The sequence below is a fragment of the Panthera uncia genome, chromosome C2 (genome assembly GCF_023721935.1).
Source record: "Panthera uncia isolate 11264 chromosome C2, Puncia_PCG_1.0, whole genome shotgun sequence".
Classification (NCBI taxonomy): domain Eukaryota; kingdom Metazoa; phylum Chordata; class Mammalia; order Carnivora; family Felidae; genus Panthera; species Panthera uncia.
In genome coordinates this window covers 65823423-65967601 of record NC_064810.1, presented here as the reverse complement: position 1 = coordinate 65967601, position 144179 = coordinate 65823423, and the positions used below count along the sequence as shown (strand labels likewise).

At 35.8% G+C, this 144179-nt stretch overlaps 1 protein-coding gene and 1 pseudogene across 1 annotated transcript; both read left to right on the top strand.

Annotated features, from left to right (window-relative positions):
- Window positions 1-23761: 23761 nt before the first annotated feature.
- Window positions 23762-139787, top strand: POLQ (DNA polymerase theta). The gene is made up of 30 exons (XM_049628253.1): window positions 23762-24066; window positions 24537-24716; window positions 26694-26824; window positions 28474-28630; window positions 30272-30380; window positions 34135-34354; window positions 35404-35551; window positions 38760-38906; window positions 46457-46669; window positions 50281-50423; window positions 51848-52052; window positions 52377-52519; window positions 69563-69756; window positions 70670-70794; window positions 72321-72564; window positions 85778-88887; window positions 91607-91750; window positions 92822-93018; window positions 100330-100570; window positions 101774-101967; window positions 105030-105167; window positions 106607-106781; window positions 109206-109332; window positions 110239-110360; window positions 115960-116144; window positions 119441-119552; window positions 125770-125894; window positions 135022-135175; window positions 137929-138044; window positions 138781-139787. Exons 1-30 carry the CDS (start codon window positions 23886-23888, stop codon window positions 138892-138894), a joined length of 7794 nt encoding a protein of 2597 aa, XP_049484210.1. The 5' UTR covers window positions 23762-23885; the 3' UTR covers window positions 138895-139787.
- LOC125920622 (ATP synthase F(0) complex subunit C1, mitochondrial-like) lies at window positions 89104-89601 on the top strand (annotated as a pseudogene).
- Window positions 139788-144179: the final 4392 nt, after the last annotated feature.

Sequence of the window (144179 nt, the reverse complement as noted above, 5' to 3'; positions counted from 1 at the left end):
TCTAAAAATATTGGCGAACAGAAAGTTTTCCAAATGTGATTATTCTGATTCAGAGTTAAAAAAAAAAGTATTTACAAAAAGAGTATAAAAGTTTTCCTGAATTTATTGTAAGTAAGCTTCTAGTCTTCACTTCCCAAATACTTGATTTATAATTTTGGCTCCTGCACATATTTTGTCTTTTTAATTTCAAGATTTGTTAATTTTACCTTCACAACAGATTTTTTTTAATTGCAAAAAGTATTCAACATAAGCAGAAATAAAAGCATTTTGAAATTAGTTGAGGTCAATGTACTCCTACTTTTTGGAATCAGTTTAGATAAATGAATCTAGCACTCTTGTTGAATAGGAATGGGTGATATGTATATAAGCAAAATTTGCTCATTATGCTTCAATCTGGGGTAGATTCCAATCCATCATTGCCTTGGCACATGTCAACTACTATACAAAAAATCAAATGCAATGTCAAATCCAAAGCCTCAGGGGAAAGAGTTCAGTTCCCAAAAAACAGTGATAGCTCAACAATGTAAAACTTTATCTAGACTACACTGGCATTAAATCAGTACTGCTGAGACAATACATTGAGGATTTACGGCAACACCTGGAAGATTCTTCCATGTACATATAAATAGAATTATCGAAGCTTTTTGTATTAACTGTTTTATGGCCTTAAAGATTTAAAGAACCAAATGAAAACTGATTCTGTTGACATCCCGTCCTTTATATCTAGGTAAGATAAAATCTATTCTCATTTTCAAGGTAGAATTTACCTGTCCATACTTCTTAAGCCACCTTTAAAGAAATCATACCTTAACTAATCTTGGATGTTGTCTCTTCATCTTGTACATGCAACTCCAGTAGATTTAATAGACATTCATCATCCAGACAATAGACTCTTCATATGTTCTTCAAACCAGTAAAACTTGGGATCCTCAACATTTTCTGTGTCAATAAAATAAAGTGTGGAATTAGCAGATTCAACAAGGACCTATTTTTTCTTTGTCACACTGGCTGTCTAGACACCATTTGGATTGGGTTTAGAAGATGGGGAAGTATAGATGTTTCTTGGCCTAAGTCTCTTATCTTAACCGTAGAGATGTAGAAGGGAACGAGACGATGAAGAGACTGGCTGTTGACTGCAGAGCACTGCTAGTCGTCAGGGTGATGGCATTAGCTGGATTTGGGGCAGTGGAGGTATTCTGGGAGGAGTTACTTGAAAGTATTACAGTAGGTTTTTGATTTGAATAAATCTGTGTGGGTAGAAGCAGCTACAGAAGAAGAAGCCCCAGTGAGAGCCTGGCCATCATCGCCCTACCCAGGTCCACTCTGCCAGTATCAGTGCTCTCACTTGATGCCACATGAGTGGAGACCCGCTGGCTCAAGGTGGGGGCAGGCAAGGTGTCTAATCAATTTATTAATAGATTTTTTTTTATGGAGTTTGACAAGATGGTTCCAAAATTCGGAAAAGAAAGTATCTAAAAGTATGTAATTTTTTATTTTTAAAAGAAAGAGAATGGGCTAGACTGCCATCTAACATACTTTAAATAGGTAACATGGAATGCGGCAGTTTTGGTGCCAAAAAGGTTAAATTAGAGCTACAACAGAATATAGAAAAAACAAACAAACACTACTATAGATGGAAAACTGGCATTTCCAAGCAGTAGGAATAGAACAAGTTGCCATTAGTGTGTAAGAAATTACACTCTAACTCACAAAATTCAATAGCAATTACAAATAGATTCAAGTTTATTTTTTAACGTTTACATTGAAATAATAAAAGAACAAAAACCTTAAATGGTTAAAATAAATTGCATCAGACTAGAGAGACTTGAAATATGTATTAAAGGATTCATATCCCTATTTTATAAAAAAAATTGTTCAAAAATAATGAGAAAAAACAAATTCCATCATAAAATTGGGTCAAAGGCATGAAAAAATAATGTCTAGAAAGGAAGGTAAAAATGTTTAAAATGGTGAAAAATGCTCAACTTCACTAGGGATTCATAATGTGTAAATTAACACAATGAGTTAATTTTTCTCCCACAAGACTGGCAATAAGTTTACCTATAAATCAAACTTTATTGATAATGTGGCGGAATGCATACCATTATTTATTATTAGTGGAGGTGTGAAGTGGCACAAAATTTGAAAAGAAAGTTAGTAATAGCTTTCATTTTAATATACTTCATACCATTGAACCCAGAATATTTATCACTGGGAATTAAAATGTTAATTCATCAATAGAAAGCTGGTGAAATAATCTTTTGTATATCCATAGCTTAGAATAGTACCTAATCATGTATATTTTTTAAATTGTGGTGAAATATACATAATTTAAAATTTACTATTGACATCATTGTTTAGTGTATAGTTTGGTAGCATTAAGTACGTTCACACTGTGGTGAAACCAATCTCCAGACTGTTTTCATCTTACAAAACTGAAACTCTGTACCCATTAAATAACAACTCCCACTCCTCCCTCCCCCAGCGCTTGACAACCACCATTTTCTGTTGTTTGTATGAATCTACTACTCTAGATACCTCATGTAAGTAGAATCATATAGTGTTTGTATTTTTGTGACTTGCTTATTTCATGTAGTATAATGTCCTCACGTTTCATCCATGTTATAGCATGTATCAGAATCTCCTTCCTTTTCAAGGCTAAATAATATTCCATTGTATGTATATACCACATATGGGGTTTTTTTTGTTTATCCATGTATCTGCTGTTGGACACTTGGGTTGTTTTTACCTTTTGGCTATTGTTAATAATGCTATTATGAAAACGTGTATACAAATATCTCCTTTTACCCTGCTTCCAGTTCTTTTGTGTGAAATTTCTGGATCATATGATAATTCTATTTTTAATTTTTGAGATATCACCATACTGCTTTCTATAGTGGGTGCACCATTCTACATTCCCACCAACAGGGCACAAAGATTCCAATTTCTCCACATTTTTGTCAGCACTTGTTATTTTCTGTTTGTTTTTTGATAGTTGCCATCATGATGGGTGTGAGGGGAATATCTTGCGGTTTTGAATTGCTTTTGCCTAATGATTAACTATTTTGAGAATATTTTCATATGCTTGTTGGTCATTAGTATATCTTCTTGGAGAAATGACCTATTTATTATTTTATAGGAGTTCTTTATCTATTATGGATGTTAACCCCTTATCAGATATATGATTTGCAAATATTTTCTCCATTCCATAGGTTGCCATTCTACTGTTGATTCTGTCCTTTGGTGCACAGAAGTTTTTCACTTTTATGTTATCTAATCTATGTATTTATACTTTTGTTGCCTCTGTTTGTGGTATAATCTCTAAGAAGTCATCACAGATCCAATGTTGTGAAGCTTTTCCCCTATGTTTTCTTATAGTTTTGCCTCTCACGTTTAGATCTTTGATCCATTTTGAGTTAATTTTTCTATAGAGTAAGGTAAGGGTCCATATTCATCCTTTTGCATGTGGATATCCAGTTTTCCCAACATCATTTATTGAAGATATTCTGCTTTCCCCAGTCAATGGTCTTGGCATCCTTGTCAAAAATCAGCTGACCATATACATGTGAGACTGTATTTCTGGGCTTTCTCTTCTTTTCTATTGGTGCATGTATGTCTTTATGCCAGTACTGTTGTGATCACTGTAGTTTGTTTAGAAATCAGGAGTATGAGTCTTGGGTCTCCAACTTTGTTCTTTCTCAAGATTTTTTTAGCTATTTGGGGTCCCTTGAGATTCCATGTGAATTTTAGGATGGATTTTTGTATTTTTGCAAACCATACCATTGGGATTTTGATAGATATTGCATTAAGTTCATACATTGCTTTAGGTAGTATTGATATCTTAACAATATGAAGCCTTCCAATCCATTCTCACAGGATTTATTTCCATGTATTTATCTACTCTTTAATTACTTTCAGCAACATTTTGTAGTTTTTAGTTTACTTAGTTTTTAGTTTGGTTTGCTTCCTTGGTTTATTCCTTAGTACTTTATTCTTTTTGATGCTATTGTAAGTGGAATTGTTTTATTAATTTCCTTTTCATATTGTTCATTGTATATAGAAACTTAAATGATTTTTGTACAGTCATATAGTTTTTAAAAGGTAGATATTATGAACATAGAAAAATCTCTAGGATACATTGTTGAATAAAAACAAGTACATATTTCAGAATTCAGTAAGATACAACTTATGAAAAGAAATATCTGTATACATTTATATACTACCACTCTATAAATGAGGTTTTTTCACATTTTCCCACAATGGTGGATGACAATATTCCTGTGTGATATTATGATTTATAATAAACATATATTTCAGTCTTTGTCCATGGTTCCTGGCTCACAGCTCCCAAAAGCTTCAAATTTCCTAATTGATAACAGCAATGGGGGCATCTTTTGTTATAGTATTTGGTCTCTTGTCCTCAGTTCTTTAAAGTTCTTCAGTCTTAAAGGTTAAATGGGTGTCTTGATATTTATAAATGCTCCTTTCAACCACAGCTGAGTTTACACTAATAAGGTGACTTTTGGAAATCCCCTAGAGATGGAGGCAGGGGGCTATTTGCAAGGGAACAAATCCTGATTAGAGGATTGGAAGTTGCTAGCCCTACCACTGATTTGTGGGGATGGGAGAGGACTTGGAGGTTGAATAAATCACCAATGACAATTATTTAATTAATCATGGCTATGTAATGAAGCCTCCATAAAAACCCAAAGGGGATTGTTTGGACAGCTTCCAGGTTGGTGAACCAGATGCAATGACATGCTGCTCGGCCAGGGCCAAACAAATTCCAAGCAGATAGAAGTTCCTTTGTTTTGGACCTTGCCCTATATATCTTGTCATCTGGCTGTTAATTTGTATCCTTTACTATCCTTTGTAATAAACTGGCAATAATCTAGCGAGCAAACTGGTTTCCTGAGTTCTGTGAGCTCAGGAATTAATTAATTGAACCCAAGAAGGGGGTCATGGGAACCTCTGACATAGAGGCAGTTGGTCAGAAGCAGAAGTGACAACCTAGATTTTGGGTTGGCATTTGAAGTGGGGGCAGTCTTGTGAGACTGAGCCCTTAATTTGTGGAATCTGAATGAGGCTATCTCTAAGTAGATAATATCAGAATTGAGATGAATTTAGGACACCCAGCTGGTTGACATGGTTTTTCCCACCCATAAGAATTGGTGTCAGAATCATACCTTGCCTTTGGAAAGGAGTTTTCAGTCACTTTTTACTTCAGTCTTTCCCTCTCAGAAAAAAAAAACATTCTCTCTTGCTCTGTAGCTTGTGTTTTCAGCTTATCTATCTTAATGTAGTCAAGCATGGGTGAAAGGCACTTGACTGTGATTATGAAATTTATAACTTCCCCTTTTATAATGGGGACATTTTTTTGAATAGGTTTTTGAAAAGAAGGTATAACAATGAATAACTGTTTTAAAACAAATGTAAAATACAGTTACAGGGCCCCCTGTGAAGAGGGTAACAGTGGAGGAGGGAGGGTGAAGGAGAGTTGTAGTCACTGGGACCCTCTAGATCTGATGGTGTCAAGTTCATGCTGGAATCATCCATATTGATAAGAGGGTATGACTGGGAATTCTCTGGGGCCATTCTGTTTATCAGGGGTGCTGACATCTGGGAAGGAAAACCTATATGAGAAAGGGGATACTGATGCATTCATTCATTCCCTGGGAAACAATGTTTTCAAGGTGCCTCGGCTTGCTGTAACAATCTCGGACAAATGAAGTTAATTCCAGGAAACTCTACATCAGCTGGAAAGTGATTCACATGTATACCATAGAAAAATACTCCAGATGTATTAGTCCAAAATGAAACTTTGGTAATATTAAGAGAATTGAGCTGATATCTTTGTGATTCAGAGTAGGGGGACTTTAAAAAATGAGGTTGTTGAAATACAGTCTTTACATGAAAAGATGGATACACTAGACAATTAGATGAGATCAAATGCCCATGGATTTCTCATCAAGAACCAAGGAAGACTGACAGTGGAATAAAATCTTTAAAGTGCTAAAATACCTGTCAACTTAGAATTCTATATCTATATCCAAAGAAAGCATCCTTCAAGAATAAAGGTAAAATACAGACGTTCTCAGATCAAGGGAAACTATGAGACTCTATGGCCAGTAGTCCTGTTCTATAGAAATGTTAAAGGAAGTTCCTCAGACTGAAGAGAAATTGTACTAAGGGAAAATTGGAACTTCAGGAATGAAGGGAAGAGCCACAGAATTGGAAAATATCTGGTTAAATATAATAGACTAATTTTCTCTTCTTCAGTTATTTGGATTCTATACAAATACTGAAAGCAAAAAATTATCACATTTTCTAGTGCTGTATTTTTTTTTACTTTTACTTTTGAAATAATTACATGTGCACAGAAGTTGCCAAAAAAAAAAAAAAAAAAAAAGGACAAGGAGGTTCTGTGTACCCTTCATCCAGCCTCTCCCAATGGTGACATCTTGCATAACTGTAGTATATTATCAATACCAGGAAAATGACATTGGTACAGTCCACAAAGCTTACTCAGATTTCACCAACAGCATTACACAATTTAGACTGCATGGTGGACGGTCTAAGATGCTTCTACCCAACCTTCCCTTCTCCTTCACTAGAAGTCAGATTTGTGTTATGATCTGACAGCCCTTCTGGCCTTCCCCATTTTCTGGCACAGGCATTTCCCCTAATAAAATTCTTGGAGATTTAGTCCTACCTGACATGCGTTTCTTAGACAACACAGACTGCACCAAAATTCACCCTATTTTTTATGTTACCAGTTAATCCATCCTGGAAAATGGGATTCAGCCTGAGCTAGAAGCATTTGGGATTCATTTGACTATTGTAACTGTTCCTCCTTCAAGGAGTTCTGTGGGCCTCTAAGAGATGGGGGTCAGACTGAAAGGAAGGCTCACTGTGATCAACTTTGTCTTGCTGTATCACATCAATGCTGTAATCACTCATGTAGATAAAAAGGGTGGGTCTGGGAAGTTCCAGGGGCTCCTCTGTTCATCCAGGCACCAGAGGGCTGCATTGGTAAGTCTGTGGAATAGAGTAGAGTGGGGAATGAAGAGTGATGATCTCATTCATTTCTTGGAATGCGATGTATTGAAGACAACAGGTCCTTCACATAGTACCTCTGAATTTGAGAGTGACTTCACCTTCCTAAGCCTGTTCCCCAGTTGAAAAATAATTATAATCTCCATCTCACATGGCTGTAGTGATGATTCACTAAAATCCTATCTGTAAACCACAAAGCTTGTTGCAATGTAATGCTCAAGGAATGGGAACTGCTGTTATTTAGAAAAGTAATTCAGACCATGTAACTGTACTGCTTAGAGCTCTTCCATGACTCCCTAGTGCAGGTGGGACAAATCCCACATCCTCAGTGACCTTGGCCTAGGAAGACTTACAGGAACAGGCAGTACTTCTTATAAACCTGGAAAAATAGCCCTTGTCTTGGGGCGCCTGGGTGGCTCAGTCGGTTGAGCATGCGACTTCAGCTCAGGTCATGATTTCACACTCCGTGAGTTCGAGCCCTGCATTGGGCTCTGTGCTGACAGCTCAGAGCCTGGAGCTCTCTTCAGATTCTGTGTCTCTCTGTCCCTCCCCTGCTCATGCTCTGTCTCCCTCTGTCTCAAAAATAAATAAAAACATTAAAAAAAAATAGCCCTTGTCTTGAGTCCTTTCATTGAGTTCTACACCTCTCAGACTTTAATAGGTATACAAATCAGCCAGGGATATTGTTGAGATACAGATTCTGATTCGATAGATCTGGGGCTTAAGATTCTGCATCTCTAATAAGTTACCAGATGATGCTGATATTACGGGTCTGCAAATAAGACTTAGCAAGGTTCTAAAAGGGCCTCTCTTTTGTTCTTTAGTATGTGCTTCCCCACTGGGCATAGAGTCTACAATTTAAAACTGTCATGACCATCTAGAATATGTGCCCACTTCTACATCATACTCCGTGTACCAGGGACCACACACTTCTCTACCCATTGCCTGGAACCTGCACAGCCCCTTCCCTGATTCATCCTCCTCAGGGAAAAACATGCTGTCAATGTCCACCCCTCCCTGGCCCAAGAGGTGACTATAGGTCAAAGGGGTGTCAACAGAGCCTGGACCTAGGCATGCAGGCAGGGATGAGAATGAGGGTGGAGTGGTTGGGGCTAGCTCTCCCTACATTGCCATGTTCTTTGGAACTTCAGAGAACCCAAGAATTCAAAATCTGAATCTCAGCGTCTAGGAAGATATATATCTGTCAAAGTGGGCAAGTAGAACATATTTTACTTAACAGTTTGATAGCTTGATTTACAGTTTCTAAATACTTAGATATATGGTATGTGTGCCTCCATTTGTACTCTTGTCTTAGGCTTGAAAATGGCACCTACTGAGCTCTCCCCTCTTTTTAGCTCTGTGTTATGGCCACTGTGGATTTCCTTCAATTGTTTGAGTAAGTCATGAGTTGCCTGTTTCCTGGTGTTTGCATATGCTCATCTCCACTTTCATCTCCTACTTAACACTACTCATTACCTACCGCCTATCTTTTCTCAGTTTAAACAACATGAACATGTAGAAGCTGACTTCTCTTCCCAAACAACTTCACAGTGTTCTCTTAACTCTTTCTTGGCACTATGTACTTTTCCTTCCAAAAGCAATTTCAATTTTAGTTGCTCATTTATTTTTCTGCTTCTACTTTATTGTCCCTTTATTGCACCTTTGGAAACAGTTGGCTATGAGGAGGTGATATGTATGTGGGAAGAGAATATAGATTAATTTTGCTTTTGCTTGGAAAAGGTGTGCAAAAGAGGAAAGGAGGGAAGGAGGGAGAGATGGAGTAAGAGAGAGAGGCCATTACTATGAAAGGTTGGATAATCTGGGGCAGCAGTTCTCAAAGTGTGCTCCAAAAGCTCTTGGGAGTCCTTGAGATCTTTTCAGGGGGTTCCTGAGGTCAAATTATATAATAATATATTCATGATAATATTGAGATGTTTACCTTTTTTTTTAACGTTTAATTATTTTTGAGACAGAGAGAGACAGAGCATGAACGGGCGAGGGGCAGAGAGAGAGGGAGACACAGAATCAGAAACAGGCTCCAGGCTCTGAGCCATCAGCCCAGAGCCTGACGCGGGGCTCGAACTCACGGACCACGAGATCATGACCTGAGCTGAGGTCGGACGCTTAACCAACTGAGCCACCCAGGTGCCCCGAGATGTTTACTTTTTAACTGTCATTTTATCATGAACGTATAGTGGAATACATTTAGGAGAACTTCATAACTCCAACTGATTGTTCATAAACCAGTATTTTACAAATATCCAGTGTGTGCTGTTACAAGCCCATGTGTAGGTAAAAGATCCACTCAAAGGGTGATGCAGACCAGTGGATTTTAATGTGATAGATTATGCAAAGCTCATTGCTATGATTTCAAGTATCACGTAACAACCACTTTTTAAAAAGTTACTACTTATTGATATTGCTTTGTAGCTTCAAAGAATATCCACAATTATGACAAAGACTATTAGAATACTTCTTTCTTTTCTAACGCTATAACCACATAAAGCCAGATTTCAACATAATGTGCATAAGGCTAGTTTCAACAAAAACAATATATCATAAAAAGTAAATGCAAAAGCAGAAGAGAATTGGTGGTTGTCAGAGGGGAAGTGGGTGGGGGTGGGCAAAATAGGTGAAGGGGATTAAGAAGTATAAACTTGCGGTTATAAAATAAATAAGTCATGGAGATTAAAAGTACAGCATGGGGAATATAGTCAATAATATTGTATTAACGCTGTATGATGACTAAATTTACTGTGGTGAGCATTGAGTAATGTATAGACTTGTGGAATTGCTGTGTTGTACACCTGAAACTAATATAACACTGCATGTCAACTATATTTCAAAAAAGAAAACAATGCAGAAGAGACTTCTATCTTCTATTAAGCCAGACAAAGTTTCTATTATGTAAAACGATGACATTCTTTTCACCTTTTGTGTGTGTGGAAAATATGGTTAACATGTAATGCATTTATCATTTTGTTCTGAAACGAATAAATGTTTTTTAATTTATCAATTTTAATTTCTAATGTGGCAAATGTCTGAGGATATAACCCACAGAAAGAAAAAAAGCTCTTTGGAGTTCTCAATCAGTAATTTTTAAGAATGTAAAAAGATTGAGACCAAAGCATTTGAAAAGCAATAATAGAGGATGGGCCAGGAACTGGCATTTAATTGAAGGAAAATTAAACCTAGGTAAGCATCTGTTCTTCAATATAATCCTCAGAGTAAATGAAGTAGTACAATTATGCAGTAACATACAATAAGAACATTAGAATATTATTCAATATAATAATAGTCATAATAATAACATTTGAAGATGTTTTCTATGTATCAAACATTTAAGTGCTTCATATGCATGATTCACTGAATTCTAAACAAATACATGGGGGATAAAGTACAATTGTTAACATCCTCTTTTAGATGAAGAGAAGCAGGGTCTTCAAGTTTTGGCAGCTAGCGTAGCATAACTGGGAATGAATCAGGTCTTACTGACTCCTGTATGCACCATCTAAACACCTGCCCACTCTCCCTGGAAGGGCATTGAGTCTTCAGCTTAACTAGCATGTGAAACAAGGAAGTGTATATTTCAACCTGACTCAGGTGTTTTCCTAGGTCAGGGCTATGGGGAGCACAAACAAGAATTGCCAGCAGGGCACTGCATATACTCAGCAAATATTTATTGACTGCCTCCCACAAGTGGTTGCTTACTTAGGTGTGGTGATTCTGCAGTTAACAAAACACAGGCCAGCATAGATTGGGAAAGGATGGGAGCCCTGCAAAAGCAGACACCATCTGTAACAGGAATCTTACATTCACTTTCGTAAGACAATCTGACCTTCTGATCTGCCTTCTGTCCTCAACTTTAGTCTTCTATTATCTCCTTCCAATGGGAATGGAGCTGAGTGATTTGCATCTTTCAATCTTTCTCTTTCAATCTTTGAATCTTTCTGGACCACTTAAACCTCACATTCTGGGCCCCTATCCTTCTTCACTTCCCTCCCCTGCTTACCCTCATGAATCCCTTTGGAGAGCCCATTTTCAAGCCTGCTTTATCCTCTCTCTGGAAATCAAGTGTTTTTTGTTTTTTGTTTTGTTTTGTTTTGTTTTGTTTTGTTTTAGTGTGTCCTCATGGTGAAACACCAGGTATTTAAATGTAATTTTTGATACACCCAGACCCTTGCACCCAGATATACACCTGATGTCCAACCTTTCGTTCATTCAATCATTTATTCGTTCAGTAATAGTATGCTTAGACACTAATATAACTGTTGCTGGAAATAGTCATTATTCTTTTTATACTCAAACTCTACTTTTGACCTACGCTTTAAGCCATCTCCTGTGTCCTTTTTAAAAATTTTATTTTATTTATTATTATTATTATTTTAAAGTATAATTTATTGTCAAGTTGTCTAACATACAGTGTATACAGTGTGTTCTTGGTTTTGGGGGTAGATTCCCATGATTCATCACTTACATACAACACCCAGTGCTCATCCCAAGTGCCCTCCTCAATGCCCATCGCCCATTTTCTCCTCTCCCCCCCATCAACCCTCAGTTTGTTCTCTGTATTTAAGAGTCTCTTATGGTTTGCATCCCTCCCCCCTCTGTTTGTAACTATTTTTCCCCCTTCCTTTCCCCCATGGTCTTCTGTTAAGTTTCTCAAATTCCACATGAGTGAAAACATGATATCTCTCTCTGACTGACTTATTTCACTTAGCATAATACCCTCCAGTTACATCCACGTTGCTGCAAATGGCAGTGTTTCATTCTTTCTCACTGCCAAGTAGTATTCCATTTTATATATAAACCACATCTTCTTTATCCATTCATCAGCTGATGGACATTTAGGCTCTTTCCATAATTTGGCTATTGTTGGAAGCGCTGATATAAACATTGGGGTGCATGTGCCCCTATGAATCAGCACTCCTGTATCCTTTGGATAAATTCCTAGTAGTGCTATTGCTGGGTCATAGGGTCCTGGGTCCTTTTGATACCACCATCTCTTTACTTTTATACTTGCCTTGTTTATAGCTCTGTCTCTTTAAGCCAGCAATCTGATCTGAGAATTTTAATGTGGATTAAATCCATTTACGTTTGATAGGATCATGATTAGAAATATATTTGGACTGATGTCTACTTCCTTATATTTTTTGTGTTTTTGTGTTTTTTTTCATTTTTCCTGCTTTCTGTTGAAATGTTTGCACTTTATTCCCTCTCCGCCTTTTCACAGTTGTATGCAATTATATGCAAGGTTTAAACTTACCATTAATTTTTTCATATAAATACTTGATTTAAAAAATTCAAAATTAATCAGTTTCTCTATACTTGTCCCAAACAATATAATGCTCTTTGGATTTTTAACAGTGAATCCTGCACCTTCAGGTTCTCATGTTATTTTTGTCTACCATTTTAGATCAAACTTGCTTTTATGCCCCTAAAAGTAGCCATTATTATTTTTGTCATAAATATTTATTTAGATTAAACCATGCTTATCATGTTCTTTGGTCACTCACCATTGCTTCTCTCTCAGCCTCCTTTTTTCTCTTGGACACAGGTTTATTCTTTCTAAAGTAGAATCATTAGTAATTCTTTTTGTGATGGTCTATTAATTGTAAACATTTCAAACGTGCTTTGCCTGAAAATATTGTCAATCCTGCATAATAGGTTAGGTGAATATAAAACTCATTTATCTGAGAAGTCTGCTGATAGTTGAACTTTTATTCCTTTGTAGGTGATCTTTCTCTACTCTCTTGTTGCTTTAAAAAGATGTGTCCTTTGTTCATAGTCTATGTGTTTACCTCTAAGTGTCTAGGTAAGATTTATTCTTATTTATATTGTCTATGTTTTGCTATATGTTTTCAACCTAAGCACATTGAATTTCTTCAATTATGGACATTTCTGAGCCATTATCTCTTTGCATATTGTCATTCTTCCATTATCTCTATTATCTTCTTTTGGAATTTTCATTAGATTTATATTAGGCCTCATTCTGTTCTTCATATTTTTCAACTGCTGTTATTTCCTTAACTTTCTGAACTGCAGCTTGTTTAGCCATAAGGATAAAAGTCTGATATATGTATTTTATTACTCTGGCTGCTGCTATTTGTTGACCCTTAATTTGTATTTTCCGTGGTGCTTTACCCACCCACCCTGGCCACCATCTTCCTTAAATAGACTGAAGTCTTATACATCCATTTGTTCTCTTATTCACTCATGCATCACTTATCTCCCACCCTGTTTATTTATTTTACTGAGTTCTAATTGACCTATAACATTATATTAGTTTCAGGTATATAAAAGAATGATTCAATATTGTATATATTGCACAATAAGTCTAGTTAATATCTGTCACAATAAATAGTTACAATTTTTTCTTGAGCTAAGAACTTTTATGATTTATTGTCTTAGCAACATTTAAATACATAATGTAGTGTTATTGACCCTGGCCCTTCCCACCCCTCCTGTCAGCTAGCCCAGAATGCATAGGTCTTAAACTAAGCCATAGATTTAGAAACAAAAGATCAGATTCACACTCTGTATTCTACCAAATAAAGAAGATGGAAGCTTACCACATGACAAAAGAGATATACCCTAAGTAAAGCACAAAAACAAAACAATGGACAATAGGAAGGAAAAAACTTAGGCATTAAAGAATCAACTCAGGAAATGGGACGATAATTGACAGGTGTTCCAAAAAGAGCACAGTTGAGAGAAATCTCACAATTTATCCCAATACCACTCTCAAGTTTTCTCTTGTTCTCTCTTGTTATATCTCACTTTCTTTTAAAATGTCTCTCAGTTATCCATGTCTACTAATTTGTTATTTCTGTCATTCTCTTGCCATTCTTATCATTCTTGTCATTCCTCTTCTTTCTTCTTCCTCTTTCTGAATTTCTTTCAAAAACGCAATTTCTTTCTCTTATACTTTTACTTTCCCAATTTTTCTCTTTCTCAAATTCTCACTAATTCTCACATTTTGACAATATCCTAGTTTCTGAACTCTCTATTTCTCAACATTTTTCTCAAAATGAACTCAATTTCTGTTCATCTCCAACAGTCTTTCTTAATCTATCTTTTTCATCTTTCTTACTAATTCTGCTATCCAGTTTCTTTCCTCTGTTATACTCATGCTCTCTTTAACTTTCTTGGTATTTCTATATTTCTTTTAGTACTTTTTCTTAATGTCTCAATATTCTTGATCCCTCAGTCTTTCTCAGGAACTTTTTTTTCAAAATATTTTCCTCAAACTCTTATTTACTCTCTTTTTTCCTTTTTCACAAAAGACAGAAAAAGTTTCAAACTCATGAAGATTCTGTAATGTGAACAGAAGGCAGACCGGCTAAGGCCCTGGGTCCCCCAAAATTCACTATTGTGAGTTTCCTGTTTTATGTTGTTCTGCCTTACATATACCAAAGGGACACTGGAAAAGTCAGCAAACCCAAAATTCAATGGGCACAGACAAAAAAAATGCCCCCCAAAATCTGCTCTTCTGTTGAAGGACCAGGAAAAGGGGCAGCCAAGCAAGGCAGACTTTTAGACAATATGCGCTGTACAGAGAAACTCCAGTCCCACATTTACCCTGGCCAGCAAAGGCTGAGTGAATAGCCTAGACGTCCACCTTTGCCACACTGTAAAAATGTATTCACTGTCCAGGTTCTTTTCACCTGGGAGGTCTCATAGAAGGCTGAGTTGGGAGCCAGGATTTCCATCTCTGTAGGGTGGTAATGAGCACCTCTCGTCTCATACAGTGTCAGTTGAGACCAAGTGGGGAGCCTGGAGTTCCAACCCTATCTACTGTTAATGCAGTGTTCCTCCTTCTCTTTGCTGGGGTGGCAATAGATCAGGCTTAGTAGAGAGTGAAGACTTTCATGACTTCTCAGCAGTAGCAATCCCTCTTCTAACCCCACTCAAAAGGTGTCCCCCAGTGGAGGCCACATGGGGAACAGTAATGAGGTGTCCCTCCCCTTCTTATCCAGGGTAGAATTAACAGAAGCCTACCGGGGAGCCTAATCTTCCACTTCCACTTTGCTGTAATGAGTCCCTTTCCTCCCTTCTCCATGCCCCTTTTCCCAGTGTCAAGGGAGGCTGAGTGGAAAACTTGGACTTCCATCCCCACCTGATAGTACTAAGGTGGTATCCCCTTCACCCACCAGATTGGTGTCAGAGGAAGCATGCTAAAACACATGATTTAAATAAGATCCTAAGTCTTATAACACAATGCACAAAATGTCCAAGTTTCAAGTGAAAATCATGTCTTACCAAGAACCATGGAGAGCTCATACTAAGTGAGACAATCAACAAATGCTAACACTGAGATGACATGGTGTCCAATTATCTGACAAGAATTTTAAAGCAACCATCAGAAAAATTCTTCAACAAGTAATTACAAATACTCTTGAGACAAATGAAAACATATATAAAATTTCAGGAAAGAAATAAGAAGACTAAAAAATAGAAATAAAGATATAAAAAAGAACAAAACGAAAAAATTAGAACCAAAATATATAACCAAAAAGGGGAAAAAACCCCTCAATGGATAGGCTCAATAGCAAAATGGAAAGGACAGAGGCAAGACTCAGTAAATTTGAACAATAAAAGCTATGCAATCTCAACAACAGAGAGAAAATAGCCTGGAAAAAATGAACAGAACCTTAGGGACTTGTGGGACAAAAAGAGATCTAATATTTGTGTCATCAGAGTCCCAGAGGTAGAAGATTGCAGAGGGCTGAAACATATTTAAATAATAATAATAATAATAATAATGACTAAAAATTTCTAGCATTTGTCAAAAACCATAAGCCTGCAGGTTGAAAAATCTGACCAAAACTTAAATGGATTAAATCCAAAGCAATTTGTGCAAAGACATATTATAGTCTTCTGAAAACCAAAGACAGATTTGGTCTTGAAAGCAGTCAGAGAGAAATGACACATTACTGATGGGAAAAACAATTCAAATGACAGTGTATTTCTCATCAGCATCCATGAAGTGTGGAAGGAAATAACAAAATATTTTTCAAGTGCTAGAAGAATGGTTAAGCCACAATTCTATATCCAATGAAAATATATTTAAGGAATGAAGGGGGAATTAAAGACATTCACACATGAGGTAAATCTAAGAGCATGTGTCACCAGCAGGTCTACCCTCAAAAGAATGGCTAAAGAAAGCTCTGTAAACAAAAAGGAAATGAAAAAAAGAAGGACTCTGGGAACATTTAGAAGAAAGAAAGAACACAGAAATAAAAATATGGGTAAACACAATACATTTCCCTTATCTTCTTGAGTTTGTTTGATGGTTGAAGCAAAAATTGTAATAGTCTTCAGTATAGTTCTCAATGAATATGGAGAAAATAATTAATACAATTATATTATAAATGGGGAAGGGTAAAGGGACATAAAGGGGTTAAAGCTTCTACAATTCACTCAAAATATCAATACCAGTTGACTTTGATAAGATATGTCTATATTACATAATAATATATTAAGAAATTATATAATGTATATAATTAATAATTATACATATAATTTATATGTAATATACAAATATACAATATTACAATGCAATATGATAAAGTAACTTCAAGTGTAATTATACAAGTATAATAAAATAAAATAAAAGGATGAAAAAGATAAGATGCGAACATTAATCAAAAGAAAGCTGGAGCGCCTATCTTAATATTAGACAAAGTACAGAGCAAAACAAATTACCAAGGACAGAGAAGTACATTACATAATGATATGGTCAGTCTACTAAGAAGAACGAACCATCCTAAATGTGTATGCACCAAACAACAAATATGTGAAACAAAAACTGATAGAACTGAAAGGAAAAATAGACAAAACCACATTTATAGTTGGAGACTTAAATGTCTCTCCCTCAATAATTAATAGAACTAGATGAGATGAATAGCTCCCTCAAAAAATTGCAGTGAAGATTTAGGGAAGGAATGCCTGAAGCCTTCAGTAGTCACCAGCAGGGTACATAGAGTCAATCGTAATAGACATAATCTGTGACTCTATGGAGATTATATCTAGTGGGGAAGACAATTAATTATACAGTTATTTTGGAGTAATAAGAAAATTCAGGTCCTATTGGAGTCAGAAAAGGCTTCTTTTTGAGGAAGAATCATTAAGCCAACCTCTGAAGAGTAACTAGAAACTCTCTGAGTGAAGAAATGGATAAAAGTGCTTTAGGGAAAGGGAATAGCATTCAGCTATCCAAGGTTGAGAAAACTTGCTCATCAAAAATAATAGTGAATCTGAATATTACAACTTGTCTTTGTTTCAAAAGGCGAGCCTTCTCATTGATTCTAGGATTTTCTATGTTAAATATACCTCAGAGGAAGATTAATAATATCTATCAATTACTGGATGCTAATTACATGCCAAGTGTGATGCTAAGCACTTTATATGTAATATAATTCTTACCACAAGCTGTGATATAGGCATTTTTATCAGTTCAATTTTAAAAAAGGAAAACGGGTTAAAAAAAGTTAATTTTACCTAAGGTAAAAATGCTAGAAAATGGTGGCTCTGGGGTTCAAACCTAAGTCTGCCATCTACAGTGCCTCTAGTTTGGTGAACTGGAGTTCAGGGAAGCTTACCTGCCTGGCCTGCTGTGTTGGGCTGAGCCATATACTTTTCATATGTTGACTAAGGGACATTTTACCTTCTGTTATGGACTGAATGTATCCCCTCCAAACTCATTTGTTGAAATCCTAGCCTTCACGAGGGTGGAGCCCTCATGAATGGAATTAATACCCAAATAAAAAGGGCACCAGAGAGATCTCTCTCTTTCTTTCTGCTATTTGAGGATACAACAAGCAGCATTCTGCAACCCAGAAGAGGGCTCTCACCAGAACCCAAACATGCTGGCACCCTGATCTTGAACTTCCGGTATCCAGAACTGTGAGAAAAATTTATGTTATCCCTGTGTTTTGTTATAGCAGCCTGAACTGGCTAAAACACCTACACCTCAATGATATGTCACTTGCCTTAGAGAATGGTCCAATCCAGGTCATATGCTCCAGAGATTTTCCAGTATGTTCTGAGTCTGGCAGATAATGAGATACTCATGACACCATTGAACCAAAATAAACAGTCTTACTTTACCCTTGCAGGTGAGGTGATATAGGAGAGGAATGTCTGTGTCCTTGTCCTTTAGAGTTACCATTGACGTAACCCAGGATGTGCACACCATCAAAATGGGCGGTGAAGATGTGATCTTTGTAAGTTGGTCCCACTTTAGAGAAGAAAGATGGAATCTTGAAATATATTTATTTACCAATTCATGCTCAAAAGATTGTCTAATCTATATAAAAATTACACTTGAGGACAACTGTGAATCGCTTTAAGGGCCATTTTATTAACATGAGAATTATAGGTAACTGTAAGGTCCCCTTTATCATAAAGGAAGTCTTTCCATGGAGGATTCCGAGTTTATTAAAGATAAATTTTTTCCTTGCATTATGCATAAGGGTATACTATCTTCATAGTGATCAAATGTAAACAGGAAGAGAAGGGTAGAAAGGCAAATAAAGTGAAAATGAGGAGAGATAATTAGGGAAAGAGGCAATGGGGAAATGCAAAAAGAAGACAGGAACACAAATTCAACCCAAATAGGCCTGCATCCTCTACCCTACACCAAAGCAGCTGGCTATAAGCAAGTCTCCACTCATTCTTCCTGTTTGTTGCTGTTGATTTGGGGGAAGATTTCATCTAAATAAGAAAAAGGGTGGGGTTGAGAGTATAAAAGAAAAAAATAAAGTCACATCTAGAGAAATCCTCGGAATCAAAAAGCTGATTTTTAAGAAGAATGCCGGTGCAATTTTGATTGGGATTGCATTGAATATGTAGATTGCTTTGGGTAGTATTGATGTTTTAACAATATTTATTCTTCCAATCCATGAGCATGGAATGTTTTTCCATTTCTTTGTGTCTTCTTCAATTTCCTTCATAAGTTTTCTATAGTTTTCAGCATACAGATTTTTTATATCTTTGGTTAGGTTTATTCCTGGGTATTTTATGTTTGTTGGTGGAATTGTAAATGGGGTCAATTTCTTGATTTCTCTTTCTGTAGCTTCATTATTGGTGTATAAAATACAACCAATATTTGTACATTGATTTGTACCCTGTGAATTTCCTGAATTCATGTATCAGTTCTAGCAGCCTTTTGGTGGAGTCTTTCTTTTGGGTTTTCCAAATAAATCCAGTGAAGAAATGGGCAAAAGACACAAATAGACACTTTTCCAAAGAAGACATCTAGATGGCCAACAGACACATGAAAAGATGCTCAATGTCATTCATCATCAGGGAAATCCAAATCAAAACCACACTGAGATATCATCTCATACTAGCCAGAGTGACTAAAATTAACAACTCAGGAAATGACAGATGTTGGAGAGGATGTGGAGAAAGGGAACCCTCTTGCACTGTTGGTGGGAATGCAAACTGGTACAGCCACTCTGGAAAACAGTGTGGAGTTTCCTTAAAAAATTAAAACTAGAACTACCCTATGACCCAGCAATATCACTACTAGGAATTTATCCAAAGAATGCAGGAGTGCTGATTCATAGGGGCACATGTACCCCAATGTTTATAGCAGCACTTCCAACAATAGCCAAATTATGGAAAGAGCCTAAATGTCCATTGGCTGTGGTTTATATATACAATGGAGTACTACTTGGCAATGAGAAAGAATGAAACCCTGCCATTTGCAGCAACATGGATGTAATTGGAGGGTATTATGCTAAGTGAAATAAGTCAGTCAGAGAAAGACAGATATGTTTTCACTCATATTTGGATCTTGAGAAACTTAACAGAAGGGAAGGGGAAAAATAGTTACAAACAGAGGGAGGGAGGCAAACCATAAGAGACTCTTAAATACAGAGAACAAACTGAGGGTTGATGTGGGTGGGGGAGAAGGGAAAATGGGTGATGGGCATTGAGGAGGGCACTTGTTGGGATGAGCACTGGGTGTTGTATGTAAGCAATGAACCATGGGAATCTACCCCCAACACCAAGAGCACACTTTACACACTGTATGTTAGCCAATTTAACAATAAGTTATATTAAAAAATAAAAAATAAATTAAAAGTTTGCAGGCAAAAAAAAAAAAAAGGCTGATTTTAAAACTGTACACTCAGAGACTCAAGTGGTAGCCCTGGGGTGTTAGCTTAGGTATGATCTGATTCCCCCCACCCCAACCAAACCAATCAGGAGCTTGATCCACCAGGGTTCCTTTTGGTAACTTTTCCCCGGCAGAGTACTCACCCCTTTCCCCATCTAATCAAAGGCTATTTCTACTCCAAAAATCACATCCTTAGGATTCCTAGTTTTACTCCTTATCCCTCTTGCTTATAGTGTCTGCTTGGTATTTACTACATAAGCAATCGATAGTATTGCCATGTGAGAAGTGGGAGAACAGCCTACATGTAAATTTGGAAGTTATAGGTTCGTGTTCTTGCGTATTTCTGTAATTCAATTTCTTTCAGGCATTCACAGTTTCATTTTACTATCTTTAAGTTGGCTTTCTGATGTTTTAACCTAGACCTTTGAAGTTATTTCAATTTTGCTTCCAACCCCATCCATAAGCGAGCTATTTCTACTAGTTCTTTGGACACTGTGGAGAAATAGGTCTTTTTCAGAGTTTCTTGTTCAGCTAAGCCTCTTATTAAACCTTCACAGAAGCTACCTGAATTCAAGTCTGCAGCACCCCTTGGATTATACCAGGGGTTCTCAATTCCAGCAACATTTTAAGAACACCTGGGGAGCTTTTAAGGTTCTATCCCAGACCAATTACATCAGAGTCTTTAGGCATAGGATAATAGTTCTAAAGCTCCCCAGGGGATACTAATGTGCAGCCACTGCCCTTGTCCAGTTGAGAACCACTGCACTTCAAATAGAAAATCCTCTTAATTAGCATCTCCTTTAGTCTGAGCACATTAGCTCCAATTAGCACCACTTGCATCCCATTTCTGATCTTGGATATTTTCTGGTTCCTCCTTTTTTTGCAAATCACTTCCATCCACATGAGAAGCACAGAATTTATTCAGTTTGGGTAGATGACTTTGTTTTAATTAACTCACAAATGTAGTTTGCATAAATTTTACTTTTCTATATAACCTCTGCAATTTCAATGGAAAAATCACTTTATTATTTGTACAGGCTAAAATAATCAGATGACATATTTGAATGTATATCAATTGTCATTTGAGTTTCCTTTGCTTTTGTTTTCAGAAATATTAGGCTGAACAAGAAACCACTTCTAGTGTAGCACACTTCTTAAAATTCTGGATGTTATATAAGAAATATATTTAATAAAATTCCTGAGTAAAATTGTAAAAATCAGAGAATTCCTTGTAGGACATAAATGTCAATCAAATACTCAAACATTCTAAATGAGCAAATGAAACTCTAGAACCAAAGTTTTCCATAGTGGTGTCTGCTGATCCATGGTGATCTAGAGTGTGGATTTTAATGGATTATGTATTCTGGGATAGGAGTCTGGGGCTCCTAACAGGTGAGAGATAAGATCTAAGAAAATAAAGTCAAAACCCAACAAGAAGCACCCTTAGTAAGTAAAGGAGAGAAATGTCTGATCTGCAGATTGATATGGTGAGGATGGAAGTCTGTCCAAATCTGGCTCTGAGTGTCTAACATCATTCTCCTACTTCCATATATTAAAAAAAAAAAAAAAAATCAACCCAGAGATTAAGTTTAAAGTGGTCCAGAATTGGATGTCTCCCAGAAACTGCCAGAAATATGTGCAGATGTTTTTTTTTTTTTTTCTGGGAGATTTTATTTATTTTTTATTTGTTGTAAATAAAATCTATACCACACGGGGGGCTTGAATTTATGACTCTGAGATCAAGAGTCCCATGTTCTACTGACTGAGACACCCAGGCATTCCCTGTGGAAGATTTTAATTCAGACCTGGAAAAATTACCACAAATAAAAATCCTAAGGAACACAAGCTCAGATGCAATTAAAAGACAGATGGGAAATACTTCTGGTGTATTAACATTATTACAATACCTGTTAGCACAAAATTTTTTTTTTAATATTTAAAAAAATAGTTTTGAGAAGTAGCTTTCTTTTTTAAGATTTTTTTTAAAAATTAGAAACAGTTGTTGAATGTTTGAAAATTTGAAAATATTCTCTAAGCTTTTTACTGGGATGACATGAACTATTTCTTGCATTTCCTTCCTAATTATTTTCCTCATTTGATCATAGTTCATATAATAAAAATAATGTGAGATTTGTGAGAATTTTTTTTTTTTGTTTATTACCTTCCTTAAAATGCTGGGTTTATATTGGGAGAAATATTAGAACGTTTATTATGTGGGAGGCACTGTTCTAAGCACTTTACCCATATTGACTTATTTAATGTTCATAAAAACCAGTTTACTATTATTATCACTGTCATATACATGAAATAATGGATGCACAAAGAGGTTAAGCAAGTTGCCCCAAATCAGTTACAAAGTCTTCATACTTAGACTGATTGGCTCCAGAATCGCACTCTTGACCTCTATGCTATAGGACATTTCATAAAGTTCTTCCATGACTACAATGTAAATTAGGATTCTTTCTACTTCTTTGATAACACTGCTCATTTCTGCCTGAACATTAGTACAACTTAAAATTATTAATTTGTTTAATGTCTGTCTCTTTCTCTAGGCTCTTTCTCTTTGAGAGCAGGAACCATTTCCTGCCTTTTCCCTGCCACATACACAGAAGGTACTCAATAAATGGTTGAGAGAATGAATTCAGGGAACTTGCATAAAAGAGAACGAGGAAAAATGTTTCCTTCGTGGAGTAATGTCTCCATCTTGTGGAACTTTAGAATATTGTCATTAAAAAACATTTTTTAATAAGGTAGGTTTTCATAGAATTCTAAAGTGCCTATTTTCCAGGCGTCTAACCAATCTTTTCTACTGGACCAGCCCTTTTGAGATCGTTAGTGCTATAGAATAGCGCAGCCTCTTACGGACAGGCCTTTCTCCTACTAGATTTGCTTGGTGAAACTAATTATGCAACTAGGTAATTAGCCACAGTTTACGTCCAGAATGCGTTTGCTTCTACCTTGCCAAAAGGTAGAGCACAGGTCCATCAACAAGCTCTTGGCTTAGAATGATCACCCAGGCACATTCAGAGCCCATTCTTTGCAGCGTTAATACAGACTTCGAAGGGGTCTATCTGCCAGCAGTCCCCGACTCGCCGTCACGTATTCGTCAGAGTGTGATGGCCACAGCAGGAACTGCAGAAATAGCCTCTGCCACACCATCATACACTACGAGAGCGGCTGATTATGCTCCACTAGAAATCCGAGGTTTCACTTGTATAATATTTTGCACACATAATCTGCTATAATTTTTTAATACAACACTTTAAGAAGAGTTATTTCCCTGATCTACCTATAAAGGGCAACTCACTTTTTGAAGTTAGTAAATCTTGCTATTCAAATCAGAAATGGACCCAAAAACGTGCTTAGGCTAACCCGATTATAAGTGCAGGTTATATATACCGAGTCTCCCCCCTCCCCGCCCCCCAACCAGGCCCAGTTTAGTTTCTCTGACCCTAACCCACAAAGAAGGTTAGAGACTGGAGGTCTAGGACACCACTGAGAGACGCTCCTTCCCCACGATTCTATGGTTTTTCAGGATACTCTCACCACTGAGAACTCTATGGTTCCGGCGCGGGTTGGGAGGTCTGTTTGAAAACCGTGGCGGGAAGATGGTGACTACACCTGTCATCAGGCCCTGTTTCTACCGTGTGGGAAGACGCTGGGACTGTGGCTTTCCCTGAATGGCCAAGAAGAGTTCGCGATGAATCTTCCGCGCTGGAGTGGGAAACGGCGACGTTCAGCATCAGGCTCGGACTCCTTCTCGGGAAGCTGCTGTGACAGTAATGACAGCTCCCTGCTCCCCTCAGGGCCGGTGCTGAGTCCTCCCCCAGGCCTGGGGCGCTGCTTGAAGGACCTCGGTCGCCCGCCAGCAGCAGCTGCAGGTACTCTCGGGCCCTCTGGGGGCGGCGGGTGAGGTGGGCAGCTCTGCCCAGCCACGTGTCAGAAGGTGTACGTAATTACAGCACAGAGCTTGCTTGTTTGCACAGCCTGCTAGGCTTCTACTCCCTTTCTCAGTTTGTGACTCCTGACTGGTGTGGAAGGTCACTTTCTGTTAGGACATGGACGTGCATATTGGGCAACAGCCTCGTGATAATATTCAAGTGGTTTGTGGATCATTCGACCTTTACAGAAACAACTTCCTAGTGGCCAGTCTAATCATCTGTGGGAGGCTCAACGACTAATAGTGCCCAGGACTCCTTACAGATCCTTATATGGGAAAATGCTTTATGTCAGGATATGCTCTATATAGCCTCACTCCAACACACAGGGATTCCAAAACACGGTGGAGGACTACTGAAGTCATATATTAGAATTAGATTCAACTCTTAATTACTTTTTTCTTTCCTGAAAGGGGAATGCAAGCAGACAGTTTCTGACGATCAAATGGACAAGTTGCTGTTGGCAAACTGGGGACTTCCTGCAGCGGTTCTGGAGAAATATCACAGTTTTGGTGTAAAAAAGATGTTTGAGTGGCAGGCAGAGTGCCTTTTGCTTGGACAAGTCCTGGAAGGAAAGAATTTAGTCTATTCAGGTATTAAAATTTGTGCAAATTAATTTCTTTATTACTTTAAAGACATGAATGTAAAGGATACTCTATTGAGGTGGTTATGAAGTAGTTAAAAGGTAGTAGTTATGAGGTAGTTTTAAAAAGTGAATGAGACAGTGATTTATAACTAGAGAAAGTCTTAAGTCTTAAAATATGAAAAGTGGAGTCTCATATACATACTTAAATTATGCAAATTCCATTATATTGGTGGTTGGTAGAGAGCAAAACAGACAATTAAAATTTTTTTTTACATTGCTTTTGGAGAGACAGAGAGAGACAAAGCACAAGTGGGGGAGGGGCTTGAGAGAGAATGAGACACAGAATCCGAAGCAGGCTCCAGGCTCTGAACTGTCAGCACAGAGCCTGATGTGGGGCTGAACTCAGAAACTGCAAGATCATGACCTGAGCCATAGTCGGACGCTCAACAGATTGAGCCACGCAGGTGCCCCCAAAAGCAGACAATTTGAGGAGAGCTGTTCTGCTTGCCATTCCTCTCAACAAACATGTCCCAGGATGAGTGTGCAAGGGAAATGTAAATCTGTTCTCCCTGCCCCCCCGCCCCCAGCCCCTGCCCCTGCCCCGTTGATCTCAGTTGCCTTACGGTGTATGAACATTATACATTATTTATTTATAAATTGACTCGCTTTACAGGGTTGCATACACAAAACTGGGTGTAATTTGATTTATAGAAGATATATATAGGCTTTCAAGAGCAACTCTGGCATTCATACTACTTAATTTTTTTACTGTGCTGACTTTAGAACTTACTTGGTAAGATGCACTTTCTTTGTATCAGTTTTCTCTGAAGTTGAGTGATCCAGGTCTTTCCTTATGGCTGCAGCAAATACAGAGTTATCATTAGAAATAAGTTCAGAGTGTGGAATCAGATTGGTTGGGTTTGAAAACTAACACTTGCCGCCTGTGGCAATTAATAGAGAGCATATTAATAGAAAGCATGAGAGAATGCTTAGAAGAGTTCTTGGCATGTAGAAGGTACACAATAAATGCTAACTGGTGACAGTGGTAGAATGGCCTGACCATTTCCACTGCTTAAACCAAAACTTGAGTGTCATTCATATCTCTGGTCACCAACTTATATCAATTAATTACCAAGTCCAGTGTGTATTATCCCAAATAGCTTGATTCTGACTACTCTCTGTTTTTAGGTACATAACCTAGCTTATTATCCTCTCTCTTGTAGATTATGCTATCATCTTCTAGATTATGGAGTAGCCTTATAACTAGTTTATCTTTTCTCTCTGGTTTTGTTCTGCCTCTGCACCCAAAGTGGTCTTTATAAAGTACATGATCTTGCCACTCCTTTTTATGAAACTCATCATTCTGTGTTGCTTTCAGGATAAATTCTAAAGTCCTTATGTGGTGGGATTATAAAATTCTTTTTCATGTGGCACATTCATTTATCTTCTCTTACTCCTACTGATTTTATTTCAGGCTTACTAAATTACTGTCATCTGAATTCACCAGGTTTTCCTCCAGGCCTTTGCACATGCTGTTTCTTTTGCTTGACATTCCTTTCCTCTTCCATTGTCTTCTCATAACTTCTATTTCCTTTCCATAAACTTTGTTACAGCTCTTCTCTCTCAGCTTCTATCATAGTTCCTATCACAATATATTAAAGTTGTTTATCTCCTTCCTCAAAGCAGGGCTTTTAACCATTCAGTACTTAAAGGATCTTTAGATACAAACTAGGGACTCAATATTCATCATTTATTGTTCCAAAAAGGATTTGTTTAATAATTCTCTTCTGTGTGAGGCTATCTAGAACCCTGGTTTGAAGTCAGTGGGGTTTAAGCATGTAAAGTTTTCAAATGCTAGTAGGGGCCTTAATGATAGGTTAGTCTTAGGCCCTGTAGTTACTGGATGTGGTTTAAAACATTTATTTGTGCAGTATGTCAAATATTACTTCTCTTTATGATAACCTTATGGAATAATATGTTTTAGCTCCGACAAGTGCTGGAAAGACTCTTGTTGCTGAACTACTTATGTTGAAGAGGGTTTTGGAAATGCGGAAGAAAGCTTTGTTTATTTTGCCCTTTGTCTCTGTGGCTAAAGAGAAGAAATACTATCTCCAGGTAATGTTCTTGTACTAAGAACATTATTGTGATAAGACCTGTTATTGGGGCTGTGTTAATAATAAGTTTCTTTTATTGCATCCCAGTGTTGCTTTGAAAGTTGACCATTTATGAAGAGAAACTTTTTTTTTTATTAAAAAATTTTTTTTAACATTTACTTATTATTGAGAGACAGAGAGACACTGAGTATGAGCAGGGAAGGGGCAGAGAGACGGGGAGACACAGAATGCGAAGCAGGCTTCAGGCTCTGAGCTATCAGCACAGAGCCCGATGCGGGGCTTGAATTCACAAACTGCGAGATTATGACCTGAGCTGAAGTCAGACGCTCAACCGACTGAGCCACCCAGGCGCCCCAAAGAGAAACTTTAAAAATATTGCATAAAAGAGAAAGGGTCATCAAATCAAAAGAATGATTGGAAATTGTGTTAAAATTTATAAACTTTCCCTTAGGAAGTAAACATAATACTCATGCTGATTGAGTCATAAATTAAAAATCAGCATTTTAGCTGAATAGTAGGATTAGAGAGAAACGTGGAAAGGAAAGGGTATTTACAGAAACATATCCTATCCTGAGAGCCGTTCAGGAATATTTAAGGGAAGAAGAACAAAATCCATTGGTGCTTAGGTAGAATCATATACCACTTCAAGCCTGTGGTCTGTTCTATTCTGCAAAAGTGAGTAATGTTTTTTATTTGTATGATACTCACTGGTTTTTAAGCCATTTTTACAAATACAGTGTTTCATTAAGTAGAATAAAGTTACTATTGTGATTTCTGCAGTGAAAAAATGCCGTGTTGGAATGGCAAGACTATTGTACTGGTGGTCCAGAAAATCTGGATTCTAGTCCCAGTTTTGCCATTAACTATGTTTTCAGACCAGGCACATAATCTCCTGGGCATCAGTATTTTCATTCTTAAAATGAGGATGTTAACCCTCAAACTATGGGTTAACTCAATAAACACTCAGAAACATGTTATTGAATGAACAGCTCTCAAGTTCAATGGTTCTATAAATCTTTTTAACAGTTATTTCAGAGGCCAAATAGCCAACAAAGCTGGTCCCACATCCTCTCAACTTAGACCAAAGTAACAAAATGATGAAAGGATCCTTTTTATTAAGAAGGTATGTTAGTTACAATTTAAACTAAAAGAAAATTAACATCAAAGTCCCACTGCATTTGACTTTTGAAAACTTCCATTGTATAAAAAATTAGTGGTATAGTAAGAATATTTTTTTCATGAAGTATAAATTTGTTTCTTAAAGTGTTACATTAGTGTTTAAAAAAAGACCTAGTATCTTGCATGTTTTTAGAATAAAAATTTAGTGCTTAAGGTAGTTTTTTTCCCCCAATTTTAATTTCTATAAATAGCTCTAGGAAATGCTGCTTTAATACTATCATTAAAATGGCATACTTAATTTTATTTGGCTTTGTCTTAACAGAAAATCTCTGTTCTGAGTTTTGTCAGTTCTAAACTTCATATTTTTAGTATATGATTCTAAAAAGAACCAGTGTATCCTGGCTAGGAACAACCAACAGTAATCTAATAAATATCTTTTGATACTTATGTCTGTGTCGTGGAATAGAACCAATCTACAATTCATGAATTTCAAATATTTTTACCTGTATTGTTCCTTTTTACTCAATTCAGAGTCTGTTTCAGGAAGTAGGAATAAATGTGGACGGTTATATGGGCAGCGCCTCCCCCACAAGGCATTTCTCTTCCTTGGATATTGCTGTCTGCACCATTGAGAGAGCCAATGGTCTAATCAATCGCCTTATAGAGGAAAATAAGATGGACCTATTAGGTAAGAAAAGTAGGAAATAAGCAAATACTTTCTGTTGCTATTTTTTGTTGGAATGGAGTGGAGCTTTTGTGATTTCTACGTGTCCCATGTTTTTTCTTACTGTCTGTCATCTATTTCTGAAGTTGAGAATTGGCATCTGTAATGTTAGGAACTCTGTTTAAAAAAAAAAAATTGTGTCCTGCTGCTGTTAATTGACTATTTCCTTGTATATACTTTACAAAACATAGAGGATATCCTTGAGCCCTCAAGTCATTTCTCATTATTTCTCTTCTGTCTAAACTTTACCAAGAATAGAAGGAAGCATGCTGGGGCTGGTTCTGTCATATCCACAGTTACTGTGTATGTATATTCATTATCATGTTCTAATGCTAAGATATCTAGATTTGGCTTCTTCTCAGAGGCTACCATTTAGCAGGGAAATTGTAGGGAGCTATAGAAGCTGATACTGTATTTGAACTTAGGACTCTAGGAAGATTTTCTACCTTAATACTTTTTTTTTCTTTAATAACCTCTTAGGAAAGTCTATGTAGAGATAGCAACAGGAAGAGAATGGTTGTAGCAGCAACAGAAGCAGCAGGAATATCAGTTAGCCATTCATTGAGATCCTGGTGAACTTAAATGGTAAAGTAGGAGTAGGTTAGGAGTGAGGAGTGAAATCAAAGATTAATAAGACATGGCTCTGCTCTATAAAGCTTAGAGAAATCACATTCACCAATTTGTATCAGAATTGTCTTATTACTTGTGATCCAATTGGATTATAAATACGTTGAGGATTGCAATAGAATCTTATTTAAGTCTTATATCTAATATATTGAGCACAGTGCCTGGCACACTAGGGAGAATAAATATTTTTTGAATGAGTGAGTGAATAAATGTTGAAATAACTTATCATGCCATATGATTTTGAGATAGCTTACCAATGAGGAAAAGGAACATCATGCCATTAGGAAATAGACCTGAAAGATCTTGATTTTGGTGGGCAAGATTTGTAGGGAGGATACCACCGCCTGTGAAAACCATGACATGATGACCTTTAAAGGAGGTGTTGGTTGATACTAAATTTTCAATTATTCTTGAGCACTATTCCAAGTGCACAGACTGGTTTAATTCACTAAGTAGTGGAGAAGGGAATTACGGTCATATTTATGTTTTGTAGTAGGGTGATTCACTAGCCTATCACTTCCAACAAAAACATCTCTTAAAATCACTTCTTTCTTCTTGATCTGATCTTGTTTTTCTAGGCAACTTCCTAACATCAGTATGGTTGCCCTGGCTGTTTTCCCCCATAGAAAAGTCAATACACTGAATAACTGTCATAAATGTATTTGATGTCTCATTGTACATACATTTCTACAAGGTTGCCAATAAAGAAGTGTCTGAGTAATAAGAGGCAGTTTTCTCTGAGTTAGCCCTGATTTAGCTAATCATTGATTTTTAGATCCAGAATACTTATAGTAGGACCACTTATGATGCCTGAAATGTCTTGAAAAAGGATCATCTACTATGTGAAATCTAATTTTTGTGTTAGGGTTAGAAATTTGTATCACCTGCAATATATTATAGTAATGACAGCTACTTACTGTATAAGATATTGGGTCTTTTAAAATTTTTCTTGAAATTGTGAAATTTTGTAAAATCTAGGAATGGTGGTTGTGGATGAATTGCATATGCTGGGAGACTCTCACCGAGGGTATCTGCTGGAACTTTTGCTGACTAAGATTTGCTATATTACTCATAAGTCAGCATCTTGGTAAGTACCTGAAATAACTGAGTTCCTGAGATTCTAGCAATGTTGAGAAAGAAATGTTGAGAAAATGTCTGCAAAATAGGTATGAATTAAATAAATTAAAGAAGTAGAATAGTGCCTATTTAGAACAAACTCATGTATAGCAGTTAGTTTTTATTCCAAAAGAAGTACATAAGACTGAGAGTGATTTTATTTTGTAAACATTTAAAAATTTCTGACTACTCACCATTTTTATGATAAAATTTTAAAAATCCAGTTTTTCTATTTGTCAGTTATACATTCATTGTATTTAAGTAGTCAAAGCTAATTTTGAAAAATAGCATTTCTTCATCCTCCACTTACCAGAGGTAACTACTTTCAACTCTCATAGCTTTGAAAACAATTATTTATAGTGTTATCTCTAAATGTAACCACTTGAGTTTTTAGTTTTACAGTTTATATTGATTACTTACTGTGGAAGATGAAGATCTAGCTCTTTTTTTCTCATTTCAGTATGTATGTATGTATTTATTTTTTACTTTTCTTTAAATCCAAGCTAGTTAACATATAGTATAAGAATGGTTTCAGAAATAGAATTTAGTGATTCATCACTTATATATAGCCCCCAGTGCTCATTCCAACAAGTGCCCTCCTTAATGCCCGTTACCCATTTAGCCCGTCTCCCGACCTACCTCCCCTCCAGCAACCTTCAGTTTGTTTTCTGTATTTAAGAGTCTCTTATGGTTTGCCTCCCTATTTTTATCTTATTTTTCCTTCCTTCCCCTATGTTCATCTGTTTTGTTTCTTAAATCCTACATATGAGTGAAATCATATGATAGTTTTTTTTCTGCCTGATTTATTTCATTTAGCATACTGTTGTTGTAAATGGCAAGATTTCATTCTTTTTGATCACCAAGTAATATTCCATTGTATATATATATAACACATCTTTTTTATTCATTTGTCGGTCGATGGACATTTGGGCTCTTTCCATAATTTGGCTATTGTTGATAGTGCTGTTATAAACATTGGGGTACATGTGCCCCTTCAAATCCTAGCTCTTTTTTATATTCTTTACTTACCCAACCGAGTCTCCCATCACCTCCCCTCCACCCCACAGTCTCTGTCTTCTCATCACCTTCCCATTCTCCAAATACTGTTATGTCATAATTTTGCTCAGATCAATATTTAGTGTTATGCTGTTAGGACTATACATGCCATTGCCAATACAAGCCATGTAGTATATATTGTGACTACTTTTACTTTCTAAATAATGTTTTATTTTCTCTGAAATTAATAAATGTTTTTTTTGTTTATTTGTTTGATGGCCTGTGTTTTGTTGTTGTTGTTTTTCTTTTATTTTGTATTTATTATGTGAGTGTGTGAACTGGAGAGAAGAGGAGAGGGAGGGAGAGAGGGAATCTTAAGCAGACTCCATGCTCAGCATGGAATCTGATGCAGGACTCCATCCCACAGTCCTGGGATTATGACCTGAACTGAAATCAAGAGTGGGACGCTCAACCGACTGAGCCACCCGGGCACCCTAATGGTTTGTTTTTCTATGTCCTTATCACTGATTGACCTCCAGCCTCTTTCCCACTTATGTAAATTTTCATCCAATATGTTTTAACACATTTGCTATTATACCAAATTCATCTTCTTGAAGTTTCTCCAAAAGCCTTCTGAACTGTTCCAATCTGGATAGGTGGGTAAACTACATATGTATGTGCTGCACAGCACTTATTTTAGGATCTTTCTTTATCATTATCATTCATTCCTATTACTTTTTGCTTGAATCAGAGCACCCCTTTTTTGGATAATTTATGTTTTCCTCATTTTGGTGAGGACATCTTTCAGGAAAATCCACTTTATTTTAGTGTACAGGCTATTACGCATGTGATTTTTTTTGAAAATTTTCATGTCTGAAATGTTTTATAGCTATCTCATAGATTGTCCAGGTATAAAAGTCAAGATTTCCTTTAGAGTTTTTAAGACATTACTTCATTAAAAACTTACTTACTACTTAAGTTACTTACTTAAGTTACTTACTACTTACTACTTACTTACTACTTATTACTTAAAAACTTTAGAGTTTTTAAGACATTACTTCATTTTCTTGTTAGTGTTGAGAAATCCCATGCCATGCTTATCCTTTGTCCTTTGTATAAAATGTTTTAATTCTCTCTGGGAGTTTTTAGGGCTCCTTTTATTTCTCAGTGTTGTGAAATTTCATGCTGATGTGTCTTGGTGTTCCATTTTTGTTCATTGTACTCAGTACTCAATAGATTCTTTCAATCTGGGAGCTCTTATGTTTCAGTCTAGGGAGATTTTAACACCTTTTGCAGTATATGAGAAAACATGGAGATAATCATCTATGTCCTAAAGCAGTAGGGATATAGAAGATGTGACTAATACAATTACCAAATTTGACCTAATGGATGTATGTAGAAGAATTACCAAATAAAAGCAGAATGTTCCTTTCAATGAACATAGTAAATTTGTACTAATGCTGAACCATAAAGCAATATATTTTAAAGGGTTTAAGTCACTTAAAATGTATTCTCTGACAAATGGGATTCAACTAGAAATAAATATAGGAGAGGCATGACTAGAAAATTCACACTGGAAATTGGGAAAAACATTTTGACCCATTTTTGGGTCAAAAAAGTAATCACAGTAGAAACTGGAAGATAGTTTGAAGGCATATCTCCTAACAAAACTTTTGAAATGTAGCTAAAGTTTAAAGGGAACTTGATAGTATAAAGTGCATATATTATTAAAGAAGAGAGACTGAAAAATTAATGCATTATTCATCTCAAGAACTTAGAAAAAGAATAGTAAAATAATGCCACAGAAAGTAGAAGGAAATAAATAAAGACAAGAGCAAAACTTATTGAAAGAGGAAAGTTATTATCTAGAACATTCACACACTTCTATGATCAAGAAGAAAAAACCCAATACGTCAATGGGCAAGCACCTTCAACAGGCATTTATAAGATGGTATCCAAATGGTCCATAAACATGAAATGGTCTTAATACCATTACTAATCAAGGAAATGTAAACTACTTCCTCAAGGGGATATTACCACACACTTTCCAAAATGGCTAACATTAAAAAGATTGGCATTTGCACCAACGTGGATGGAACTGGAGGGTATTATGCTAAGTGAAATAAGTCAGTTAGAGAAAGATATCATATGGTTTCACTCATATGTGGAATTTGAGAAACACAACAGATGAATATAGGGGAAGGGAAGGAAAAATAAGTTACAAACAGGGAGGAAAACCATAAGAGACTCTTAAATACAGAGAACAAACTAAGGGTTGATGGGATGGGGGTTTGGAGGTTGGAGAATATGGGTGATGGGCATTAAGGGGGGTACATGTTGGGATGAGCACTGGGTGTTATATGTAAGTGATGAATCATGGAATCCACTCCTGAAGCCAAGACTACACTCTATGTTAGCTAACTTGACAATAAATTAAAAAAGAAAAAAAAGATTGGCATCTTTTTTTTTTTTTTTAACTAAGTGGTGACAAGATGTGGAACAATAAAACACACATGGATTATGGAGATACTTTGGTACCGTCTCTGGAAACCAGTTTGACATTAATAAAATTGAAGATAAGTTATAACCCAGTAATTTTATTTCTAGGTGTGTACCTTAAAAATGACTTGGTGTATGTCCTGAAGGACATGAACAAAAATATTGTTAGCAACACTATTTGTAATTAATACTATGTGTCTTTTAACATCATTTTCGTTTATTTTTTACAGCCAGACAGATTTAGCCAGTCCTCTGTCTAATGCCGTGCAGATTGTTGGCATGAGTGCTACTCTTCCTAATTTGGAGCTTGTGGCTTCCTGGTTAAATGCTGAACTCTACCACACCAACTTTCGTCCTGTACCACTGTTGGAGTCAGTAAAAATTGGAAATTCTATATATGATTCTTCAATGAAACTTGTGAGGGAATTTCAGCCCCGTCTACAAGTAAAGGTAAGTCAGTATTCTTCAATAAGTATTCCCAGTGTTTGACTGCATTTTCTAGCAAGTTGTTAACAATTTTTGAGTTATATAAGTTAGTGGTTGCAAAGTAGTTGAATATGCTTTACATCACCATCAGAAGGATTATTAATATTTTTTTTTATTTAAAAAAATTTTTTTTATTTATTTTTGAGAGAGAGAGACAGAGTGTGATCGGGGAGGGGCAGAGAGAGAGGGAGACACAGAATCCAAAGCAGGCTCCAAACTTGGAATGCTTCCTTGTTTCATTTCGAATGAAGGCCAGCCTCTTTTTGGTAGCCTATAATGCCCTATGTGATCTGTCCCCAGCCCCTTAGTGCTCTGAGCTCACCTACTACATTCCTTCTCACTCCCACCACAGCCACATTGCTGTTCTATGATATACCAAGAATCTTCTACCTCAGGTTCTCTCTGTCTGGAATGCTTTCCCCCCACTCATCAGCATGGTTTACTCTTTCACCTTTGGACCTTTACTCAAATGTCACTTTCTGAGACCTTCCCTGGCTAACTCATCTAAATTATAATGTCCTCCCTTTCCTGGTCCCTATTTTCCATTTTATTTTTAGCACTCTTCAAAATTCTGTGCGTTTTACTTAGCTTGTTTTTGTTATTATCAATCCCTTCTTACTGGAGTAGTAAAATTCTGAGGGCAGAGCTTTTTTTCTGCTTTGTTCTTTATCTCCAGTACCTAGAACAGTATCTGGTATGTAGTAAATGTTTGTTCATCAAGTGAATGAATGAATGAATTAATCCAGTTAAACACACTGACCTTCCAGTTTTGAGAACTCACTGGGCTACTAGACATTTACATATACTTTGTTCTACCTGAAATTACCTTGCATCATAAGGAAGCTTATTTCTTTTTTTTCTCTTGCTTTTTCTTTGTTACTGACTTTGTAACGGGTTTTTATTATACCTTTCAGTAGAAAAAAACCTTCCCCAATAAGCAAAATGAGTGACTTGAAACTGATGTGAAATGTTTTGAAAGACCACTAAAATGACTATTTCTCTTTCTTTTTTAGGGAGATGAGGACCATGTTGTTAGTTTATGTTATGAGACCATTTGTGATAACCATTCAGTATTACTTTTCTGTCCATCAAAGAAATGGTGTGAGAAGTTGGCAGATATCATTGCCCGTGAGTTTTATAACCTACACCATCAAGCTGAGGGTAAGTTACTGATGGAAATGAAAGCCTCTATTTTCAGTATATTTGCTTAAAAGTAATGTTAATGATTATATAAATAAAGTATAGTTCTCTTTGATCATTGCCTCCACCTGCCCACTGGACACTCCTTTACAAAACTATGCTCCTCTCCTTATCCTCATTATAGACAATGTATACATACACTCAGGCTAACCTTCAGATTTTTGTAATACTGGATTTATACAGGTGCATACTACTAAACATACAAGATTCTTCATCTGGGGTCCATGGGCTTTGAGAGATATCTTTGAAGCTCCTAAATTATATATAAAATTTCATATGCACATTTTTCTGGAGAAATCAGACATCTCTCTCTTTATATTTCCAAACTCTAAGAAAGAATCACACACATATACATATGTATGTATATAAACACATATGTATTTTAAAAGCAGCTTTAATTAAGGTTTAATTTATACACAATACAAGGTACCCATTTGAATTACATAATTTAATGAATTTTAACAATTGTATACATTTGTTTAATCCCTACTCTAATGAACATATAGAACATTTTATCATCCTAAAATGTAATCTTTGCTCTTTAGCTATCAATCTCCTCTCTATTGTTAGCCCCAGGCAACCTCTGATCTGCTTTCTGTTTCTCTAGATTAGTTGTGACTTTTCTAAGAATTTCATATAAATGAAATTATATAGTGTGTTTTATGTTTGGCTTCTTTCAGCATGGTATTTTTAAGATTCATCCAGGTTGTTAAATCTATCAAACTGATTCTTTTTTATTGCTGAGTAATAATTTAGTGTATAGCTATGACTATTAGTATATATTTTACTGATTCTAGGATGAGCACTGTTCCCTCACCACTTTTGCTAACCTGTGGTCCCTTGGGGTCCAAGATAGGTGTAGAGAAGACAGAGACCAGCCAGTTCTGGTCACAGAATATTAGGATATTTTATGAATTCATTATGCTACTGCAGTCATGAGGATAGGTGATAGATACCTCAAGCTTAGATCTAACAAGTAAACTTTGCTTGAAGTTTATTTTGGGAAGACTCCAGCCCAACATTATAATACTGCTTTTATTTCCCTCCTGATTGATGTTTCCTATACTATGCCATTTATATTCTTTATGTTGTACCATAATAACTTAAATTCCTTTGATAGCCAGAAATATTATTATTACCTTCTTTGCTTGAGATTCTGTCATTTTGATTTATCACAAGGGTTCCCAAATCCTGGTGCTTAAATTGGAGCCTGGGCTATGATGAACTTTTCACTAGAAAAGTAAAGACAAGGCAGCACATTTTTTGTAAAGCTGAAGTTTAAATTCTGAAATTATCCCTACTAATTTCTTTTATGTTAAAATGACTTTTCTTCGGAAATAAAGGTATCAATCAATGGTAGTTTAAAAAAAATGTTTAATTGTACTTAGCATAATAAAACATTGACAAGCCTCTCTGAGTCTTTAAAATTTTTTTTAATTAAAAAAAATGTTTTTTTAAAATGTTTATTTATTTTTGAGAGAGACAGAAACAGAATGTGAGTGGGTTAGGGGCAGAGAGAGAGGGAGGACACAGAATCCAAAGCAGGTTCCAGGCTCTGAGCTGTCAGCACAGAGCCCAACGTGGGGCTCAAACTCACAAACTGTGAGATCATGACAGGAGCCAAAGTCGGACGCTCCACCGACTGAGCCACCCAGTGCCCCCCAATTTTTTTTTAATGTTTATTTATTTTTGAGAGAGAGAGTGATACAGAGTGTGAGTGGGGGAGGGCCAGAGAAAGGGAGACACAGAATCCAAAGCAGGCTCCACGCTCTGAGCTGTCAGCACGGAGCCCAATGTGGGGCTCGAACTCACGGACCACAAGATCATGTCCTGAGCTGAAGTTGGATGCCCAGCCAACTGAGCCACCTAGGCGCCCCTCTGAGTCTTTAAAATTTTAAGAAAAGTTTACCTAAAATATTTTTTTAATTAGGAAATAGAAGCTATATTAAAAATATATCTTATGAGAAATTTGCTAGTTCAGAAATCCAAAAGTTTGGGAGATTCTTTAAAGAAAACATAGTTCCTACACCTAAAAAAGTTGAGGTCTTGCTTACTAAGGGAGCAGGTTACACAGAGAGACAAAAACAGAAGGTAATATGTGATTAATTACCACATTAGTGGCAAATAGGCTAGAAAAATTGTCACACAGAAATAGGTTCCTAGGTGGTTCTGACACTGCTGGTTGATGGGACACACTTTGAGCAAGGATTTTTTTTTTTTTTTTTGCACACATTTTAATCATTTTTATTGAGCATTGGCACTTCCATTTTTCTGAACCTTTAGGGGGACATTGTATATTTGCTTTTTATTCATCCTTCCTTTCAGTCTTTTTATTCAAACAAGACATTTAGTCTGATATCAAGTGATGCTGGTTTCAAAGGCTTAGCGCCTTCTCACAAAGAAAATGACATTTCTGAGTATTCTCTACCATATACAAACACTTACAGTTATTTAAAACTAGATTTTATATACCTATACCTATGCCAAATGGTCTGCTGAATTTTCTGTTTTGCCATTTAATATATCTGACTTTTGCATGGAGGCAATTATGCACAAGGTGATCCACATCCTTGCAAAAACTGGTATATAAAATGATTTTCAGAGAATTTAAAGGCTGTCGTTACTAGAATTATAAGTGGAGAATCTACAATTATTATTGGTCAGTATTAAGTCTATTGGCGTTCTGTTAAGTTTGTTTTCTCTCTCTCCCATCATTTCCTCTATGACCATTTCCTATTTGGAATGCCATTTCTTGGGCTCCTACTTGAGACTCAAGGACGCCTATTGTGTGAGAGTATACTGATGAGCAAGGATTTTGATTTTTAGGCTCTGAGTGGTAGTATCTGTAATCCTCTCCTTCCTTAGCTGGGTCCTTTGTCCCCTCTTGTGGGCTTGGCCTCACTCTACTACAGTGCTTTCTAAACTTTGGTGCACATTAGAATCATCTAGGAGATTTAAAAATTCCTTATGTCCAGGTTGCATCCTATTACATCACAATGGCCAAGAGTGAGAGCCAGCCATCAGTATTTTTAAAAGATGTTCAGCTAATTATTATATATGGTAATTTTAGAACCATTGCCCTGATATTTAGCTCTGTCCTGACTTAGGCAGATAGCACTTAAGGAGGTCTATCCAGAGGTGAACAGTGTTGATAATTTTTCTGTGACAGGATTGGTAAGATCATCTGAACTTCTACCAGTGGTACTGGAACAAAAGAGTCTCCTAGAAGTGATGGATCAGTTAAAACGTTCACCTTCAGGATTGGACTCTGTATTGCAAAAAACTATACCATGGGGAGTAGCATTTCATCATGCAGGTATCCATATTTGTAATCTGTTATTAAGAAGCCCCCTCCAAATATCCTCATAATTCCTTCACATTTATATTTGTGTGCATTTGATTTCTTGTCAGTCTAATACTCTTAGATTTCATTTTAAGAAATTGTGTGATCAAGATTAAACAAGAATAAAACACGTTTAGTTTACTTATCTGTATAGTATATAAAACTACATAAAGGCTTTTTTGTTCCCTTGGAGAAGTGAATTCTATAATTGTTACCTTTCTACATTTTGTTTCCTTAAAATTTAGGTTAGACAGGTATTTGCTACCCTAATTTTATGCTACTCTGAGTGTTTCCTTTTATCTTAAGGGGTATTGAAATATACTTACAAATATATCAAAATCAAATTAATTTTAGAAATTGTCATATTGTATTTTGAGAGCACTAGAAGTGTTTAAAAATAAAACAGGTCAAAATTGCAAGGATTATACAGTCACTGAACTAAATAACTTCTTTCAGAGGGTGGTTTGTCCATGATTATATGTACTAAGAATATGATTAAGAATATATAGTTCCTAAAATTAGGAATTTAACCTTTTTAATTTATTTAAAATTTTCATTACATGTACATAAATAAATTTTAAAATATATGTGTGTATATATAAGCATACAAGATATTTTTATTATATTTAACTTATGCATATTAATAAAATGAATACCTGTGGACCCACTACTTAATTTATAAACTAGAACCTCAATCTTTTTGATATTTTTTAAATTATTATTATTATTTTTTTTTTTGAGAGAGAGAGGGGGACAGAGTGTGAGCAAGGGAGAGGTAGAGAGAGAGGGAGACATAGAATTGGAAGTAGGCTCCAGGCTCTGAACTATAGCACAGAGCCCAACACGGGGCTTGAACTCATGAACAGTGAACTCTTGACCTGAGCCGAAGTTTGACGCTCAACTAACTGAGCCACCCAAGCACCCAATCCTTTTGATTTTTTAAATAAAATTAAAAATAATCTAGATAAGTATATATTGTATATACTTTTTTCATTTACTTGTATATATATTCTTTAGCATTTATTTATGTCAAAACTGTGCCTGACCACTGTGTTGGATAGACCCTGAAGATAGTGTGATGCATAAGCAATGTCTCTATGCTCAGTGAGTTCATTTTCTAGAACAGAGGTCAACAAACTGCAGTCTGCTGGTCAAATCCAGCACACCATTTATTTTCGTAAAGTTGTATTGGAACACAGTCATGCTCATTTGTTCTGTGGCTGCTTTCATTTGACGGTGGTAGGGTTGACACAGACCATCTGTCTTGCAAAGCCTAAAATATATACAGAAAAAGTTTGCCCACCCTGGTCTAGAAGATGAGATAGAAGTATACTAGAGGGGAATGCAGGAGAAGATGGCAGTGTAGGAGGACGCTGGGCCCATCGTGTCCTGCTGATCACTTAGATTCCACCCACATCTGCCTAAATAACCCAGAAAACTGCCAGAGGTCTAGCAGAATGGATTCTCCAGAGCCAAGTGTAGACAAGAGGCCCATGGAAGAGGGTAGGAAGGGCGGAGGGGTGGTGCGCACTACATGGACTGGCGGGAGGGAGCCGGTGGGGTGGAGGGGCAGCCCACCTGGCAAGGCAGAGCCCTGAGTCTGGCTTGTAAAAGTGGAGGGGCCAGACTGCTTGAGTTCTGACAGCCAGCGGGACTTAACATCTGGAATGTTATAAGTCAACAGCTCTGCTTGGAGAGTGGGAGGGCGAGAGGACAACGGGAGGGAGAGGTGTTGAGCCGCAGAAGACAGACCTCAGCTCGGCAGGGAACAAAGGCGCTGGCCAGCATCATCTCCCTCTCCCATCCCCCAGCCAAAATCCCAAAGGGAACCAGTTTCTGTCACCGAACTTGCTTGCACTGCACAAACACCCAATGCTGTGCTTCTGTGGATCCATCCCTCCGACAGGTCTGCCTGTCTCCCTCCCGGTGCTGCAGGGCCCCTTCCGCAGGGGACCACCCATGGCAAAGCGAGCTAAGCCTGCCCCTCCTGCCCCTGTGCACCTTGCGGATCCACCTCGGCTAATACTGCAGATCCCATAGAAGCAGCACCACAAGCCTGGCAGTGTGCAAGTAGCCCCCATAGGGGCCATACCACTCCACAGTGAGTCCTGCCCCTGGGAGAGGGGAAGATAAGGTACACACCAGTCTGACTGTGGCCCAAGCTGTGGGCTGGGGACAGACATCAGGTCTGACTGCGGCCCCGCCCACCAACACAAGTTATTCTAGACAGCACAAGGGAAGTGCCCTGTAGTTCTGCCCCACTCCAGGGACTATCCAAAATGATAAAACGGAAGAATTCTCCTCAAAAGAAACTCCAGGAAGTAGCGACAGCTAACGAATTGATCAAAAATGATTTAAGCAATATAACGGAACATAAATTTAAAATAATAGTCATAAAATTAATCGTTGGGCTTGAAAAAAGTATAGAGGATGGCAGAGAATCTATTGCTATAGAGATCAAGGGACTAAGAAACAGTCAGGAGGAGCTAAAAAATGCTATAAATGAAGTATAAAATAAAATGGAGGTGACTATAGCTCAGATTGAAGAGGCAGAGGAGAGAATAGGTGAATTAGAAGATAAAATTATGGAAAAAGAGGAAGCTGAGAAAAAGAGAGATTAAAAAAAATTCAGGAGTATGAGGGGAGAATTAGAGAACTAAATGATGCAATGAAACACAACAATAGCTGTATAATAGGAATTCCAGAGGAGGACGAGAGAGAGAAAGAGGCTGAAAGTGTACTTGAACAAATCATAGCTGAAAACTTCCCTGATCTGGGGAAGGAAAAAGGCATTGAAATCCAAGAGGCACAGAGAACTCCCTTCAGATGTAACTTGAATCAATCTTCTGCAGGACATAGCATAGTGAAACTGGCAAAATACAAGGATAAAGAGAAAATTCTGAAAGCAGCTAGGGATAAACACACTCTAACATATAAAGGGAGACCGATAAGATTAGTGACAGATCTATCTACTGAAACTTGGCAAGCCAGAAAGGAATGGCAGGAAATCTTCAATGTGATGAACAGAAAAAAAAATATGCAGCCAAGAATCCTTTATCCAGCAAGTCTGTCATTCAGAATAGAAGGAGAGATAAACGTCTTCCCAAACAAACAAAAACTGAAGGAATTCATCACCACTAAACCAGCCCTACAAAGAGATCCTAAGGGGGATTCTGTGAGTGAAATGTTGCAAGGACCACAAAGTACCAGAGACATCACTACAAGCATGAAACCTATAGACATCACAATGACTCTAAACCCGCATCTTTCTATAATAACACTGAATGTAAATGGACTAAATGCTCCAATCAAAAGACATAAGGTAAAGGAATGGAAAAAAACAAGACCCTTCTATTTGCTGTTTACAAGAGACTCGTTTTAGACCTGAGGACACCTTCAGATTGAAAGTGAGGGGATAGAGAACTATCTATCATGCTACTGGAAGTCAGAAGAAAGCTGGAGTAGCCATACTTATATCAGACAAGCTAGACTTTAAATTAAAGGCTGTAACAAGAGATGAAGAAGAGCATTATATAATAATCACAGGGTCTATCCATCAGGAAGAGCTAACAATTATAAATGTCTATGCGCCGAATACCGGAGCCCCCAAATATATAAAACCATTACTCACAAACATAAGCAACCTTATTGATAAGAATGTGGTAATTGCAGGGGACTTTAATACTTCACTTACAACAATGGATAGATCATCTAGACACAGGATCAATAAAGAAACAGGGGTCCTGAATGATACATTGGATCAGATGGACTTGACAGATATATTGAGAACTCTGCATCCCAAAGCAACAGAATATACTTTCTTCTCGAGTGCACAGGGAACATTCTCCAAGATAGATCACATACTGGATCACAAAACAGCCCTTCTTAAGTATAAAGAATTGAGATCATACCATGCATATTTTCAGACGACAATGCTATGAAGCTTGAAATCAACCACAGAAAAAGTCTGGAAAACCTCCACAAGCATGGAGGTTAAAGAACATCCTACTAAAGAATGAGTGGGTCAACCAGGCAATTAGAAGAGAAATTAAAAAATATATGGAAACAAACGAAAATGAAAATACAACAATCCAAACGCTTTGGGATGCAGCAAAAGCAGTCCTGAGAGGAAAATACATTGCAATCCAGGCCTATCTCAAGAAACAAAAAAAAAACCCAATTACAAAATCTAACAGCACACCTAAAGGAAATAGAAGCAGAACAGCAAAGACACCCCAAACCCAGCAGAAGAAGAGAAATAATAAAGATCAGAGTCAAAATAAACAATATAGAATCTAAAAGAACTGTAGAGCAGATCAATGAAACCAAGAGTTGGTTTTTTGAAAAAATAAACAAAATTGATAAACCTCTAGCCAAGCTTCTCAAAAAGAAAAGGGAGATGGTCCAAATGGATAAAATCATGAATGAAAATGGAATTATTACAACCAATCCCTCAGAAATACAAGCAATTATCAGGGAATACTATAAAAAGTTATATGCCAATAAACTGGACAACCTGGAAGAAATGGACAAATTCCTAAACACCCACACACTTCCAAAACTCAATCAGGAAGAAATAGAAAACTTGAACAGACCCATAACCAGCAAAGAAATTGAATCAGTTATCAAAAATCTCCCAACAAGTAAGAGTCCAGGACCAGATGACTTCCCAGGGGAATTCTACCAGACATTTAAAGCAGAGATAATACCTATCCTTCTCAAGCTATTCCAAAAACTAGAAAGGGAAGGACAACTTCCAGACTCATTCTATGAAGCCAGCAGTACTTTGATTCCTAAACCAGACAGAGACCCAGCAAAAAAAGAGAACTACAGGCCAATATCCCTGATGGTGATGATGGATGGATGCAAAAATTCTCAATAAGATACTAGCAAATCGAATTCAACAGCATATAAAAAGAATTATACACCATGATCAAGTGGGATTCATTCCTGGGCTGTAGGGCTGGTTCAACATTTGCAAGTCAATCAATGTGATACATCGCATTAATGAAAGAAAAGATAAGAACCATATGATCCCATCAATCGATGCAGAAAAAGCATTTGACAAAATTCAGCATCCTTTCTTAATAAAAACCCTCGAGAAAGTCAGGATAGAAGGAACATACTTAAACATCAAAAAAGCCATTTATGTAAAGCCCACAGCTAATATCATCCTCTATGGGGAAAAACTGACAGCTTTCTCCCTGAGATCAGGAACATGACAGAGATGTCCACTCTCACTGCTGTTGTTTAACGTAGTGTTGGAAGTGTTAGCATCAGCAATTAGACAACAAAAGGAAATCAAAGGCATCAAAATTGGCAATGAAGAAGTCAAGCTTTCACTTTTTGCATATGACATGATATTATACATGGAAAACCAGATAGACTCCACCAAAAGTCTGTTAGAACTGATACATGAATTCAGCAAAGTTGCAGGATACAAAATCAATGTACATAAATCAGTTGCATTCTTATACACTAATAATGAAACAACAGAAAGACAAATAAAGGAACTGATCCCATTCATAATTGCACCAAGAAGCATAAAATACCTAGGAATAAACCTAACCAAAGATGTAAAAAAAAGATCTGTATGCTGAAAACTATAGAAAGCTTATGAAGGAAATTGAAGAAGATATAAAGAAATGGAAAAACTTTCCATGCTCATGGATTGGAAGAATAAATATTGTTAAAATGTCAATACTACCCAAAGCTTTCTACACATTCAATGCAATCCCAATCAAAATTGCACCAGCATTCTTCTTGAAGCTAGAACAAGCAATCCTAAAATTTGTATGGAACCACAAAGGCCCCGAATAGTCAAAGTAATTTTGAAGAAGAAGACCAAAGCAGGAGGCATCACAATCCCAGACTGTAGCCTCTACTACAAAGCTGTCATCATCAAGACAGCATGGTATTAGCACAAAAACAGACACATGGACCAATGGAATAGAATAGAAACCCCAGAACTGGACCCACAAAAGTATGGCCAACTAATCTTTGACAAAGCAGGAAAGACCATCCAATGGAAAAAAGACAGTCTCTTTAACAAATGGTGCTGGGAGAACTGGACAGCAACATGCAGAAGGATGAAACTAGACCACTTTCTCATACCATTCACAAAAACAAACTCAAAATGAATAAAGGACCTGAATGTGGGACAGGAAACCATCAAAACCCTAGAGGAGAAAGCAGGAAAAAAATCTCTCTGACCTCAGCCGCAGCAATTTCTTACTTGACACATCCCCAAAGGCAAGGGAATTAAAAGCAAAAATGAACTATTGGGACCTCATGAAGATAACTTCTGCACTGCAAAGGAAACAATCAACAAAACTAAAATGCAACCAACAGAATGGGAAAAGATATTTGTAAATGACATATCAGACAAAGGGCTAGTATCCAAAATCTATAAAGAACTCACCAAGCTCCACACCCGAAAAACAAATAATCTGGTGAAGAAATGGGCAGAAAACATGAACTGACACTTCTCTAAAGAAGACATCCAGATGGCCAACAGGCACATGAAAAGATGCTCAACGTCACTCCTCATCAGGGAGATACAAATCAAAACCACACTCAGATACCATCTCACGCCAGTCAGAGTGGCTAAAATGAACAAATCAGGAGACTATAGATGCTGGAGAGGATGTGGAGAAATGGGAACCCTCTTGTACTATTGGTGGGAATGCAAACTGATGCAGCCACGCTGGAAAACAATGTGGAGGTTCCTCAAAAAATTAAAAATAGACCTATCCTATGACCCAGCAATAGCACTGCTAGCAATTTACCCAAGGGATACAGGAGTGCTGATGCATCAGGGCACTTGTACCCCAATATTTATAGCAGCACTTTCAACAATAGCCAAATTATGGAAAGAGCCTAAATGTCCATCAACTGATGAATGGATAAATAAATTGTGGTTTATATACACAATGGAATACTATGTGGCAATGAGAAAGAATGAAATATGTTCTATTGTAGCAACGTGGATGGAACTGGAGAGTGTTATGCTAAGGGAAATAAGCCATACAGAGAAAGACATATATCATATGTTTTCACTTTTATGTGGATCCTGAGAAACTTAACAGAAGACCATGGGGGGGGGGGAAGGAAAAAAAAAAAAAAAAAAGGTTAGAGTGGGAGAGAGCCAAAGCATAAGAGACTTAAAAACTGAGGACAAACTGAGGGTTAATGGGGGGTGGGAGGGCGGGGAGGGTGGGTGATGTGTATTGAGGAGGGCACCTGTTGGGATGAGCACTGGGTGTTGTATGGAAACCAATTTACAATAAATTTCATATTTAAAAAAAAAAGTATACTAGGGGAGGCAGATTATACTCTTAAAGATAGACTGTGGTGACATAAAGATGTTGTTTACGGTCGTAACAATAGCTTGTAAAAATCTTTAGAAGTTTCTAGTAGATTCCCAGATCCATTTGTAAGTAATCAAGTACAGTATTTTCATTATATTCATTATTTCATATATTCATTAATAAATATATGTTATTGTAACTTCCTTTTGTTAGGTCTTACTTTTGAGGAGAGGGATATCATTGAAGGAGCCTTCCGTCAAGGTCAGATTCGGGTTTTGGCAGCAACTTCTACTCTTTCATCTGGGGTGAATTTACCAGCACGTCGTGTAATTATTCGTACTCCGATTTTCAGTGGTCGACCTCTAGATATTCTTACTTATAAGCAGATGGTTGGTCGTGCTGGCAGGAAAGGGGTAGACACAGTAGGTAAGTGAGTTTGATTTTAATTATAATAGCATTGGTGAAGGACAGTGTCAGTCTACTTGAAATCTGACTGATGCCTGCCAATTGATTTCTCATCATGCTGTATTTCTTTGTTATCCAAAGCACTAATGTCATGTTTTTGATTTGCTTAATATTTATAATGAATGTAAGTTATAATTTTCATATATCATTAGCCATTGATTTTCTCTTAATGTAAAATTAAGATTTTCTTTTATATGTGGTGAAATGATTCAGTATTATTCTAATCAAAATGATTTATCATATTAGCTAGAAGATGATTTTTAATTTCCAGTATAATCTATTTAGTGCTAATGAAGGGAGTAATTTTCATGGGGTTTTAGTTCTGCTTAGGTGACTGACCTAAGACTTCAAAGGAGGGATACTGAGAGCTGGAAAGTACTCTTACATTTAGGAATAGGAATTTCACATACCATTATTTTCTCTCTAAAATGGTGCTGGTTCTGAAAACACCTTTTTAGTTTCTTCTGTCAGCAAGTAATGGTAACATTAACAGAAACTAAGCAGAAGTCATGTCTTAAGCAATGAGGAAGAGTCTTGTTTGAATTAAATATTGAGGTAGCAGCAAATGTTATTACTAACTTGGTAGATAATTATGGGTGTGACAAAATTGTTATAAGTCTTACAACATTAAAGAGCTTTGGGAGGAAGTTCTCTGTCATCTCATCTTTCTTCTCTAGGATGTATTTTATTGACTAATATTATACTGTATGTAAAAAAATAGTTCTATGGTTGCTGAAGAACATTAGGATATCCAGGAGAAAAGGGAAAGTCTTAATGGGAAAATAAGTGGGATAGTCTGGGTGCAAAAACCTAGGTAGTATACAAGGAAGTGACTATTAGAATAACTTGATTTGTCTGTCATCACATCTGCATTTCAACCATCAGGAAGGGGCGATGAGGAAGTAAAGGACACAACTTATCCCTTAAGGGCACTTCTCAGAAGTTGCACTAAGTATTTCTCCTCACATCCAGTCGGCCAGAACTTAGTCACATGGTTACATTTCCCAACTGCAAGAGAGGCTGGGAAATATAACCTTTAGCTGTGTGGCCATGTGCCCATCCAACATGTAGGAGTTTTATTAAAGGAAAAATGAGAGAATGGCTATGTGTCTCAGCCCCAGTAACAAATGACTTCTCTGTAATCCCTGAAGGGCTATTGGCCTGCCTCTCTTTTAAGCCCTAAAAATACTAATGATTAAAAAAAAATATCCAACTCCTTGGATTTCCCCTATTATAGGCATCAAAGAAGTTTATCCTGCTCTGTCTCTTACTTTACCTATAAAATGTGCAGATTACACATGTTTAGAAAAGGTTGGGGGAAGAGACAAAAACACTCCCTTCCTATTCCTATTTGCTCTTCCCTCTGCCCTTCCTTCCAACTCTAATTTCTTAGTAGGCTCAAACTTTGGAGGGTGGAGTCTAAGTTCATTTTACACAGCTACTCTTCTTTTAGGGTCAGAGGGTCTTTAAGGTAATATAGAAGATAAGGAGATTTTATTTGCCCTGCTATATTCTTAGCTTATACTTCTCTTTCTTGTAGGGAAGAATAATTGGAAGGTTGTTACCCTGGCCAAATTATCAAGCCTTAAATCAGATTAACATTTAAACAAAACTAAAATGTACCACAGTAACTTTGTATTTGAGGTCTTGGAAACTTCTGAAGTTTTGACTTTGCATAATGCTCCATTTCAGGATGACATATGCTTGCTCAGAACTTCCAGCAAATGGAGAATGTGTGAATATAGTGTTTCATATCAATTATGAAGATATGCATACTTGGTCATGCTTTTTAGATTATGTAGCATCTTTATAACTTCTTTACATTTTATAAATTATGTTAATGTTCCTAGACAGTTAATGGTGTTTTATTTAGATAACATTTTAATCTTTCTGTGGATTTCTTGGAACCTTCCAGTATAAGAGGTTGGTACTTTGTGCAAAAATAGTGATTTACAAGTCAAATATAATAATTGATTTGATTCTAATTGACTTGTCTATTGTAGTATGGATACAACCTCCTTAGATAGATGGGAGCAGGGACTTGGACTGTATATATTGGCATTAATTTTCATAAATCTTGCTCACTTTGAAAAAGGGTTGTCCATCTTGCTGAAGGATTAAAAGCTGAAAGTAGTTTGAATAGCCCAAAGTGGCTTTTGGTATTTGCCACTAATGCTAGTTGATCCATTTTGTAGATAATTTTTTATCTTAAGTTGGGCTATTTTGTAGTGTTTATAAGAGCCAGGTGATGCATTTTATCCAGCTGTTTTTGTTGCTGCTATTGTTTTGTTTGATGGCATCTATCTTTTTGTAATTATATCTAGGATAAACAACAACAGTCATCAAGTTTATAGTCCTTTATCTTTATCCTATCTTGGTTCTCAGTTTAGCAATCAGCTTTAGGAAAGTCTTCTCTCTCCCTAGAATGATTAATATACTCCACCACAATGCCATTTTTAGTTTTCTCTAATGCAAGTTGCCTTCATTTTCCCCCTTACACATCTACTTGCTTCCTTTCCCCTACTATTGGATTCATTTTTGAAAAAAAAAAATTATCTTTTTTCTAGTCTTAATTACTGTAATAATAGTTTATGTTTGTATAAATTGTACCTTTATATATGTTTATAATGTGTAAGTGCTATCACATTTTTATTCATTTGATTGTCACAGTAACCTAAAGCTTTTTGATTAGTGAGTTATAATGTAATTTCTAGGTTTCTGTAAATATTTTTGAATTCGTGTTTTCATATGTAACCAGTAATAATTTGTATTTGCATTTTCCTTTATGATTTTCAAAATACCTCTATTATTATTATTATATACTTAATTATTCAGTAAAAACAGTTGCTCCTATGTGGAAGGAAATAAACTTTTCCTGTGCCTGCTTAGCTTCTATGGCTAGTGCCTGCAAATTAGACTGACAGATGGCAGATTAACAGGAGAAAAGGCATACATATTTTATTTGATATTAATATTTTAATTTTTTGCATAGACAGAGGACTTCATAGAGAACCAGTAAAGACCCAAAGAAGCAGTTAGATGTTAGGGGCTTTATACCCTTTTAACAAAAGGTAATAGAATTGTGAAGTGACAAGACCAAGGAAAAGGGGTTTGAGTTTCTAGAAGTGGTAAATTGTGGGAAAGTAAATATATACTGGAAACTAACAGAAGTTAAGGATTATTTAGTAAGGTTTATGCAGACCCATCTTGGTGCTGCCTTTCTGCATCCAGTGATAAGTGATAAGTGGAACACCTTCACAAAGAGAAATTTATGTCTTACATCTAGGCAAACAGGGTGAGGGCCAGGAGCTCTTACTGTGTTTGCTACTTCCTAAGTGCCTTCAGGTCAAAATAATCCTTATGCCAAAGTGGCATGTTTTGGTATGGCATATTCTGATCCCCTTCAATCCAAAATTCAGAAAATTAAAGCATCAGCAATAATTTTATGATCGTAATAACCGCTATCATCTATGACCTTCTTTTTAAATAAGTAAGACAACTTAAATTCTCTTTGGCAGGTATATTATGGAAATATGTTGGGGTTTTGCAAATGTGCATTTTTTTGGTTATAGGTGAGAGTATCTTAGTTTGTAAGAACTCTGAGAAATCAAAAGGCATAGCTCTACTTCAGGGATCTCTAAAACCTGTTCGTAGCTGTTTGCAAAGACGAGAAGGAGAAGAAGTAACTACAAGCATGATAAGAGCTATTCTGGAGGTAAGGAAGAGTTCACTAAATTATTTGCTCTTTGAAGCCTATAATATGATGATAGAACTTAATGATGTGAAGAAAAATCTTAGCTTTGTGTTTCATTGTGAGATTGTTTATAGTGTTCCCAAGTCTGAATGTCTTCTATTTTATATAGTTATTTCCTGGAGTTTAATACAGCTAGTTCTATGTCAGCATATTTCAGAACAGTGGATTAAAACCCAAATGCCAGATGATTCTTTTTCTTTTTTAGGTATACTTTATTATTTTTTGAATTTTTAAAAAAGGTGACAAAAATGGACCATAGTTCTTACATACAGATAATACCTATTGACATTAAAATAAAATCAAATTACAAATAGACATGATTAGAAGTTTTAAACAACATGGAAAGATCTAAAGTGAAAAAACTTTCTATTCTGGGTCCTCAAAGGTAACGAATCTCCTTTTAAGTGTTTTGTGTATTCATCCAGAAATTTTTCTGTTCATATACCAGCATGCCTTGCTCTTGGCTTTAGTACTGGTGCTAGGGGGTTCTGGTACCTGTGCTCATACTTTTTTTCTCCCCTTTCGCTCTCCATTTGAAAACAAAAACGAAAACACACTAAAAAAGGAAAGTAACTGATAACATAGGGTTGGTAAGGATATAGAAAGTAGGCATTCTCATATACTGCTGAAACTCTTTTGGGAGGGCAACTTGGACATATCCACTAAGATAAAAACAACAACACTGCCAAAACAGAACACATAGCCATTTACCAGTAGATTCACAACTAAGAGTTTTACTTAGGGATGTATTTGTGAAATTGCATAAAATTAAATGTACAAGAATGGTTATTATGGCACTATTGGCAATAAGAAAAAACTGGAAACAACCAAAATACCACAAATACTAAATAAATCTTGGTAAAACTATGCATTGGGGTCATTAAAAGGAGTAAGCTCTGTTTAGGTTGATTTAGTATGTTTTCAATCTGTATTAAATGGAAGAAGTCAAAGGGAAAATTAGTACACTTAATTAGTATATTTAATATAGTTGTGGGAAGATGATATCCACAAAACACAACTCACTTCACTTTTTCTACACCCATTCCCATCCCCTTTCTGGGTGGGGAATATTCAATACTAGCATTCCTATATGCCCATATGTTTCAGAAGGAAAGCTATGTTGTTAGTTCCTACATTTCAGATAGATAGTGATTCATTTATTTTCATTTATGAGAAAATGTATCTACTTTTAAGGAAACTTTTGATGTTGTCATTAGGTGTTATCTACATGTATAACGAGTGATAATGGAAGAATTAATAAAAAATCTCTACGTTAAGATGCTGAGAATACTTTAAGAGAACAAAATCACTTCATTTCTTTTATATCATAAGGGCCTGCATGTCTTATTAAAAAGTTACAGAAAATTTCAAACCTCTTATATCAGATAATAGTTGGTGGAATGGCAAGTACATCACAAGATATGCAGACTTATGCTTCTTGCACATTTTTGGCTGCGAGTATGAGAGAAGGGAAGCTGGGAATTCAGAAGAATCAAGATTCTGTTCAACTTGGAGCAATTGAAGCCTGTGTAATGTGGCTGCTAGAAAACGAATTCATCCAGATTACTGAAGCTAGTGATGGAACAGAAGGTAAGTGTGACTTAATTACAGTATACACTTTTTCATCTTTGCTGACTTTATACTGCTTAGTAAAAGGAAATTGACTTTTCAAACACTATAAAAGGAAACCGGTTTTTTGAGTGGTATATAAACTCATTTTTAGTACTTAGTGTTGGATTTAGCAACATCAGACATTTAGCATAGAATCTGCTCATAAATATGCATACATTGGGCAAAATTCTGTTTGTAAAATTTATCAGAGGCTAAAACGTAAATTATAGAGTACAGAAAGACATTGTTTTATTTAATCTTTAACATTTGATACTTTATTTCCCTTCACCTGCCCCCAACCAGGAAAAGTGTATCATCCAACACATCTTGGTTCAGCAACTCTGTCTTCTTCACTTTCTCCAACTGATACTTTAGATATTTTTGCTGACCTCCAAAGAGCAATGAAGGGCTTTGTTTTAGAGAATGATTTGCATATTGTTTATCTGGTAAGTTCTGTTTTCTTCACTATTAAGTTTGTGAAAATGGGGAGAAAATACTTATATAGAATCCTGAACATCTTGGGAACATCTTGTTTGTCTTCTTTAGGGTAGCAGTGGTGGAAATAGAGTACAGGTAAGAAGAGAGTTGTTTTAAAGTAATAAGCTAAATGTTATAGTGACATTTTAATTTATTTGTCTGCTTTTTTCTCTAACCTTTCAAAAAAGCATTTGAGGTGTTTTATAAAAAACATATTTTACAATATATAAAAGAATAGTAAAGTATAATGAAATATCAGGAAGTTGAAAATAAGATCATCATATAAAATTCAAAGGTTTGTACATAAACATGCATGCCTTTAAGTCATGTACAGTTCCTGTAGCCAACTTTGGTTCTGAGTTTTCTAGCAACTACAGCAAACAGGAAAGCTTGATTAGTCTCAATATTGATAAGATAAACAAAACCAAAAAAATGAGGAAAAGGGGTACCTGGCTGTCTCAGTCAGTAAAGCATGTGACTTTTGATCTCTGGGTTGTAAGTTCGAGACCCATGTTGGGTGTAAAGATTACTTAAAAAAGTAAAATCTTTAAAAAAATAATTAGGAAAAATGTTGCATTTTATTGCATAAGAGAAATTTAGTCCTAAAAAGACACCCAGGGTCTTATATTCTTGAGAAAATCTCTATAATAAATGCAATAAGGAATTTTAAAGGCTTGTATATATTAGATAGTCTTTTATAACTATTTCTTATAACAAAGATTTTGATAAAAATTGAATAAAATAGGGTTTGAGATTGTATTCTCTGGAAAGAACCTGGCTAAAAATATTTTGTCAATTAAGAGCAGTCGTAGGAACTGACATAAGCAAGATGGCAGAATAAGAGGCCCCTGGCTCTAGTCTCCATAACAGAAATATGAATTAGCAACTATTTACAGACAAAAACACCTTTCTAAAAATCCCAGAACCTGGCAGTTAGGCTGAAACACATTCATGGAGCACAAAAACTGAGAAAAGCCACATTAGAAGGCTAAGAGCAGTGGTTTCACTTTGACAGTGTTGCCCCTCCCTAATCCAGCACTGTACCACACTGGGAGGAATTCTCTGGGCCTACAGTTTCTCCAGTGAGAAAAAGAGAGCTTGGGGTTGACATCTAGCTTCCTCAGCAGTCTGGAGTGTTCCCTGGGAAGTCCACTTCTGTCTTACCTTATGGGGAATGCTAGGGAAATAGGCAAGGCTAGATTACCTGAGGAACAATATGGGAGGTAGGGCTCACAAGGATTTGTGTGTGGATTAGTGATGGCACTGCATCCCTCCTGGCCACCTTGCCCAATCAGAGAGCCCAGCAAATGGCTCCACCCACTTGTGCCAGATTGCTGCCTGTTTGACCAGAAAGCAGGGTGAACAGTTAAGCCCAGCTAAGATTCCCAGGCAAAGGCCTGACTGCAGAGCCCAGCCTGTACCTCTGCCCTTGCAGGTAACCAGTCTGACACCCCTACCCAACTGCAGAGCTCATCTTGTGGCCCTGCTGGAGCAGGGACTCTGAACTGTAGAACACAGCCAGAAGTCCTGCATGATCACAGGGTCCATCCTGCAGCCCCATCCAACTATGGAGCATAACCTCTGGCCACACCTGAACACAAAGTTCAGTTAATGGCACCACCTATCCAAGGAGTCTAGTCTCTGGTCCTGTCTGGTCAGAGAGCCCAGCCAGTGGCCATGCCTGTCTGCAGAGACCAGCTAACAGTCCCACCTGATCAGGCAGCCCACGGTGTGGTCTTGCCTGAATGCAGGGCTGAGCCAGTGGCCCCACCCAACCAGAAACTCTGGCATCAAACCTTGCCCACCCTCCTGTGGGCTCTACCAGCTGGCCTTTGAGAACCTAGTTTGGGCTGACTAGTGAAAATCTTTCCCTATTGAACCAAACCTGTAAAGACTAGAAGAAGTGACTGCTTCCTCAAATGCACACATACCAACACAAGGATACAAGAATAATGAAGAATCAAGGAAATATGGCACCACCAAAGAAACTAGTAAAGCTCCAGTAACCAAACCTAAACAAATGGAGATCTGTGAACTGACTGACCAAGAATTCAGAATAATCCTCTTAATGAATTTCAGTGAACTACAATAAAACACAGATAGTCAACCAAACAAAATTAGGAAAACAGTACATGACCAGAATGAGAAATTCAACAAATAAATAGAAACCATCAAAAAGTAAAACCAAACATGAATCCTAGAGCTGAAGAATACAGTGGGTGATGTGAAAAATTCAGTAGCTTCAAAAGTGGATTCAGTCAAGGAAAAGAAAAAATCTGTGAACTCAAAGATATTATGCTAAGTGATATGTCAGAATGAGAAAGACAAGTATCATATGATGCCACTCATAAATGGAAAAAAAAAGAATAAGCAAACAAAAAAGCAGAAATAGATCCTAATTAAAGAAAGCAAACTGAGGGGGTAGGGTAGGGAGATGAGCAAATTGGGAGAAGAGGAGAAGAAGACACAGGCCTCCAGTTGTGGAATGATTAAGTCACAGGAATAAAATGTAGAGCATAAGGAATACAGTCAATGATATTGTAATAGTGATATAATAAGACATGTTAACTATACTTGTGGTGAACATAGTATAATGTATAAAGTTGTTAAATCACTAAGTTGTATACCTGAAACTAATGTAATGTGTCTACTATATTAAAAAAAAAAAAACAAAATAATGAGTTAATGGATACACAAAATAAAAGATGTAAATGGTAACATCAATGACCTAAAACATAAGGGGATAGAGAAGTAAAATTTTTGAGTTTGTGTATGTAATCAAAGTTAAGTTGTTATCAGCTTAGAATAGGATGTTATAACTATATACAATGGAACATCATTCAGCTATCAAAAAGAAGGAAATCGTGCCATTTGTGACAACATGGATTATCCTGGGAGGGTATCATGTTCAGTGCAGTAAGCCAGAGAGAAGAAGGCACATATAATATGATATCACTCACATGTGGAATTTGAAAAAGTTGAACTCAGAAATATTGTTAAATGGCAGTTGCCTGGTGCCAGGGCATGGGGAACATAGGTAGATGTTGGTCAAAGAGTACAAACTTTCACTTATAATATGGATAAGTTGTAGGAATCTAATGTACAAAATGGTAATTATAACTAATAACACTGTATTGTATACTTGGAATTTGTTTAGAGAGTAAATCTGTTCTTACCACAAACACACACAGAGTGGTAACTGTGTCAGGTGATGGATGTGTTAATTAACTTGATTGTCGTATTCATTACACAGGAACACATGTATCAAATCATCATATTATACATCTTCAATATATCCAATTTCATTTGCCAATTATATTTTGATAAAGCTTGGGGGAAAGGGGCAGATACATATATTTCGATAAGCAAGTGAGTGGTGGGAGCATAAAACTGAAATTATCAGAGAATTAGGAAGGTTGGGGTGCCTAGCCAGCTCATTTGATGGAGCATGCAACTCTTGATCTTGGGGTTGTGAGTTCAAGCCCTACGTTGGGCCTAGAGAATACTTTAAAAAAATAAAATAAATCTTAAAAACAAAGTTAAATAGAATTAGGAAGGCTTATCAGGAAATGCATTTAAATAAAAAACAGTGTTGAGGTGAACAGAGGGGAAATGCCAGAACAAGGCCATTTTTTCTTCTAGTGAACAATTGTAATACATGGGTGATAATATGCTCAAAGTTCTGTGCCTGAGAATGTGGCTAGGAAGAATCTCAAAGCCAGTGTTATAAGTTACCTGCCACGGTCTTAAAACTGTCTCATTTATCATACAGTGGATAAGATTATCAGTTCTAGGGTCAGACTGCCAGTTTACTTCCATGAAAATCAGATTGAATATAAATCATTAAAATAATTGCTAATGAAATATGTGAGACAACTGTAAAAACTGTAAAAAAGTTATAAAAGTCAATATGGGAAAGAACTAGAAGGATACTGCTCACAGATTATTTTGCATTTCTCTTTAATATCTAACTACACTTGGCCAAAACAGAAATTGAATTTCAGTGTATTGTGGATGTGGTCTACATAAGAAAGCAGTGATAAATTCTAATCAGTAGACTTAGACTCAAAACAAAAGGCCTTGACCTTAGCTCAAAATGTGGCAAGTTAATATACATTTATGTTTTAAGTTAAATAAAACATGTAGTTTTCATATACTATTTTATTTTTTGAATATTTAAAACATTTATGTGATTCAAAAGTCAGAAGTACATCAAAAGGATGTACCTCTACTGACCTTCATAGATAACTATTTTCATTAGTTTTTAATACACAGACACACCTTGGCAATATTGCAGGTTTGGTTCCAGACCACTGTAACAAAGCAAATAATGCAGTAAGTGAGCCAAATGACTTTTTTGGTTTCCCAGTATATATAAGTTTATACTATACTATAGTCACTATAGTCTATTAAGTGTGTAATAGCATTGTCTAAAAAATGTACATACCTTAATTTAAAAATACTTTATTGCTAAAAAATGTTAAGCATCATCTAAGCTTTCAGCAAGCCATAATCATTTTGCTGGTAAAAGTTCTTGCCTGGATGTTGATGTCTGCTAACTGATCCAGGTGGTGATTGCTAAAGTTGGAGGTGGCTGTGGCAATTTCTTAAGAATAAGACAACAATGAAATTTGCCAATGAAATTTGACTCTTTCACAAGCAATTTCTCTGTAGCATGCGATGCTGTTTGATAGCATTTTAACGACAGTAGAGCTTCTTTCAAAATTGGAGTCAATCCTCTCAAACTCCGCTGCTGCTTTCTTTATCAACTAAGTTTATGTCACATTCTAAATCCATTGTTGTCATTTTGATGGTTCTCACAGCATCTGCACCAGGAGTAGATTACATCTCAAGAAACCACTTTCTTTGCTCATCCGTAAGAGGCAACTGCTTATATATTCAAGTTTTATCATGAGATTGCAGCAATTCAGTCACATCTTCAGTCTCCACTTCTGATTCAGGTTCTCTTGCTGTTTCCACCACAAGTGCAGTTACTTCCTCCATGGGAATCTTGGACCCATACATTCATCCATGAGGGTTGGAAGTCACTTCTCTTAAACTCCCATTGATGTTAAAGTTTTGACCTCTTCCCATGAATCATAAATGTTCTTATGGCATCTAGAATGGTGGAATCCTTTCCAGAAAGTTTTCAATGTACTTTGCCTGGACCCATCAGAGGAATTACTGTCTTTAACAGCTATAGCCTTATGAAATACAGTTCTTCAATAAAAAGACTTGAAAGTCAAAATTACAGTTGGCTCTTGAACAAAATGGGTTTGAACTTTGCAGGTCCACTTATACATGGATTTTTAAAAAATAAATATAGCACGGTACTGTGTATTTTCCTTATGATTTTCTTAACATTTTCATTTTTCTAGCTATATCATAAGAATACAGTATATAATATAGCATAAAATATGTGTTAATTGACTGTTTCTGTTATTGGTAAAGCTTTCCGTCAACAGTAGACTATGAGCAGTTAAGATTTGGGGAGAGTCAAAAGTTATACACAGATTTTTCCACTGCATTGGGGTTGGTGCCCCAACCCCCACATTGTTCAAGTATTATCTATACTTCAAGATCCATGGACTGTAGAACGGATATTCCATTAGGAGATAGGAAAACAACATTTATCTTGTACATCTCCATCAGAGCTCATGAGTGACTACATTGTCTGCAGTAATTGGAAAGGAATCTTTCTTTTTCTGAGTAAGTCTCAATAGTAGGTTTAAAATACTCAGTAAACCATGTTGTAAACAGATGTGCTGTCATCCAGGCTTTGCTATTCCATTTACAGAGCACAGGGAGAGTAGATTTAGCACAATTACTAAGGACCTTAGGATTTTGGAATGGTAAATGAGCACTGGCTTCAACTTCAAGTCACCAGCTGCAGAAGTACCTAACAAGAATCATCGTGTCCTTTGAAACTTTGAAGCCAGGCATTGACTTGTCTTTAGCTATGAAAAATCCTAGATGGCATCTTCTTCTAATAGTAAACTATTTTGTCTCCATTGAAAATTTTTTGTTTAATGTAGCTATGTTTGTTAATGATTTTAGCTAGATCTTCTGGATAACTTGCTGCAGCTTCTATATCAGCACCTGCTGCTTAACCTTGCACTTTTACATTATGGGGACGGCTTCTTTCCTTAAACCTCACAAACCAGCCTCTGCCAGTTTCCAGTTTTTTCTTGTACAGCTTCCTCTCCTCTCTCGGCCTCTCAGAATTGAAGAGTTAGAGCCTTGCTCTGGTTTAGGCTTTGGCTTAAGGGAGTGTTGTGGCTATTTGGATCTTCTATCCAGGTCACTCACTCTTTCTACATATCAGCAATAAGAATGTTTCACCTTCTTATCATTTGTGTGTTTACTGGAGTAGAACTTTTAATTTAAAAGTTCAAGAACTTTTCCTTTGCTTTCACAACGGAGCTGCTTGGTGGAAAAGGCCTAGCTTTCAGCTTGTTTCAGCTTTCTATATGCTTTCCTCACTAAGCTTAATCATTTCTAGCTTTTGATTTGAGAGATTTGGGACTCTTCCTTTTCATTTCAACATGTGGAGGCCATTGTAGGGTTACTAATTGGCCTAATTTCAATATCGTTATATCTCAGGGAGTAGGAAAGCCCTAGGAGAGGGAGAGAGATAGGGTAATGGCTGGTCAGTGGAGCAGTCAGAAGACACACAATATTTATCAAGTTCACTGTTTTATATGGGTGTGGTTAATGAGACCTTAAAACAATTACAATAGTAACATCAAAGATAATTGATCATCGATTATCGTAGCACATAAAATAATGAAAAAATTTGAAATAAACTGTGAGAATTACAAAATATGACCCAGAGACACAAAGTGAGCAAATGCTATTGGAAAAATGGTGCCAGTAGACTTGCTCAAAGCAAGACCATCACAGACCTTTAATTTGTATTAAAAAAAAAAAAGACAATATCTGTGAAATGTAATAAAGTATATAAAATAAGAAAGTACTATATCTCTTTTGTTTTATAAATACTAGCAAGCACATATATGTATTCTTACTTTACCTTACTGTAAGTGCACTGTATACATTTTTTTTGCACCATCTTTTTTCCTTAACAATATATCTTGGAAGTCACTCTGTCAGTTTATGGAGATTTTAAATTCTTTTTTAAAATATCTGTATAACTCCATTGTGTGTGTATACCATTATTTATTCAGTTCTCTGTTGATGGACAGTTGGGTTGTTTCCAATATTTTGTTATGGCAAATGATGCTACAGTGAATAACTTTGGTGCATATATTATTTAGTTTTGAGGGAGGTATATCTTTAGGAAAGACTCCCTAAAGAACAATTGTTTGATAAAGTATAAAGGCACATGTGATTTTGGTTTTGTAAGATTGCCCTCCATAAGATTTGTATCACTTTTCAATTTTACCAGTGCTATATTAGGGTAGTTATTTTTCCACAACCTGATGAATAGAGTATATATATTGATAAGCTTTTATACTTTTTAGTGTATTTTTAATTTATATTTTTAAGTTATGAATACATTTGAACATTTTTTCCATTTGTTTAAGGACAGTATGCTTTTTTCCCTCCATGAATTGTCCATGTCTTTTATTTTTCTATTGTGTTTTGTTCTTTTTCTTAAGTTTTTAAAGTTGTTTTATATATCAGGGAGAATAGTGCTTTGTAGTATAAGTTGAAAGTATTTTTATCTAGTTTTTTAGTTGGCTTTGGCTGTGTTTATTCTGTGTTTTACCTCACATTTTTAAAAAATGTCGTTGAATTTATGAACTTCTGTATTGGCAAGAAATGCTTTTCTTGATCTAAGATTATAAAGGAATTCCCTAACATTGTTCTTCATGTAATTGTCTGATTATGATTCCCTTCTTTTGAGCTGTGTTCCATTAGAAGTTTATTCTAGTACAGTAGTCACCCCTTATCCATGGGGGATACATTCTATGTGCCATGGGGCACTACTCTCCCTAATATATAAAACAACCTTAAAAACTTAAGAAAAAGAACAAAACACAACAGAAAAATAAAACACATGACAATTCATGGAGGGAAAAAATGGGGGATGCATTCCAATACCATCAGTGGATGCCTGAAACCCAGATAGTACCGAGCCCTATGTATATTATGTTTTTTCCCATACCTACATACCTTTGATAAATTTTAATTTATAAATTAGGCACAGTAAGAGATTAATAACAACAACATAACAAAATAGAACAATTATGTAATGTTATAAATCTTTTGTGAATGTGATCTTTCTCTCAAATTATTTACTGTATGTACCCTTCTTGTGATGATGTGAGATGATAAATTGCCTATGTAATGAGATGAAGTGAGGTGAATACTATAGACATTATGATGTAGTGTGAAGCCACTATTGACCTTCTGATGATATATCATCTGTTATGGACCATGGTTAACTGTGGGTAACTAAAACCATGGGAAGTGAAACCAACAGATAAGCAGCAGGGGAGACCTACTGTATATGGCTTTTCAATTTCACCTTTCTTTCATGGTGACATTCTGCAGTCACAATTTCATTTATTAAAAGGTTTATTTACACACAACGAATGAAAAAATTTCTTTAGCTTTTATCTTTACTTTTTTCCCCATGTTTTATGTACTAATTTGCATTTTTTATTTGGATATTTTAAACTTACATTTGGTTTTGGATGTATATCTGCCTCATTTGTCAATCTGACAACAGACCAATTTTACCAATTTGTACACGAGTTACCCTGCTTTAATTAAAAGCTTTTCTTGTATGTTTTATCTAATGGGGCTAGTTTCCTTCATTGCTGTCCTTTTTCAGTGTTCATACGCATTCTTGCTTGCTTGCTTTTTAATGTAATGCTTAGAATTAACTTGGTATTTTCATTGGTATTGTTAAATTTACACATTGTCATGTAGGAGAATTGACATCCTTCTTTTTTAGACTGATTGGTCTTATTCATGAAGAGACATGTTTCTCTATTTCTTTAAGTCTATTTTTGGGCTTCCAAGAATGTTCTGAAAATTTTCTCATGTAGAAGTTGAGTATATATTTTTAAATAGCTTTGTGTAATATGGTTTATATAGCATACCATTTAAAGTATAAGTTAGTGGGTTTTAGTATATTCGCAGAGTTGTGCAATTATCACCAATATCTAATTTCAGAACATTTTCATCACCCTAGAAAAACCCTGGTTGCATTAGCAGTTACTCTCAAATTTCCTCTAGTCTCCTAATTCTCCCTTAGTCCTAAGCAACCACTAATGCAATAGTGTGCCTTCTGTTTTATAGACTTTCGTATTCTGGAAATTTCATATAAATGGGATCATATAATATGTGGTCTTTTATGACTGGTTTCTTTCACTTAGCATAATATTTTCAAGTTTCATCCATGGTATAACATATATTCCCATTTTTTCTATTTTAAAAAAAAAATTGAGTATAGTTGACACATGATGTTACATTAGTTTTAGGTATAGAACATAGTGATTCAATAGCTCTGTATGTTTTGTTATGATCACCACAAATGTAGCTACCATCTGTCACCATACAATGCTATTACAGTACCATCGATTACATTCCTTATGCTGTACCTTTTATTCCTGTGACTTATTTCATAACTGGAAGCTTGTATCTCCCACTCCCCTTCACTTATTTTGTCTGTCCCTCTCCCCCTTTGCCTCTGGCAACCATAAGTTTGTATTCTGTTTTTATAGATATGATCTTGCTTTTTGTTTGTTTATTCATGTTTTTTAGAATCTAGATATAGGTGAAATCATAGGATATTTATCTTTGACTGACTTATTTTGCTTAGCATAATACCCTCTAGGTCCATGCATGTTGTTGCAAGTGGCAAGGTCTCATACTTTTTATGGCTAAGTAGTATTTCATTGTGTATATACCACATCTTCTTTATACATTCATCTATTGATGAACACTTGGAGTACTTCCATTTCTTGGCTATTGTAAATAATGCTGCAGTAAAGCATGTATCAGTTCTTAAGTTCTTTATATTGGAGAATAATATTCCATTGTATGGACATACTACATTTCTATCCATTCATCAATTAATGGACATTTGGTATGTTTTTGCTTTTTGGCTATTATTAATAATCCTGCTGTGAACATGCATGTACAAGTATATCCCTAGGAGTAGAATTGCTGAATTATGTGGTAACTTTATTTTTAACATTTTGAGATTTTTCAAACTCCTCAAAAGCATCTGCGTAATATTACATTCCCACTAGCAATGTATATGAATTCCTATCCTTCACATCTTCTCCAATGCTTGTTTTTATCTTTTTTAATATATCCTTATGAGTGTCCAGTGCTATCTCATTATAGTTTGGACTGCATTTCCCTAATGGCTAATGATGTTGAGCATCTTTTCATGTGTTTATTGATCATATGAATATCTTAGAAAAATATTCAGATCTTTTGCTATTTTTAAATTATTTGCTATTTTAAATTATTTAAAGTATTGCTAGTTTTTATTATTGAGGTAAGTATTCTTTATATATACTAGATACGTCTCTTATCAGACATAAGATTTGGAAATATTTTCTTCCATTCTGTGGGTTATCTTTTCATGTTTTTGATGATGATTTTCGAAGCACGGAAGCTATGGATTTTGATAAATTTATCAATTTTTTTCTTTTGCTGTCATATCTGGGAATCCACTGTATAACTCAGTGTCACAAGGATGTACTCCTGTTTTCTTGAGTTCTATAGTTTTATCTTACATTGAGACATATGATCTACTTGGACTTTTGTGACTGATGTAAGTTGGGAATCTAACTTCATTCCTTTGCATGTGCATATCCAGGTGTCTCTGCACCATTTGTCAAAAATCAGGTGACCACAAATGTGAGGGTTTATTTCTGGGCTTTCAATTCTGTTTCAATGATATATATTTATCCTTATGCTGATACTGTACTTGAAAAAAATGTTTATTTATTTTGAGAGAGAGAAAGAGCACAGAGAGAGCACACTTGAGTGGGGGAGGGACAGAGAGAGAGGGAGAGAGAGAATCCCAAGTAGGTTCTGTGCTGACAGTATGGGGCTCAATCCCACAAACCACGAGATCATGACCTGCACAAACCATGAGACCTAAACCATGACCTAAGTCGAAATAAAAAGCCAGATGCTTAACCAAACTGAGCCACCCAGGTGCCCTGATATTGTATTGTTTTGATCACTGTAGTTTGGTAGTAAGTTTTGAAATCAGGAAATGTGAGCCCTCTAAATTTGTTTACTTTGAAAAAAATTTTGATCATTCTAGGTCACTTGCATTTCCTTATAAATTTTAGGATCATCTTGCCAATTTCTGCAAAGAAGCCTGCTGAGTTTTGATAGGGATTGTCTGAAGTTGTTGGTCATTTTGGGAAATATTTTCATCTTAATAATATTAAGCCTTATGGTCGATGCAGATAGTTCATTAATATCTTTCAACAATTTTTACAGTTTTCAGAGTACAAGTTTTTTTTTGTTGTTGTTGTTAAGCTTATTCCTAAGCATTTTATTCTTTTTGATGCTATTGTAAATTGAATTTATTTCTTAATTACATTTACAGATTATTTATTAAAGTATACAGAAAAAAACTGGTTTTTGTACATGGGTCTTATATCCCGTAATCTATTAAGCTTGTTTATTCATTCTTACAGTACTTTTGTGAATTCTTGAGGATTTTTTATATACAAGACCATGCCATCTGCAAATATGGTTTTGCTTCTTCCTTTCAGTCTGGATGTCTTTCCTTTTCTATCTTTTCCTTCCTTCCTTCCTTCATTCCTTCCATCCATCCTTCCTCTTCCTCCTTTCCCTTCCCTTTCTTTCTCTTCCCTTCCCCTTTCTTCCCTTCTCTTTTCTTTTTTCTTTCCTTTCCTTTCCTTTCCTTTCCTTTCCTTTCCTTTCCTTTTTTCTCTAATTTACCTGGCTGGAATCCAATAAAATATGGAATAGGCATAGCAACCACATACATCTTTGCCTTGTCCCTTATCTTGGGGCAGAAGTATTCAGTCTTTCACCATCAATCTTGATGTTAGTTGTGGGTTTTTTGCAGATGGCTTTGTTGAATGCTTTTATCATGAGAGAGTGTTAGATTTTGTCAGGTGCTGTTTCTGCATCTGTTGAGATCATCATGTGGTATTTTTGTCCATCTTATTGATATAGTGTATTATGTTAATTGATTTTGAGATATTGATCTTGGATTTTCTGGGTAAATCCCACTTGGTTATTTGTATAATACTATTTATCTGTTGCTAGATTTGGTTTACTGAGGATTGTTGCATCTATACTTACTAGATATATTGGTCTGTAGTTCTCTTCTCTCAATATGACTTTGTGTGGTTTTAAGGAAGAATTTGTGAAAGATTTATGTTTCTTATGTAAATATTTGATAAATTTTACCAGTCAAGCCATTTGGGCCCAGACTTTTCTTTGGAGTAAATTTATTACTAATTCAATCAATTGACTTCTTATAGGTCTATTCATATTTCCTGTTTTTTCCTAAATCAAGTTTGGTAGTTTGTGTGTTTCCAGGAATTTGTTCATTTTATATAGCTTCTCTAATTTGTTGGTATTCATTTCACATTATTTTCTTATAACCCCCCCCTTTTTTCTCTGTACATTCAGTAATGTTATCCCTTCTTTCATTCCTGACTTTAGTAATTTAAGTCCTCTCTCTTCATTTCTGAATCAGCCTAGATAAAGTTTTTCAATTTCATTCATCTTTTCAAAGCACTGTTAAAAGTATTTAAACAAGGAAGCCATTAGGTTGAGGTGGCTGTAATGCCTTGGTAGCTTACATAAGCAAGACAAAACATAAGCCAGAAGCAGTGCACTCAAATCCAAGAAATTGAAACTTGAGAACAACCAATCACAAACAGCCATTGAGGCTTTCCCAAGTAAGGCAAGTGCTTAAGCTATAACCAGTCAAATAATTGCTTTGCTTTGCTTCAGCATCTTCTCTATAAAAACTTTGCTCCTCCCCCTGTTAGTGGAGGGCTTCTAACCACCTTTGGTTTGGCACTGCCCAATTGAAATCAATTTATGCTCAAATAAAATCTTGAAAAATTTTATGTGTCTCAAGTTTGCCTTTTACCAGAACCAATTTTTGTTTAGTTGATTTTTCTTTTATTATTTTTGGCTATTTCATTAATTTCTGCTCTTTATTATTTTCTTCCTTCTTATTTTGGCTTTACGTTGTTCTTCAATTTGCAATTGTCTAAAGCTGAAGATTAGGGTATTAGTTTCAAACCTTTATTTTTTTAATAGAATCATTTATAGCTATACATTTCTCTCAAAATACTACTTTCACTGCATCTTCTAAGCTCGGTATGTTATGTTTTCATTTTTTATATTCATTAATTTTAAGGTACTTTGTAATTTCTATTGTGATTTTTTCCCTAACCCATGTCATTTAGTAGTTTCTTGTTTAATTCCCACATTATGAATCTCAAACATTATTTGTTATTCATTTTGAATTTTATTCCATTCTTAGGAAACATACTTTGTGTAATTTAGTGTGTGTATGTATATATATGGATGTGTGTGTGTGTATATATATATATTTATATATTTTATAAATATATATTTATATATATTATATATGTGTGTGTGTATGTATATATATGGATGTGTGTATATATATATATTTTAAGATTTTAAGATTTTATATATATATATATTTTAAATATAATATTTAAAAAAATATATATATTTTTTAAGACTTTATTTTTAAGCAATTTCTACACACAACATGGGACTCAAACCCACAACCTTGAGATCATGAGTTGCATGTTCCACTGACTGAGGCAGCTAGGCACCCCTATACTTTTATACATTGAGGCTTGTTTTATTGCCTGCATATGGTCTATCCTGGAGAATGTTCTATGTGAATTCAAGAACAATGTGCACTCTTCTCTTGTTGGATGGAGTTCTACAGATGTCTGTTAGGTCTAGTTGATTTCGAATATTGTCTTAGAAGACTAAGTTGATCTTCTGCTTAGTTGTTCTATCCAGTTGAAAGTTAGGGTATTTAAGTCTTAAGCTATTATTTTTTAATTTCTCTTTTCATTTATGACAAGTTTTGTTCCTGTATTTCAGCACCCTGTATATATTTATAGTTGTTTATATATACTTGATGGGTTGATCCTTTTATCATTATAGAATGATCCTTTTGTTTTTATTAATGTTTTTGAACAGTCTATTTTATCTGATATTAGTATGGCCACTCTGGTTTATTATGGTTGTGGTTTGCATTATATTTTCTCTGCCTTTTACTTTTGACCTTTTTGTATTTTTGTATCTGTCTTCTACAGACAACATATAGTTGGATTCTGGCTTCTTATCCAGTCTGTTAATTTTTATTATTTAACCCATTCACATTTAATGTTATTATTGATATAGTTGGGGTAACATCTATGTTTTGTCTCTTTATTTTCTATATATCTTATGTCTTTTTATGTCCTCTGTACTTCTTTTACTGATTTCTTTTAATTGAATATTTCCTAGTATAACATTTTAATTTCTTTAATTAATTTTTCTCTTTTTTTTTTTTAATTATTCCCAGTGGTTACTCAAGGAGTTATAATATAGCTTAAAATTTATACTAACTTAGTTCCAGTGAGATATAGAAACATTATTCTGGTATAGTGTTATTTTGATGTGCTATTACTGTTATATGTGTATATCTATATGTGTTACAAACCCAGTAATACATTGTTATAGTTATAATTTATGTAATTTTATGTCTTTTTAAATGTTTATTTACTTATTCTGAGAGAGAAAGTGAGCGAACAGGGGAGGGGCAGAGAAGGGGAGAGAGAGAGAGAGAGAGAGAGAGAGAGAGAGAGAGAGAGAATCCTAAGCAGGCTCCACACTATCAGTGCAGAACCCCATGCAGGCTTGAACCTGTGAACCATGAGATCATGACCTGAGCCAAAATGATGTTGGATGCTTAACCAACTGGGCCACCTAGGCACCCCAATTTTATGTCTTTAAAGAAGGTAAGATGAGAGAAAAATGTATATTTATTGTTACATTAAAATTCGTATTTAAGATTTGTGTTTTTCTTTATTCCTATTGTTTTTAGTTACTATCTTTTGCCATTTCCTTACTCCAATACAGTTTTGCTCTGTTAACTCTAAACAGAGCAAAGAGAAATTTTATTTAAGTAAAAAATGAATTTCATTCAGGAATAGCAGAGGAATTGCAATTTGGGACAAGCAAGCTATGGTGAACCATAAGCAAGTCTGAAAAGACAAAGGAGGGTCAGCTTTTATTATGTTTTAGGAGGAAATTAGGGAGTGTTTTGTTTAGAACAAAAGTGTACTGGAGAAGAACAAGAGTTTGAGTTTGTGGTGGTTTCTGATTGGTTGTAAATGGTAGTTAGTATGTTGTCACTAGAGCAGAGAGGGATCTTCCTTCCTATTTTTAAAGACAGGAGATACAATTCCAATTTGAAAAGTGCTCTCCCTTGTTGAAATAATTCTTCCTTCTTCCTGCTGGTTATGTAGGCTACAATGAGTGGTATGGGCTTAACAGCTTTCCCTTTAGGGCTTCCCTGATCCATGGTAAGGGAGGTTTTCTTTATTTAGTTTCACAACTCCCGCATGTCAACCTTTGGGCTGTTACTGCCAAATGTAATGCATTTTTATATGTTACATACATGTCATTTTATACAGTTGCTTTTTAAATCAGGAGACGGAAGGAGAGGAAATATGCAATAATACTGTCTTTATAAGTATCTACATAACTACTTCTATTGGCACTTTTTGTTTTTTTGTGTGTGGAATTAAAATACTGTTTTGGGTCACTTGTTTTCCAACCTGAAGAATTTTCTCTAGTATTTCTTATAAGGAAAATCTGCTAGAAAAGAATGTTTTTAGTTTTTGTTTCAGTGAAAATGCCTTTATGATGCCTTTACTTTAGAAAGATAGTTTCCTTCATGTAATATTCTAGGTTGATGGTTTTTTTTTTTCTTTCAGCTGTTAGAATATATCATTTCATTGCATTCTAGCTTTCATTGTTTTGTTAAGAAGTCAGCTCTTAATCTTATTGGTTTCTCTTGTATATGATGCATTGTTTTTCTGCTGCTGCTTTCAAGATTTTCTCTTGTTTTTTTACATTTTTACTATGATGCATCTGGGTATGGATATTTTTATGTTTATCCTACTTGGAGTTCACTTAGTCTCTTGTTGCACATAATAGTTCCCACATTTCTCTGAGGCTCTGTTAATTTTTCCTTCCCTTTTTTCTGTCTTCTCAGATTGCATAGTCTCTATTGGTATATCTTCATGTTTGCTGATTCTTCTGACAGCTTGCATGTAGTATTTAGCTCTGTAGTAAATTATTTATTTCAGTTATTGCACTCTTTACTTTCAGAATTTCCATTTAGCTCTTTTTTTTTAATCATTTCTTTCTCTTTACTCTTATTCTCTTCTTGCTGAGACATTGTCATCATACCTTCCTTTACTTCATTTAGCATAGTTTTCTTTTGTTCTTTGACTGTATTTGTATACCTCGAAGTCTGGCATTCCCAAATCTGGAACCTATCAAAGTTCTTTTGCATGTTTTTCCCTTGTGTTTGGGACACACTTTCCTGTTTCTTTGCATGTCTCATAGTTTTTATTGTTGTTGAACCCTGGATATTTTAGATAGTATATTGTAGCATTTGTGAATATTGATTCCTTCTTTCCTTCCCCACTCTTTCTATTCTCCTGATTCTTTCTTGGAAATCATAGAAAATACTTAGGATTGTACTTAATGTAAGGACATTGAAATTAAAAGTGTCTATGATTAAAGTTCTTGGATTTGGTAAAATCCAGTTTGTATGCTCAGTGGTCTCTTTTCTTTTGGTTGTGACTCATTTGTAAATAAATGAAGTTTCCATATAAGTGAGGTATTACCACATTTAGAAATTTTTCCAAATGCTGAGTCCTTTATTTTTAATACAAAGTTTACATTTATAGTTTTGTTCCTTTTGTAATACATTTGTTTAGCTAATGAATGATATTTCTTTCTTTTAGGTTACACCTATGTTTGAGGATTGGACCACTATTGACTGGTATCGATTTTTCTGTTTATGGGAGAAGCTGCCAATTTCTATGAAACGGGTGGCAGAGCTAGTGGGAGTCGAAGAAGCGTTCTTGGCTCGCTGTGTGAAAGGAAAAGTAGTAGCCAGAACTGAGAGACAGCATCGCCAGATGGCCATCCATAAAAGGTAAATATCAAGGAGTCTACACTATCCAGTATTTAACACAGTTTTTGGATATATAGTAGATGTTCAGTTTATTGTAGTCACTTTCATTATCATTAAAATCAAATTTTTGGCTGAGTATGGTAAAAAGTTTCACTTTCCTGTATTTACTGAATTGATTGATATTTCTCTCTTGCTATTTATAGTTTAGAAGTCATTGTAGATGAAGACCTTTTAAAGTAGAACATTTAATTACTTCCTTTACTTAAAGATGTGAATTAGAATTGCCAACTTAGTGTAGCTTCATGTGAGGTTGTGCTTTGTATCATTATTATAAAACAATATTATAATGGCTCTGGGGAAGAGCCATTAAAAAATTCAGATGGGGAAATTGAATCATTTAGCTTCTTTAAAATCTAATAAAATTATTTTTCTTAGTGCTAGTATCTAGTATATTATTTACAACATAATCAAGTGTGAATTTTGTAAGGATTTATATACTTGGATTATTTGTGGCACTAGGACCTTTCAAGTCAAAACTGGTTTTTATTATCAAATTATGTCATTTTTTTGAAATATGAATAGATGATCATGTAACTGTGTATCAGATGTTCTTTTAAATTATTGTGCCATTATATTTCTTGAACCAAGTCTTATTTCTTAAAATTAGTTAGCAGTATTGAAATATGGAGGAGCTCTTTTTGTTATATAGGTATTAGGTTCCTTGCTATGCTATAGTACTAATGTATGTCAGGATTTATTTGACCAACATTGAGCTCAGTCTTTGTCCACTAATCCTATATCCTATTAGGAATCTTCTCACAGTGTATAAATCCTCACTTGCCTTTTTGATTCTTTCTTGTTTCCCAGCATATGTTATATCTTCATTGTAGGCATAAGTAATCTCTTACCACACTTTCGGTGATTTACTTTCCAGGTTTTTTACCAGTCTTGTGCTATTAGACTTAATCAGTGAAGTTCCCTTAAAGGAAATAAATCAGAAATATGGATGCAGTCGTGGACAGATTCAATCCTTACAACAGTCAGCAGCTGTTTATGCAGGTCAGTTAAACAAGGGTTTCCACATTTATTTGAGACTCTGCAGTTTGAGATCAAGTTAAAATTACTTTTTTTCATATTCCATTTATTTTAGGCTTCTCTAAAAATGAGAGGATCATGTAAAGTCATAATTGTGTATGTTTGTCCTCATAAGAACCCCTAAAACTATGGCTTCTCACCCTGCTCCAGAGGATTGGCAGCTGGCAGCTAGCTGAGTGTCTGGATCTTAGTCTCCCTCCATTGCTTAGCCACCTGCTAAGCATCCTCCTTTTTATTTTTTTTTTTAGTTTTTATGTTTTCACTGTTGCAGGAAGTAGACCCAAAGTTCTCAATGGCCTCCTCTTTCTCATCAAGTTGCTGATTAATATTTGTTATTGAGTAGGAGGATGGCAACTACAGAGGGATTTCTGTATATCTGGTAGACTGTTCTAAATATCTCTCCTCTAAGGAAACACTGGTCTGCCCTTAATAAAATTAAACCCCTATCTGTAAGCTAGGCAAATAGGGAAGTTCTGGGTCTGATTTTACCAAGAAATCCTTACAAACTCTTAGGAAGGAAACCCTGGGCTGCTGGAGAGAGTGTGGATTTGTGTGTGTAGGAGGTTTCATTGTGAAGGTGTGTGCATATATGAGAGTACTGAGGGAAAGATTGTAGGAGGGGCTGGAGACTTCAACTCACTGGCATGAAGGATCTCAAATTGCCTGTAGGATTAATGTTCTCATAGGGAAGTGATTATATTAATGCCTTGACATTGGCTCTTCTGGCCTCTTTATCTCATGAGGGAATAGCTATTAAGTTGGGCAACCTTTCCTTGAAGAAAATATCAATAGGAGCTTCACTTTTTGTACTCCTCTCAGCACTTGAATATTTAAATCATCTCTCTTATTTTCTTATTTTGCTCTAGATGAAAGAGTCCCTCACCTGTTTTAAAGAGTTCTCTCTTCCTTAAAAAAAGAAAGGAAGGAAGAGAGAATGAGAGGAATGAACTAGAGTGAGGGCTTTTTGTGTACTTTGTGTTAACATGCTCTGCCTCAGTTTTTTCAAATATCAAGTTCGTGATTAAGAATAAATGAGATGACAATGTGTTTACCCCTTTTATTGACCAATTAGCTAGGCCCTGAACATGTGTCTACTTGCCTGTTAACGTACACTTTGTGCCTTTGTGCCTCTTAAAGTTTATGATTCTGCTGGTAAAACAAAACAAAACAAAAGATACAGCAAGACAAAAGTATCTAAAGAAATAGAGAATTATTTATAAAGAATTTTTAAAAGAATTTTTGAACGTTTTTTTAATGTTTATTTTTGAGAGAGAGAGAGAGAGAGACAGTGTGAATGGGGGAGGGGCAAAGAGAGGAGACAGAATCCGAAGCAGGATCCAGGCTCCAGGCTGTCAGCACAGAGCCCCATGTGGGGCTAGAACCCACAAACTGAGAGATTGTGACCGGAGTGAAGTCAGGCGCTCAACCAACTGAGCCATCCAGGCAGCCCAAGAATTTTTAATTTCATAAATATTCTATGATTATTGTAGGGATGATTACAGTATTTTCCAACCGCCTCGGCTGGCACAACATGGAACTACTACTTTCCCAATTTCAGAAGCGTCTTACATTTGGCATCCAGAGGGAGTTGTGTGACCTGGTCCGGGTGTCCTTACTTAATGCACAGCGAGCCAGGTTCTTCTATGCTTCTGGCTATCTTACTGTGGCAGATCTTGCCAGAGCAAATATTGTGGAAGTGGAGACTGTTCTGAAAAATGCTGTGCCCTTTAAAAGGTAAGAGAGTCCTCCTGACCAGTAGTTATTAAATGAAAAATTATGTCTATTTGTAAATAATAGAAAATGTACTAAAATATTTTTTTCTTTGATAGTATCATGACGTACATGGGGTCACTGGAAGAAAATGAGACTGCTTTTTTCCCCCTTTAGAATTACTATCGTGTGTGTGTGTGTGTGTGCGCGCGCCTGTGTGTATGTATATATTTTTAAATTGAAGTATAGGTGACACACAGTGGTACATTAGTTTCAGGTGTACACATAGTGATTTGAAAGGTCCATATGTTATGCCCTGCTCACCACAAGTGTAACTACTATCTTTTGCCATAAAATGCTATTAAATACCATTGATTATATTCCCCATGCTGTACATTTTATGCCTGTGACTTAATCATTCCATAATTGAAAGCCTTTATCTCTCACTCCCCTTCAACCATTTTTTTTTAAATTTTTTTTTAATGTTTTTTATTTATTTTTGAGACAGAGAGAGAGAGAGAGAGAGAGCATGAACGGGGGAGGGTCAGAGAGAGAGGGAGACACAGAATCTGAAACAGGCTCCAGGCTCTGAGCGGTCAGCGCAGAGCCCGACGCGGGGCTTGAACTCACGGACCGCGAGATCATGACCTGAGCCGAAGTTGGCCGCTTAACCAACTGAGCCACCCAGGCGCCCCCCGCTTCAACCATTTTGCCTATCCCCCTACCTCTCCCCTCCAGCAACAATCAGTTTGTTCTTTGTATTTATGGGTCTATTTTTTCTTTTTTGTTTTTTCAGAGTCCACATCTAAGTGAAATCATATGATATTTGTCTTTCTTAGTCTGACTGATTTCATTTGGCATAATATCCTCTGGGTCTATCCATGTTGTCAAAAATAGCAAGATCTCAATCATTTTTACGGACGAGTAATATTCTATCACATATTTATGATACATGATATGTGAGATATATATATATATATATATATATATATATATATATATATATATGATATCTATATTCCTTCATCTATCCATGGACACTTGGGTTGTTCCTATACCCTGGCTACTGTAAATAATGCCGCAATGAACATAGAGGTGCATATATCTTTTCCAATTAGCGTTTTCATTTTCTTTGGGTCAATATTCAGTAATAGAGTTACTGAATCGTATGGTATTTTCATTTTAATTTTTTGAAAAACCTCCATGCTCTTTTTCACAGTGGTTGGTCCAATTTACATTCCCACCAACAGTGCACAAGCATTCCTGCTTCTCCACATCCTCACCAACACTTGTTATTTCTTGTCTTTGATTCCAGGTGACCTGACAGGTGTAACTGATATCTCATGGTTTTGATTTGATTTCCCTGATGATTGGTGATGTTGAATAACTTCGTGTGTCAGTTTGCCATCTATGTATTTTCTTTGGAAATGTGTCTATTCAGGTCCTCTGCCCATTTTTAATTGGACTTAATGCCCATTTAATTATTTGTTTGTTTGTTTTTGGTGTTGAGTCATATAAGTTCTTTACATATTTTTGCTATTAATCTGTTATTGGATATATCATCTGCAAATATCTTCCCCCATTCAATAGGTTACCTTTTCGTTTTGTTGATTATTTCATTCACTGTGCAAAAGCTTTTTATTTTGGTGAAATCCCAATAGTTTATTTTGCTTTTGTTCCTATTCCAAGAGGAGACATATCCAGAAAAATGTTGCTAAAGCTTATGTCAAAGAAATTACTGCCTGCATTTTCTTCTAGGAGTTTATGGTTTCAGGTCTCACATTTAGGTCTTTAATCCATTTTGAATTTATTTTTGTATGGTATAAGAAGTGATACCCTTTTCATTCTTTTGCACATAAATGTTCAGTTTACCCAGCGTCATTTACTGAAGAGACTTTCCCATTGCATATTCTTGCCTCCTTGTCATAGATTAATTGTCCATTAAGCATGGGTTTATTTCTGGACTCTGTGTTCTGTTTCACTGATCTACTACATGTTTTTGTGCCAGTACCATACTATTTTGATTATTACAGCTTTGTAGTTTATCTTGAAATCTAGGTTGGTGATACCTCCAGCTTTGTTCTTTCTCAAGATTGCTTCGGCTTTTAGGTCTTTTGTGGTTCCATACAAATTGTAGTATTATTTATTCTAGTTTTGAGAAAAATGCTGTTGGTATTTTGATAGGGATTGCATTGAATCTGTAGATAGCTTGGGTAGTATGGACATTTTCAACAGTGTTAATTCTTCTAGTCTATGAGCATGGTAATATCATTCCATTTCTTTTTTCTATCTTCAGTTTCTTTCATTAATGTTTTATAGTTTTCAGAGTACAAGATTTTTGGTGTAACTGTAAATGGTTTGTTTTCTTAATTTCTGTTTTTACTACTTTGCTATTAGTGTATAAAAATGCAACAGATTACTGTGTATTAACTTTTTATGCTACAACTTTACTGAATTTATTTATTCTAATAGACTTTTGATGGATCTTTAGGGTTTTCTATGTATAGTATCATATCATCTACAAATAGTGATGGTTTTACTTCTTCCTAAACAGTTTAGATGTCTTGTATTTCTTTTTTGGTCTGATTGCTCTGGCTATGCTTTCCAGTACTGTGCTGAATAAACGTGGTGAAGGTGGATGTTCTTGTCTTGTTCCTGATCTTAGGGGAAAAGCTCTCAATTTTTCACCATTGAGTATAATGTTAACTGTGGGTTTTTCACGTATGGCCTTTATTATACTGAGGTATGTTCTCTCTAAACCCACTTTGTTGAGAGTTTTAATTATGAACTCAAGTTGAATTTTGTCAAATGCTTCTTCTGCATCTATTGAGATGATCATATGATATTTAACCTTTGTTTTGATTTGTGAACGTTGAATTATCCTTGCATCCCCAGAGTAAATCCCATTTAGTCGTGGTGGATAATCCATTTAATATACTGTTGAATGTGATTTGTTAATATTTTGTTGAGGATTTTTGCATCTATGTTTATCAGGGGCATTGGCCTGTAATTTTCTTTTTTTATAGTGTTTTTGGTTTTGGTATCAGGGTAATACTGGCTTTGTAGAATACATTTATAATGTTTTTGGGAGTTTTCCTTTCTCTTCTATTTTTTGGAATAGTTTGAGGAGAATAGATATTAACTTGTCTTTAAAAGTTTGGTAGAATTTACCTGTGAAGCCATTTGGTCAAGGACTTTTGTTTTTTGAGAGTTTTTTGGTTACTCATTCAGTTTCATTACTAGTGTCTTGTCTGTTCAGCTGCTGTTTCTTCCTGATTCGGTTTTGGAAGATTATATGTTTCTAGGAATTTATCCATTTATTCTAATTTATTGACATAATTTTTTGTAATGTTCTCGTATAAGTCTTTGTATTTCTGTGGTGTTGGCTATTAATTTTCCTCTTTCATTTCTGATTTTATTGATTTGTGTCCTCTTCTTTTTTTCTTGATGAGTCTAGCTGAAGGTTTATTAATTTTGTCTTTTCAAAGAACAAGCTCTTGGTTTCCTTGATCTTTTCTATTTTTTTAAATCTCTATTTCATTTATTTCCACTGTGATCTTAATTTCCTTCCTTTTATGGACCTTGGCTTCATTCTCTTTTTCAATTTCCTTTACATATAAGGTTAGATTGTTTATTTGAGAATTTTCTTGTTTCTTGAGGTAGGCCTGTATCTGTATGAATTTCTCTCAGAATTGTTTTCACTGAATCCCAAAGATTTTGGACTGTTGTCTTTTCATGTTCATTTGTCTTCCTGTATCTTTTGATTTTCTCTTTGATCTCTTCATTGACCCATTGGGTGTTTAGTAGCATGGTATTTAGTAGCATGCTGTTTAGCCTACACGTGTTTTTCTTTTTACCAGTTTTTTTCTTGTGATTGATAGTTCTATGCTATTGTGGTTAGAAAAGATACTTGATATGATTTCAATTTTCTTAAATTTCCTGGGACTTGTTTTATGGTCTAATGTGTGATCTGTTCTGGAGGATGTCTTATGTACACTTGAATTGAAGGTATATTCTGTTGTTTTTGGATGGAATGTTGTGCATGGATATTTTAAGTACATCTGGTCTAATGTGTCATTCAAATCCACTGTTTCCTTTGTTTTCTGTCTGGATGATCTATCCATTGATGTAAATGGGATGTTATAGACCTCTACTATTACTGTATTACTGTCAATTTCTCCATTTAGGTCTGTTAATATTTCCTTTATGTATTTAGGTGCTCTAATGTTGGGTGCATAGAGATTTACAAATGTTATATCTTCTTGTTGGATTAACCCCATTATCATTATATAATGCCCTTTGTCTCTTATTACAACCTTTGTTTAAAGTCTGTTTTGTCTGATATAAGTATTGCTACCTTGGCTTTTAATTTTGCTTTTATTTGCATGGAATATCTTTTCCTATTCTTTCATTCTTAATTTCTGTGTGTCTTTAGGTCTGACATGAGTCTTTTGTAGGCAGCATACAAATGGGTCTTGTTTTTTAATCTATTCCACCACGCTATGTCTTGATGGGAGCATTAGACCTACTTTTACATTTAAAGTAATTATTGATAGGTATGTACTTATTGCCCTTTTGTTAATTGTTTTCTGGTTGTTTTGTAGTTCTCAGTTTTTTTCTTCTTCTTTTGCTCTCTTTCCTTTGATGACTTTCTGTTGTATTAGTTGATTGTCTTTATTTTTTGTATACCCATTATAGATTTTGGTTTTGTCTTTACGATGAGGTTTATATATAACATGTTAATTATATAGCAGTCTATATTAAGTCAGTTACTTAAATTTGAACACATTCTAAAAATTTTTTCACCTCCGTTTTAGGTATGTATTCTCATATTTTACATCTTTGTATTCATAATTTTCTTAGTTCTGATTATGACCTTTTCTTTTTAACATAAAGAAGTCCCTTTAACATTTTTTTTAAGGGTAGCCTAGTGATGATGAACTTTAACTTTTTTAAATTTCTCCTTCAGTTGTGAATGATAACATGGCCATGGAGCGTATTCTTGGTTGTAGGTTTTCTTCCTTTCAGCTCTTTGAATATATCATGCCACTCTCTTTTGGCTCACAACATTTCTGCTGAAAAATCTGCTGATAGCCACAAGTGGTTTCCCTTCTATGTAACTTTTTGTTTCTCTCTTGCTCCTTTCGAAATTTTCTCTTTATCTTTAACCTTTGACATTTTAATTATGTATCATGGTGTGGAACTCCTTGAGTTCATCTTGTTTGGAACTCTCTGTCCTTCCTGAACCTAGATGTTTGTTTTCTTCCCCCAGGTTAAGGAAATTTTCAGCTGTTATTTCTTCAAATGAATTTTCTGCCTCCTACTTTCTCTATTCTCTTCTGGGACCCCTATAATGTGAATATTTGTTCTCTTGATGTCATCCCAGAGATTGCTTAACCTATCCTTAACCTATTCTCATTAAAAAAATTTTTTTTCTATTTGCTGTTCAGCTGAGTGCTTTTTATTACCTTGTCTTCTAGATTGCTAATCATCTCTTCTCGTCCCCTATTATTGATTCCTTCTAGTGTATTTTTCATATCAGTTATTGTATTCTTCAGCTTTGATTCTTTCTTATATTTTCTAACTCTTTGTTGAAGTTTTCACTGAGTTCTTCCACCCTTGTCTCCAGTCCAGTGAAGATCTTTAAGATCATTATTTCAAACTGCTTATCAAGCATATTGTTTCTCTAGGTTTCATTTGGTCCTTTTCCTAAGGTTTTGTCTTGTTCTTGTGTTTGGAGCATATTCCTCTGTCTTCCCATCTTGCTTGACTTTCTGTGTTTGCTCCTTTGAATTGAGTAGAATAGCTACTTCTAAACTTAAAAGAAAGGTATTATGTATGTCATTTCCTGTGTATTCTGTGTATGCTGGATAACTTTGGCTGGCTGGAACTGTGGCTGGCATGGGCACGGAGTCCCAGGTACTCCATGTTTGGGCTGCCCTGGTAGGATGGCTTGAGCTAAAGTGGGCTTGGGCCAGGTGGTCCCAGAGCTCTCCATAGAGAGGGTGCTCTGGCAGGAGAGCTATAGCTGAAGTTGGCGCAGGTTGGAGCATTCCCTGGGCTCTCCATGAGAGGATCCCTGGCAGGATAGCTGAAGCTGAAGTGAGCATGGGCCAGGGCTGTCTAGGGACTCTCCACCCACAGGATGCTCTGGGAGGACAGCTAAAGCTACAAGTTGGGGTGTTCTGGGGACACTTAACACAAGGGATGCACTGTCGGGGTGGCTGGAACTAAGGTGGATGTGGGCCAGGGAGTCATGGAGTGTGTTAGTAAACTGTGTGGAGCCAAAGTAGTGTGGGCCTGGGTCTGGGGTGCTTTACGCCTGTGCAACCTTGCTGTAATGGCTGGAGTTACAGTGAGTACTGCTCAGGGGTGTTCTGGCAGGCACCACACTGGTGCTACTTTGGTGGGGCTGGGGCTGGTGTGGGCTAGGGGTCTGGAACTTACTGAAGTGGTAGGCCAGCTAGGGAACCTGAACCCTGCTTCTCTCTGGGCTATCAAGGTGGAGAGGGAGCATAAACTGTGGCACTTGCAGCCCCTCCTGACATGGAAAGGGTTCCGACAGCTCCCCCACCATTTGGCAAAGTTCTAGGTCTAGTTTCTCTTTACATTCTAGTTGCTATTTGTGCTTATGTATTATGCTAAGGCTACTATTTCTGTGATTATGCCTTTCTGAATGCCCAGAACTTTATTGATCAATATTACTAACATCAGTATTAGGACAGATGTACGTCACATACCTCCTCATGTGACACAGTGAGAAAGACACAGCATTACTCCTGGAGTATTCTTATCAAAAATGTCTAATATAAATTTAATTGTAAGGAAACATCAGACAAACCTAAATTGGGAGATATTATACAAAATAATTGTCTAATACTCTTCAAAAATATCAAGGTCATGAAAAACAATAACTGAGGAACTCTTTCTAATTAAAGGAAATAAAGAGACATGACAACCAAATGTACCACCTTATTCTAGATTAGATTAGAATAAGGGTATAAGTGGAACAATTGATAAAATTTGAATAAGGTGTATAGATAAGAGATAGCATTGTATTAATGTTAATTTTCTGAATGGAAACTGGTATATCTGACACCTGGCCACCCTTTCCTTTTAGTACTTGGTACATGAGAGCCAGAAAATCCATTTTTATTGTCTCAGTTTGCCATTAACAAAAATTCACAATAAATTACCTATGCATATGTATTTTCCATTGTTGGTAATGTTTCTTCAGAGTAAATTCTTGGATGTGGGATTTCAAAAGGTAAGTGCTTATGTAGGTTTATTAGTTCCAGATTACCCTGCAGAAGGGTTGTACCAGGTTACATTCTCACTGGCCTATCACGCCACAGCCTTGCAAACAGAATCCATTGTTAGAGTTTTCATTTCACCAGTCTGATAGATAGGAAATAGTATCTCAGTATGGTTTTAATGTGTATTTCTCCAATTGTGAATGATGGTGGATATCTTTTCATATGTTTCAGGATCATTTTTTTGTATCCTTGTGAATTATCTGGTTATGTCTTTTCTTGTTTCTACTGAGTTTGGTCTTTTCCCTCTCCTTTTTATTTATTTATTTTTTTTTAAATGTTTATATACTTTAATAGAGAGAGAAAGAACAAGGGAGTGGCAGAGAGAGAATCCCAAGCAGACTGCATGCTGTCAGTGCAGAGGGCTCTATCACAGGGACCCTGAGATCATGACCTGAGCCTAAATCAAGAGTCAGATGCTTAATCTACTGGGCCACCCAGGTGCCCTTCTTTCTCCTTTTAAAAGAATCTTTTCTTCTTAAATTGATTAGAGTTCTTAGCTGTTTATTTTATATGTATATTTCAAATATTTTCTCAAAATTTATAAATTGTCTTTTGGCTTTTACTACATTGTTTTTGCCATGCAGAATTTTAACTTTTCTATTGATTTTTTTGTCAATTTTTTTTTTTTTTTTTGCTTTGGAATTGTCATAGTTAGAAAACTTTTGTCTACTGAAATTAAAAAGGAATTCATTCATGTCTTCTCCTAGTATTTGTAGATTTGCATCTAGATTCCTGATGTATTTAGAATTTAATTTTGTGTATAGTATAAAGTCTGGATCAAATTTTGTCTTTTATCCAATGGCTCCCATTTATAAAAATGTTTATTTTTGACTTAGTGATTTGAGATGCCATCTTTGTCATATACCAAATATCCATAAATAATTAGGTCTATTTCTGTAGTTTCTATTTTATATACTATTCTTTTTGTCAATTCATGAGCCAGTAAATACTTTTAATTATAAATTATAAATTATTAATCTCTGGAAGGACACTTCCTCTCATAGTTTTCCAGTATTTTTTTTTTTTTGGCTATTCTTGCATATTTGCCCATATGAAAGTTAAAGTGCTTGTTGATATTTTATAGGAATTGTATTGAAATTTAACTTAGAATTGATATCTTTATATTTTGTGTCAACCTATCCAAGGATAGGTAACATCTTTGAATTTGATCTAGTCTTTGTGATTTTTAAGAGTTTTCAAAAGATTTCCTCATATAGGTTTTCAAAAGTTTTAAGTTTTGCTCACACAGGTTTTATACATTTCTTGTTAAAGTTATTCCTATTTAATATTTATTGTTATTTTAATTGGTTGCTCTCTTTTATTATGTCTTCTACATAGTTATTATTAGGGTATATGAAGGCTGTTTTGTATAATTTTTTATCCTATTTTCTAAATTCTTTTATTGTTTGAATTACTTTTATCATTGATTCTCTAGAATTTTCCAGGTATGTTGGCACATCATCTACAAATAGTTATTTTACTTCTGTAAGAATTTGTATGCTTTTAATTGATTTATCTAATTGTATTAGCTGATATCTCTAATATGTAGTAGTAGTAGTAGTAGTAGTAGTAGTAAGGATAGTAGTAATAGATATTGGGCATTTTTGCTTTGTTTGTTAGGGGAAACAAACATTTTTGTTTTGTTAGGGGAAACAAGAAAACAATAGGCCAATATTATTTGTAAATAATTTTCTTTGTTTTGTTAGGGGAAACAAGCATTTTTGCTTTGTTTGTTAGGGGAAATGCCTCTGGTGTTGCTTCAATAGGATACTGGTTTCAGAACTATGGTGTGTGTGTATGTGTGTGTGTGTGTGTGTGTGTGTGTGTGTGTGTGTGTTTATGTAAGAAATACATAATTCTTGAATATTTTTGTCATGATTGGGTATTGAATTTTGTCAAAGCATTTTCCAGTATTCCTGAAGATTATCACAGTTTTTTTTTCCTCCTCCTTCATCTATTAGCATGGTACAGTATATTAATAGGTTTCCTAATATTGAATCAATCTTATGGAATAAATTTAATTTGGTCATCTTATTTTATTATATGATGTTAGATTCTATTTGCTAATATTTGATATAGTATACTTTTGCATTGTTATTTACAAATAATATTGGCCTATTGTTTTCTTGCATTGTGTGGTTTTTTTGCACTATTTTTATTCAAGTTTTGCTATCAGTTTTGGTATCAGACTTGCCTCATGAAAAAGAATTATGAAGCATTTTTTGTTTTCAGTGCTTTGCAATAATTTAGGGAGGCTTGGGACTGCTAGAAGTTTTTATATGATTATTGTATGAAACCATGTTGAATGGTGCCTTTCAATGGGTTAGTTTCCTGATCACTTTGTCTACTTTATTTTTTCAGAAATTAGTCTCTCTAAGCTTTCTATCTTGAATGGGGTCAATTTTGGTAATCTGTATTTCCTTAGAAAATTATTTGTTGCATCTGGATTTTCAAATACATTTTTATAGAGATTTGTAAATTAGTTTCTTAGGAATTTTAAGTATTTCTTCTATTTCAATGGTTATTCCTTCCTTGTCATTTACTATTTTATAAATTTTACTTTATCTCTATTTTTTCTTGATTAGGTTAGCTAGTGGTTTATCTATTTTTTAAATTGATTAAAAAGCAGTTAAATCTAGACCTAGGTCTAGGTCTATGGCTTTTTTTTAAAGTAATGTACCTTATTAATCTCTTCTTTTAATTTTACATTTCCTTCTTCCTGCTTTCTTTTGTTTTCTTTTGTACTTTTTCTAATTTTGTTGTTGAACTAGGAATTTGTTGACTTTTATATTTTTATTGATAAATAAAATACTGTATTCTTAGTGTAGAACTATGAACTTAGTACTGTGAGTTTTCCTGTGGTTTTTATTTTAAATATAACCCATAGATTATGATATGTAGAGATTTTGTTTTTATTTGTTAGAAATGTAATTTGCATGGTTTCCTTCTTTTGCCAGGTGGAAGTGCTTTTTGTTTTTTTATTTTTTAAAATAATTTCTAGTCTTATTGCACATCAATCTAACATGTTATTTATAACACATATACTTCATGGAACTCACTGATGTTTTCTTGGTGCTCTAATATATGATCAATACAAACTAGATGTGTTCTGTATTAAAAAGGTAAAGTGTTTGAGATATATTCATAAAAAGTCGCCCTCATTGCTTATGTTCATTAGGTCTTCTTTATTCTTATTTATTACCCTCCTCAACATTTGATCTGTGTTTTAATGAGAATGGTTTATTAAAGTCTACTAATTATTAGTACACTTCTTTTTGTGTCTCCTTGTATCTCTTATATTTGCTTCATAAAAATGGTTGCTTATTATTTGGTGTGTAAATACTCATAGTAAATATGACTGGTAATGTTATATTTACTATGATTGTTGTTTTTAGCATTAAATTTTACTTTTTGTTATATTTAATGCAAAATAGCCCTCACTGCTTTCTTCTTGCTCCATTTTTCTAGGATATTTTTTGTCCATCCCTTTAGTTTTAGTCTTTTAGAATCACTTGGTTTTAGGTATGATTTTTATGTACCACACTGAGTTGTAATTGTGTTTTACTTTCTGAACCAAATTGAAGTCTTTCTTTTAATAGATGATTTAATCCCATCACATTTATTGATATAACTAAAATGTTCCATTTCAATTCTTAAATTATTTTATAATTATGTGTATTGTGTATTTACTATGTTTCTTTGTCTACCTTTAAGGGTACTCTTTGGAGTTTTACTTTTAAATTTAGACAGGTGTGTATTTTGTTCTAGCGCGTACCTGTGTACTTTTTATTATCTGGCTTGTAAACATTTTTTTTAAGATTTTATTTTTCAGTAGTCTCTACACCCAACGTGGGGCTCAAACTCACAATTCTGAGATCAAGAGTCATATGCTCTTCCAACTGAGCCAGCCAGGCATCCCTGGTTTGTCAAGATTTTAATGGTATCCTGTAGCACCTACCTATTGCCTGAACAATAGTCATTGACATTGAGCTTACTTTAGTTTTCTTTTTCCCTCTCCTTTTCCCTCCGTTTAAAAAGTGCATTAGTTCTGTTTGTCTCAATGTATAACATTTATACATTAATTTTCCACCCTTGTCGCTACCCTTGTAGGATGTAGAGATGAAAACTAATATAATCTACGTTTTTATTTATTCATATTCTTACCATCAGTCTTAGTGCTGAAGTACTCTTAGTCCTCTCTTGGTTGGATTACACTTACCTGCTAATAGATTTCTTGAGGGCTAATATCGTATAGAATTCCCTAAGTTCTTGTATGTGTAAAACTGCTTTTCTATAACCTTAATAATTAAAGCACATCTTGACTAGATATAGACTTTTGGTCCACCTTTTCTTTTATTAAGTTTTAGGAAAATGATTTCTTTGCTGTGCATGCTGTTTTTGAGAATTCTGATGGTAATATAATTCTTTTTTTTTTCCTTCTAAATATGTAGACCTTGAGATTTTTATATCTTTGAAGTTGGATAGTTTTAATAGGCTAATTAATTAACTATTGCTGTGAAACAAATTACTTTAAGAGCTTAGTGACTTAGGGGCACCTGGCTGGCTTAGGAGATCATGTCACTCTTGATCTTGGGGTTGTGAGTTCAAGCCCCACATTGTGTGTAGAGAGTCCTTAAATAAAGACACTTGAAAAATATGTTTTAAAAGAAGAACTCTGTGGCTTAAAAGCAACAGAAATAATTATTAACGCAAAGTTTCTATGAGTCATAAACTTGGGAGCATCTTTGTTGGTGGTCTGGTTTGAGGTTGTAGTAAAGCTGTTGGCTGTGACTATAATTATCTGAAGGGTTGAGTTGCATCTGCTTTTAAGATGACACACACATACTGCCCAGCTGGTGCTCAATTCTCCATGTGACCTTCTCCATAGAGCTGTTGTTGTCCTTATGCCATGATGATTGGCTTTCTCTAGACTAAGTGATATAAAAGAGCAAAATGGAAGCTGCAACATCTTTTAGGAGCTAGCCTTGGTATTTTAGTTGTTTTGGGTGAGTGGCTAACTTGGTCCCTCTTACACCAGTCTTGTTGGAAACAGAAGTCTCTTGACCATTATTTCTTTCATAGTTTTTATGATTCATGCTGTATTTTTTCTTTTCATGGTACTTCAATTATGTATATGTTTGGCATTTTAGGGTGTAGAATCTATTATTTTACGCTAAAGAACATTGATATTTTATCAGTGAGCTTGGCTGAACTCAAACTCTAAACTTTGTCTTCCTATAGTGGACAGTAACTCAAATCTCTGTTCAGTTTAGACTTTTAACTGGCTGCTTAGTCATCCCATACTTGCATAGATTAGAGGTCAGCTAGATATTTGAACAGATTTATATGGAGAATTTTGGGTTTTCCTTCTCTGGATCTCATTTCTGGACTTTCTCCATTCATTTTATACCTCCTGTAATTATTCTGAGCTCTTTTTCAAATTCTGTCAATTAATAAACTCCAGGCTTTTATCCAAGTTTTTAGTTACCCTCTTTCAGTTTCTCCTTTCTTTTGGTCACTCTCCATTTCCTTCAACTATTTTGTCTAGAGTTAATATTACATAGGAGGATTTGTTTCAATGAAAGTTTTATGACACTATTTTAAAAAAGTTTCTGCTACATCTGTTTTAGTGAGGCCTTCCCTAATTTTGCTATCTGAAAATTGCAGAACCAGCCATCCCCTCCTGGTGCTTCGTTTTTGTTCACAACCCTTATCATCAGTTGATATGGAATGCATTCTAACATTTGTTTTCTGGTTTCTCCAACTAAAATGTAAGCTCTTAGAAAGCAGATGTATTTCTCTCTTGTTCAGTGCTATTTCTTCACTTCCTAGAACAGATCAGTTTAGTGGTTAATAAATATTTCTGTATGCATGAATGAATCAATGCATTAATTTATTTCTTTTTCTATATCGTTGTTTAGTGCCCGAAAGGCCGTGGATGAGGAAGAGGAAGCAGTTGAAGAACGTCGGAATATGCGAAATATTTGGGTGACTGGCAGAAAAGGTTTAACTGAAAGGGAAGCAGCAGCCCTTATAGTAGAAGAAGCCAAAAGGATTCTGCAGCAGGATTTAGCTGAAATGGGAGTGCAATGGAATCCACATTCCCTTTTAAATTCTAATACACACTCATTGACCAGCAGTGAGCCAGAAGTAAAGGAACAGAAACTTACACCCCAAACTAAGAGATCTTGTAAAAGATTAATATCAAAGAAAAAAAGTAGCTCAGTGTTTAATGATTCTTTTGCTAAGCATTCACCAACTACAGTGCAAGGTTTAGTTAAATGTGGAGAGAATAGAAATTCCTTTTATTACAAGTTACGGAATGGGAATCAAGAATCCCAAGTACATTCCATTTCCAGAGCAAGAAAACGGGCTTCTTTGAACAGAAGTAAAGAAAAGCTAGTAACCTCTCTGAATGAGGGGAAAAAAAGCACTAAGAATGTTGTTCAAACTCTCTTATTTGAGAAAACAAAAAAAGAATCTTTGAGTTTCAGTTCAGAAAAGATGAGTACTGCCTCTCGATCTTGGAAACGTGGTAAGCATCTAACACAATCCAGAGATAGTAGCCCTGTGAAAGACACTGGGATGTATAGAATTGATTTACAGGAACAAGCTATGTCTAATCCTGTTTATTGTGAAGACTCAATTACCTTAGATGAGAAGAATATGGAATTTAGAAGTCCAGAGCCGTTTGCTAAAAATGTATCTTACTGTGCTGAGGGAAAATATAGCAAAGCATCATTCTCATCACAAACAGAACAAAGTTCAAAGAACAAAACAAAAACTAACAATATTCTTGTGGAACATTTTATCACAGAATCCCAGAGTAAAAAAGTGACTTGTCATCCCACTAGTACAGTTAGTGAAAACGGAAGAGCACTAGCTTTTGTTGAGTCAGAAAAAATAAACAAAGTACTGATGATACAAAGTGATTCAAAAACCCAGAATGTTTATGTAAAACACCATGACACCCATTCAATTAACCAGTGTGCAGAAAAACAGTCTGATAAACAAACAAACACTTATACCAAACAGAAAAAAATATTAGAGAGACAAATGCCCTGTGAGACAGGCAGTAGTTATATGAATAAAGACTCAAATGGTATTATCAAGTGTGGAATTATGAAGTTTAATGGTGAGGAAAATAAATCAAATAATTTTCAGGTATCAGGAGATAATATAAACAGCACTGAGATACTCAGTAGAATACATCCCCCAACTGGAGCATTTGGTAAATCAGGAGGCCAGCATGAGGATTTTCTAAATCCCTCTAAAATACAAGAAAAAATGGAAGCTTATGCAGCAAACAAAACTAAAAATAATTGCGTTTCTGACTTAGGTTTAGTTCTTTGTGAATTTGAAGATAGTTTGTACCTGGATACTCAGTCAGAGAAAATTATACAACAGATGGCAACTGAAAATGCCAAACAAGAAGGAGCAAAGGATGCCAACCTGGCAACAGAGACAATGCCGAAGAGTTTAGACAAACAGAGCTCGGTGATCTCTTTTCAGAATGAGATTCATATTACTTTTCCTGGTGAACGACATTCTCCAGGAGTGACAAATATAGATCATTTGGAGGATAAGACTGTAGATACTGTGAAACAAAGCACCGATTCACATGGAGTTGATGTCCTGACTCCAGAAAGCTCAATTTTTCATTCTCCAATACTCTTGAGGGAAAATGGCCCTTGTTTTAAAAGGAATGAACTTTCTGTCACTGACTCTCAATTAAATAGTTTTCTTCAAGGTTATCAAACACAAGAAGCTTTGAAACCAGTTATACTACCGCCTCCCACTGGTGTAGAAGTAGAATGTCTGCCAGCTCCTGAAACAAGTTTGAATTTGAGTGATAGCTTACTATTTGACAGTTTCAGTGAAGATTACCTAGTGAAAGAACAACCACCTGATACACAAGCAAAAGAACCGCTTTCTTCTGAACTAATGTCAAACTGTTTCAGTCATTCTCTGTGTCTACAACCAGAGGGCCAACTTAGAAAATCAAATATGAATGAGAATCAAGATAATCAGCAACAGTTGACTTGTTTCAGTGAGGAGTCTCTTATATTTTCAGAGTTGGATTCTGCTCAGATGGTTGAAGCTTTGGACAATGTAGATATATTTCCTGTCCAAGAAAAACATAATACCTCAGTGTCTCTTACAGCATTAGAACTAAGTGATCCAGGAACTGTCAATAATGATTATTCACAAAGAGAAATAATTGGAAGAGATAAAGATGAAAAGTCTAAAAAATCCAAATTAACTGAGATAGGGCAAAATAAATCGCTCATATGGTCAGGGGCATCGTTTGATTTAAGTCCAGGACTGCAAAGAATTTTAGATGAAGTGTCCAGTCCTCTAGAAAATGAAAAGCAAAAATTAGCCACTACAAACTTGTCTAGTTTAAAAGGGGAAAATATGGAGTTAAATGGCAAACAAGTCATTTCAAATTTGGAGCCAAATCAAGTTCCGGGAATTTCATTTTTCCCTAATGTTGAAATAAAGAGCAAGATTGGAGCACTGGAGAACGGTACCCATCATGGTAAAACCTCATCCCTCTTGCCTTGGAAAGAGAGCTGTATAGTTGATGATAACGGACTCATTCCTCCTACACCCATCCCAGCATCTGCTTCTAAGCTAGTGGTTCCAAGTATTCTTGGAACATCTTCTGTAAAACTCCAGAAAATGCATAGTGTTTTACAGCTTGGTAAAAGTTACTCATTTGGCTCATCTTCAGCTATTAAAAACCAAGATTTAAGTTCAGAGAGTAGAGATGGTTTAAAAAAGGATAGACCTATTAGAGACACAAGTTTTTCACTGCAGTTGTCACAGGATGGATCGCAGTTAACTGCAGCCTCATGCAGCCCAGAAAGCTTGGCCATAATTGATGTAGCAAGTGACCAAATTCTCTTTCAAACATTCATTAAGGAGTGGCAGTGCAAAAAGAGATTTTCCATCTCACTGGCTTGTGAAAAGATCAGTAATTTGAGGTCTTCTAAAAATGCTGCTATTGGTGGTAGGTTTAAGCAAGGTAAGAATTTTTTCTTTAATTTTTCATATTTTCATGTTTATATGTAAAATAGTGAATTGGGATGAATGTACTAAATTTATTCCAATTTAATTAAAATTTCTTCTATATGGGTTTACCTGTAGAACAGCTTATTGTTCAGTGCAACTAGATTAATAATAGTTGCCATCTGGTATAAGTGATGGGCGACTCCAGGGTGTCAGAACTGAGCACTGAGAAAAAAGGTCAAGCTGGGATACTGAAATAATGCAGACCTCTAAGGCACTACTTATTACTGTGGCCCTGATCCGCTGTTATAGCTCTGGTCTAATCAGGCCTGTGTCTGCCTCTTTTCTTCAAAAGCCAGAAATCCCTAAACAGCCTTGCCACAGTAGCTCCCCACACTAGGTGGTCCAAAGGGAGTTCTATAGCAGTCTTGTCTCTCAGGACATGGACATAGTACCCAAGCTTATTGCTGCTGCAGCCATCCCAGTTGTTGTGGCTGGTACATGGGCCAGCACTGGGATAGTTTTTGGCAGCTTGATCATTGGGTGTATCAGGAACCTGGCTCTCAAACAGCAGCATTTCTTCAGTTCTATTCTGGGTTTTGCCATGTGTCAGGCCATGATGCTAATTGTTGCCTTTCTTATTCTTTTCACTTTACGAGGCTTCATGGAGGTCATCTACCTGTCTCTGCTGCTTCAACTCCAGCCCATATCTGGTGCTGTAGTGTGCTAAGCTTTACCATTAAACGCAATGTTTCTTTTAAAAAATCATATAAATATGTATATTTAATACATAATATAATATTTTATATAATATATAAATGTTAGAATATAATTTTGTAAAAACAAATATATTTTGAATATGGATCACCATTTTTGGTATCTCATTTTTTATTAATCATCAGTGCTTATGAATTATTTTCTATTAATTAATTAAAATAATTAATTTGTATTATATAATCTACTTAGATAATCACAAAAGTACATAGAAAATTGGCACTGTATTTTTAACAATGTATGTTAACTATATTTTTCAATACTTACCTCAAGTAGACTTATAACCTTTACTGATATTCATGAATTCTATACCAAAATGTTGATCCCAAATCCTCACAGAGCCCTTCCACATTTTAAGAGAATTGAACCAAATAATGCCATGCATGTATATTCCTGTCTTACTTCATGACAGTAAGGATTCTGTATCTTGGGGAATAGCTGTAGTCAGCTTGACGACCTGCTGTGGAAATCAAAGATTTGATCAGATTTCTTAAATCTCTGTATTTATGAATGAATTTGTTCATAAAAGTTTGAGTATTTGTCTGATCTTCAATTCATGGAACACATGTTTTTCTTTTTAATTTTTTTATTTGAGTATAATTGACAGTCAATGTTATATTAGTTTTAGGTGTACAACATAATGATATGAGAAGTTTATACATTATACCATGTTCACCATGAGTATAGCTACCATCTGTCCCCATACATTGCTATTACAATATCATTGACTATATATATTCTTTATGCTGTGCCTTTTATTCCCATGACTTATTCATTACATAACTAGAAGCCTGTATCTCCCATTCTCTTTAGCCATTTTGCCCAACCCCCCACCTCCCCTTCCTTCTAGTAACCATCAGTTTGTTCTCTGTATTTATAGGTCTGATTCTGCTTGTTTGTTTATTCATTTATGTGTTTTTGTTTTAGATTCTATTTATGAAATCATATGGTATTTGCCTTTCTCAGTCTGACTTATTTCACTTAGTGTAATACCCTGTAGGTCCATCCATGTTTCAAACGGCAAGTTCTCATCCCTTTTTATGGCACCATAATATTTCATTGTATATGTATACCACATCTTCCTATTCATTTGTCTGTAGATGAACACTTAGGCCATGGAGCAAATGTGTTAATGACAAGTTTTATATATGTTTTGTGTTGACTAGTACTTTCCATTTTTCATTCAACAAATATAAAATTGAGCACATTCTTTGAGCGGGTAGAGGGGTAAAATTGTTCACTTAAATTTAACAACTGTGTGCCAGTTATTAGACTGGTTCTTGACCTGTATTTGTAAAGTTGGAGATCCATTATTTCAGAAAAAATGTTGACTCTGGATACAAAATTATACCTGATTCTTCACCAAGAAGTAAGATACTTGATTTTTTTGGAGTTTCTTAGTGTTAAGAATTTCTGAGTTCAGGAGTGCCTATGTTGGCTCAGTCAGTTGAGTGTCTGACTTCGGCTCAGGTCATGATCTCACACCTCATGGGTTTGAGCCCTGTGTTGGGCTCTGTGCTGACGTCTCAGAGCCTGGAGCCCGCTGCAGATTCTGTGTCTCTGTCTCTCTCTCTCAAAAATAAACATTAAAAAAAGAAAAAAAGAATTGCTGAGTTCACTACAAAATTTTTATAGTATACCAGTGGTCTTTATTTGTTTCAGTTATAGCAATTCAAAATGTAGCTTTAAAAAATTTAGTTAATACCCACTTTAGTTATTATTATGGATATATTTTAAGATATCTTTGATAAATTTTTCAAAGTGACAGTTATCTTAATTGATGGGAAGCCTAGAAAGATCTTACATATACCTTAAAAAGACCATCCAAATAATGCATATTATGGGGATCTGGAAATTTTGCCAATCAAATAGTTTTTTTTTTTATCATTATCATTGTTTTAACATTCAGTTTAATGGCTTTATTTTGAGATTTTTAACTATTTCACTTTTGATTTATTTAGTCAGCCTACCTCAGGAAACCCCTATTAGAGATGATGGAGTTCCTGTTAAAGGTTGTGATGACATCTTGGTGGTTGGTTTGGCAGTGTGCTGGGGTGGAAGAGATGCCTATTATTTTTCACTGCAGAAGGAACAAAAGCATCCTGGTAAGTAATCACTATTTGATTAAGTCACCATATAATTTTTAAGATAATCTCTATTAGGATAGTGGCTTTTTTGTTGAGAATAATTTCCTGATGTTTTCCTAGAATTTATTTTTAGGATTAAAAAAATGGGGAGGGGGGGAAGTGGCACATGTGTACATTATTTCATATATTCATTAGAATGAATGTCTTAAGTACTATTCTTACTCCCCTCTACCTATCACATAGGCTACTAATACTATCTTTTCTTCTTGGAGGTAGTGGAGTGGAGCCTTAGGGACTCCCTGGATATCTTAGGGGATTGCTCTGAAGATTGGATCATACCAGTTTCTTTTCAGACTTTTTTCCTGTCATTGACTGTGTCTGGAACTTATCTAGTGACACTGATGAGCTGAACATATACAATAGTTGAATCATACAGCCTTTGTAGAAGCCTTTGGAATAGAGAGGATATGATCTAGAAATACCTTGTGATCTGATTACAGTTGCTGCATTACATACCTGACATAATTGGTTTTAGACAGGAGCAAAATTAATAAGTAAGCATTTTAAAGAATGCCATATAATGTATGTGTTCCTGAGTAAGCTTGAAATTTTTTTCAGTTGTTTTGAGGGAAAATGTGTTATGTTGAGTACTTTTTTTTTTTTTTTAAGATGTAACACTATACGTTCATACTAAGCCTTTTTAAAGGAGTTCATTTAAAATTCATTTCAAAACACCCTTTTCTGTCTTTAACTCCTTATTCTGGGAAATGTAAATTTATTTTTAGAAATATTCATATTTAGAATTGTCTCCCACCTAATTAAATAGAACAATATAAATTACATAGCATAAGCCTTAATTTTTAGAATATGAAGCTTCGTGCTTGCTTCGGCAGCATACACACTAGAATATGAAGCACTTCATCTATATGATCAACATAACCTGAATAAGGTCATGCTGAGTTATTGGTTACATGGAAGTAAACCCTTAGATTTCTGAGTCTTTTTTCAGTCTTTTTATTAAAGATTGCTGCTTCAAATGAATGCATGTAATTTTTGCCTTAAGCCTTTTTGTTTGTTTGTTTTTTAAAGAAATTAGTTCCAGTTTGGTCCCACCTTCTCTGGATCCAAGCCTGACTGTGAAAGACAGAATGTGGTATCTTCTGTCTTGCTTTCAAGACGAATCCGATAAAGAACGTTCTATTATCATCTATGACTTCATCCAGAGCTATAAAATTCTTCTTCTGTCTTGTGGTATCTCCTTGGAACAAAGTTATGAAGATCCTAAGGTTTCATGTCTTATTTAATTTTTACTATACTTAAAAAAACTTTTTTAATGTGTAGTGTTAATTCTTAAATGACTTGGTATTTATTTAACTCCAACAATGAAGCTTACATTTTTCAGAGTAGTCATTCCTTTATCCAGTAATCTCATCCACCCAGAACAGAATGTTAGGCACCAAAATACCTCTATGTAGATAAAAACAGTGATTCCACAAATTCTAAGCACTAAAATTCATATCTTTCCTCAGAGATTTAAAAAAATTTTATTTTGGTTATGTTTTAAGTTTTCTGTCTCATAGTAAATTAGAAATGAAGTGAGAACTGTCAGATTTAAATATATGGTAGCAGGTTGTTTCAGATGTCCATGAGTATAGAGGCAGAAAATAGGAAAAATGTGTAGATAATAAGCCATCTGAAAGGACAACATTTAGGGCCATTTAGCATAGGGACAAATCACCTTATTAGCCCCTGTGAACTTTGCTTATAATAATAGCAAAGCATGATATGCTTTTCATAATGATGACTCTGAGTTATCAAGGAAAGGGTAACTTACATTATTGTAACATAAACAGTATAATGCATTTTCATAAGACATTTATTTACAGTATCATAGCTTTCAAAGGAGTATCATTTTCCCCCTATTGATACTGAATACATGAGGTATGTAGAATATTAATTTTGAATTGATATATGATACTACTTGGTTGTTATTAGCAATATAATCAATAATAGGATAAATCAATAGGATAAATTTCTTAGTTTCTTTAGCTTTTTTAGGGAAAGATTTTCAAAGGCAATATCAAATAAACTGAAGATACTGGCCTTTTCTGCAGTTCAGGCTGGGCTTGGTTTACATGTGATAAATTCCATGTAGTTTTTAAACTGACATTTACTGGATATAAAAAGTTGTCACTTAATTTTGATGTTCCAGAGTCCAAAAGGAGAATATGGGTAATATGAGCTTCTCATTAAAACTACTGTAGCATCTCAGATTTATTGTAGTACTTTTTACATAAACTATTTGAAAGATTGCACAATCAGTTTTGTCAGTCACAACACTTTTGATGTAAGAAGATAATTAATTTTAAAAAGCTCACTTTTATAAGAAACATTTGCCAACTTTGATATCAAATACCGTATTTGATATTCTCTAAAAGGTTTCTGTTCACCAGTTTCTAATGTGGATGGCAGGATATGAAATGTCTCCCAGCTTTGCAGGCTTACCAGGTTCCAAAAGTAAGAGTTGTGTCAGCAATATATGGCTTCACCCTTTCAGGTATCTGACATAATCAAACTAAAAGACAATATCATTTCTTGCTTGGAGCGGCTTTTAAGATGTTAATATTGGATTTTCCTCCTTACAAAGCCCATTTATTCATTTACTTAGCCATAACTACTATTTTTCCTTCAATGCTTTAACCTTTATGTTACAATTCCTAAGGGCCTGATGGGGCAGGATGTGCCTTCACCCCTTTTGGAATAGTTACAGTTTCTTGCTTAGGAATCATTCATTTCCAGCCCTTATACCCGTAGTCCTGGTCCTGTGACCCCTATTATCAGCTAAGAGGAAAAAAGTTGAGGTGATGTGGGAAAGAAAGTATGTTAGCACCTTCCCCCCGCCCCCTACCTTAGTTCCTCAGATCCAAACAGACAAATATATCCAGTGGGGACTCCTTTAGCCCCACTCATGTTCATGTTGAGTGTGAGCATATACTCACATACCATGAAGGCATAAAAGCCATCTCTTCCTGCCTTTCTCTTCCCCCATTTACGACAACCAATGTTTTAATTGCCTATTTCAGTTCTCTATCAAACTAGTACTGAGGAGGATATCTCTTTGCCCATTGTTGAACATTATGGGCTGTAAAGTGTGTTCTTTAGTCTGAAGAAATAACAGTCAGCCATTCAAACTGGTGCAATTTCTTCTTCTGTTCTTTTAATAGTACCCAGAGCATTTGCCCCTACAATCAGGTAAGCAAAGCACAGTCCAGAGTCAATGTCTGTTCCTATTGGACCCATTTGTAGCCCTCCAAGGCTACTAGCATTAATTTCACCTGCCAGCTATATTCATGACCTTCCTAACAGGGAATCTGCTAAATAACCATCTGCAGTCTTGGTCCCTCTTGTTGGCAGATAGAATAGTTTGTTTTGGCACTCTGTGCCTCAGAGGGTGCAAGAGGAATATGTCTAGATTCAGCCCATCTCTGCATTGCTGCAGTGAACCAGGCCCACTCATTTCACAGATCCAGGTGTCCATCTTCCAGGGTCATACAGGGACATTGGCTTGATGATTCTAGTCACCTTCCTAGCCTAGAAGGGAATTCTTCTGAAAGGCATTAATGTGTCCTATTTTGATGCACCCCTTCAAATTTCTATAAGGACTGTGTCCCAGAAGAGGACCCTTCTTTAGTAGGCCATGTGTCCATTGCCTTCCTGACTGACATTTTGGCAAAGTTATTGGGCATTATTTATGAGCCAGTGAAAACCCAAACAGAGCTTTTCCCTAGCTCTGTTCATTTCTTTCATTACTGCTAGGAAAACAACATGAAATTCAGCACACCAGGATGATCTTTTCTATCTTCTTTAATTAGAATGATGGCATTCCAAAGCAGGATATTGTCCATTCACTTCGGAACTGCCATCCACAAACCTAGCAGCTCTTTATCAGTCAGTCAAGGACTGTTTCTAGAGCACTGTCCAAGTGACAATGGAATCCAGCAGCTCCTCCTCACACAATTCCAGAGTCAAGCCTAGGAGAAAAGAGGCTCCCTGCTCTTGAGTATCTCTTCTTTTCATTCCCCAGGCAGCAGGATCCTGTATAAACTGTTTCCATTTTATTATGGAACTCTACTGGGCACTGCCTTCTCCATTAGAGCAGTTCTCAGATATTACCCAACACTTTGTGGGTATTTCAGGTTTCAGGATCGTATTATATCCTTTAGTAATAGAAATAGCATCAATTAATAATGTCAGATAAGAAGGCAATAAATACCCTCAAATGGAAATTCTCTTGTTTAAAGTCCCAGTAGTCATTGTCATGAGATGCTCACAAGCTCTGCCATTAGCCCCAGTCTCCACATAGGGCGATTGCACAGTTTGTCTTTACCAGCACTTGAGCTTTATTCCACACTGTGCGGGATTAGGCAATCTTACTGGTTCGCACTGAGCATGTCTATTTAACATTGCTTGAAGAGTGAATTTAGATGCCTTCTGTTTTACAATACTAATTATGGGACATGTTCCCCTGTTTGACATAATGTCCATTCCCAAAATGCAATCAGGTAAGGATCCAACCACCTCATCTAAAGCCATTTCAAACATACCAGTTCTCCTACAGACTTTTTCCTTAATTCCATCAACCCTTACATTTCTAATCATAATCTCCATTAGGACTTCATCAAAAGGCTTTGGTTTTACAAAACTAGGTAGGGAAAGTGTTCCCCAACCAGGCATAACAACTCATTACCATAAAATATTCAGGTAAAGGAGATACAACTTCTTCACATAATTAAACATTCCAATTTACATAAGCCTATCAACGATTACATTTTTACATTTCTCTTAATCTAATTGTAGCCCAAATCAGGGCTTTACCAATGGGTTTTGGTACCAGAGTTCCTGGATCTTCCATCAAAGAGTTCTGGAAACTTCTCTTTTCCACCTCCTGACAGTTTTACCTACGCTTGTCCTAAAGGCTTTGAGTCCTGAGGGACGGGTTGAACCAAGGTACCCCGGCCCTTTTATTAACTTGATTAATCTGCCTAACCACTGGTCAGGTTTCTCATTGTACCTTTTGCCTTCAAGCTTTTAAAATTTCTCCAAATTATGGTGAATAGAGCAGTCTTGTTTGAGGCCCTTTAATGTTGGGGGACTAACAGAGAGGGGGTTGCTTTGACCCACCCAACCTTTGGTGGTGCTTTATTAAAACCTTTTATTTAATCCATCATTACCCATTTTATTCATCACATTTCTTAATAACCATCTAAAGATTTCCAGCCTTCTGGGGTGAGTCCTGTAACTCTCCCCTTTCTGTTTCCTCTTTCTCTTGCTCCTGTCAATATTTGCTTTATTCCCCTTATTTGTTAATAACCTTTTAAAATTTTCCACCCTGTTGGGAAGTCTCTTGACTCTGGCCCTGCCTCTTCTCATTCTCTTGTTAATAAATCTCAAGTTTTTATTATCATCTCTAAGGCCTATGAGAGGAAGTGAGGTGGTAATTTTGACAAGGCTTCCCAAACTGTCCCTCAGTTTTGCAACAGTACAGTTATATGGTTAAAGGTTCCCCTTAAACCAAAGCATTTACTGTGACCTGGATAATCTACTGATTTCAGTGGGTAAATATCCCAGTTATCATAAAGCAGTCCCATATGGCTTGCATATGAAGAATATCAGCTCCTTTATCTGGGGTGTTCCACTTGGCATTTATAAGAGAAAAGGGACAGTCTCCATCTCAGGGTAAACAGACCTTACAGTGGCTTTTATCCGGTGTACCAGGCCAGCTGTTTCCTTGGCAACAACCTCGCATGTGTCTGGATCACATACACTCAACTATTATTATACTATAGTGAGCTGTGGGGTCTTGCATCAACCCTCTGCCTTTTGTTCTGCAGCATCCAAGACCAGACCCTCCTCCTAAATTACTCTCCTAATCCATTTTAGTAAAGGTTCCTCAAGAGGCTGATGATAGTAGGTAGGGTGCCTGGGTGGCCCAGTTGGTTAAGTGTCTGACTTCAGTTTAGGCCATGATCTCATGGTTTGTGAGTTCAAACCCTGCAAAGGGCTCTGCACTGACAGTGCTGAACCTGCTTGGATTCTCTCTCTCTCTCTCTCTCTCTCTCTCCCCCTCTCTCCCCCCCCCCCTTTCTCTCCCTCTCTCTTCCTCTCTCTCTCTGCCCCTCCCCCACTCACTCTGTCTCTCAAAATAAATAAATAAACTTAAAAAAAAAAAAAGACTGATTATACTGATCCGCAAAGGGAAACAGCTTCTTCACACTGTATCCCCTAGTTTTGGTAGTTTGTAGGTATTGCCCTCCTACATTGATTACCTTAACGATGACCAGAGGTCTTAGGGCTACTTTGTGTTGCCCCTGTACAGATGACTTTGAGGCTACTGGCTAGAGCTCAGACTGACCCAAATCTGAACTTGGTTTATCATCAGGGCGAGACCCAGCACTTTACTTTTATTTAGCTATTACAGATAACAGTAACCAGGAGATTGTATGTTTAGTGTGATTATTATTTTTTATTTCCTTATATATCTAATGAGCCAACTCCTTGGGGGTTAGGTCTACCATTTCTAAATTGCATTGGTAGCTTTTACCTTTAGTAACTATAGTGTAACTGCAGTTTCACATCATGGGTCACTAGGTAGCATCCAGCGATCAAAGGATCATAATCTCCACCCTTTTATCCTTTCTCTTCATAAACCATATGTTTCTGTGAGCCAGGCCCTTCTAGCAAGTTCTGCTTCTCTGACACCAAAAAAAACAAAAAAAACAAAAAAGTGTTCTGAGACCAATTCTTTTTTTTAATTTTTTTTTAATGTTTACTGATTTTTCAGAGAGTGAGAGAGCAAGCAGGAGAGGAGCAGAGAGAGGGAGACACAGAATCCAAAGCAGGCTCTAGGCTCTGAGCTGTCAGAAGAGCCCAATGCAGGGCTTGAACTCACAAACTGAAAGATCATGACCTGAGCCGAAGTCAGAGGCTTAACAGACTGAGTCACCCAAGCGCCCCTACTGAGACCAGTTCTGATGTGTTTGTAGGGTTTTCCCCCACACCATCAAGCAATGCTGGAAACACCAGCTGGGTATTCTACAACTCAATTCTGACAGTATCTACCTGGAAATAGCATCAAATTCCACAGGTTAAGGGTCAGTGCCACAGACTGCCCACTATTTTGAGGCCAGTTGCAAGCCCAAATTAACACATATGCTCCTGACCAACTGACTACAGACTGGAGATTCCAAGGACCCCCCTTTCCGAGGACATCTGGCAAGGACTTCAGGTGCCAGTTGTAAATCCAGGTTGTTACCTGTAGTCTGACCAACTGGCTGTAAATGAGAGGTTCCTGTGAACTCCACCCTCTTCAGATTCAATAAGTTAAGTACAGTGACTCACAAAACTCAGGGAAACATTTAGTAACATTTATCAGTTTATTATAAAAGGATATGATAAATGATACAGATGAACATCTGGACGGAAGAGAGATGCAGAGTAAGGTATGTGGGAAGGGAAAGGAAGCTTCCATCCTCTGTCCGAGCACACCACACTCGCCAACACCTCCATGTTCCACAACTTCCAAGCTCTCCAAATCCTGTCATTTGGGGATTTTATGGAGCCTTCATTACATAGGCACGATTGATTAAATCATTAGCCATTGGCCTTCCAGGCGCCTCCCAGCTGGTCAGGGGTGAGACTGAAAGTACTCACCCTCCAATCACAGAGTTGTTTCCTCTGGCAGCCAGCTCCCATCCTTAGGTAACCTAGGGGCATTCCAAAAGTCACCTCATTAACATAACAAGAGACACCTTCATCTCATAGTTAAGGAAATGTCAAAGGTTTTAGAAGTTCTGTCCTAGAAATGAGACAGAGACCGATTTTAAATTTCTTATTATAATTCACAGTATCACACTCCCCTATCAAACTACATTCTTAAGCTACAGAAGAAGTAAATGAGTCAGGTAGTAATTGTCAGAATTATGAATAGGGCTTATATTTCCTAATTCTAATTTAGTTTTGATCTGCTAGATCACATAGCATTAGAAAATACAAGTCTAGTCTCATAGGAGAGCTAAAAATAACAGTCATGATTTGTTGGATGGTCCTAGTGACAGGCCCTCATCCTGAGGGGAAAGCCCCCAGAGGCTTTCTAAAACTTTGAGTATGAAGTTTTAATGGTAAAACATTTATGTCTCACTTCTTATGATGTTGAAAGAATTTTTAAAAACCTAAAACTGTATAGGCCTATCTTTACTAGAGTAGCTTAGCCAAAATCAACCCTTAGTGGAGAAGAGCCTGTCTACATTTTCAGAAACAAAGTTTTAATTATCTGAAGGGTGCTAAGATTTCAAGCCTATTTCAGAACTATATCAGCAGGAGCTGTATCATCAATGTAGTGATGAAAAGTTGTAAGTTTTCCTTCTTTGAAAATTGCTCGAATTAGTACCAAAAATGAGTCCTGGGACAATTTATAATTATCCTTTCCTCCTCTTCTAGAAAGGCCACTGAATTGGTATTACATGAAAATGAGTGAGATTAGAAATGAGCATTTTCCCCTTTTGATTTAAGTGCGCACAAATGTCTTTGAACCCTCTCAGGTGGCATGCTGGTTACTAGATCCAGATTCTAAGGAGCCAACTCTTCACAGCATAGTTTCCAGTTTTCTTCCTCATGAGCTTCCACTCCTCGAAGGGATAGAGACTGGCCAAGGAGTTCAGAGTCTGGGGCTGAATGTCAACACTGAACATTCTGGGAGATACAGAGCCTCGATGGAGTCGATTCTCATCTTCAACGCTATGAATCAACTCAATTCTTTGTTGAAGAAGGAAAACCTTCAAGGTTAAAACGATGTTGCTGGCATTTTTGTGCTATTACAGACTGGTGTTGGTTTTATATTTAGACACTTTATCACAGGTCTTTATCACTCTTTATCACACTTTTTTAAAACTTTATTTATTTGAGAGAAAGACAGCAAGGAGGAAGGGCAGAGAGAGAGAGGGGAAGAGAGAGAATCCCAAGCAGGCTCTGTGCTGTCAGCACAGCTGCCACCATGGGGGGCTCCCTCTCACAAATCCTTGAAATCACGACCTAGTTGTTTTCAAGAGCCAGAGGCTTAAAGGACTAAGCCACCCAGGCATCCCTCTTTATCACTTTTAATGCAAATTCTATGTCTGGATTGTCCAGCACAGGGGTCAACAAACTTTCCTTAAAAGGTGAGACATTAAATATTTTTACTTTTCAGGATGTTAATAAGTATTGCATAAGATACAAGGTATTGTGGTCAAATAATTTCAGACTTTCACTTAATACAAAATTAAATAGTCTTTGCTTCAGGGCTTCTCAGAGCCTTTACTAAATTAACAGGCATCATGAATATCCAAAAGCAGTATATAAATGCTGGAACTCCCAATACAGTGTCTCTCAACTGTACTCTTTTCATAGAGTATCTTTGACACTAATATTCCAGAAAGCATACTGGAAAAAAATGATGTAGAATGACTACTCTGTTGAGAAGCATCAGTAGATAGAAAAATACTCTGATTCTTACTTTAGAAAACTTTTTCTTTACTCTTTGGTAAGAGCATTGGCTTCTTTGGTAAGAAGCATCCATTTTTAGTTCTTTGTGCAAATGTGCATATCGTGGAACCAGGAACATTGGAAATAATTTCAGGAGATTAACTCTTTCTAGTCAGTTTAGCAAATAAGTTTGGCTCTCTTGCTCTTGCCAAGGGTAGAAACAAAAACATTATCTTGGGAGAAATGCAGTTTATTATAATATAGACTATTCACAAGATTGCCAGTTTTTCTGCCCTCTGTGTAGACAAAGATAGTGGTCTAGTGCTGAAGTAGAAAAGTGGGAAGTACTTTTATGCCTTTCATTGTTGGCCTGAGAGTGCTGCTTTGGAGACTGGATCTTGAAGAATTGCTTGGGTAGCACCTCTGAATTTGCCTAGAAAAAGTCCATGTGTTTTTAGGTGATGATGCTAATCCAATCGTTTAGCTGGTGAATTAATGTCTTAGTTTTCTTGTTTTTTCTTCCAGATGTTTTCTGTAAAGTGGAAATGCCCTCTCAGTACTGCTTGGCCTTGTTAGAACTAAATGGAATTGGATTTAGTACTGCAGAGTGTGAAAGTCAGAAACACATAATGCAAGCCAAGCTGGATGCCATTGAGACTCAGGCCTATCAACTAGCCGGGCACAGTTTTTCCTTCACCAGTTCAGATGATATTGCTGAGGTTGTATCATGGGAATGCAGAATTTTAGAGTTAAAAATGATGTGTGTGTTTGTGTATGTGTGTGTATTTCCTAAATGTGTTTGCCTAAATGACAAAGATCAATTTTAAAAATTTTAGTCCAGCACAGAACTTTGGAAATAGAGTATTCTAGTGTCTAATTTATAAATTATGTCTGTATTTATGAGTTTGGAAGTTAGTAAAGAAACCTAGAATGTATGCTCCATGAGATTTACCTAGAACAGAGGAGGCTCAGTAAATATTTATTAAACAAAAGATCTATAGTGATGTTACATAACAGTGTAGTTGTTTCTCCATGAAGTTAGACATTTCATGAAGTCTCACTCCTTCCTTCCCCCCAATTTTTTTTTGGAGAACAAAATTAGATATTTTTCTCAGTTGTTAACGAAAAAGGGTATTTTGTGACTATTTGCTTTTTTTAAACCTACATAAGATTTTTATAAACTTACATACGTTTTGACAGAGTTTATCCTTTTTTTTAATTTTCAAAGTTTGACATTCTATTCTTTTGTCTCCTCACACTCCGCAAAGGGTGGTTGGGGTGTTGTAGAGGGGTTACAAGTACAGGGTGGGTGCTTATACTCGATAGCATTGAGGTTCAGGTGTCTTACAGATGCAATTCAGTAATACAGCATATTGTAAAGATCACAGGCTTTCAAGCCAGTCTTCTTGAATTTGAATCCTGTCTCCTCCACTTAGTAATTAACTCTGAACCTTGGGCCAATACATTAACTCTTTATATCTCAATTTCTACATCAGTAAAATGGGTTATGATAGAAATACCTCACAGATTTGTTGTGAGGAGTAAATGATGAAAGTAAAACACTTAGAATAGTGCTCATCTCATAGTAAATATTCAATAAATGTTATATATACTCATATAAATGCCCCCTTTTTAAGCCACAGGGTTATGTTTTTAAAATAAGAGGAATTTTGTTTCTCCTAACCACAGGGTACATTTGTATTGAATTAGTGGTGCCTTTTTTTGTTTATTTTTTTAATTTTTTTCTTTTGAGTTTTTTTTTAATGTTTATTTTTGAGAGAGAGAGACAGAGACAAAGCATGAGCAGGGGAAGGGCAGAGAGAGAGGGAGACACAGAATCTGGCTGTCAGCACAGAGCCTGATACAGGGCTCAAACTCATGAGCTATGAGATCATGACATGAGCCAAAGTTGGCTGCCCAATGGACTGAGCCACCCAGGCACCCCTCTTTTGAGTTCTTTAGCTTAGAACTCCCAAACTGACTGCACATAAAATTACATAGAAGACTTATCAAAAACATAGGATCTCTGGATTTCAGCATAAGTAGGCTTGGGGCAAAGACAGGAATCTGTGCCCTTGTGATTCAGATGGGTACTAAGGCCATAGGCCTAGACTAAACTCTAGGCCAGAATAAAAGACCTTTGATGTTAATGGCTTGTTCTTAGGTCTTCATGTTAAAATGGAAATTATATTTAAGGTAATCTGACAGTTTCACACATTGACTGTTTAATCCTTAGTGATCTGAAGTTGAATCTTTGACCTGGGAAGGATATTACTAATCATCTAGAGCTGCACTGTCCAATACAGGAGCCACTAGCCACTTGTGGCTATTTATATTTAATTTGATTAAAATTAAATAAAATATATTAATTCAGTTCCTTACTTGTGCTAGACACGTTTCAAATGTTCTATAGCCACATGTGGCAAGTGACTATCGTAATGGGGAATGCAAATATAGAACATTTTCATTATTGCAAAAAAGTTCTTTTGGATGGCACTGGCGTAGAGTGGGGATCAGCAAACTACGTCTTGTGGGCTAGATCTGGTCTGCCACCTGTTTTTGTAAATAAAATTTTATTGGAGCACAGCCACACCTGTTGTTCATTTACTTATTGTCTTTGGCTGCTTTTGGTCTATAATGGCACAATTGGCTGAAAATATCTGTTATCTGGCCCATTTTTGGAAATGGTTGTTGATTCCTAGTCTAGAGGGAAGCATGGGTTAGAGGAAAGAAAAAGGACTTTGGAGTCAGAAGACTATGGGTTCTAATTCTTAATTTTTCTGCTTTTTGGTCATGTAATGTTAAGCAAGTTTCTCCAACTGTGTAAACTTTTCAAATGTGTCACAGAATTGTTACATATATTACATGTGATGATACGTGTTAAAGCATCTAGCATAATGGCCGACACAAAGTAAGTCCTCAATAAATATTAGTGCCTCTTGCTCTCATCTAGTTCAACTACCTCATTTCACAGATATATTCATTGAGACGTGGAGAGGTAATTTATGAAGTTTCCGCACTCAATTCTGAGGGTTTCACCAAAAACAGAAATGCAAGATAAAGAACCTTTAAAAACGTAACTTGAGATCTTTGAATTGTTTTAATTATGGTAGGTCTTTCCTCCTGGAATTGTTGATTTATTGTTACTTTAAATTAAAAAAAAAAATCCCTGCTCTGTATAGGCCTAGTTTCTTCAGTGGGTGCTTATGAGCCACTCTAGCTATCATTATTGCTACGTTGGGTTAGCCACCTTCTCCTGACTTTTGTGCCCAAGGATTCTGAGTCTAGCCTTATGGTGGTGGAAGTAGATGACTTTTTGGATCCCTTTCTACCTTAGTGTTCTCTGATTTTTGTGATCATATGATAGCCACAGAGCCTCCCATATTGACCCTCTATGAGGCCTAAATGGTTGAGTAGCCACGTTGGTTACCACATCAAGGGGTATTTAGGAGAGTTCACAGTTGTCAGAGCAATTGCTAGTCTCAATGTCAATAGCTTATTTATCACTTGTTCAGCACAGAGTATACATTCCCGTGTTCTTGACTGTTTAAAAGCCTGGCATTGGTATTAATCTGATAGTGCCTAAATTAGGGTATAGACATACTTGACGTACAGATTTTTATTGCCATTATTTATTAAATGTGATAATTTAAGATGTTATAAGAAAATCTCTGAAGCCATAGTGAATTATATAGATTTTCTTAAATAACTTTAAAAAATGTTTGTGAATGTCAATGCTTGGGATTTAATTCTTGACTAAAGAAGCATTAATTTCTTGCAGGTTTTATTTTTGGAATTAAAATTGCCACCAAATGGAGAGAGAAAAAATCAAGGCAGCAAGAAGACTTTGGGTTCTACTAGAAGAGTGAATGACAATGGACGCAAGCTAAGGCTGGGAAAACAGCTCAGCACCAGTAAGGTGCTCTATGGGGCAGTCACAGGGCAGAAATTGAATTACTTTTAGCATTTTAGTGTCTTGAAAGAATGCTGATGAAAGCAAGATCCAGCATAGCCCAATATTTGAACTTATCCAGATAAAAACAAATTGATTTGTGGTTCAACTGCCTGCAAAAACTGGAGACATTCCATCATGGAAAATCTGGACCATAATCTGATTTAGCAGTTGTGTCCTTCCTATCATTAAGACAGTATAATTGTTTATAAACTTAGATCTGTAGACATTATTTAGTCATTGACATCCACTACTCTTGGACTTCTAGTGTAACATAATTTATATAGTTATAGGTATATGAACAAAGGTGCGGAAGAATTAAAAAAGAAAAAAAGTCCAGCCATTACAAATAAAATAGTTTAGGGGCAATTTTAAGGCAAAATAGTAAGTTTTCCATGAACTTCTTTTAAGAATCTAGTCTACTAAGTTCTTTTTTTTTTTTTTTAAGTTTACTTATTTGTTTTGAGAGAGAGAGTGAATGTGAGAGGGGCAGAGAGGGGGAAGAGAATTGATCCAAAGCAGTCTCCACGCTGTCAGAGCAGAACCCACTGCAGGGTTGGAACTCATGAACCGTGAGATCATGACGTGAGCCAAAACCAAGAGTCGGATAACCAACTGAGCCACCCAGAGACCCCTCTACTCCGCTAATTTCAAAGTAAAAGTACAAATCACAATCCATGGAAACTTTATGCTTAAGAGAGAAGAGAAAAGGCTTAATTTTACAGTTTTGCTGAACAAATTTTCAATGGAATAATAAGGGGTAGGAAATACAGCCACAACAGCCAAGGAAAAAGAAGTCCCCAGTTGCCATTCTGTAGAATTTTGACCCTAATATCATTAACTATGACTAACCTGCCCTAGGGAAGTTTCCACTGTTTCATTCTGTAACAAAACTTTTTGTTTTATCTCACTGGCCCTCTAACCTTCCAAGTTCCTATTTCTTAGCAGTTTACCAAAATTCTGTAGCATGGAAAATTCACAGTTTTGAAGATAAACGTCTTCTAACTTTCTTGACATGGAAACCATGAAAGTATTAGGGCAAAAGGAAAAAAAAAACAAAACATAAGAAACTTCCAATCACATGAAGAATAGAGAAGGAAAATACAGAGAAAGGATTCTTGGGGTGGGGCGAGGGAAGGCAGTTCTAATACCTTGCTAAGTTGACATCTCATTGATTTTATTTTTAAGGTAGATCTAAATTGATATTACTCAGCATTGACATATTTGCATTTTATAATCTATAGTTGTTATAGTTTTATCACAGTGATTGTCAAAAAACCCCAAACAGTTAATTTTGAGTTGTAGATACAGGAGTTAACAAAATTAATTTTGAGATTTAAGAAAGTCTAGTTTGCTATGGAATTTGGACAAGAATCTGATCTTACCTTTTTATATTTCTTTGGCAGGATGTTTTAAATAAATTAAAGGCATTGCATCCTTTACCAGGCTTGATATTAGAGTGGAGAAGAATCACTAATGCTATTACCAAAGTGGTCTTTCCTCTGCAGCGGGAAAAGCGTCTAAATCCTTTTCTTGGAATGGAAAGAATCTATCCTATATCACAATCACACACTGCTACAGGTAATGAGAAATCTTAATTGTAGATAATAGCCAATTTTGAAAGAAAAACTTTTCATATATAATATTTGCTTATGATGACCAAGGAATTCAAGTGTTGATTATTGGATACTGTGAAGTTTCATAAACATTTATGAAACACATACTACACCAAAGCATGGATGGATACTAGCTACAGAGATGAGATTTAGTAAGATAGAGTTCCTACTTTCAAGTACTATATAGAGTAACTGGGATGTCTGAGGCTGTGCTTTGGATTAATATTTATTTGAGCCAGTGATCTTATCTAATTTCAGTCCTAGCCCTCTCCTGAACCTCTTAAGATTCTCTCCAAGTTGAATCTAAATAGTGCTGTGGAACATCTGTATAATAAATGAGTGTCTTATTTTACTGAATCAGAAAAGAGCTGTGGAGTACTTTGAGTGTCTTGTATGACTCTTGGGATAGGTAAGGAAAAAAGCATTCTTAGGCTAAGCCGTACAAAACTAAATATTTGCCAACTGCAAAGTGCATTTGAAGAAAGGGCAGGATTAATTCTTTCATTGGGGAGATAGTTTAGGTTGGTGGTATAGAATTGGACTTTAATATCTAATTTTTACATGTTTTGAATTCTGGTGCTGTGACTCTTTAGACAAGGTAGCTTGGTGCCCACGTGTCCTCATGTGTAAAACACAGTGTTAATAGTCTACTTCACCAGGTCATTCTGAGGATTAAGTAGGTTAATACATTTAAAGTGTTTAGTTCATGGCACTTTGTGCATGGCTAGTTATCAGTTGTTGCTGTTATTACAGATGGAGGCACCATGAGGAGCTGCTCTTCTCTTCGCTTGCTTATTCTCTGTTCTAAATAAAGTCTTTTCCCTTCTCCCCTATTTAGCTAACATCTGCCTTCATCCTAGCCATTTCTTGCCCTATTGGTATTTAAATTTCATTTTGAGACATATGCTAAGACATATCAACATATCAAAATCAATGTAGAGTTTTAAAGGTGTTGCATTTATTCATTGTTTATAAAGCAGAAAGTAATCAGTTCCTTTTGTTTTTCAGTCAGTTTGTATGGGTATTGTATGGAAACCAATTTGACAATAAATTATATTTAATTAATAAAAATAAGTAAATAAATAAATAAATAAATAAAGACTATTTTAGAAATACAAGCTTACCTAAGCATAGCAAAGCCATTTAGTTATTAGAATTCATCTCCATGAAGCTACATTCATGTTTTCATTTATTTTTGCCATCTTGTTTGTCTGCCAGTGTTAACCTCATTAATTTAAACAATAGGCCTGAATAGTAAGTGCCATTATAGAAAAGAAGACAGTGTGCTGAGGCAGCAAGAGACTTAGATTCCTTCTTCTGGTTTTGGCTGGTTTTGTAACATTGAACAGGCCATTTAATGATAGTAAGTACATTAATATCTACCATTAATTGAGCACTAATTTTTGCTAAAAGGTAAATAACAAGGACATATATCAGGGATTTATTCAGTAAAAGAATATCTGAGGTACTTAAAATGCCTGACTCATCAAAAGAAGATGAAATTATATATAGTAGCTAGTAGACAGCCAGTTACAAAGAAGAGTACAATTTAAAACAGAAGATTTTGTATCACTATATATGTGTTATAAAAACTACAATAACACAATCAGTTACCCAGACTTTTTTTGAACTATGCTTATGTGTTTTAGAAAAATTCAATCAATAAGTAAACAAGTGTAAAATATTTTTTGGGAAATAAAGGCTATAAACATTAAAACAAATTGCTTTCTCTTTCCTAGAAAATTCAGTAACCACCTGATTCTAGTCTCCAACTTTATCAATGCTACCGTTGATTCTCTTAATGATTAAGGATGGTGATGAAGAAAAGCAGCCAGCTGATATCTAGAAAGTGATTTTCCAGTCACCGCTTCTCACTCCTGCATTTTCCACATTAGCTAACTCCTTGGGCCCCAGTTGTCTCTCTTCAGCATTCAGTTGCTCTTCTGCTTCAGATTCTGTTTTGTGCATTCCTGGGTTTTGAAAGCTTTGACAGCCATTTCTCCTAGGATCCATTTGATTAGTCCATTTGATTACTCATTAATACCACCACTAACATTGTATAGTGCTGACACCTGGTATTCACTTTAGCATAGGAATAGTTCAACTTATCAAATTATGGCTTATAGGATTGTTTTCTAGAGAGCTAGGTTAATGTAAAATATTCTATTGTTGACTCATATCTTCACCTACATTGGGATTGGTCTTATACTTGTTTTATCATTGTCAGACACATGAACATAATGAAAAATATTTAAATACAAATTTATTTTAGCGTAGCAATAATAGAACATGCATTTTAAAGATAATTCAGTAATGCCATTACTGTGAAATAAATGTCAGATCCCTCCCACTCCCCTCAATTTTATGTCTTCATTCTGCTTGATTTTAGGACGAATAACCTTTACAGAACCAAATATTCAGAACGTGCCAAGAGATTTTGAGATCGAAATGCCAACACTAGTAGGGGAAAGCCCACCTTCCCAAGCCCTAGGCAAAGGTCTACTTCCCACATACAGGTAGACGTTATTTCTCTGTATTTGTGTTAATATACTTTTGTGAGTATGAATGGTTCAAAAACAGCCGTTTGGACAAAATAATGAAATTAGTTATTTTATTGGACAAAATAATGAAATAATGAATTTTTTGTTCTGGGCATACATATTTCTTTTTTTTTTTTTTTTTTTTAAGTTTATTTTTGAGGGAGAGAGAGTGTGCGTGTGCACAGGGAGGGACAGAGAAAGAGGAAGAGAGAGAATCCCAAGCAGGCTCCATGTTGTGTGGAGCCCCAAGTCCGTTGAGAAGCCAGAGACAGAGCCCTTAGTGGGGGCTCAAACTCACAACCCCTGAAATTATGACTTAAGCTGAAATCAAGAGTTGGTGGCTTAATCGACTAAGCCACCCAGGCACCCTTGGGCATATATATTTCTATTCTAGGTGCTATTCGTTTAACATCCTGAGTCTGTCTATAAAGATGCTAGTTGATGGTGAAAGGCTGAAAACCTAGGCCACTAATTAAATCAATCGGCATGACGTGCTTTATTAACTCAGTCGCTAAAGGGAAGAGTTTTTTAATTATGTCAGGAACATCCCCTCCTGCCCTCGCCATATACACCTGATGGAAAGAAAAAGCATAGATGATTACATATGGTGGTCAAAAGGATTTGTTGATTTGAGCTAAATATCAGTAATTGTTTCAGAAGCAGTTTGTGGCAGAAGCTGTTACAGAAATGTCTTACTTCCTGTTTAATTGAATGTTTGCTAAAAAAGAAAATCTAGTAGCTTTGTTAAGCTTTAAAGTGCGTTTCAAATGATAAGATTTTTAAGTTTCTTAGATAGAACTATTGACTTTACTGAAAAATGAGACCTTTTTCATATATTTGAGACTGCTTCATGTCCAGCTGCTGATGTTGTTTTCATGACAGAGGAAGAAAGAAGACAAGTTGCAGCCTGAACTCTGGACACCAGGCACAGATGGAGGAGAGAGCCTCAGACAGAGGAATGCCCTTTTCAGTCAGCATGCGACATGCCTTTGTACCTTTCCCAGGTAAGGTGGCTGATGGTTTTCTGAACTCCTCATTGCTGTGGGAATGGTTTTCAAAGCACTGATAAAGCCTGCATTATGAATAAGACTCAGAAGGATGCATTGGTCGCTTCCCCTTTCCTCTCTTCAGTGTAGCCTGTTTTTCCCCTTTGTGTTGCAAGGTTGTCAGTCATCATTGTCTTCATGATCTGCTCTGTGGGAAACTTCTGTGGTGTAAGCTTATGGGCAGCAGTCTGCTGAAACCATGTTTTCCAAGGTCATTGTAGACCTTTTGGCAAAGTCCAGCAGATACCATTAGTCCTTGTCCTCTTTGACTTCTGTACAGCTTTTGTACTGTTCGATTAACCCTTACTTTCCTCAATTTCTGTCCTCCCTTTATCTCGAAGGGCACATTTTTTTTTTTTTTTTTTTTTTTTTTGTCTTTCTGACTTGCTTTGCTATTCTGTTTCTCCTCCTCTTCTCCACACCGCTGCTTCCTAGTGCAGGGGCTAGTCCCCAAGGCTGTCCTCCCAGTGCCTGACCTCTCCTCAGTACTCTAGTCATATACTTTTCATAAAAGGTTTAACTCTGGCTATAAACTCGAGTCATAAAACATTTGAAAGTCACGATCTAACTCCTAAACATCCCTAATATTTGTATACATATTTGCTCTTTTATCTTTTGCCAGCTGTTGGGTCTGGGTGAGTGCATTCTGAATTTATTTTAATTCTGTCAGAAACTTAATGTTCCAATGGTGAATTCAGGTCTATGATAACATAACCTGCTTGGTAATTTTCAGTTTTGCTTTAAGTATGAACTATCAGCATTATATCATTGTAACCATTTTTAAGTATTTTAAGTTTTGTTTTTTTTTTAAGTATTTAGCTCTGTGACATTAAGTACATTTGCCTTGTTGTATAGCCATTACCACCATCCATCTCCAGAACTTTTTCATCTTCCACAACTGAAACTCTACATCTATTAAAAAATAACTCTTCCCACCCACTCCCCAGCCCCTGGCAGCCACCATTCTACTTTCTGTCTCTGTGAATTTGACTAGTCTAGCTATCTCATCTATGTGAAATTATACAGTATTAGTCTTTTGGTGTCTGGTTATTTCACTTAGCATAATGTCTTTAAGATTCATCCATGTTGTAGTATATGTCAGAATTTCCTTTCTTTTTAAGGCTGAATAATATTTGATTGTATGTATATACTTCATTTTATTTATTTGTTCATCAATTTATTCTTAGCTAAACAATAAAATTGTGTTAACATGACCTTATTTTATACTGCTTTTGTTTACATTTTTTAAGTTTATTGAAATTAAAGATATATCGATTAAATCTGAAAATTTCTATCACATATATTTAGTGTTTAGTCCATTTACATCTAAAGTAATTATTGGTGTGGCACCTGAGTGGCTCAGTCAGTTGAGCGTCTGTCTTGATTTGGGCCCAGGTCATGACCTCAGGGACATGAGATCGAGCCCTATATCTAAGCTAAGCGTCAAGCTGGTGTAAGCTTCTCTCGTTCCTACTCCCTCTTCCCCTCCCCTGCTTGTGCTCACTCACTCTCTCTAACTCTCAAAAAAAAAAAAAAAAATTGGCATATGGTTGGTTTAAGTCTACTCTCTTGTTATTTGTGTTTTATTTATCTGTTTTTTATTCTTTTTTAAAGATTTAAGTGACTACTTTTTATTCTTTTTATTTTCTCTACTGTCTTATTAACTATCCTATATATTCTAGAGTTTACAATATGCATCCCATCACAAACTATCTTCAAATAACCTTATACTACTTCACCTGTAATATAAGGAATTTTTTCCATTTCCCCTCTTTTATAATAGGTTTTATTTCTATGACATATAAATTCTACTATATAGCTGTTATTCTTGCTTGAAACAGTCTATAATCTTTCAAAGAAATCAAATAAAAAAGCATCTCTCTTATCTGTCCATTTTTACCATTTCTTGCACTTTTCATTTCTTGGAGTAATTCAAGGAATCTTAAAGTACTTCCTCCAGAATACTTCCTTTAAGGTTTCTTGTAGTGCAGATCTACTGACAACGACTTATCTCAGCATTCCCATGTCTCTAGGTGTCTTTATTTTATCCTCACTTTTGAAAGATAATTTATTTTATTTATTTTTTTAATTTTATTTGAGAGAGAGAGAGAGAAAGTGAGTCAGGGATAGGGGCAGAGGAAGAGAGAGAGATAATCTTAAGCAGACTCCACACTCATCACGTAGCCTGATGCAGGGTTCAATCCCACGACTCTGGGAACATGACCTGAACCAAAATCAAGAGTCCAATGCTCAGTCAACTGAGCCACCCAGGTGCCCGAATGATAATTTTATTCAACATAGATTTATTGGTTTACAGTCCTTCTCTTTCATCACTTTATATATTTCCACTAGTTTCTGGTTGCATTATTTCTGATGAGAAGTACTCCACCATTTTTCTTGCTCTTTTTCTAAGCATAATAAAACTTTTCCTTGGATGCTTTTTCAATTTTATTTGTTATTCAATTTTAGCAATTTGATTTGGGCGCAAGTCTCTGGGTAGTTTTTCATGCTTTGCTTGTAAGACTTTTGAATTTGCTGAATTTCCTCAGTTGGCATCATTTTGCTTTTTTTTAATCTATGTGCTTATATTTTTCAGTAAATTTGGAACATTTTCAACCATTATTTCTTGTAATGTTTTTTGTTCATATCTCTCTCTCCTTCCTTTCTATTACTCCAAATATACATATGTAATACCACTTGGTATTGCCCCACAATTCCCTGAAGCTTTCTTCTTTTTTATTTCCCTTTTTTTTTTTCCTCCCAATCCTGTGCTACAATGCATATTTTCTATTGGCTGTTTTAATGTTCATGGATCTTCTCTTCTACAGTGTCTAATTACTGTCACATCCTTCTGGTGGGTTTTACATTTCAGATATTTTTAGCTTTAGAATTTTTATTTGATTTCTTTGTCTAGTTTTTATTACCTTATTGCATTTCATTATTTGTTACATCATTATGTTCATGTGTCTTTAAATTCCTGAACATTATCTATGGTAGCTATTTAAAATTCCATCATCTCTGTAATTTCTGGGTCATTTTGCTATTGATTAAAGACTCTCCTGGTCAGTTACATTTTTCTGGATCTTCATATGTCTGGTATTTTATTATTATTATTATTATATATTGGACATTACGGTTGCTACATTATTGACTCTTGGGATTTTGTAGTCTTCATTAATAACATTTTCTCTGGCAGACACTTAATTTACTTTCACATTCAGCTTGATCATTTTGAGATGTTTTTTAAGCTTTGTTAGCAAATGTTTAGAGTGGCCTTTACCCCAGGGCTAGATTAGTCCTGATTGTAAGGTGCTGCCTTGCTAGGGTCTGTACTTGGTGCTCAAGGGGTTAACAAGGTCTGTCCACTCAGACTGATCACAGCTTGAACATCTCTCAACATTCAAGAGGATGTTGTTCAAGTAGTTGTTCAGCTGACAGCTATGTGATGGTGGTTGTTTCTTTAGTAATAGTTACTCCTTTAGTATTGGTTCTTTGCCTGGTTTCCTGAACTATCTCCCTTCTTTAGTATTTGGTTAAAAGTCCAAAGGGATTACTATGCATATTTGTGGTGCTCCTCTTATGTACAACTCCTTTCTCCAAATTTCCACAAATTCTAGCTCCCTCAGTAGGCACAAACTCTAGTCTCTGCTTCCTCATCTCAGAGAGATCATAGTGCTTTGTTTCATCTTTCCTTCCCTGCAATGCATTCTGGTAAATTCCTCTTTTCAGAACCCTAAGACACTTGCATGACTCACCTCATCTTTTCCCTCCTCCCTACTTCTTAAGGATTGTAGTCCTGTACTATGTCCAACATCTGAAAACACTTATTTCATATATTTTGTGAGTTTATCTTATTTATGGCAGGAAGGCTATAAAAGTTGTGGTCATTTGTTTTAAATTATTACTTATATACTTTTGAATTGTTTATTTATTTACCATAGTTCAGAAATAAAAATGTATAAAATCAAAATATATTGAGAAGTTTTATTTCCTTCCCTGTCCTAGTTGTCCTATTGTCTGCAGCTCTTCTAGATAACCTCATTCATATATGTTTCTCACATGTCCTCATTGTATTTTCTATGCAGATGTAAGCAAATGTGAATATATAATTCCTTCCCCTATTCTTACACAAAAACAAGGATTCCATATACACTGTTGTATGCCTTTCTTCACTTAATGTTTTTATACTGAAGAATTGTGATGATCAGTAAATAATTTTGAACATAAATCAGTTTAATCTCTGTGCAGGTAATCTGTGTAGCAGCAAACTGTGGGTTTGTTTGCTGAATCATAGAGTAAATCTGTTTAATTGGTAGGTATTGTTGAATTGCAATCTAATGGGGGAGAATAGCCATTTAGTTCCCAGTAACGATATCTGAGTGTTCCTTTCTTAGCCTTGCCACAGAACGTACTGTCCGACTTCTGGATTTTTGCAATTTAAGTAGAGAAAAATTATTCCTTGCTATAGTTTTAAATTGCATTTCTTTTATTGTGAATGAAGTCAAGCATTCTTTAGTATGTTTAAGGTTCTTCTGATTATTTCTGTGAACTGCTTGTTTATATTTTATCTTGTTCTTGATTTGTAGCATGTCTTTTTTATAATATGACAATGAATCTTTTGTGATATCAGTTGTAAATATTTTTCCTACTTTTTTTTACCATGATTTTTAAAAAAAGTTTATTTTTGAGAGAGAGAGCATAAGCAGGGCAGGGATAGAGAGAAAAGGGACAGAAGATCTGAAACCTGATGAGGGGCTCAAACTCATGAACCATGGTATCATGACCTGAGCCAAAGCCAGACGCTTAACTGACTGAGCCACCCAGGTGCCACTTTACCACTATTTTTTAAATTTTGTTTTTGCCATGTGTGTCTAATCCAGTTATTTCTATTTCATAGGTAAACTTTCTGAATCCTCCAAGTCATAGAGGATTGTTTCCATTGAATGTTTCTCTCCAGCCCACTTAAAATGTGCACATATTACAAATCAGTTTCTTCATTCATTCATTCATTCATTCAACAACCATTTAAAGGATGTTCTTTTTTTTTTTTAATTTTGAAATGAGAATTAAAAAAATTTATTGAAGCAAATATTTGATCTTTTGTTTTGTTGTAAAACTTAAGATATGTCAGTTTTTGCAAGCAATCTAAAAGAATAGAAAATATATTTTTCCCCTCATTTAAAGGATTTTCTATAGAATGAAAAGGAAAAATAAGTATCCCATCTCTAATGGCTCTGTGCTACGTGGGAGAGGCATGGAAGAACCATTTTAGATTGTGTATCAGGTGCTGTGGAAACACTGAAGAAAGCACTACTATAGTGGTTAAGTGGCAGAGGTCAGGGGTGGCTTTACACATAATACATATACTTGAAAGCCAAACAGAAAAATTATGATCTAAGTCACAGAACTGAATTGCATCATGTTAAAAGCAAGATTTTAACCTTTGGACACATATCTTATGGTTCTAGGTTAGAACTAAATTTCTGTCTTCCCGCTCAATTCTATAAAACCTGGATTTATCTTTGTACCAGCTTTTCTAAAATCATTTCTGTTTCAGGTGGCTTAATATTAGCTGCTGACTACTCTCAACTTGAACTGAGGATCTTGGCTCATTTATCTCATGATCGGCGTCTCATTCAAGTGTTAAACACTGGAACTGATGTTTTCAGGAGTATTGCCGCTGAGTGGAAGATGATTGAGCCAGAGTCTGTTGGGGATGATCTGAGGCAACAAGCAAAGCAGGTGATCTTAGTGAGCATGTTGAACATAAATGGGAATTTTAATGATTAAAAAAATTTAAAAATTGCCTTGATCATTTGCAGTGGAGGAATGATTTCTCCATCTTTGGATCTTTGAAATCACATTCACCTGAGCCTATCTCATGGTATTCATTATACTTTCCTCAATAGAGTCAGTAAAAAGAATCAGGTAGATTTAGTCTGAGGCAACTTAGTGTGAGGAAAGCCATCTGCATTAGTGGTAGATATTGTGGTGGTGGTGGTAGTTGTTATTTATGTATATCTGTGTTTGGGGGGGGTTTCTTTTAGAGAGAGAGAGGAATCGTGAGTGGGAGAGCAGGGTAGGGGGCAGGGAGAGAAAGAGAATCTTTTATTTTTTTTTAATGTTTATTTCTTTTTGAGAGCAGAGAGAGAGAGAGACAGAGCATGAGCAGAGGAGGGGCAGAGAGAGAGGGAGACACAGAATCCAAAGCAGGCTCCAGGCTCTGTTAGCACAGAGCCTGATGCGGGGCTCAAACTCATGAACTGTAAGATCACGACCTGAGCCGAAGTCGGACGCTCAACCAACTGAGCCACCCAGGTGCCCCTGAGAAAGAGAAGCTTAAGCAGACTCTGCACTTAGCCCAGAGCATGATGTGGGCTCACTCCCACGACCTTGGGATCATGACTAGAGCCAAAATCAAGAGATGCTTAACCAACTGAACCACCCAGGTGTCCCTGTGTGTGTGTTTTAAAAATTTCTTTCTAGTCTATAAGCATTCATATTTTCATCTTTATTTTCACAGGTGCTTTCTAAATGTTTACTGAAAAATAAAAATTGACTGAGCTGTAGATTATAATTAATAACTGATAGCTTTTTGAGGCCTTTGGTTAGCTAATCCACATGTGAAATTTTACACTGCCCTTGGACTTTTCAAGTGGGTCCGTATTAGTTCCTGGCCTGGATTAACATTGATTTTTTTTTTTTTTTTTTTTTTTTTTTTTTTTTTTTACCTCATGGCCTGTGGGAAATCTGATGCCATTTTTGAGAGAATAGGATTGCTGGCTGAGGCAAACGAACATTACTCCCACCTTTAAGATCCTATGTGTTAGTTTTACATTTATACTTCTAGTTACTCGCAACTATAATTCTTGACTCACTCATTAGACATGAAACACTTCCTCTCAACATTGCCTATTTAGCACCAGCACTTGTTTCTTCCACTTAAAAAAAATTTTTTTTAATGTTTATTATTTGTTTTTGAGAGAGAGAGAGAGTGCAAGCAGGGGAGGGACAGAGAGAGAGGGAGACACAGAATCTGAAGCAGGCTCTGGGCTGAGCTGTCAGCACAGAGGCTGATATGGGCTCAAACTCACGAACTGTGAGATCATGACCTGAGCTGAAGTCAGATGCTTAACTGACTAAGCTACCCAGGTGCCCCTCTTCCACTGTTTAGAAAGCCAGCTTTGCCCTTTCTATTTAAGAATCTCTTCTGGGGTTCTGCATTCAGCAAGAATCAAACCCTAAGTAAAATAGGTAATGTTCCAGTATTTAATATTAATAAACCCATAAAATAGGTATTATTATTATTCCCATTTTATATAGGAGTAAACAAAGGCACCAAAAGTTAGTAATTTGCTTAAAGTCATACAGCTGTAAGTGGTGGAGCCAAGATAAGTTCAGAATGCCAGAACTTAGACATTGTGTCTCCATATAAACACTCATGCACTGATGATATCTGCCTCTATTTAATAAGTTCTTACATGACTTAATGGTGTTTATGCTATGTCAATTTTTCTTCCTAAGTCACCATGCACTGAACTCCTTGGCTCTGGCTGAGATCTCAGAAAGTGCTGTGTACTTTCTGAGTTTAAAAAAAAAAAAAAAAAAGGTAGGAGTCACAATAAAATAAAATGTAAAAACACCAAAAAGGGAAAGAAAAAAGAAGGTAAAAAAAAAACCTCTCTCAATGTATTTAAAAAGATAGGAGGATGCCTGAGTGACTCAGTCAGTTAAGTGTCCAACTCTTTGATTTCGGCTCAGGTCATGATCTTATAGTTCGTGAGTTTGAGCCCTGCATCAGGGCTCTGCACTGACAGTGCAAGCCTGCTTGGGATTCTCTTGCTCTCCCTCTCTCTCTGCCCCTCCCCTGTTCTCTTTCTCTCTCTCTCTCTTTCAGTAAATAAATAAACATTACAGGGCACCTAGGTGGCTCAGTCAGTTAAACGTCTGACTTCGGCTCAGGTCACGATCTCATGGTTCACGAGTTCAAGCCCTGCATTGGGCTCTGTGCTGATAGCTCATAGCCTGTAGCCCACTTTGGATTCTGTGTCTCCCTCTCTCTTTGCGTCTTGCCTGCTTGCTCTCTCTTTCTCTCAAAAATAAATAAACATTTAAAAAATGTAAAAAACAAAAACTTCTAGCCATCCTATCACATTAAAAGTATTTTGGAATTCTGATAATCATTTTTTACAAGTTATCTTCTGAATTGTATTTAATGACATTTATATGAGCTTGCTTTATATCAGGAATTTTCCTAAACACTTATAAATAATAACTCCATAATCTTCACAATTCATGATACAGGTATTACTATCTTCATTTTATGGATGAATAAATCAAGTTACAAGACTTTAGGTAGCTTGTGTAAATGCTGGAATTGGGATTTGAACCCAGGCAATATTCATTATTAAATTATAGTGTCCTTACTGACCTATTTAGACCACCTCCTTCCATTACTCCCAAAATTTCCTCAGGAATTCATTTAACCCAAAAGAATTCTGCAATTGTGGGATTTCAGGTGGTGGTGAAGCGGAAAGCATATTCATTTCCAGTGAAGTCTTCCCTATTTTCCAACCATGAAGCCATCACTTCCTACTCTATTAGTCCTATGTAAGGGCCAGGAGACGAATGTTTGTAATGCTTCTCTTTCTTGACTCCTGGACACTTCTTTAAGCAGAAGTTAATATGGTATTATGGGAGCAGAAAGCCGCTCTGAAGACTACTGGTTAAATGACAGGAATAAATCTTCCCTTTTAAATCACTAGTATTATTTTCTTAAAACACACACATATTCACATTTATTCATATTTCCCCCTTCCTCCCTACCCGAAAGTATTCCTAAAAGGCAGAAAAGAGAAAAGATGTTCACTGGATGTCAGGTTCTATGAATTTAACCTACCAAAAACAGATCTAATCATTTTTGACTCACTATGAAATAAAAAGTGGACCAAATTTCAAGCCTCATGAACTTTTTATATTTGCATGTTATGTAGTTATCACCTTTAATTTACTCACTGAGTGTAATGACTTCTTTTCAGATTTGCTATGGAATCATTTATGGAATGGGAGCTAAATCTTTGGGAGAGCAGATGGGCATTAAAGAAAATGATGCTGCCTGCTACATTGATTCATTCAAATCCAGATATACAGGTAGATAAACCTGGAGTGCCAATTATCTTCTAGATGCTATCCTTCAACTATCTTGCCATATTAATTGAAAAAAATTAGTGTTAGAAAATTTTCTGTTAACGTTTCTATTACTCAAAAGTTTTTGTTAGGTATTGTTAATTAAATAACATTAACCTTATCATTACTAAGATGGGCTTTTTTTTTTTTTTTTAATAAAAGTAGGATCAGAAATGGAATAACAAAATCCAGTTGATGTATATGCTACTATGTCATTGTGAATATCTCATAAAGCCCTGGAATTGTCCTGTGCTGTAGGTTTAGATAGCTTTAATTCAAAACAGTAAACCATTGATTAAATGTACCAGACACTATGAAAGAACAATTACTGTTATAGAGCAGTTTGAGTATTACCATTTTAAATTATCTTTTCTTTTGGCATTTATTGGGGTACAATTTACATACAGTAAAATTCATTCCTTTTAGATGTGTATTTGTATGAATTCTGACAAATGCACAGAGTTATATAATCTGCATCACAACCAAGATATGGAACCATTAGCCTTTCACCCCAGAAAGCTATTTCATAGTCCTTTATAGTCAACCTTGTCCTCAATCCCCAAAAAGAATTTATTCACATATGACATGATCTTGTACATAGAAAATCATATGAATTCTACAAAAACAACTACTAGAACAAATAACTAAATTTAGAAAGTTCCCATCATACAAGGTCAATTTGTAAAATTCAGTTGTATCTTTGTTTATGAGCAATAATTAGTGAATGAAGTAAAAATAAAACCATTTCAATCACATCAAAATACATGAAATAGTTGGGATAAATCTAACAGTATGTGCAAGACTTTATTGAAAACTCTGAAACAATCCTGAGAGAAATTTAAGAATACTTAGATAAATGTGAGGGTTACCATGTTAATTTATTAGAAGGTACAATATTGTTGTGATGACAGTTCTCTATAAATTGTTCTATGGATTCAATTTAGTTCCAATCAAAATTCCATTAGACTTTTGTGTAGAATTTGACAAGCTTATTCTAAATTTATCTGGAAATTCAAAGGGCCTGGAATAATGAGAAAAATTTTGGGAGGAAAATATAATGTTGAATACTAACACCCCCTGAGTTCAAAATTTATGATAAAACTACAATAATCAATATAGGCATAAGTGTATATATATATATATGGTGGTTTGATTTTCAGTTAGGTTGCCATGGTAATTCAATGTAGGAAAGATGATCTTGTCAACAATTGGTTCTAGAACAACTGAATACTAATATGGAAAAAAAGTGACTTCAACTTTTATCCCATACTTTATTCAAAAATTACCTTGATATGGAGCATAGACTTAAAAGTAAAATTTAAAACTACAAATCTTCAGAAGGAAAAAATAGGGGGAAAATTCTTTGTGACATTGAAGTAGGCAAAGATTTCTTAGGTGATAATTACACTGAATTAACCATAAAAGATAAACATTGATAGACGATACCATTAAGAAAATGTAAGGCATGGTGCCTCGGTGGCTCAGTTGGTTAAGCGTCCGACTTTGGCTTAGGTCATGATCTTGTAGTTCATGGGTTCGAGCCCCATGTTGGGCTCTGTGCTGACAGCTCAGAACCTGGAGCCTGCTTCAGATTCTCTCTCTCTCTCTCTCTCTCTCTCTCTCTCTGCCCCTCCCCAGCTTACACTCTGTCTCTCTCTCTCAAAAATAAATAAACATTAAAAAACATTTTTTTAAATAATAAAAGAAAATGTAAGGCAAACCACAGAAGAGAAAATATTTGCAGTTCCTATTATCCAACAAAGAACTTGCATCCGGAATATGTAAAAATTCTTACAACCAATAGTGAGAAAGCAAACAATCCAATAAAGTAAAGGTCAAAAGATTTGAAAGACTTTTCTCAAAAGAAAATATATGAATGACAACATCAAATATTATTGTTATTAGTCATCAGGGAAAAGCAAATGAAAACCACAAAGAGACACCATTACAAAAACACTACAATGGCCAAAATTAAAAACACTGTATCCCTTTTACATTGCTGGTAGGATTGTCAAATGGTACAACCACTTTGGAAAACAGTATGGCTCTTTCATAGTTAAACATACAGATAATTATGTGATCCGGCAATTCTACTATTGGGTATTTGCCCAAGAAAAATGAAAACAGCAAGAGAAAGACTGCTATGTGAATGTTATAGCAGTTTTATTCCTAACAACCAAATTGTCTATGAACAGGATTATGGATAAACAAATTTTGGTATATCTCTGCAATGGAATACTATTTAGCAAAAGAAGGCAAATTCAAATAAGAACATACAGTACAATTCAATTTTTATGAATTTTTAAGAATATGAAAAACCAAGATATGGTATCATAAAGCAGATCAATGAGTTTTTTGGCTGATAATGGGGATCTAACTATAAAGGTGATATAAATGTTTCATATCTTGTAGTGTGCATTCATTTGTTAAAATACATCCAATTGTTCACCTAAAGTGCGTTCCTTCTGGGCACATGCACTCCAATGTTTATAGCAGTGCTAGCGACAATAGCCAGTGTGGAAAGAGCCCAACTGTCCACTGACTGATGAATGGATAACGAAGATGTAGTGTGTGTACACACACACACACACACACACACACACACACAGAAATATTACTCGGTGATCAAAAAGAATTTGCAACAATGTGGATGGAACTAGAGTGTATTATGCTAAATAAAATTAGTCAAAGAAAGACAAATATCATGACTTCACTCATATGTGGAATTTAAGATACAAAACAGATGAACATATCTGGAAGAGAAGCATATTTGGAAGAGAAGCAAAAATAATATAAAAACAGGGAGAGGGACAAAACATAAGAGACTCTTAAATACAGAGAACAAACTGAGGGTTGTTGGAGGGGTTTTGGGTTGCGGGGGTGTGCTAAATGGACAAGGGCATTAAGGAGGACACTTGTTGGGATGAGCACTGGGTGTTATATGTAGGTGATGAATCGCTGGATTCTACTCCTGAAATCATTGTTGCACTATATGCTGACTAACTTGGATGTAAATTAAAATAAAATAAAATGAAATAAAATTAATATACAAATTTTAAAAATTAAGTGGGTTCCTTCTACTGTATATAAACTATACCTCAAAATTGATTTTTTTAATTTTTATTTAAATTTCAGTTGGCTAACACATAGTGTTAGATTAATTTTAGGTGTACAGTACAGCGATTCAACACTTCCATACATCACCCTGTGCTCATCATGGCAAGTGCACTCCTTAATCCCTATCACCTATTTAACCCATCCCTACATTCACCTACCCTCTGGTAACCATTAGTTCTCTATAGCTAAGTGTCTGCTTCTTGACTTGCCTCTCTCTTTTTTTCCCCTTTGATTGTTTTTTTTTTTAAAGTAGTTCTTTCCATCTCTGAATATTTGAGAGCCTCTGACAGGGGTCAGTTAAGAGAATTTGTACAGGTGCAGTGTCTTCAGTCTTATCCTTTTTTTGCTCGTCACTCAACAATACCATAGTAATTTTTAAAGAGGAAAAGGGGAGAGCCTTACTGCTTTCTGAAATTCTTATGCTGGTGGTTGAATATCACCAACAGCTTCACTTGGCAGGATTTCATCCCTTCCTTTCACCCACAGTCCCCTCAAATGTCTCTCCTGTACCAGCCACACAGCAGAAATCTTCAGATGAGGGGTTTTAGTTAGGAGACATTAATGTTAATTATTTAGGATAAGCAGAGCTGTGAGAAAGCAGAGATTGCATGTATGAATAAAGATATATCAGCACAGTCTGTATACCTGATTGTGTTTAAAATAGCACGGAGAAAGGATGTTGAGGAGAGAAGACCTCTCTAGCTCAGAAATAGGAATGAACAGTTGGCCTACCTGGAGCAACAAATTCAATCTGGAGATCTGTAAGATGTAATAATGAGCCTATACAGCAGAGGATGAATCCTGGTATAGGGAATATGAATGCGTTTGAAAAGTACACCGTACATATTTTTTTAAATTGTAAGAAGTGAGTCGTGTATATTCCTAATGAGGTTTTTATTATTCTTGTATTGATTTCATTTAGGTCCTATTTTGACTGTAGCTTAGATGCTAACAAGGAGCTATTAGAATGTTTTAAGCCTGGAAGTGATAAGACCAAACAGTAAAAGAGGATTGATTAACACAATCAGAAAGAGCAGAAGAAGCTGATGAAAAGTAGCATGGAATAATCTTAAGATCCTAGGTTTTAGTACCTGCTCTGTTCTGGAGTTTGGTTTCATATTTTTTGTTGGTGATAGAGTTAGATTATGTCATTTCTTTCTTTTTTTTTTTAATGTTTATTTATTTTGAGACAGTGAGCAAGCGTGGGGGAAGGGCAAAGAGAGAGGGAGAGAGGGAGAATACCAAGCAGGCTTGTGCTGTCAGCACAGAGCCCAATGCAGGACTCAAACTCACGAACAGTGAGCTCATGACCTGAGCTGAAATCAAGAGTCAAATGCTTAACCAACTGAGCCACCCAGGTGCCCTGATTATGTTAGTTCTTTTTTTTTTTAATTTAATTTTTTATTTTTTTTAAATTTACATCCAAATTAGCATATAGTGCAACAATGATTTCAGGAATAGATTCCTTAGTGCCCCTTACCGTTTAGCCCATCCCCTCTCCCACAACTCCTCTAGCAACCCTCAGTTTGTTCTCCATAGTTAAGAGTCTCTTCTGTTTTGTCCCCCTCCCTGTTTTTTTTTTTTTGTTTCCCTTCCCTTATGTTCATCTATTTTGTCTCTTAAAGTCCTCATATGAGTGAAGTCACATGATTTTTGTCTTTCTCTGACTAATTTCACTTAGCATAATACCCTGAAGTTCCATCCATGTAGTTGCAAATGGCAAGATTTCATTCTTTTTGATTGCCAAGTAATACTCCATTGTATATAATACCACATTTTCTTACATTTTCTTTATCCATTAATCCATCAATGGACATTTGGGCTCTTTCCATACTTTGGCTATTAGTGATAGTACTGCTATAAACATGGGGGTGCATGTGTCCCTTCAAAACTGCACACCTGCATCCCTTGGATAAATGCCTAGTAGTGCAGTTGCTGGGTTGTAGGGTAGTTCTATTTTTAGTTTTTTGAGGAAACCTCCATACTGTTTTCCAGAGTGGCTGCACCAGCTTGCATTCCCGCCAGCAATGCAAAAGAGATCCTCTTTCTCAGCATCCTCGCCAACACCTGTTGTTGCCTGAGTTGTTAATGTTAGCCATCCTGACAAGTGTGAGGTGGTATCTCATTGTGGTTTTGATTTGTATTTCCCTGATGATGAGTGATATTGAGCATTTTTTCATGTGTCAATTGGCCATCTGGATGTCTTCTTTGGAGAAGTGTCTATTCATATCTTTTGCCCATTTCTTCACTGGATTATTTGTTTTTTGGGTGTTCAGTTTGATAAGTTCTTTGTAGATTTTGGATACTAACCCTTTATCTGATAGGTCATTTGCAAATATCTTCTCCCATTCTGTTGGTTGTGTTTTAGTTTTGCTGATTGTTTCCTTCGCTGTGCAGAAGCTTTTTATTTTGATGGGGTCCCAGTAGTTCATTTTTGCTTTTGTTTCCCTTGCCTCTGGAGACATGTTGAGTAAGAAGTTGCTGTGGCCAAGATCAAAGAGGTTTTTTCCCGATTTCTCCTTGAGGATTTTGATGGCTTCCTGTTTTACATTTAGGTCTTACATCCATTTTGAGTTTATTTTTTTGTCTGGTTTAAGAAAGTGGTCCAGGATCATTCTTCTGCATGTCCCTGTCCAGTTTTCCCAGCACCACTTGCTGAAGAGACTGTCTTTATTCCATTGGATATTCTTTCCTGCTTTGTCAAAGATTAGTTGGCCATGCTTTTGTGAGTCTGTTTCTGGATCCTCTATTCTGTTCCCTTGATCTGAGTGTCTGTTCTTGTGCCAGTACCATACTGTCTCGATGATTACAGCTTTATAGTATAGCTTGAAGTCTGGGATTGTGATGCCTCCTGCTTTGGGTTTCTTGATTATGTTCTAAAGTCATTTTGTTCCTAACTTTCTGAGTCTACAAAAAGTGAATGAAAGTTTATATGCAAAGATTTGATGATGTGATATAGTGTTAAGAATCATGGTAGGGTTTTGGTATATTTCATTATATTGAAGCTAGTGAATGAGATTAAGAATGGACTTTGGTTATAATTATTTTTGTATTTTCTTTGTAGGGATTAATCATTTCATGAGAGAGACAGTGAAGAATTGTAAAAGAGATGGATTTGTTCAGACCATTTTGGGAAGACGTAGATATTTACCAGGAATCAACGACAACAACCCTTATCATAAAGCTCACGTATGTTGAGATTTCTCTGGATTTTTAACTTAATATTTTAATGACATATACTTTTCAACCAAGACTAAACACTGCTAATTTTCCTTTTAGGAATCAGTAGCCTATTAATTGGATCTTCTGTTTCACTAAGGACTTTGAAATAATGGCACATGCCAGTATTTGCTGAATGTAGTCCTTAGAGACCAATGTAAATATGAGTTCACTTAATAATACTTCAAATACTTTAAAGACATTCTGTTTCAGTAAGCCAGTTATTTTTTTAGTTTTGCTAATAAATTATAAATGTAATTCTTACATTTGCTAATTGTTCTTTGTTTCAGATATTGTATACCAATTTGTCATATCACACAAAGTTTCCGATTTTTTCAGATTAGCCCATCATTAAATTGTGGTTCATTCATTTTTGGCTCATTCTACTTGTTTATTTTTTTATTTTTTTGAGAGAGAGAGAGTGATAGCACACATGCACACATGCAGTGAAGAGGCAGAGGGAGAGGGAGAGATTGAATCTTAAGCAGGTTCCATGCCTAGCGGGAAGCCCCATCATGCCCTGAGCAGAAATTAAGTTAGACACTTAACCGATTGAGCCACCCAGGCTCCCCTTGTTTATTTATTTTAATAACACTGGCTCACCCAAAGTTATTAGGATATTCAAAATATTGAAAAAGGCTATTTTTAACACCATTTAAAATATTTATTGATGGTATTTACTAAAATTATGATTTAAAGTCTCTGAAATCTTTGGGACCCACAAAAGTATTCTATGCATCTGAACATTTAAATTTCTATTATAGTCCACATCTTCCTATTTCAACTGGTTATATTTTATCTTCTCCAATACTTCTGCATGTCAGTGCCCACTATACATTGTATGTAATGAAAATACCCAGCCCCCCCACAGTGCTAGACTTCTGTCTGGAGCTAGAAACCTTCAGAGCACTAATGTTCTTAAGGACCGTGGAAGAATAGATGGCTTTTTGTTACTTCTTCACTCTGTAGCCTACCATATACACAGACATCAAATATTTATCAGGCTTTTACCATCTCTCTAAATGAGTTGTCCCTTAGGAGTAGATAATTTTCTACTGGTCAGATGGAGCCAGCTAGTGGAAGGCTTTAATGGCAGGCTGAAAATTTTAGACTTGATCTAAGAGGAGTTATATTTCTTGGGATTTACATGATTAAAAATGGAGGATAGATTTATTGATGTAAATAAACCATACAAGTTTTTGAAAACTAATATTTTTGTACCTAAAGATGTGAGGGTAAGACTTTACATGCCAAATCCTTAGGAGTTAAAGTTCTAACTGATTCATTATGTTGTTGCTGAGAAAAAAGAAAATTCCAACCCTCAGAATTACGAATAGATATAACCAGATTTAATTTTTGGTTTGCTTTGGTTTGGCTTCACTTTTTGTTTAAAATTTTATTGTATTGAAAAATATACATAGAGAAAGTACAGGAAACAAATGTAAATTTTAGTAAATTATCACAGAACTACACCTGTGTAACTACCACTCAAGTCAAATAGAATATTGTCAGCACCTTAGAAGGTCCCTTGATGACTCCTACTCACTACCCACTGCTTCCTAGAAATAATCACTATTATAATCTAGCCCTATAGTTTTATATATTTTTGATCTCTATGTACATCATATGTATGTATTCTTCTGCCTATAGCTTCTTTCACTCAAAACTGCATAGACGAGTCATTCATGTCGTCTTACATAAAGGTAGCTGTTTTACTTTATGATAGTATGTTTATGATTATACCACAGTTTATCCATTTTTCCATTGATGGGAATTTAGGTTTCCAGTTTGGAGTTATTATGGATATTGCTGATTTGAAAATTCTTGTCCAATGTTCTTGGTGCACATATGTTTCAATTTATGTTTGGTAAAGAACTAGTCTTAGAATTGCTGCTTATCTTCAACTTTAGTAGATAAAGCCAAATTGTTTTTGATGGTGGTTGCAGCAATCTGTCCTCCTTTCAGAAGTGTGTGCAAGTTCTCACTGCTCTGTGTTCTTACCAACATTTGCTATTAAGGTGATATAATTTTAGCTATTCTGTTGGGTTTAAGATAGTATCTTGTAGTTTTACTTTGCATTTCCTTGAATATTAATGAGGTAAGTAACTTAACAAATATTTATTAGCCATTACTTAATTCTTTCTTGGAAAAGTGGTTTTTCAAGTCTTCTTTTTCATTTTTTTTTTTTTATTGTTGAGTTGTCTGTCTTTTTCTTATATGTAGGAAAGACATATTGATTACATGTTGGGAAAATAGTCTCTTCCACACTGTATCTTGCCTTTTCATTCTTACTAGTAACTTTAGATGAGGAGAGGGTAATAATTTGGATTAGCCTTTAAATTTTAATTGAGAAATAACATGTGTAGTAAAGGGTACAAATCTTAACATGTAAAGTTTTACATGTTTATACACATATAACCACCATCCTGTCATGATATGGAACTTTTCCAACACCCTAGAAGGCTTCTTTATGTTCCCTCCAAATCAGTACTATCCACCTCCCACCCCAGCACACACATAAAACTATAGGTTAGTTTTGTATGAACTTGATTTTTATTTAAATGCAATCGTACCATATGTACTCTTGGATCTGACTTTTTTCATTCAAATATAGGTCTGTGAGATTCATGAGTTTCATGTGCAGCTATAGTTCATGTCTTTATTTAGCTGACATAGTAGAAACATACCAACAATTTATCCATTCTAACATTTCATTTCTCCATTGGCAGACATTTGGACTCTTTCCAGGTTTTGCTTATCATTAATAAAGCTGCTATGAACATTCTCACATATGTCTTTTGGTGAACATATGTACCTAATTTCATTACTTTTAGAGTGGAATTGGTGAGTCATAGATTAAGCACGTCTATACTTTAGTATATACTGCCTAACAGTTTTACAGAGCAGTTATCCCCATTAACGTTGCCACCAGCTCTGTTTATCTACGTTCTTGCCTTGGTTGATATCATTGGTCTTTTTAATTTTAGCTATTCTGGTAACTGTGTAATGGTACCTCATTGTGCTTTCAATTTGCCTTTTTCTGATGACTAATGATGTTTAGCTCCTTTTTTGTTTATGGCTATTTGGATGTCTTCTTTTGTGGAGGGTCTGTTTAAATCTTTTGTCTTTGTTTGTTTATTTGTTTTGAGTTGTCTCTCTTTTAACTGATTTATGAGAGTCCTTTATATATTCCAGATATGAGCTCTTTGGTTACATGGACTTATCAGTCTTTTATATTATTATAGTGCTTTCCTTGATCTGTTTAAGAAAGCTTTCACTACCCCAATGTCAAGATAATTTTCGCTAGGAATTTTTGGTTTTGCCATATACATTTATATCTACAATCAACCAGAAATTGGTTTTGATGTATTATGAGAGACTGAGGGTCAAGGTCTTCCATCTCCCCTCACCTCAAGGATATACAGTTGTCCCTAACTATTTATTGGAAAAACGGAGCTTTCCCCCTACTGTTCTTCAGTGCCACCTTTGCCACAAATGAAATTTCTATATATGGATGTGTCTGTTTTTGGACACATTATTTTTGTCTTTTGTATTTGTTCATCCTTTAGACAGTGCCACACCATCTTAGTGATGCAGCTTTGCCTTTTCTTGGTTCTCTGCATTTCCATATAACTTGCACAAGCAGCTTGTAAATTTCTATATAAACACAAAATCCTGTTGGGACTTTTTTGAGATTGCCTCAAGTTCATAGATCAAGATGAGCTTGATGGATATATTTATACACTTCAGTTTTCCAGCCCATGAACATGATATATCTGTCCATTTATTTAGGTCTGTAGTTTTTAAATTCTCTCGATGTATAATTTTGGGGAATTAGATTTGTCTAGGTATTTGAAAATTTTTGATGCTGTTGCAAGTTGTATCTATTTTTGCTCTTTTCCTTCCTTTTTTACATTTTCTAAGCCTTTGTTGCTGGTACATAGAAATAGTTGTTTTTATTGTTGTTCTTTTGTCTAGAAGCCTTGCAAATATTGTAATTACTAATTCTAATAATTTATCTGTAGATACTTTTAGAAACTCTATCTTCCCAATTATTATCTGCAAAGTAGTTTTTATAACTACTTTTCTAAACTTTGTTCCTTTTATTACTTTTGTTTGACTTATAAGCCAGGACAGTGTTGAATACAAGTAGTGATAGTGAGCATCTTTACCTCTTTTCTGATCTCAGAGGGGAATTTTAAACATTCACTGCTATGTAGAACTTTCCTTTAGGTTTATTAGTGCCTTTGTCAGATAAAGTAAGCTCCCTTATATATTTGCGTGCAGGGCATAGAGGTTCTGTCATACCTGCTCACTTCTGCTCTTATAGTGCAAATACAGTCATAGACAATACATAAATGGGTGACTGTGTGGTTGTGTTCCAATAAAACTTTATTTACAGAAATAGAAGCTAGGCCACATTTGGCCTGCAGGCTGTAGTTTGCTCAGCCCTGGTCTAACTGTCTTTGATGTAATCTGCCTTTCTTCTCCAGGCTGATTTCCATACAATATTTTTCTTTCTGTCTGGTTTACAGTAGATTTTCTGTGATATACCTAAATTGCATGTGTGTTTTTAATTTACGTGTTTCTCTGTGGATATGTGTGTTTGATTGATCCATTAAGAGTGTTAGGACTTTTTCAACCTGTGGCTTGATATCTTTTGTTGATTTTAGAAGATTTTTAGTCAGTTCTTCTTTAATTATTGCTTCATTACATTCTCTCCTCTTTTTCTGGGACTCCTATTATAAAAATTTTAAACCTTTTTTAAAAATTCCTCATGTTTCATTTCCTCTGTTTGGCTCTTTCCATGTTTATATTTCATCATGCTTAATTCTGGATTTTTTCTTCAAACTTATCTTTCAATTTACTGATTTTCCTCTTCAATTTGCTATTGAACCCAACTATTAAGCTTTTCTATTCAAAGTGATATAGAACTTTTCCACAACTCCATAAGGCTTCTTTATCCTCCCTCCACATCAATACCATCCCCCTCCCCCTACCCTTCCATACACACACACCCAACTACAGGAAAGGTACTATTTAAGTGCTTTAAGTTCTGTTTTTTTTTTCCTGGCTCAGATTGATTTTTTTTTTAGTTGGAGTATAATTAATATATAGTATTATATTAGTCTCAGGTGTATGATATAATGATTCAACAATTCTATGCATTTCTCAGTGCTCATCAACCTAAGTGTACTCTTAATCCCCTTTATGTATTTCATCCTCACACCCTCCCCTCTGCCCCCAGCAACCACCAGTTTGTTCTGATTTTTCTTTGTTTTGTTTCTTAAATTCCACATATGGGTAAAATCATACAGTATTTGTCTTTCTCTGATTCACTTACTTCACCTTGTATTATACCCTCTAGGTCCATCTATGTTGTTGCAAATGGCAAGATTTCATTCTTCTTTTTTATGGCTAAGTGATATTCTATTGTATACATTACCACATCTTCTTTATCCATTCAACTATGGATGGACACTTGGATTGCTTCCATATGTCGGCTATTGTAAATAATCCTGCAATAAACATAAGGGTCCATACATCTTTTTGAATTAGTGTTTTTGTTTTCGTTTGGTAAATACCCAGTAGTGGAATTACTGGATTATATGGTAGTTCAATTTTTAGTTGTTTTGAGGAATCTCCATACTCTTTTCCACAGTGGCTGCACTATTTTGCATTCCCACCAACAGTGCATGAGGATTCCTTTTTCTCCACATTCTCAGCAATGCTTGTTCTTGTCTTTTTGACAAAATGCAACATCAATTCATAATAAAAACTGTCAACAAAGTGGATTTAGAGGGAACTTACCTCAGCATAATAAAAACCATGTGTGGAAAAAACCCACAGCTAGCATCATACTCAATGGTGAAAAACTAAGAACTTTTCCTCTAAGATTAGGAACAAAACAAGGATGCCCACTCTCACCGCGTTTATTCAACATAGTACTAGAAGTCTTAGCCACAGCAATCAGACAAGAAAAAGAAATAAAAGTCATCCAAATTGGTAAGGAAGAAGTAAAACTTATTTGCAGATCACATGATACTGTATATAGAAAACTATAAAGACTCCACCAAAAAAGTACTGGAACTGTTAAATGAATTCAGTGAAGTCACAAGATACAAAACTAATTTACAGCAATCTGTTGCATTTCAATACACTAACAATGAAGTAATACAAAGAGAAATTAAGGAAATAATCCCATTTACAACTACACTAAAAATAATAAAATACCTAAAAATAAACTAAACCAAGGAGATGAAAGACCTTTACTCTGAAAATTATAAAATGTTGATGAAAGAAATTGAAGATGACACAAACAAATGGAAAGATATTCCATGCTCATGGATTGTAAGAACAGATATTGTTAAAATGTCCATACGACTCAAAGCAATCTACAGATCAATGCAATCCCTGTCAAAATATTAATAGCATTTTTCACAGATCTAAACAATCCTAAAATTTGTGTGGAACCACAAAAGACCCCACATAGCTAAAGCAATCTTGCAAAAGAAGAACCAAGCTGGAAGTATCACAATCCCAGATTTCAAGATAATACTTCAAAGCTGTAGTAAGTTCTGTTATTTTTATTTTTCAGTTATAGAGTTTCTATTCTGCTCTTATTTTATGGTTTTGACTTTTTGCTGAAATATTCAATTTCATCTTTTATTTTGTTGAATATATTTTACTTTGCTTTATAGTCTAATAAATTTGATAATAGTTTATAGTATAATTAAAGCCTTGAACTTATATCCCTGTAGTCTGTTCCTATTGCCCTTTGTTTTTCTTAGCTTTCTACAAAAATAGTTATATTGTCTCAACTCCTTTTTGTCCTGGTGGCTTTTTATTGAGTGTCAAATGTTGTTTATGAATGACTGTGGGTATAATTTGAAGCTTGTATGATAATGTTACCTTTATTCAGAAGATTTATATTTGCTTTTGGCAGGAGATTAGAATGACCAACAATATAGGGTTACTTTGATCTAATTTCAGGAATAGAAATGATTTGAAACAAGGATGTTAAGACCAGACTATTTCTAATTTATCTTTTTCTTAGGGTGTTAGTTTTGGAGTGGCAAGTTGATGGTTTACTAGCCCTCCTACTTCATGACCCTTGTTTGTTCCCCAGACCCCTCAAAACCATTAAGCTCTGCTCAAAGATTCTTTCAGCTGCCTCTTCTGGAACCTGTTGATGCCCCTGAGAGAAATGGTGGCCTCCATTTCTCGCATGCAATGGCGAGAAAACCTCGCCAGGGTTTTCTTTCTCTCTTAGCTCTCTAGGTTCTATAATTTTTCATTTCCTTTTTAATCATCTGATTCAAATAGGTGTTCTCCATGCAGCTTTTCTGGTTGTTATTAGTGGGAGGGTTTGTCCTAATGGACTAATCTCCTATTACCAGAAACCTATATTTTTTATGTACATGAAAAAACCTTGGTCATGAGGGGAATGAGATTGTAAGACACAAAGCCAAAGACTGCCAAGTTTTTTTTTTTTTTTTTTTTTTTAGAAGAGAATCAGGGAAGTATAATATCATGAGAGCGAATTATATATCTTAGTTTTATTTTTATGCTTGCTTATGTCACAGTAAAAACCACCCAAAAATTTCAATGGCTTATAATAAGAAGCTTTATTTTTAATTCACGCTAGACTTAAGCTCTTGGTTGACTGTGACTTTACTCCATATTTTCTTCATTCTGGAATTCAGAATGAAGGAAAAGTCTCTGGGATAAGCCTTTTTTGTGTGTGTGTGACAATGTTGGGTAGCTCTTAAAACTTCTTAGATGGGGCTTATGTCAATTTTAGTCACATTTCATTCAGCAAAATAAATCAAGGTCAACAGTTTAGAGTGAACAACACTTGAAATTATATGGCATTGGGTGGGGCAGCAAGTAATAGCAACAATAACACAGTCCACTACACAGAGGAGAGGAGTCAGTAGAACTCTGAAATTTAATCATTCTTAAAACAATGACAACTGAATGGGTTTAGAGTGGATTTGTCAGCATCTGATGAAAAAATAATTTAAAAAAATGTTTATGGACACCTGGGTGGCTCAATTGGTTGAGCATCTGATTTCGGCTCAGGTCATGATCTCGTGGCTCATGAGTTCAAGCCCTGAATTGGTCTTGCTGCTGTCAGCTCAGAACCTGCTTCAGATCCTCTGTTGCCCCCTCTCTCTGGCCCTCCCCTACTCATGCTGTCTCTCAAAAATGAATAAACATTAAAAAAAAAGTCTATCTCTTTAATAGGTATTAACTATACTAGGAGTTGGTTGTAGTCCAGGTAACAGGGAACTAGAGAATACATCTCAAGTTACATAGATCCGTCCAGTGTGTAGACCCTTCCCACTTTCTGAGACCTTTTGGGACAGTAGGCATGGTATTCATGGATAGGTTCTACTTTGGATATTAAACCAGATGTCCATCCCTGCTGCCTTAGGATCATCACTTTTAGCAGCTGTGGTAGCAAGAGTTTTGGGTAAGTTCTAACTTAATATCTAGGAATCTAGGGTCTGCATTTTTACTAGCAGCTAATGATTAGCTCCAGCAGCTCATTAAAAAGCTCTGATTCATACCAGAGTGCTCCTGACCTGCTGGGGCCAAACCCTACATAGGACCAACAAACCACTGATATGGGGAATGTGCTTGGAACATTCTAACTCACATCACAAAGAATGTATTCTACTTATATCTGTTTAAGATTAAGAGGAGTTACTTTTCAAGGAATAGGTCTTTTAGAATGAACAGCTAGAACATTAATGATATATGTTTATAAAATAATTTTGAGTTGCTAAATACATTTTAAGTGTAATGCAGTTTTTGATCCTGAGTGTTGAAGATTTCTAAACTGAAGCCATCTGACCTTCTTCTGTTTAGTCTGTTCTCATGGGGACGATAGCCCAGAATCTAGAGCCCTGGGTCATTCTAGTTGCTATTCTCAAGATGCAGTTTAATAGTTGATGTCTTGGGTCACATCTTGGTCTAGATTTCCAGTCTGGTTACAGAGGTGAGCACTGATCTGTGGACACTGAAAGCAGGTATGAAACAATGTTGATATATCTAATGGAGCGCCTGTTATTGTTACTGTTTTTCATAGGCTGAGCGTCAGGCCGTCAACACAACAGTCCAAGGTTCAGCAGCTGATATCGTCAAAATAGCCACAGTTAACATTCAGAAGCAATTAGAGACCTTGCACTCAACCTTCAAATCCCATGGTCATCGGGAGGGTATGCTCCAAAGAGACAGAACAGGTTTGTTCACAAACAAGGACCCTGCTGTAACATTAAGATTAACGGTATCAGAAAAGACAAAGGGAAGTATTTTTATATATTAATTCTCAGCATTTTTCATACATTTTTATCTCATGATGTTTTTACACTCTTAGAATTACTAAGGGTCCCAAAGAACTTTATGTAGGTTATATATAGTAATATTTACCATATTAGAAATTTTAACAGGGAATTCAAAAACATATATTAATGTTTAAAAATAATAACAAATAATAAACTCACTACATGTTAGCATAAGTAATATATTTTCATAGAAACAACTACTGTTGTTTTGTTTTAGAACAAAAGAAAATTGGTGATATTTATGTTTCTGCAAGTCTCTTTAATGTCTGGCTTAAGAGAAGACATTTGGATTTCTGCATTGGATTCAGACATTTGGATTTGTTGCAATCTCACCTGCCCTGTAACCTCTGGAAAACCCTCTATAGTCTTGGGTGATAATGTCCCAGTTTGTGGGAGACGGATGGGTTTCCTAGGATATGGGACTTTTAGTGGTAAATCCAGGATAACTGGTCCCTTTGTTGTACTTATGAGAGAAGGAGGCTGGAAAAGGAAAATAACCTGAGTGTTATTATGAAAATAGTTTTGGCTTTGCAGATACTTTGAAGGTGTCTTAGGGATCCTCTTGTCCTTAGATAACACCTTAAGAATATGTTGATTTTCCAATTCATCACCTTCCATGTTCTCTCTCAAGTCTGGGAATATATTCTGAGCTGACTTCCTTATCACAACATTTCTTTGCCAGTATTGTTGTCTCTTCTTGTTCTTATTTTCCTAAGTTCTCTCCTTGTTGCTTGGATAGATTATTTCTTATTCTAACAAGTAGATTCCTTTCTCTGTTTGTCCCATGTCCATACTTTTGCTTTAAATACCATTTCAGTGTGATTGAGATTACCAAACCATGACTGCAGCCAAGTTTTAAATTTTCCTGGGAAGAAGTTAAGGTTTTGGGCATAAAGGAGAAGAATCAGTTCTATTGGAGATGGGGCAGAAAATGTGAGATCAGCTGTTGAGGATGGAATTTGCTGTTTCTAGGAGAGACATATAAATATGTTATAGAGAATAATATAGTCAGTTACACAGATAATAAAGATGTTCATTTCTACATACAAAAAATACATAGATATAAAGACTTTCCTACCAAATGCGGATTGTTAATTTTATTGTCTTCTCTCTCCCCCATATATCTAAGGCTACTCGTTCAACATTTTGTGTGTGGGAGTCAATGTGCACACATACTGCACACACACACCACACACACATTCTCTCTGTCTTTAAAGAGAGAATATATGATCAAACTTATTTAGGGAATAACACTGTACTATGTGCTTTAGAGGATTTGGGAGTAAAAGTTATCAACCTCTTTACATTTAAAATCTAAAGAAAAGAAGGAAAGATATGATTCCTGACTGAAATATTTCTGTAACTCTTCACAGCAGAGTAATGCAGTATCTGAATGAGGATATAGACAAGAACAACAGGCTTTAGAGTGGGTGGAAAGCAATGTGGGTATGTCCCTGAGGACACATCCTGATGCCATGCTGGGTTAAAAGTAGTGGTAGGTTAGTGGGATCAAAGGGAGCTGAACCTGAGGAAGCAGACCACACCAGGAACAGGGAGATCGTAGCATTCAGAGTCAGAAGCCAAATAACTAGGAGAAATCAAGAGAAGGAAGGTATGGTGACTGGAAAGCAGAAAAGCATCCTGACAACCAGTGATGTGAGATAAGTGGGCCCGGTGGGGCAGAGCAGATTTCAGTTAGATGCACAGCCTTGCAGCCCTGATATGGAAGCATCTTGCCACAGCCTCATCTACCTTTGTTCTCTTACCCTCTAAGAGCCACCTGTGAGAAAACTTGGGCTGCAGACAGTGACAGCTAAAGAATCCTCTCTGAGAGAAGCACGAGATATGAGGAAGATAGTGTTTGTGCTGCCTAGAAGGATCAGTAGGAAATTGGGGTGGCAGAAAGGAAGGACTGCTGTGAGCTATGGGCAAATGATTAAAGGCAGTTACTCTAAAGGTATTATTGTGGGACCTTATCTTAGTGATCACTGGGACATTATTTGTACCACCAGGCTCAGCTTGTTAGGAAATAGTAACTGAGTCTGATATAGTGGAGTTACAGGTTCTTTTGAGAGTCTACTGAAAGATCATCTCCACAGAAAAATGTACAGGTATAGACTTACATATAACTTCAAGGGATTCATACAGTCTCTGAAGTCCTCATCTGAACCCTAGGTTTAGAATTACTTGTCTACAGTGTTTGGTCCAGTTGGGAAAGCACCAGTTCTACCACAGTGACACTTCTGGCAGCAAATGTTCTTCTTATAATACGCTACCTAATGACAATACCAGTTCACTTTCCTGGAGCATGGATCAGGGCCCATACTACTCTGGTGCTATTACCAGGGTGCCATGGAAAGTGAAGATGTAGGTTGTTTTATAAGAAATAAATTAGATGGCATTTGGAGCAGAGTTCTTCAAACTCCATTTACTGACTGTTAGATTCCTCCTTTATGGGAGGAAGTTGATGGAGATTTGAGTTTACCTGATAGGTCAGCAGTCAGCAAGTAGATATTTTCCTAATAGTTCTAAATCTCATGTGTTTTAATCTCTTGATTAAAAATTCCCAGAGTTTCTCAAAATCCGTAAAAAATGATTCTTTTATGGTACAGTGACACGCTGATCAGTTTTATCCCTTTTTCGTGGCACAGGATTGTTACCAAAAAGAAAACTGCAAGGGATGTTCTGTCCGATCAGAGGAGGCTTCTTCATCCTTCAACTCCATGATGAGCTCTTATATGAAGTGGCAGAAGAGGATGTTGTTCAGGTATTTTTGCAGTGTTTGTGTCCATTTCACAGAATGCTAAGATGCTGTAGATCAGGTTAAGATGCATGAGATTTCTGGAATCCTTCCTTAGTCCCAGGACGGGACTATATATATAGCTATATAAATGTTGAGTCCTACAGGGCTGAGAAAGAGCTAAGAGTGCTCGGTTTCATACTCCTATTTATTTTTATTTTTATTTTTATTTTTATTTTTATTTTTATTTATTTAATTTGAGAGAGAGTGTGTGAGAGGGGGAGAGGAGCAGGGGTGAAGAGAGAGAGAGAGAGGGAGGGAGAGAGAGAATGAATCTTAAGCAAGCTCCATGCTTAACACAGAGCTCGACTCGGGGATCCATCCCATGACCCTGGGATCATGACCTGAGCTGAAATCAAGAGTCAGATGCTCAACTGACTGAGCCACCAGGTGCCCTTCATACTCCTTTTAAAAGAAACTTTTGATGCAGGGCTGTTTTTCTTTGGGAGAAGTTAGATGAGAGTTTGGAGCTCTGCCATGAGGGTTTAAAAACTTAGCATTCCCACAGAAACTGGTAGAGCCCTGCTCTTCAATGCAGACCAGTTTGGGATGGCTGGCTCTTTTTGGATTTTGAGTTTTAAGCACCATGAGATGAAGAGCTCTAGTCTGGCTTATCGCCTCAATGGGTGGGTTGGGAAACATTCTTTGATTGGGAAAAGAGTTCGTTAACCTCTTTTTTTTTTTTTTTTTTTTTTTTTTGTAGGTAGCTCAGATTGTCAAGAATGAAATGGAAAATGCCATAAAACTTTCTGTGAAACTGAAAGTGAAAGTGAAAATAGGTGCGAGCTGGGGAGAGCTGAAGGACTTTGATGTGTAATTGTATGGCTAAGTCCTCTGGGGAAGCCTGGTGTAGGTACAACTTACCCTTTCACCTATTTCAGGAAAACCAACTCTCAAATCTTGATGGACTTGGGATAGTAATTTTAGTGAGAGTTTCAAAATGTGTATCAGAGTTTATTCTCTGTAGCATAAAAAAACTTTTTTGAGGCAAGAATACCAAGTTTAACAATTATATTTATTCTCAAAGAGAATGTATGAAGTTGCCTTTTATAGTTCTGTGTGGCTCTAATCAGGTTCAGAACACATGACTGAAACATGCACTTAGCACTTTGGGTCCTCATCTGTCTGGTTGAGCATGATGGCTCAATGGCCGCTGTCTCTGGGGCATTTTCAGCTCTGTCCAGGATGCAGACACTTATGATGTAGACACCAGCAGGAACCATTGGCAGATAGGGATTTGGTTTCTTATATACCCCCATGCTTAGGCATTCTGGTGATTTTTCTCCAATATCAACTTACGACTAGTGGAGCTGTATTTCTATGCAGCATTGGCTAATAAATTCTGAACTCTATAAAGAGGTAGACTCGATATGCGTGTGGTCTAGGAATGGATTTTCATGAATCGGTGTTTCTTCTTCCTTTTCCTTCCTCAATTCATTCAATGAATGTGTTTGCAATACTTAGGTATTATAAAATAAGCTACACCTCTTCAAGAGGCATCCTGTTCTGTAAAATCAGATGTTTATACTACAGTTTAATATAATACTGCCAGAGAAAGAAGACACCCCTGTATCCATCTCTTACTGCCTCTTTCTGTGTTTGTGGCATGGTGAGAATACCCATGCTGAAGACATTATACTTTCTAATCAGTCAGAGGTGTATAACTGACTTTTTTGCTGTTGAAATAAAATGAATTTATAAGAAACTTTATATCGGTAGTTTTATTTTTAATTCAAAAAAATTTTTTTAACGTTTATGTATTTTTGAGAGACAGAGGGCAAGCAGGGGGAGGGACAGAGAGAGAGGGAAACACAGAATCTGAAGCAGGCTCCAGGCTCTGAGTGTCAGCACAGAGCCCGAAGCAGGGCTTGAACTCACGAACTGTGAGATCAGGACCTGAGCCAAAGTCGGATGCTTCACCAGCTGAGCAACCCAGGTGCCTCTCAGTTTTTAAAATTGTGTTTCATCTAAGAGTATCTGAAACCTGTGTTCCTAGTATTTATTCTAGGATTTGCATTGTTGACTTTGTTCAACAATGTCTGTGCCCATAGGAAATGTTTCTCTTAATCAGTTATCAGAAGAGCTCTTTTATGTTTATTAACTAGAATTTTTTAAAAGACAGTTGCTTTATAAACAAAGTGCAATATACTATTACACAAAATACTCAGATATGCCTTTTGGGGGGTCAGAAGGAATGGGCAGAAGATGGCACAGATAAGAGGGAAGTTACAGCATTATTCTTGAGTTTTTTCTGTATTCACTTCCACCATCTTTCTCAGAGAGAAAAGTGGTAATGCTGTCATTGTTCAGATGACCTTGAGATGCGGCACAAGAGAAGGCTCATTCTGTTTACTTGTGAGTATTCTCTAAATATGAGTGCAGATATATAGGTCATCTCCACCTGATTTTCTGCAGCATTTGCTCCGTATGTGTAGTCACATGCATTTTCTCTTCCTTTTGATTTATCAGCTGAACTTAAAACAAACAGTTCTTGCTTTGCATGACTCAATTATGCACAAATTCCACTTACCATACATAGTTTACTTAAGTAACACTAGTGCCCCTAATAACACAACTCAAATTTTAGTTACCATGGTATTATAACTGAGTAATTGCATAAAGTTCAAACGTCACTTTTCAGTCCATAAATCATTATGTAAACAACAGATGAGCGCTGTGGCAAGCAGAATGCCCCCCCATCCCCATCCTAACCCCTCAAACCTATGAACATGTTATATTACATGTTAAAAGGGACATTGCTGATGTGATTAAGTTAGAGATCTTGAAATGGGAAGATTATCTGGGTGATTCCAGTATAAACACAAGCTCCTTACAAGAGGAAGACAGATGGTCAAAGAGGAGGATTGTGAAGATGGAAACAGAGTTAGACTGAGATTTGAAGACGTTGCACTGCTGACTTTAAGGATGGAGGAAGGGTCCATGAGCCAAGGAATGCAGGCAGTCTCTAGAAGCCAGAAGAGGCAATGGAATAGAAATGGATTCTCCTCTACAACCACCAGAAGGGATATAGCCCTACCAATTCCCTGATTTTAACCCAATAAGACCATATCAGAGTTCTGACTTGCAAAAGTGTAAGATAATAATCTGTGTTTGTTTGTTTTTCAGTTTTATTGAGATATACTTGACAGAGCATTGTATAAGATTAAGGTGTACAGCATAGTGACATATACTGTGAACTGATTATCAAAATAAGTTAACATCCAGGGTGCCTGGGTGGCTCAGTCGGTTAGGTGTCCAACTTCAGCTAAGGTCATGATCTCGCCGTTGGTGAGTTCGAGCCCCGCATCGGGCTCTTTGCTGACAGTTTAGAGCCTGGAGCCTGCTTCAGTCTCTGTCTCCCTCTCTCTGCTCCTCCCCGACTCACGCTCTGTCTCTCTCTCTCTCTCTCTCTCTCTCAAAAATAGATAAAGCTTAAAAAATTTTTTAAATAAGTTAACATCCATCATCTCATTTGGTTACCTAAATAAATAAATAAATAAATAAATAAATAAAGGTTTTGTCCTTGTGATAAGAACTTTTAGAATTTACTCTTAGCAACTTTAATATATATATTAAACATTCATATATTTTTGAATATAAACTTTTAGAATTTACTCTTAGCAACTTTAATATATATATTGCATATATAAATATATATATATATTTATTTATTTATTTATTTATTTATTTAACATTCATATATTTTTGAGAGAGACAGAGTGTGAGCAGGGGAGGGGAGGAGAGAGATGGAGACACAGAATCCTAAGCAGGCTCCAGGCTCCAGGCTCCAAGCTGTCAGCACAGAGCCCAACGCAGGGCTTGAACTCACAAACTGCGAGATCATGACCTGAGCCAAAGTTAGATGCTTAACCAACTAAGCCACCCAGGCACCCCTCTTAACAACTTTCAAATATACAGTCTAAGAGTGTTAACCATAGTCATCATGTTGTACATTACATCCCCAGTACTTATTTATCTTGTAACTGAGGTTTGCACCTTTTGATCACCCTCATCCAATTGCCCCCTTCCCCTACCCTCTGCCTCTGGTAACCACATTTCTGATCTCTTTTTCTGAGTTTGTTTTTTAAAGATTCCATATGTAAGTGAGAACATATAATATTTGTCTTTCTCTGTCTGACTTATTGCACTTAGCATAGTGCCCTCAAGGTCCATCCATGTTGTCTCAAATGGCAAAATTTCCTCCTTTTTATGACTAAAAAATATTCCATTGAATATATAGTCCACAACTTCTTTATGCATTCATCCACCAATGGCCACATAGGTTGTTTTTGTGTCTTGACTATTGTAAATAATGCTGCAAATAATGTTAACAGGGGTTTACAGATATCTCTTTGTTAAGTGTCTTCATTTCCTTCAGGTAAATACCAAAAAGTGGAATTGCTGGATCATATGGTAGTTCTATTCTTAATTTTTTGGAAAAATGTCATACTGTTTTCTATAGTGGCTGAACCGGTTTGCAATCCCACCAACAGGTCACAAGGGCTCCCTTTTCTCCACACCCTAGCCAACACTTGTTCTTGTCTTTTTCATGATAGCCATTCTAATGGGTATGAGGTACTATCTCACTGTGGTTTAGATTTGTATTTCCCTGATGATTAATCTTATGCACCTTTTCATATACCTGTTGGCCATTTGTGTATCTTCTTGGGAAAAATATCTATTCAGTTCTTCTGCTCATTTTTTAAATTTGATTGGTTTTTTGGTTTTGGGTTTGTTTTTTTCTTTTTGCTATTGAGTTATAGAAGCTTTAGTAGGCTTTAGATATTAACACCTTAGCAGATGTATGATTTACACGTATTTTTTCTCATTTCACAGGTTATATTTTCATTTTGTTGATTGTTTCTTTTGCTGTGCAGAAGGTTTTTAGTTTGATGTGGTTTGATTTGTTGTTTTAGGTGTCATATTAAAAATTTTTTCCAAGACCAATGTCAGGAGCTTTTTCCCTATGTTTTCTTCAAGGAGTTTTATGGTTTCAGGCCTTAAATTTAAGTTTTTCAATTTCAAATTAATTTTTGTGAGTGGTGTAAGATAGAGGTTTAGTTTCATTCTTTTACAGGTAGTGTCCAATTTTCCTAGCACCATTTATTGAAGAGATTATCTTCATTGAGTATTTTTGGCTCCCTTGTCAAATATTAGTTGACTGTATTTGTGTGGGTTTATTCCTGTGTTCTTTATTCTGTTCCATTGGTCTGTGTGTTTGGTTTTTTGCCAATAACATGATGTTTTGATTACTTTAGCTTTTTGATATAGCTTATAATCAGGAAGTATGATGCCTCCAGCTTTATTCTTCTTTCTCAGGATTGTGTTAGCTATTTGGGGTCTTTTATGGTTTCAAATTTTAGGATTATTTTGTCTACTTCTATAAACAATGCCATTGGAAACTTGACAGTTTGGGGTTGCATAAACATTTCAACATTACTAAGTCTTCCAGTCCATGAACATGTGATGCCTTTCTATTTATTTATGTCATCTTTGATTTCTTTACTCAATTGTAGTTTTCAGTGTAGAGATATTTTCCCTCCTTGATTAGGCTTATTCTCAAGTATTTTATTGTTTTGATGCTATTATAAATGGGATTGGTTTTTTTTTTTTCGGATAATTCATTTTTAGTGTATAGAAACACTACTGACTTATGTATGTTAGTTTTGTATGCTACAACTTTATTCATTGAGTAGTTTAAAGGGTTTTTTTTTTTTTGGTGGTCTTTAGGATTTTCTATATATAAAATCATGGCATCTACAAATAGAGACAATATTACTTCTTCCTTTCCAGTTTAGATACTTTTTGTTGTTTTTTTTTTTCTTGCTTGATTGCTCCCACTAAGACTTCCAGTGTTTTGTTGAATGGCCATGGTGAGAGTAGGCATCTTTGTCTTGTTCCTAATCTCAGAATAAAGGCTTTCAACTTGTCACCATTGACTATGATGTTAGCTGTGGGCTTGTCATGTATGACCTTTGTTATGTTGAGGTACCTTCTTTCCATACCTAATTTGTGAACATATGTTGAATTTTGTCAAATGCTTTCTCTGCCTCACTGAGATAACTATATGATTTTTTTTCTTTCATTCTGTTAATGGGGTGT

Coding starts and splice junctions, on each gene's coding strand:
- POLQ (XM_049628253.1), top strand. CDS start 23,886: ATGAATCTTCCGCGCTGGAGTGGGAAACGGCGACGTTCAGCATCAGGC. Junction 93,019..100,329: donor AAAGTTATGAAGATCCTAAG/GTTTCATGTCTT, acceptor GAACCCTCTCAG/GTGGCATGCTGGTTACTAGA. Junction 110,361..115,959: donor TGCCTTTGTACCTTTCCCAG/GTAAGGTGGCTG, acceptor TTTCTGTTTCAG/GTGGCTTAATATTAGCTGCT.